The 144,179-nt window shown below is 36.9% G+C and overlaps 3 protein-coding genes across 10 annotated transcripts; all 3 read left to right on the top strand.

Moving 5' to 3' along the window:
- The first annotated feature begins 8,141 nt into the window (after positions 1-8,141).
- On the top strand, positions 8,142-8,978 carry LOC129742251 (uncharacterized). Its single transcript, XM_055734127.1, has one exon. It carries the CDS (start codon positions 8,142-8,144, stop codon positions 8,976-8,978), a length of 837 nt encoding a protein of 278 aa, XP_055590102.1.
- Positions 8,979-9,771: 793 nt separating this feature from the next.
- On the top strand, positions 9,772-11,575 carry LOC129742250 (uncharacterized). Its single transcript, XM_055734126.1, has 2 exons — positions 9,772-9,806; positions 10,015-11,575. Exons 1-2 carry the CDS (start codon positions 9,772-9,774, stop codon positions 11,573-11,575), a joined length of 1,596 nt encoding a protein of 531 aa, XP_055590101.1.
- Positions 11,576-56,800: 45,225 nt separating this feature from the next.
- On the top strand, positions 56,801-133,430 carry LOC129745400 (RB1-inducible coiled-coil protein 1). Of its 8 annotated transcripts, none has more exons than XM_055738463.1 (15): positions 56,801-56,949; positions 94,555-95,170; positions 95,235-95,443; positions 95,523-95,811; positions 96,769-97,234; positions 97,296-97,585; positions 97,650-97,836; positions 97,911-98,103; positions 98,164-98,383; positions 98,442-98,598; positions 99,879-100,982; positions 101,045-101,354; positions 109,225-109,649; positions 122,586-122,640; positions 133,270-133,409. In XM_055738463.1, exons 2-15 carry the CDS (start codon positions 95,103-95,105, stop codon positions 133,275-133,277), a joined length of 3,981 nt encoding a protein of 1,326 aa, XP_055594438.1. In that variant the 5' UTR covers positions 56,801-56,949; positions 94,555-95,102; the 3' UTR covers positions 133,278-133,409. The 8 variants fall into 8 exon arrangements, with proteins under 8 accessions (XP_055594438.1, XP_055594437.1, XP_055594440.1 ...); XM_055738462.1 differs by lacking the exons at positions 122,586-122,640; positions 133,270-133,409 and adding an exon at positions 122,034-122,416 and having other exon boundaries at positions 94,555-94,852; positions 94,993-95,170; XM_055738465.1 differs by lacking the exon at positions 122,586-122,640 and having other exon boundaries at positions 133,270-133,430.
- The last annotated feature ends 10,749 nt before the right edge of the window (positions 133,431-144,179 follow it).

The raw sequence follows: 144,179 nt of genomic DNA, 5'->3' as shown, positions 1-144,179 counted from the left end.
TATACGGGCAAATTTTGTCAAAACTCAGAAATTCCTCAACAAAATCAAGAAAAAAAATGAAAAAAAAAATTTTTGATTAACCAAATAAGGTGAATAAATCCGGGCAAAATCCGGCCATTTTTCTATGAAATCCGGGCAACCGGACCGGGCCGGACTGTTCTTAAATCTTATATATAAAAATGGAGGCGTTTTCTTTGTAACAACATCACGTATGAATAATCGGTCGTAATGAAGTGAAATTTGGTATCCGATGGTTTTTCGAGTCAGAGATGTATTGTATAATAGTTTCAAGAATCTCACTTTTTATTGAAGGGGTCCCCATACAAAATTATCTCTTTTCCACATCTTATATTTAAAAATGGTGGCGTATTCTTTGTAACAACATCACGTATGAATGGTCGATCGGAATGAAGTGAAATTTGGTATCCGAGGGTTTTTTGGGTCAGAGATGGTTTGTATAATAGTTTCAAGAATCTCACTTTTTATGGAAGGGGAGTCCCCATACAAAATTACCTCTTTTCCATATCTTCTTATATATAAAAATGGAGCCGTTTTCTTTGCAACACCATCACGTATGAATGGTCGGTCGGAATGAAGTGAAATTTGGTATCCGAGGGTTTTTCGAGTCAGAGATGTATTGTATAATATTTTCAAGAATCTCACTTTTTATTGAAGGGGGGTCCCCATACAAAATTATCTCTTTTCCACATCTTATATTTAAAAATGGAGGCGTTTTTTTTATAACAACATCACGTATGAATGGTCGGTCGGAATGGAGTGAAATTTGGTATCCGAGGGTTTTTTGGTCAGAGATGGTTTGTATAATAGTTTCAAGAATCTCACTTTTTATGAAAGGGGGGTCCCCATACAAAATTATTTCTTTTCCACATCTTATGTATAAAAATGGAGCCGTTTTCTTTGTAACACCATCACGTATGAATGGTCGGTCGGAATGAAGTGAAATTTGGTATCCGAGGGTTTTTTGGGTCAGAGATGGTTTGTATAATAGTTTCAAGGATCTCACTTTTTATGGAAGGTGGTCCCAATACAAATTCAACTTTATTTGTTACGATTTCCATAAGAATCTATTCGCAAGCACGATGCAGTTAAGGACGTGTAGATAAAATTAAACATTTATTACGATTTATACTTAAGAAGGTAAAACGAAGTTTACCGGGTCAGCTAGTTACGTATTAAATATTCGGGCAAACCCGGATAAAACCGGGCAATCTGTCAACCTTACCCCATACTAAGTAGGTATTTATCATATAGTCAATCTTTTCTTCTAGTACTTTTTCAAACACCGAATGAAACTTCTTAAAACAAAATTTTTGGCTGGAGATCTACCAAAAGCTTATAAAAAAGCACGTTGCCGAAATTTTTGTGCGTTTCACCCCGCTGTCAGTATTTTGATACCAAAATAAATGAAAATTGGCCTTCGTACAATTCCCTCGGCCCTCTCATCACTATTACCATTTTATTTTCTTTTTTCAAAATCTACCATTTGATAGGGTACCTTGCCATTTATTCTGCACAGATTTACTCTTGGAAAATATCCTCCCTATTTTAAATTTTAAAAATTAATCACAATAAAAATAACACGGAAATTATGTAGAGTAAAAAATGGGACTTTCATATAAAACAACCCTTTTGATTCTAAATGCTTTAATTATATTCAGAGAGGTATTTATTTGTGACCTTTCGAAAAAATAGATATTTTCATATTTTAAAATTTTCACCAAAGGCAAGAATTTTCAAAAACATTCAAAAAAATTTCCTTCGATGCTCAATTTATGAATTGAATAATTAGAATCAATTGCCCGTCCTTCCGAACATCAACTAATGTTCATCTGAGTTGTCCAACTGGTAAAACTGTTTTATTATTATTAAAACTTACTGAAAAACGTCGATAATTTCGAAGAACAATGACCTTATATCAGAACATAGTCTAACCCCTAAATTTTTATAAAATGATATCAAGAGGTTTAATTAATTCCTTGAGTTCAAAATGACATGTTTTCTAACGAATTGAATCGTGATCACAATTTAACACGATCTTATATAATTTCATTTAAAAACTATTTTTTATCCGATGATAGCCTGGTTAAAATGACTTCAAACATTGATTTTGTCCAAAAAATATAAATTTTCGCCTGAACGTAGCTATGACTATTGGGTTGTAAACAAACTTCTAGAATTTTCTATACCAAAAACTGAGAAATAAAAAGTAATATGGCCTAAAAATCGTCAATGAAATTTTTATTCTCTGACTTGCTTGATTTTTGACAAAGCTGAAGCGTCCCTGAATGGAGGATTAAGTATCCTTGAATAAAGGATCATGCCTCCCTCAACTAGAAAAAAATCACTTTTTTGTTTGCTCTACGAAAATGTTTCTAATTCATGTACGAAGTCAAGTATCGTTCTATATTTTGAAGCAAAGAAATTTGATATAACATGCTTTCAGAATCTGTAAAACACGGCGCGTTTATACATAATATTTGATTGGATATTTTTCAAGTCTTGTAAGCGCATCTGTCAGCTGATTAACAATAATTGAGATTCATCAATCATGATAGAAAAATTGCCAGAGCAATTGGAACAAACTGAATAATTTTAAAACACCATCAAATGTAAACAAAGTTTAAAAATCACGCTTGATTTTTTTTTTTCAAACCTACCGTTGAGCAGCCATCCATCAAATCTCGAAGGAAAAGAAAAGCAAAGGACTTCAATGAAATTTTCGGCCATCGTCAGCCAAATTGGTAATAATTGCACGTTGTGGCGGTACAACGTTCTATTAACTTTTCGGGTATTACCTGTCAATTTTGGTTCGCCTGTTTTCTCGGTTGGTGTTTATCCTGTATATGTTGGGAGGCTCACAAAGTGGTAAATTTCATAAATCGCAGGTTTTTTTTCTATTGGCTTGGAGGAATTTAATTTATGTTTAAAACGCTTGATGATTGAATAAAACAAGCTATTTTTCTTTCCATCAGAGATATATTTTTTTTAAGTTCAATACAATTTTTTGCACCCCTATTCCAGTGTGCAGTGATAACGGGGCATTTTCGCTTTCGCTTGTCGCAGATTTCTTACGTATGAGATATGATGATAGCTCGAATCGTTCCAACTCGTCCCGCCATCCATAACAAGCCTTCGGGCCAAGATTCAAGCTCAGGCCGAAATTACAAGACATGCAAGTCGACTTTGCGCACCGGCTTTGCGTGCGTATCTGCTACTCTTCAGGTCTGGGGACGTTGCTACCGTCTCTAGAGGTCCTTTCTTAGGGTATGACCTTTTTGCCCTGCCTTCAGATAAAGGGTTTCGGTGTCGAAAACGGTGCAAAAACAAACACTCATTTTTTTTCGATTCAGAAAGATGAAGTGCTTTTTTTTCTCTTTCGACAAGCTTGTTTTTTCTCTGCCCTCGTACGGTTGGGAAAGAACTTAAACGATTTCAAGACCTGTCGCGAAAAGCGTGATCTGTTCATAAAAGAAATTAAACTGAAGTACGGCACTGTTTGGTTTTTATCTTGAAGGGAAGCTCGTTTAGTATAATTTGGATGTACATGATCTGAAAATTGGCTGCGAACTTAATGAAGTGATTATGTCGTCGTTAACCGGTATTGAAAGCTGAGGAGGGAATCGTTTACGGGAGCTCTTTCGCTAACAAATTGGGGCCGAAGGAATTTTATAAGTTTGTAATTTGTTCGAAGAAATCCAATTGGAATTTAATTTAGGGATAGGCACAAAGAATTGGTCAATCCGCGCTTTACGCTAAATTTTATGTTGGGAAAGTAATCAGAAAATTATATGTAAGGAGAAATAAACCTTTATTACTCAATAAATGTCCGAAACGCTTTTATCATTTTGTAAAATTACACTAGGGAACAGCATTTTTGATGCCTATGTTTTAATTATTGTTTTCAGAAGATTATGGCGTCCTGAGTTCAAATTTGCCAGATTTGTTCATTCAGTTCTAGTTTTGATAATATGGCGTGTGGAAAATTTTAAAATTGACCAATTTTGAGTAAAATAACTGATGAACCATCAAACCATCAAAATTTTTTTAGAAATTTGGTCAAAAACGTCGTATTTTGCGAAATTGGGAATAATAAACAATAAGACAACTTTTATAATTTTTTCTCAGAAGTCAATATTACACGCAATCTTCGAGAAAGTTCATCATTGACTTAAAAACTTTATTTCCAAATCTTTGAAATGTTCTACAGTTTTGCCCAAAAAGTGCTCAAATTGATTTAATGAATTTTTACTCATTTTCCAAAAATATTTCGAAAACAATAGCTTCTTGAAAAAAAAAAAACTAATTACATATCTGGAATCAGTGCTCCCAAATTAGTCTAAATTAGTTCAAAAGTTCTTTGCATCTTGGAAAATGTAAATTTTGTTGTCATGTGTGATTGATACAAACTTACGACTGATTTATGAGTTTGAACCAAGGGCTTTTTGTTAAACTTTCTCTTATGGAAGTGTTTCTGGGGAAGTGAGTATTGTATTTTATAGTTTCAACATAACTAATAACAGCTTCTCAAATTAATGGATTTTTTTTATTTAACCTCATCTATTCAATTTGCTTTTGACATTTGTCAACATTTTGGGTGGAACCAAACTATAATTTTTTGAATTCAAATGTTTTTTCACTTACATCATTGTCATGTTTCTTATACCATTTTTGAAATAATATGCATTGGAAAACATCCAGATTGTGTTCCAGAAAATTTACTTATTCGGATTATTTGATTGTTATATTGGCAAACGTTATAATTTGCAAACTGTGTGGGTCGAGCTCAACACGATGAACGATGAATGAATAGCATGTGCTCTCTATGCAACGGAGCTCACATAGATGCTGCCTATCGCTGGAGTTCACCATCGATGTTAGGCATCGCTGCTGTAACAGGCCTCGTCTATACGTAAGCATCGATGAGGTGATGGCTATTCACTTTGGTAATATGTGGTTTCCACATTTGGCGATCCTTTCCAGGAGTCTATTTTTGGCCAAAATATTTGAGAAAATAATTTCTAATATTAAAATTTAAATTTTCAGTATGGACTAATCCAGTAAATAATTTTCTTGACAGAGGTTTATTCTGAAGAAAATGGCTGATGTGTGTGATTCACGCGAGCCGTGTATGCTGCGCCTGAATGCACGCCGAGTGTGCTGTGCCTGAATGCGAGCCGTGTGTGCTGCGCTTGTTTGCGAGCCGAATGAGCTGCGCCTGAATGCGAGCCGTGTGTGCTGCGCCTGATTGCGAGCTATGTACATTACGCAAAGTGCGAGCTGTGTGTGCTGCGCCGATTGCGAGCTAGATGGACTGCGCATGAATGTGAGGTCTTCTGACTGCAGCGCAAGTTGCGAATTTTGTATGCTGCGCCCAAATGCGAGCCGTTTGTGCAGCGCCAAATCAGCTGCGCCTGAATGCGAGCTATGTGAGCTGCGCGAAATGCAAGCTGTGAATGCTGTATGTGCAGGTGTATGTGCTGCGCATCGAGCTTTATGTGCTGCGCTTTTTTTGGATGTAAGTTGCTGCACCAAATACCAAATGGACTGAGCTTTAGAGCGAGTTTCAGGCGCGATTTTTGTGCTGCACTTAGTGTGAGCTTGATATACTCCGATGAATGCGAGCTAAGTGTGCCCCGTAATGATACCGGTTAAAAGGGATATGCCTAGATGCAAGCTAATCGTTCTGTGCCGAAATTAGATTAGAGAGTGGTGCGCCTGCAAGCAAACTGTGCAGCAGTTTATCTATAGATTAGTTTGCCACGCCTAGAAGCGAGCTCCTTCATATGAACTAAACGTGATGCGCTTCATGCAAGAAAATCATAACTGTACTGTGTTATAATGTTACAAGCGTGCTAACTGGGCTACGCTACGTGCGAAGCAGCAACGTAGACAATCACGCTAACTCGCAAATCTGGATATTGGTAGTCTTTACGTTGAGGAATTGTTCTGTCTGTTATACAATATGCGTATTAAAAAAGCAGAAGTCGCAATAGGTTCTGAGTGATGAATCAATAACATCCTGTGATGTGGATGTGCGCATAAATGCGATATAAAAAGTGCTGCATAGCACGCAAAACAAAGCTTTGCTAGCAAAGTCTAAAACCAGTGGAATGTTTTCTATGCAATCCGTTAAAGCATAATGGAAGAAGTCGAGATGAAACCAATTTTTTTTTTATAATTTTTCTTTCGAGAGGAGGGTGAATGTTTGGGTCGAGCTCAACACGATGAATGATGAATGAATATAGCATGCGCTCTCTATGCAACGGAGCTCACATGGATGCTGCCTATCGCTGGAGTTCACCATCGATGTTAGGCATCGCTGCTGTAACAGGCCTCGTCTATACGTAAGCATCGATGAGGTGATGGCTATTCACTTTGGCATTATGTGGTTTCCACACAAACTATGATTTTTTTAAACTTACTTTCCAGTACACAATGCAATGTTTTCAAGACAATGGCAATGGTCAACTTTTAATCTTTTAGAGTTATAAGCTATCAAACAGTGTAAAAGATAATAAGTTTTTAAACATTTTCCTAAATATAACAAATAACAATAGAATCAAGTTGTTCAATAACCCACAATAACGGTAAACAAAATGTATTATAATAAATTTGTCTTAGAATTTATTGTTTGTATTAAGCATTAGTCTTGGATGAGTTGTGGATAATTTTTTAAATCTAACTTTAATGTGCTTTCTTGTAATTAAGCTTAATTCAATTTAGCTATTTAATCTAGTAATATTGTAATAAAATATGTTAGGGTTTATAAAACGAGAATTCGTCATCTCCAATGGAAATTGTTGAGTTCAAAAACAGTTTAGCCAAAAGCCTTAAAAAGGTACAAATTTATTATTAAGGGGCGGGGGGGGGGGGGGGGGGGGGGGGTTAGGGTCTAACGTGTAAAAAAAAACACCATTTTCACGATTTTTTTCTAGAGCTATCGTTCAAACAAATGTATTCAAATTTTTTGCATTATACAAAGCATTGTTAAAAGAACATTTAGTAATTTTTTCGTAGAAAAATATTGAAAAATGAGCCGGTGACGGAGCACTTTCGAGGATGCCTTTTAGAAAACAGGATTTGCGATGGACTCAGTATCTCAGCACAGAATCATCTGAAGTCAAAAAATCAGAGAAAAATATTTTTAATAGATGTTTTTCTGGACCCCAACGTTTTTATTTAACTTAAAAAATTTTTACGAAATTTGTGTGGCTGTTTGAAGTAAAAACTACGATTTTTCACGAAAAAATCCGCCATTTTTTATCTGTAAAATCTCCCCAAAGTAAAAAAATAAAAAAAAGAAAAACGTTGGGGTCTGGTATTTTATATGTAGAAAACATGTTCCAAATTTGAAAAGAATCGGATAAGTAGTTTTCAAATGACGATGTCCACGGACTTTAAAAATGTGCTTTCGAGAAAAACGCGTTTGAAGTTTCTGCTCTTGCTTTCTTGCAGTATTAGATAGGAGGAGATAAAGGCCTATAATTTCTACAGTTTTGCTTCAATTGACTTGAAAATTTGACACAACATTCTTGAAATGTTTTACAATAAGAAAATAAAAAAATAAAAAAAATCGATTTTTTGAAAGTGTTAGACCCTACAGCCCCCCCCCCCCCCCCCCCCTAAACATACTTTTCAGAACTTTTTGGATGAGATCACAAATTAAACTATTCTTATCCATTTGAATACTACAAATTTACCTATAAAAGTATGAAAACATAATAAACAATTCAGATTTCCAATAAATTGTTCAAAATTTAACAAAATCTTGCATTAAACAAACTTGTACACATTCAATATTGAACAACAAGTCAAGTTCATTGTTTTTGGTGTGTACTTACTGTGCTCCGTTTTTACTGTTTTTTTACCGTGAACTCTTTGGTTTTAACCGTTCCGTCCGTGTCCTGTGTTACATTCTCGTGCTGGTAGTGCCGCGCATAGTGGAATATTCACTGATCTGCCCTCTCCGTGCCGTGAATCCGTCGCCGAAAGTTCGGTTTTTTACACGCCGCTTCGTTGTTTATTTTGTTTTGCTTTGCACTGAACAAAATCGGACTGTTCGATTCTAGTCAAAAGTTAAGGTACCGTGAATTGGATATCATTTTCGTTTTGTTACGTCCATGTCATCAAACGAAATGGCCTGTGATAAGTGCGCTAAGCCAACAAGCAACACGGATAGCATCATTTGCCAAGGCCTATGCAGTTTAGCTTTCCACTTGAAATGCGCTGGGTTGCTTTCATCGCACCTAAAATCTAAGGCCGACAACAGAAATTTGCTATGGGTTTGCGACGAGTGTTGCGAACTACTGAAGCACTCTTTCTTTCGTCGCTCTTTGGCTTGCTACGAGTTACTGATAGCAGACCTTCGAAAAAGTCAAGCTTCCTTGGTATCGGAGCTGAAATTGGAATTAGCCGCGACGAATTCAAAGCTGGATAAATGTTTGAAAGCGCAGACCAACAACAACCCTGCCCCCCGTATCACTTCCCCTTGGCCCAACGTTCCAACTCCAACGAATAAGAGACGACGAGTCGAGAATCTGACTCTGGCACCTTGTGTGGGTACAAAAAAGGCCACCGTGAAAACTATTGCAACGGTCGCTCCTCCCGAAAAAAAATTCTGGGTTTATCTGGCGAGACTACAAAACAATGTCACAGCTAAAGACATCGAAGAGCTTGCCATGGAATGTCTTCAATGCGATTCTGCCGAGGTTCATCTCCTGGTTCGCAAGGATGTTAACGTCTCGACGCTTAGGTCCATTTCATTCAAAGTTGGTGTGGATCCTAAGCTCAAGGACGCGGCACTTTCCCCGAGGACTTGGCCTGCAGGGGTTCTATTCCGGGAATTTGAGGATATGGGAACAAAAAACTCGATAACACCAGCTGTCACGCTGCCACCCAGATCGTCGATGAGGTCAACTCCAGGTGGTTCGACAACTCCAGTCACGCCGCTTCATTGACCGCCACAACCGTAGATTCAACGTTCTCTGACAGCGGGCCTTTGATGGCCTCGACATCAAATGCTTCTAGTTTCATCATAAAATCTTCGTGTTTCTCGTCCGAACTGAACCCGCCAGCGTCTCCCAGGGTTTCCTCTCCGGAGCGCAACAAAGCCAGCACTACGGAGACCTCCGAGCCCGTCGACTCAGTCGCGCTGCTTCCCGCCCTTATCTTCAGTCGTTCCGGCCCTGAGTTCGATTGTTGTGACGACATCCTCCAGTTTGATCTTATTGCTGCCGCATTACGGGTTCCATCACCGGGACGCAACAAATCTGGCACTTTGGGGACCTCGGAGCCCTTCGTCTCAGTCGCGCCGTTTCCAGCCAGCGTCTTCAGTCGTCCCGGCCCTGAGTTCGTCTGTGGTGATGAGGCTCCCCAGATTGCCCTTACAGGCAAGTATTCGTCAATCTTGAGAGCGCTTCCTGCGCCTGATGTTTTCCTGCCTTTCGACAGATTCATCGATTTTTTACCACACCTTGGAGGTTCTGTCCCAGCGGCATTGGCTTCGACCCCGGGATGCAACGAACTAGGCACTACGGAGACCTCAGAGCCCCTCGCCTCAGTCGCGCAGTTTCCTGCCAGCGTCATCAGTCGTCCCGGCCCTGAGATCGATCGTGGCAATGAGGTTCTCCAGCCTGCATACTCAGGCAAGTACTCTACATCACCTCGAACATTATTTTTGTGTGATAAATTTCCGCCCAACAGTACATCATTCGCTGGTTATCACCAAGCTGTGCTTGCTAGTAATCCAACATGCTCTTCATCGCCCCCCACGATCATCACGACTGGTACTGAGTTCTCATCACCGGGACGCAACGTATCGGGCCTCACGGAGACCCCTGTGCCCTTCGACTCAGTCGAGCTGATTCCTGCCAGCGTCACCAGTCGTCCCGGCCCTGAGTTCGTCTGTGGCGTAGGGGTTCTCCAGCCTGCTTTACCAGGCAAGTACGCTGCTCCTGACTGCCTTCCTCCGCGTGATGGTATTCTCCATTTCAGTGACAACGGCTCCAGATCGGCATCAGAACCGCTTGATTTCATCAACATCTACTATCAGAATGTCGGTGGTATCAATTCCTGCGTGACTGATTATCTGCTTGCTACTTCATGTTCCTGCTACGATATTATCACCTTTACCGAAACATGGTTGAACGATCACACTCTCTCCAACCAGATCTTCGGATCCGATTATTCAGTGTTCCGCTGCGATCGAAGCTCCCGTAACAGCAGAAAGGCCACAGGTGGTGGGGTGTTACTCGCCGTAAGGTCCAATTTCAGAGCCATGCCAATCGATGATGAATCTTGGCATAATCTTGAGATGGTGTGGTCCCGCATCGAACTCGGCGACCGGAAGCTTTACGTTGGCGTACTATATTTGCCTCCTGATCGCTCGAGAGACGTGACCTTAGCTGAATCATTCTCTAGTTGCATTTCTAAAATAAGCTCTTTCTGCGCTCCAGAAGATGACATAATCGTCTTAGGCGATTTTAACATGCCAGGTATAAAGTGGTGTTCCAGCCAAGCTAGCTTCCTGTATCCCGATCCTGAACGCTCCACTTTTTCGGCTTCCTCGAACATTATTCTAGACTCTTTGAGTACAGCAACCTTACGTCAGATCAACAGTGTTGTAAACGAGAACGGCCGGATGCTTGATCTTTGCTTTGCCAATGACGGATTCCGTTTACCAACTATCGAATCAGCACCGGCACCGCTAGTTAAAGTAGGCCCACATCACCCGGCTTTACTGGTTACAATTAATATCTCTAGATTGTGTAACCCCGCTGATAAACTCACACCCTTCTACTTGGACTATAAAAACGCCGATTTCGATATCATTTCTCGCGTACTGGCCACTATAGACTGGGAATCCGAACTCGAACTAGCTAACCCTAATGCTGCAGCCGAAACTTTCTCGCACATCCTCAACTACGTAATCGACCGTCATGTGCCGAAACGCACCGCCAATGCTAATCCTCGGACTCCATGGGCTACAGCAGCTTTACGACAACTGAAAGCGACAAAAAGGCGTGCCCTTCGAAATTTCAACAAGCACAAATCGCCGCATACCAAGGAAGAATATCGCAAACTCAACTCCGCCTATAAAAAAGCCTGCCAACGTAGCTATCAAAACCATCTTCGTCGAATTCAGCAAAATCTCAAGACTAGCCCAAAATCCTTCTGGAATCACGTTAAAAATCAGCGGAATGAGCCTGGAACACCGTCCTGCATGTTCTTAGATGGCATCATGGCGAACTCTGACTCCGGAATCTGCGATCTCTTTGCCAATAAATTCTCGAGCATCTTTGATACATCTTCAATAACCGACGACCAACTGAATCGCGCCATCAGGAGTGTTTCACCACTGGGCTTTTCTTTAAACGGTATAACAGTCGAGGACACAATCATCTCTAAAGCAGCCACTAAGCTCAAAAACTCCTTCTCTACGGGCCCGGATGGGATACCAGCTACCTTCCTGAAGCGTTTTATGCCTTCTTTGCTGACTCCTATCAGGCTTATCTTCCAAGCAGGCTTCGGACGCATCCTGAGGCGCGACTCATAAGAGGCAGAGCAGTACCACTCATTGAGGAGGAACTCCCAAACTCCTGGCAGTCGATAACCACTCTTTCTCGCTTCTCTTACCGCCAGAATCGCTAGGAGCGCTAGTCACTCTTTGCTCCCTCGGAGGCTCTGCGCTCCTCCCAAAGAGGCCTCCCTGGGAGAAATAACTTTGCGTATGACGATTCAGAATTGCTTTTCGTTAGGTACATATTTGATTAATTAATTTGATTCAAGTAGCTCACAGCTGCTGGCTGCCTGCTGGGGGTGGCTGTGCGACGATGTAAGCAAAACGAATTTTAGACTATTTTTGTACCTAATAACGTTAACATTATTACTCTAATTTACATTCAATGTTCATGTCATACGATTGTCGAAGTTAAGGCTTTCAGATAATATGTTTTACAAAGAAATTGGCCGGTGTTGAAAGAAGTATTGTAAACAAGAACATCCTGCAAACTTATCAACCTAAATGGTTTTTAAAAACTTAACGTCCACAGATAATCATTTTGCTTTTCAATCAAAAGGCTTAAGGTTGATGGGATGGGATGCTGTAAGTTTTTGTTTTGTTCGAATAAAATTTTATAATTTTCTGTCAAAAATGATTTTAAAACTATAAAGGTGCTGCATACATTTAGGGGTAAAAAATCATCTAGCTTAAATCACAAAAGTTCATGTTATGATAGATGATATTTTGAATTTAACAAACGCGTGAAGTGAACCAATCATAACAGCATATGGAATCAAGATTTAAAAGGTGAATCTTTGATTTGCATTTTAACGAATTTTTAGCCCAGATTGGTAACTGAATTATTCATATATTTATTAAAAAAAATGCTGATTTTCCAAAAAAAAAAAAATCACACTAACAGTGTTGATATAGGCAAGGTATGTTATAACGGCATTGCAAAAATATAAATGAAATGTAGGTATATCGTTGGCACAATTTTTTTAATTTGAATTTTTTTTAATGAGAATCAAAATATTTAAAAATCTATCTTACGATGTTAGGAAATTAGTTATCATTATTTCGTTATCGTTAAATGATAACTTCACTACATTATATTCAAATAAAAAATAGCACCTCTTGATGTGGTATACAAATGTAGCATCTAACCCGGCTGTTGCCTAATGCCCCGTTTGACGGTTATTGATGAAATAATAGCTACCCGAAGATAATATTTCAAATTTCTTTACAAACAAGAGGCCCTTCTTGTGCTATTTGACTTGAATTTTGCATGTAAACTTCACATAACAATCTGCTTATTTAAACCACTCTACTCAACAAAATAATCAGCGGGGACACGTCCTACCTTTCGTTATTCATATTAAATCATTTCCAAATGACACCGCCGGCGCAAACCAAAACAAACGAACACGAACCAGCCAGATTCCCAGCTCATAACGTTAGTCTTAAAGCGTTCTCCCAGGGAGCGCTCATTTATCTTTTAAGAGCGGAGCGAGAGGTAAAAAGAACTCCCTAGGAGCATGACATCTTCGAGGCAGATGGTCACTCCTTCTCATTCCTTCACGCCGCTTAAAGAGTGAGAGCAGATTTTAGCTCCGTTGGTGTTTGCTCTCAAATGAATCCGAAGCCTGCTTCCAAGCTTCGCTCGACCAGGCCACCTTCCCCTCACTGTGGAAAGAAGCTTACATGTTCCCGGTTCATAAAAAGGGAGATAGGAAAGATGTTAATAATTACCGAGGCATTTCAGCTCTGTGTGCTATTGCCAAACTTTTCGAATTGGTGGTTTTAGATCCCATTTTCATGTTCTGCAAGCACAACCTCTCCAACGACCAGCATGGATTTATGCCTCAACGCTCAACTACAACTAACTTACTAACCTTTACCTCGTATGTGCATGAAAGTTTTGCAAAGAAATCCCAAACTGATGCCATCTATACCGATCTGTCTGCCGCATTCGACAAGGTGAACCATGATATTGCCATCGGAAAGCTCGCGCGTTTAGGATTTTGTGGATCTCTCATTGGCTGGTTCCGCAGTTACCTTACGGGACGTAAATTGACAGTTCGTACGGGTAACTGTTTTTCCAGGCAGTTCTCAGCTTCATCAGGCGTGCCTCAGGGAAGTCACTTAGGGCCGTTAGTATTCCTAATTTACTTCAATGACGTGCTGCAACTCCTCGATGGACCAAAATTGGCGTACGCCGACGACTTGAAACTGTACTACTCTATCAATGGCTCCGAGGATGTGAACTTCTTGCAGAACCAGTTTAACCTCTTTGCCTCCTGGTGTGATGCCAATCGCCTACCTTTAAACCGTGATAAATGTGTAGTAATATCATTTTCCCGCAAACGACGCCCGCTCTCAGCCGTTTATTTCCTTGGAAACGATGCAATCTCTCGAGCTCAACACGTGAAAGATCTTGGTGTGATCCTCGACGCGCGGCTGGATTTTAAGAATCACACCAACTATATCGTTGACAAAGCCTCCAGAAGCCTGGGTCTTCTTTTCCGCATGACGAAGGACTTTAAGGACATCTACTGCCTGAAGAGTCTTTACTGCAGTCTGGTTCGATCGATCCTCGAATATGCTTCTGCGGTTTGGTGCCCATATTATCAAAACGGCTCTGATCGCATCGAAGCCATCCAACGACGTTTTTTGAGGTATGCCCTTCGACACTTAAACTGGCAAGACCCTTTTCGACTTCCCAGCTACGAAAGCCGCTGCCGCCTGATCGACATCGACACGCTGCAAGCCCGCAGGACCGCCACTCGTGCTTCTTTCGTCGCTGATCTGCTTTCATCAAGAATCGACTCTCCTGCACTTTTGGAAGTTCTTCCACTTAGCGTCCGACCTCGTGGTTTGAGGAATCGGGATCTTCAGCTCTTCGTTCCTGTTAGACTAAACAATTACGGGGCCAACTCTGCAATAATTGGCGTCATCAAGACTTTTAACCGTTTCTCAGAACATTTTGATTTTGACGTTTCGAAGGTTTTATTCCGAAGAAGAATTCTTAGTGTTCTAAGTTCAGTGTAGATTTGTATTTGTTGTTAGTTTTTAATTTTAAAATATCATTTGGATCAATATTTGATCTGTCGATTTAATAATAAATAAATAAATATTATACAAAACAAAATTGAATGTATACTTTTTTTATTTAAGTAAAAATAACAAATTTAAAAGGTGATCTTAAGGTGAAAAAAGGTGATCAAATATTTTTCCATTACTCATACCCCCGAGGTCGTTCAAATATTACGTTACGCAATTTTCGATCATTTTCGAAACCTCCTTCCACATAAGTAACACATTCATTTCACATTTTCTATTCAAAATCACAAAGCGTAACAAGCCCTTATATTTACCCCCTCTAAAGCGTTACGTAAAATATGAACGGTCCCTTATAAGCATGGCAGGACTCATTACTCTACGTGGAGTTATAATAAACAGGATTCTTATGTAGCAAACAGCTCCAAATAACACAGATTAAGTCAACTAGCATAAATAAGAAACTTTTAATATGGCTTTATGTTGGTATTTTATATGCAGCTTGTTTTATAACTTGTTTATAACGGTCATTAAAAATATGGTCAATTCAATTTGACATAAACTAGGAAGTTGGTTCCAACCTTTTTATTTTGCATGTTTTATAAAGGAACGCTGTGCTTGAATTTGAAACCATAATAAAATTAGGTGACGATCAAGATGTCAAAACAGGATACGCACAGGATGGATTGCTCATATTTGAATCCCATTTTTATACATTTTTGATAAGTCATGTATGTTATTTTTTAGTTAAATAAAAAAATATATAAAAATCTTAGAAATACTACAAATTACCTGAAGTGGTATGAAAGGGCCAACTAGTGAGTAGGAGGAAATTTTATCATTTGACGCCAAGACGGCGGCTTCCGCTTTTGTTTTCAAAGCTGTAAACAGGCGCGGTCCTATGGGGGGGGGGGGGGGGTGATTGGGGTGATCACCCCCCCCCCAAGCGGCAAAAATCCGTTACAAAATACCCGCAAAAGCTCGAATTTCTGTAAAAAGTTGGAACTTTTCTTAGTAGATGTGCTTTCCAATTTTAAAAATTTTCCACTCCGTGGGGGTGTTTATTCAACAAAAAAGTTTTTTTTTATCACTTAAAAGGCTCAATATTGAAAAAAAAAAGCCGGTCCACCAAACTCAAGCCGCTATAACTTAGGATTCCCTGGACTGAATTATACCAAATAACTTTTGTTGATAAGTTACTCAACAAAAGTGTGTTGTTGAGTGTTGATTTGGAATTTGCTATTAATAAAATGTATGGACAACTTTTTATTTTAAATTGTCGCTAATTTCCCTTATATGCCTCAATTAAAACGAGCAAATCACAACAAATTTTATTATTTGCTTCCAATTCAGAGCCTCTGAATTCTTGTTTTGAATTTTAATGAAATGAAAAATTTGGAAAAGTCTTATAGGGGGGTGAAAATGGTTATAACACTGAAATACTTGAAATATTTGTTCTACTTTCATCATACATTTATTGCCTTCAATTTCAAAATAAAGAAAATCAGGTTCTGAACCACAGTTAAGATTCTCTTTCGCGGGAATTTTTAACCTTCAATTAATCCACCATTCAAATATGAATTATAAAATTAAAATTAATAACCTATATTATGAAATTCAAAAACAAAAATTTAAATTTTAGATCTGATTTTATTTAATTCTGTTTGAAATGTATCACATCAAACATTTATATTATGGATGACTGTGAAAAAAATACAAGTACTGCCAAACAGAAATCGAATATAAATCATTCATAGAATTAGTTTAAATTGAAAAAAATCCACTCAAGAGATTTCAGCTACAATAAATCGAAGAAAGAGATTACGTTTTATGACTTGCGTTTCCTATGAGTTTTAGTGCCAAAAAGGAACAAAAAAGTATTTATATCAGCTGTTTCAGGAATTGGTGTTGGAGATAGAGATTCAAATTCATCTCTAGAACCCAAAATCTGCATTCAAAACAACACAAGAAAACAAAACTCACATTTTCCGAAGTGCAAAGAATTTGAAAACTGATTTCAACTTCTTTAGGAGCTCTAAATGCAAATTTGTATTATTTTATCAGCTCTTTTTCCGGTATAAATTTTGAAAATATAAGGCTCATTGGAGAAATTTGTGCACTTTTAAGCAAAAATGTAAAATATCGAAAAAATAGAAAAAAGGTATTAACTTAATGATCAATTTTCATAAAGACTGTGAGTAATTTACCATGAGAAAAAATTATAGAATTAAGTATCTTTTCCCATTTTGTAAAATACAAAGATTATCTATACGAAATCTGTATTGTTTTTTTCCGGGAATTTGTTACTTTTTAGCATTCTTCCCTCTGACCTGCATCGTTAAATGAATAAAGGATAATGAAAAAAATTAACATATTTTTTTTGTGTTCACGCTAGTTACTTCATCAATTATTATTGATAGATTTCACTCTGAACTGCTAAGTTTTAAAATTACTCAATGCCAGAAAATAAGAAGGGGGGAAAACAGACAAAAAAATTGAGTTTGAGACGCAAAAAGCTTCCAAATTCAAAAATCAGTTTGCCATGGTTTTAATTTTTCCCTTGTGAATAAAAACTATCCCCTTATCATTCCACTATTTTCCCGGCAACAAGGCATTCTATCATGCAAAATAGTCAGAAGATTTTTTAGTAATTTTTAACCAACACTCCTGGATTTCTAGATCTACAGCAATTATGTCACCGATACTGCTTTCAGCTCATCTACACAATAATATTGAAATTTCAAGTTTAGCTCAAAGTTTAGCTTAAGGTTTGATACTCTTAATCTGAAAGCTTGGCTATTTCAATTGCAAATGATTGAGACTGTTCACTAAAGAAGAGTATTTACATTCAGAATTAACGCTTCATTTCATAATTTGCTTTATAATTCAAAATTATTTAAAAAATTGGTAATTTTGTGAAGGTGAACAACAATTAATAACTTTTCTTTGTAATTTATTTGTTGTAATACAATTAAAATTGAAAATTTTGAATGAAAACTTTAAATTCAAGAGCAAATCAAATGAAATTCGGTTTCAGAATTTTGAAACTGATTTTTATAATTGGTTTTTTCTACTTAATTTATATTTAAAGTGTTGATTTTATATATTATGTTTTCCAATTTGAAAATTATAATATGTACTAAATTTCCAAATCACGATTCAGTAAAATACCCCAATGAAGAATTCAATGCCCGTTAGTTATGTTTGTTAATTTGTTTATCGGGCTTATCGGTGAAAAGTAAAATACTTCCGATAAACTATAAAATACCAGAGCGCTTATATTTAGAAGCTCAGGAAAATAATGAAGATAACTTGAATTTTTTTTTCTACGTGTTCATCTCTCAACAACGTGTGTATTATTTTCATTGAAAAAATTACATTTATATCGAAAAATTTTTTAAAGAGCTCTTAAAGTGACAATTCTAAAATACCAGATATACCTACAAATAAAAAAAATATCAACATTTGTTCGCAGTGGTTATTATAAATTCGCTGGTTGTTTTATAAAGGGATAACCCCCCCCCCCCCCCTCTCCCCGCAACCCCTCCCTTCTCTTTTCGCTCACTCAAATGATTGTTTTTTCACCAGATATTAACGTTATATTGACTGATTTCTGAAAATTGGAAAATCAGCCCCCCCAAGAGCCGACTCTAGGACCGCCCCTGGCTGTAAACTACGGAAAATTTCATGAAACATCCACAATTGGGTGAAAGGGCTAACCGAGTAGAAGTCGAATTTCGTTGCCCGGCGCTATCTTGAAATCCAAGATGGCGGCTTCACATTTTATGTGTTGGGAGAAAGGGTTCAATGAGTTCAAGTAGATGGCGATAGAAAGATAAATTGAACTTCTTCTAGTTTAGCCTAATCACCCAACACCCATATTGTGGGGCTTTCATCTGATTTTCAGTGATTTACATCATGAAATCCTTTCAAGATGGCGTCAGACAACGAAATTCGACTTCAACTTATGGTATTATTCCACTGGACAATTACAATAATTATATTATTAATTGCGGGAGAAACGTCAAATTTTAGCTATTTATATGGCACTTATAAAACCGCTTTAAAACTAAACAGAAATTTTTGCGAACATAATAAAGCTATTGAATTCACTAACACCATGTTGATTGCCGAATCGAAGGGCAGAAAATGACGCCTCGTTGATAGATTCACAATGCCAAGTATTTTATAATATTTTTTCAGGTCCATTTCTTATCAATTCCATTATGTTTGCGATGACATTATGGCATGCTTTACAATTTTATTGATTAAAAAATGTTTATCGTGAAATATTTTAATTTTTACCATAAAAATGAATATTTCCTTAAAATTTCCTTATTCTAAAGATGTAACAAGGCCCATTTCATACACATTTTACCTGAAATCTTGACTGGCAGTAGAAAGATTTTACAGAATAATGATTTTATCGGAAATAAACTAAAAATAAGCATGATGACGTTTCTAGAACAGAGCCAAATAGCCAGATTTTAGCTTTATTAGAGCGTATTGCATAGAACGCGCTTAAGCTTTTTATGAAGAATGATGCTATAGCTCTAACGAAGTTGTGCTGGCCATAATAAAGCTTAAATTGTTACTAGGGAGTGGCCCTCGTTAGGTGTACTATTCTATTTTCTAAATCTAGAAGCACACACCTCGCCTAGATAAAAAAAAATCCTAATAATGCTAATTAATGTTAGTCAATATGACTTCGAAGGCTTTTCATGAATTATGCTTCTGAAATTAATGAAACCTAATAACTTTACTAAGCAATATGAAGAACATGTCCATACTAAATTTGTTCTAACTTTTCAACGAATTACCCGAGTTTTACTCTATTTTTCTTCCCTTTGTATGGTGGCCCCTTCACCCTTATCAAGGAGAGAAGGGGCTTCAAAATTTTTAGGGACGTTTCCGGTCTCAAAAACATCGCCATGCCCATTTTCACGACAAACTGTTCAGTAGTTTCCTCGTCCATTTAGGACATACAGATATAGCCTTTTATATACTGATCCCGTACGAACTTCGTTTCGATAACAACAGTAAAACATTATCAGATTAAATGTTATTGTTTGAAAAATAAAAATAAAATCATGATATTCCTAAAACTGAAGAAAAATGCCTTCTCGTTGAGAGTATTCTTTTTGATAAGGTAAGGACCCAACTTCATAAACGACATAATAGTTTCTTTTCGATAAGCGACAAAAACGGCGAATGGTTCAAAAGAGCTATCCCATTTCGTTGTATAAGAATTCAAAATTCAACACATAAAATCATATTGATTTTATCAATACACCCCCGTGCATTTTTAGCATTTTTAGCAGTCAATATGTTTGAACCACATTACCACAACGGTGATTAACTCTTCATTTCATTTTCCTGAATAAAATAAAATAAATAATTCATTTTCCTGAGCTTTAAACTTATAATGCAACATAAGATATAAGTCGTCCCCTTTAACCCCAGTGTGCAAATATTCACATTGATCAACATTATCGGAAGTAGTTTATATGGACGACCCTGTTTGCCGATTTTCCTTTATAAACTTGATACCTGAAATCGATAGTCTGCCCCTTAAAACCCCGATGTGGAATATCGCAAGACAATCAGATGCATAGTAACGTCAACATAGCAAAAACAGTAAATTGTTAGAATGGCACCCCTTTTGCCAACACTTTACATAAAATTTGATACCTGAAAACAATTGCTCGTCTCTTTAAATCTCTGTGGATAAATTTTCATCTCATTCCAATGCCTTACAACGTAAATATTGAAAAAAAAAACAGTGAAAAATTCATATAGACGATCTTTTCGCTGACCTGTGACCAAGGTTGCCGAAATCACAGAAAAATCTGTAATTTCACATATTATTTAGCGAATTTTCATCACAGAATCTGTGTTACAGAACACAGAGTTTTGAAAAATTAACACATTTCACGGATTTTTTGAATTTTGAATGGATTTTCAAAATTTTAACTGATTTTGGCCAATGAAAATTTAGATTTCTACCATAAACTTAAGAAGTACGATAAGATTGTTAATTTTAATTGTTTTTACCCAACTTAAACGTAGAAACGACCCTATTTATCATGAATTTTCAATGAAATTATAGGAAATAGCATCACAGAAAACCATCACAGATTTTTTTTTAAATTACAGAAAGTCAGATTTTTTTTTCTCAAAAACAAAGATTTTTTTCGGCAGCCTTACCTGGGACCCAAAATTTTATACCCGAAATAAATTGCTGGTCGCTAAAAACCCCTATGTGCTTAGTTTCATGTTTCATCTTAATCCGATTAATAATTACGACAATATCTCTAAAACTGTTAGCAGAATAATATCTCAGATGTCAGAGGATCTCGTTACCCTACAAGGATACTTCGACGCCAACCTACTGTCTCTGAACCTTGATAAAACTAAATACCTACATCATCTTCAAATCAACAAATCGACCAATCGACTGTCATAGCCACCTCCAAGTTGGCCAAACGGTGATTGAAAAGGTCCAAAGTTTCAAGTACCTCGGGCTAATCTTTGACGAGCTTATCAAATGGGATGTCCATATAGAACGATTACGGAAGGAACTTAGTGCTATACACAGCATAATGTGGAAGATATCGAGATTCGTTCCTACCAAAAATCTTATTTGCCTGTATCATGCATTTGTGCAATCTAAATTGCAATACATGGTTTCCATTTGGGGAGCCGCAAGAAAAACCAATATAAGATCACTACAAGCTATGCAAAATAGATGTCTCAAGGCGGTCTATAAAAAATCCAGACTTTTCGGCACGCTTAGCTTGTTCCAAGATGCATCGCCGTCTATTCTACCTATAGCCGCACTAAGAGAACTTCAGAGTATCGTACAGATCCACAACCTGCTGCACAATCCGCTGTTCCACCACAACAAACAACTTTTGTACCAGGATCATAGGTTTCCAACACGTTCGAGAGAAAATCTAACACAAATAAGGGCGAACACCGAGCATATGAAGAGATCTCCTGAGTATTTTAGCAAAATGAAATACAACAGTCTACCACAACACCTTAAACTCATAAAAAATAGAGCCAGTTTCAAACGACAAGTTACAGTCCACCTGAGGACTAATTTACCTAATTTTCTAGTGTAAAGTTTTAAAAACAAACTCGATCGCTGTACCAGCTACAGATCAACCAATTCTCCAAAGCCTCCTTAACAGAGAGTAATCTCACTGGAGGCTCAGAAAATGTCAAGTTCCTCACTTGGAAGATTACTGTCACTAATTGCCACAAACCATTTTTATCTCGCCCTCTCCACCAGCCACCTCCGCCACAACCACCACCGCCGCCACCCTCCACAACCGCCACATGCCGCTAACCACCACCCAAAAACTGAAAAATTAAAGTTATGAAAAGTGAAGAAAAGAAATATTGTTAAACTTTACAATTGTATTATGCAAACACAATAACTAAAAAAAAATGAATAAAAAGTGAGGAGGTTTTATGCCTTCGGGAGAATGGTCTTGAAAGTAACCAACTCCCGGGGGCTTTTCCCTGCTCAATTAAAAAAAAAAAAACTGTGAAATGTTAATATTTTTTTCCGAAAATCGCTAAATGTGACCCCATGAGCACTGAATTTGTCTTAATCAGCCTCTTGTTTGTATATACATACATCCGGTTTGTTATTGTTCGGGAGGCGAATATTTGCGGATAAATGTTTCGCACCTCGTTTCCTATACAGGGTGTGAGTGAGCTTCCAGCATCAGGATGGACCAACAACAAAACCGGAGGGTTAACAAAGTGTCCAATTAGAAATCATTGTACTGTCAGTGATTTGATGGATGACCCTGCTCGTGCTGGATGGTTCTTCTTGTGATGTCCTCAAATTCGATCCATCCCATTGGCAGCTTATTGGCTTTTCGGTTTTTGGAGTGGGTCAACTTTGGTTTGAACTCCTTGAGCAACTCAGAAACAATCCTAGCGAGTGTTGAAATTTTCAATATTAATAGAAAAATGCATTAATTTTATGAAACTTAGAAATAGCTTTCAAAGACAGTTTGAAAGCTTCACAAGAATTTCTACCAAGGGTCAATAGTTTCATTATTCGGAAAATGGTTACAATTATCCCGCGCCAACAATAGCGCTAAGTCCTCTCCAAAGTTTAATGCCACGACCGTTGACCAAAAAACATTCCGTACTTGAGAAAGTTTGAAATCCGAAAAAACTCGAGAGCTCTCAGATTTCCGTTATGGTTAGGCCCGATGCATTGTACTATGACGAATCATCGTGTGGCTATTATGAAAAGCTTGCCTCTTCATAATAACCGAACGCTAGCAGGACATCCTCTTGAGCGTGCGAGACCACGATGCCTAGCCTAATTTATAAACGGAGGCACTTCCTGGGCTGTTTTCCCTTTTCTGAATAGCAACATAAATAGGATGTACAAAGTTGACTGCTTCTGTTTGCCGGTGAAGCATAAAAACCTAACCCCAAAAACCAAACCCAAAACTAAACGCAAGGCGGGCGAGGAAATGTTGCCGAAAAATGCTACATTCAAGAGAGTGAAAACGGAAGAATGAAGGGACAGACACCCATAGAGTGCATTTTTCATTGAGGTCCTCGAAACCGAAAGTATTCCTACTGTATGCTTTGGGTCCTTTTCTTGGCTCTTCGGTAAGCCAAATCAAACTAACAGGGAACAAAACGACAATATTTCCTTCAAAGAATTTATTGCCAAAAGTCATTTGATATACAATAAATCACAACGACACGGTGTGGTTTTCTTAAAATTTGTCTTACCTTCGCTATGACTTTCGAGGGACTTTTATGCTGATTTTGGTTGCGATAATAAAACAATATAGGACTAACAGTAGTTTGACGAAAGCTTGTTCGAGCCTTGGCCTTTGACATTCAACTGCGTTTTCTTTGGGAACGCTAGAAGGAAAATCGGAAATTGAGAAGCAAGAGTCTGACTGACGTTGCTGTTTAAACAAAACAAAATTCTAATCCTAATTTTTTTATGCTTCCAAGTTATGAAGCATGTTTGAAGGTGAAGGAGCAAGTATTCTGAAGACAGGAAAAAAGTTCAACTATTTCGTATTCGTATTCGTATTTATTGATTGCTAGTAGGGGAGATGAGGGCATAACGAGCACCCAGGGCATAATAAGCACTCCTTTTTTCTACATAAGTACGTATTTTTTAAACAAATTTTTATAAGGACTTGTTTCGTACTACCTATTGTATTAATTTTTCACCAAAAAAGAAATATCCTTTTCATCTTTACAGAAATATTAAAAAATAATCAGTTCTCAAGTGACGAAAATATTATAATTTTTGAGCACCACCAAACAAGCTTTTATGACCTTTAAATCATCTTGATCTGAAATATACGCACTGCAACATGATTAAAACATTGTTTCTCAATCAACATCATAAGATTTTTGTTTTTAAAACGCGTTTTTACTTTAATTTGTTCACTGGAGGCGAACAGAGCATTATTAATGAAGGCCAGATGAGCATTTTCTGCCGTATAATCTAGCAGCGAATTCAACTCGATGAAGTCAACTGAATAATAGAGCTACAGCTTGACTTGACAGCTTGGCCTATTGGTAAGGTGTCGGGAAGGTAATCAGTAGACTCGAGTTCGATTCCTGTTCAAGGGATTTTTTTTTTTGCACATACCATTCATGATTGATTTTTTTGATTGTTACATTATACGGCTAATACCATCATCCGTCACACAAAACATCAGAAACATAATGTATGAGCATGTGTTAATTCTTTGAATTCTACAAACAGACCTAGATTATTTTGTTATTGCTTTGGGGCTGTCCATTAATGATGTCACGCAAAATTTGGAAAAAATTTACCCCCCCCTCCCCCTTCCGTCACATATTGTCACAAATTCCGTAACCCCCTTTTGAATTACGTCACGTTTTCCTAATCCCCCCCCCCCTTGGAGTAAAATTTTCAACTCTTAGAAATTTGATTAAAATGTTGCTTTTTTTTAAATTCATCAGTTTTATTCAAAGAATTGAAAAAAGGTTAACAACTTTTAACAAGCCTTCAATCATTGCTTAAAACACATTTCAATCATGAGTCCGAGGATTATGTTGATGACTTTCCATATCAACGACCAAATCTAGTCTATCCAACCATCCAAATCTAGTTCCTCTTTTTCAATTCATTTGCAATCCAATTCTTCTCCAGAGGTTAGAATAGCCAAGCAATCCTGTTCACATTTTGCCACAATTTAAGTGGGAAGGACTTTCCTGAGTGTTGCAGTGAAAGTGTTCTTGTGAACTTTCTTATGCTAATAAAATTTACAAAAAGAGATTACGCGAGTATTATTATTCATTAAATGAATGGTGCAATTGTAGTTTTATTGAATTTAAGATAAAATTATTTGTTATTGTTTTGCTGTGTTTTTTTTTGTAATGATAAATGATGTCACGCTCAAGCTGAGCCCCCCTCCCCCCCATGTCACAAATTGTCACAAAAATCGGAACCCCCTCTCCCCCCCTAACGCGTGACATCATTTATGGACGGCCCCTTTGTTTGATGAATCAACGCCTCACCGTTTAGTTTATCATGAATGATAAATGAAAAAAAAAATCACCTCGACTAGGAATCGAACCCGAGCCTACTGATAACCTCTCCGACATCCAACCAATAGGCCAAATCGTCAGACGATATAAGTTAAGCTGTAGCACTATTATTCTGAAGTCACCAGTCGAGTCGAATTCGCTGCTAGATTCCCCGGCAGAAAACGATCATCTTGCCTTCATTAATGGTGCTCATACTGCCTCGGGAGGTTTCTCATTATGCCTCTATAGTGACTGGTTTTCAGCTTTCGGCAAAAATTGTTAAAATGCATTTTTAAACGTTTTTATCTACTTTTTTAAGTTTCATCCAATTAGGCAATGGACTATTTGAGTGTCTGAACACGAAACAATGATGTAATTCACATATTACAGCTGTTCTCTATGGTTAAATAAGCGTTTTGCTTAAGGTGGCCATTATGCCCTCATCTCCTCTAAATTAGATTATGCTTTTAAAAAAAAGCCTTTTCCAATTTTTTTTGCAGTATTAGTGAATTCATCAAAAGAAAACTTCAAGGTTTCCGAAGCTCCGTAAATAATAGATTCGAAAAGCAAATCTGATTCTTAAAATTAGTTTTGTAAATGTTTGCTTGTTTAATCAATGGAATGAACATTGAATTTCGAAGTGTTTTGAAAATACATAGGTGGGAAGGGGATCGAATTGCGTTACATAACTTTTCAACGGCCTTTTTTAAATGTCTTTTTCTGCTAAACAAGGGGATAACTACACACAGAAAAATTAATTATGAATTGGCGCCATAAGCAAAATCATTGAAATTCATAAGAAACTCTTCTGACGCGAATGAACTCTTCAAATGAACATTTTCTTCAATGAGATGATGTTGCTTTTCATAAGAGGGCCTTACGGAACAGGAAATGTCACGAATAACAATAAAAATTTTAAATTTTTGATGCTTTGATTTTATTTTCGGGCTAGTTTGTATGAAATGATATCATGCCATCAACAGCGGCATATGAACCCTCGATCCCAACGAAGTTTTTTTTGCCGCATCTGTTTTTTTCGCACTTTTCCGATCATTTTGCTGGAAAGTAAATGAAAAAAAAAATCATTTTAGTTAACTAATCTATAAGAAAAACTTTAACTCAAACTTACCATTAAAAATATCACAATCACATTTACCTTTAGGAAAATTTTAAACTTCACGGGGAGTGCTTCGATAGACGATGAAAAATCTAATGGAATGAACCAATGAATCAATGTGTTCATTATATTTTTACAAGCCGTCTATTCTATTTTTCATAAGATGTTTCTATGAAAACTGAAATAAATTTTTAAGACTCTTATGAAAAACAATATTACACTCTTAAAAGCCGTCGATAAGACATAACTTATGAAAATTATAACAAGAATCTGCCTGAGTGCACGTTTAAGGAGTAACTTTAGTAATTTCTGTGCTCTGGTCAAATGTTTTCCACTTGCAATTTTCATATTGTTTTCACTTAATGTTGATATTAAATAACTTAACTTTAATTTGAAGACACTTTAAATATGATTTTTGAATAAAAAATAAAATTGATGATATTTGATCCTTTTTTGGAATTTTTATTATTTTAATGTTAATTAATTAAATTTCTCCACATTTTAATAAATATATATGTCTTGTTAATCTTGAAATGGAGTTGTGAGTTTATTAAACTAGTGGGAAAATTTCGAAGTAGCATGTAGCATGGTTTTGAAGGACTACTTTATATAAGCTAGTTCTGCATAACCAATTTTTCCCACACTTCGAGATTATTTGTTGCATCTACTACGTAGATTGAAAGCACTGAAATACTTTTTATCTCATGTGATATTTTCTGAGAAGATCAAATCTGTCGTCGGAGTAGACTTACTACCCAAAAACACAGTCATAACTTTGTTAAAATGAATTTGATCATAACACTTTTTCAGCTGAATTGTTATTGAGAAACATTTCAATGTGATTTGAACTTATCATGAAGATTGATGAAATGCTACAGGAGTTACATTTATTACAAATTCCATGAAATTTCATGAAAAGGGCATTTTATCAATTATCTAATTTTTTCTGTACAAAACTGCATGTCTTGAGCATAAATCAGTCGAATGATCTAAAACTTTGGACGTTGTTGTGTGCATTCTTAAGATTTCAATTTATTTTTAATGTTAAAATAAATCAACTTTCAAGTGAGACAAAAAGAAATTATTTTAAAAAATTACATCTTCTTCATAGGAGGCTATAGGGGCAAAACAGATCTTGTCCTACTATCTTTTCACCAGTAACTGTTTTTTCAAATATTTTACGTGAAAAAAACCTTTTAGCTCATTTATATAAAGGACATATAAAGAAAAAGCTGATTACTGGCTAAACAAGGTGAAGTAGCACTCTACTCAGATAGATCCTTTCTAATCTGACGGCAGACTGAATTTTTGACAAAATTTCACGTTAGATAGGTATTATTCTAGGCTCTGAAACCGGTGGCTTTGAATTTTTTGGGTTAATGGGTCCAAATTTTCCCATTGGGCATTGGACGGTTTGCACGAGTGACAGCAAAGTTTTCTTTTATTAACTGGCGAAATATTTATAAACTGAACGTGTGAAGCGATTTTAAAGCCTAAAAAGATACGAAGTTACGCGGCCTTCGACAAAGTTGTTCAGTGAAAAATATCGTTTAGAGAATTTGGCATAAAAACAATTAGCTCGTGACTTCAAAATTCTGCAAAAAATCAGCACTTTAAACCCCAGGATTTGAATTTGACAGATTTAAAAAAGTAGCAAAGTCGACTTAGTCTACTGGACCAGTATCCCAGTGGCTGTATTCTTCATTTCGCTGTCACACAGCTGGAAGTGATTCTAAAATACACAACTCCCGAGTGTAGAGTAAGTAGGGGAAAACTGTACAGAATACACCACACGCTCATTTTTATTTAACCATTTATGGATCAAAAATAACCATTTTTAAGCTTTTGCTTGAAAACTGCCAATATGGTTATTTTTCAATAATTTTTCTTGTTCCAAATTTAACCATATTGGCAGTTTTAGAGTAATAACCAGAAAATGGTTGGAAAATTTGGTGTTTTAATCGCCATTTTGAAAGTAATTGATGGTGCAGCCGAACGCGTTCTTCAATTATTTTTTTTAAAATTGGTATAGTTTACCTGTCCTTGATAATAGACTTATCATGAAGGAGGAGTTTCTAAAAGGTAATATATTTTCTAAAGAAAATCCTTAATTTGTATCAAACCTGAGTCAGTTACCTGACCACTAACAAAAATATATTTTATTTCAGTGCGCCAAGTGAGAGCTCCGCCTCAAGTTCCAACAATTACGGAAAAGCTCTGCCGGTTCATCGTCGAAGTCACAGAACAAAAATAAAAGCATCGTAACCAGTCCCCGCACTACCCGGAAGGTGTAAATATTGCAATGAAGAAGCCTAGAATGACGCTCCCGGTAGTTGTTCCGGCCAAAGAGTGTCGGGAATATTCATCCGGATGTGATATCTTTTCATTCGTATACATAATGAAAACCCGAATGACAGCGGAGAAGGCCCAGATGAAAAAGCTACATCCGGTTTATCATTGGCGAAAACAATCGACTTCCTAGGTTCGAAGGTTGGTAAATAAATGTAAATTCTGAGTCTTGATTTTTTTTATTTAATTTTTTTAGCATATCCAGACTTGCCTTCACATTTGATCGGTAGGGAACAAAAGAGTCCGATTTTTAAGGCGAGTTTTTTTTTGCTAATCAGAGCCTCTGGCAGATCCGGTAACCTGTGAGATGCGAGTTTTCATCGAGGATGCTGCTAGTGGGAAACGGTGAGGCGTTAGATAAGCCAGCAATTGGGCTAAACACGGTGCAGAGCTAGCAGAGCTCATGTGGTTCAGGCCAAGTCAAGTGGACAGTCTCAGATGGAGATTGGATTAAAGACGTTCCCGAGAAAAATGGTCGAAAACCATCAACGCGAAACTTCCGCGAACGTTCCTGTAGGCATGGTATGAAGGAAAATCACAGATTAAAATCACCAAGCATGACGAGCTATGTGCAATTTTCCCATCAGCCCAACCCCCAAAAACCCCTAACCCATCTCCACCCCAACCCCCACGTCCTCCCTCCCCCAGAAAGTTGCGTCTGCAGCAAAACTAAAGCAACATTTATTGATCGGTCAGGTTACGCAGAAAGTAAATCATTGGAAACCTTTATTGAAACGTTCAAAACTGCTAGTGTTAGGTGCTGAAAAGAAAGTCAAATTGTAAAAGAAATTATAGGACAAAGAAAATTGTGAAAAAAATGATTCAGCCCAAAGACAGCAAATCCAGTTTCGACAACAACCAATTCAGTTATCTTAGTTTCAAGCTTCAGTTTGTCACTACAAAACTGAAAGGAAGCAATTATGTATTAGGAAAATCAATTATTATGGCCGCCCCAGATCAATTGATATGTAGAAACTATCAGAAACAAAAAGTTGAAGCCATTTTAGGACCTGAAAAGAACTGTTTTTTGATATCGGATCTGATACAACCGAGGAAATTTTTTCGTTCACAAAAAGCGACACAAATGTGATTGAATTGATTGTATTTAATTAAAAGTAGAAGAAATTTCTTCAAAAAATCTAAAATCTCTTTTCTTTTCATTTGAAAATCCCATTAAACACAAGAAAAAATATGGCGCTTTGTTTCCACATAGCGCTGAGGTTGAAAAATAACCATTTTTCAACTTCTCGTCCAGTATCCCATTCGGTTGAAAAATAACCATATTCGAACTTCTCCCCTAGAAGTCATTTTATGACTTCTCATGGAGAACTCATAAAATGACATTTCCCGGGAAAAGGTCAAAAATGGTTATTTTTGAATCGTAAATGGTTTAATATTTTCTAGCGTGCAGTTAAGCATTAACGCTATTTACATCGCTAAAAATTATGTAAGAACCGAATTGAACGTTTACGATGATTCAGGGATTAATTTTACGTCTTACGATACGAATACGAAAATAACGATAAAAACTCAATTTTGATGATATTTTTATTAAAAACTCAACCAGTTAGAGAATACACCGTGGGGTAGAACGCCGCAACTAGCGAACAGAACGAAACATACCGGAAGGGTGGTCAGAAATAGAATAATGATGATATGGAATATAATGATTGTTACATCAAATGTTTAGTGACATGTACATCGCATTTTTCTGAATTAGGCACTTTTTGATATCCTTATAAAACCCCTTCAAGTAGGCAACGAAATTCAATTTCTTGGCTGATACCGCGGCAAATATGGTGACAGATGATTTTTCAATGATGATGATGATGAATCAAAGGTCGCCCGCATGGAGCAGTATGATACAATAACGATTCCCATCATCTTCTTCCCAAGACACCCAAAAGATTCCCTTTATCGTTTTTGGATTGTTAATGAACGATTATGTTAATCGTTTTTTCATCAAATGGAATCGTTTAGACACAAATAACGATACAGGGAACGGGTTGTTAAGTAAAATAACGATTCATTTTTTTGCTTTTTTCTAGAGATTTTTTTAGAAAATTTAGCAAAAAGATAGATGTAATCGTTTTCATATCATTCATTTCAATCCATTTTGACGATACAATGTATCTTTCAAAGATCTTTTTAAGATTTGCAGGAAAAAAAGAAAACGATACGTGTAATAAATTGTTCAAAATTATTTTATTTCTGAAACTAAAGCATTTAATAATTATACTATTTTACATCTTTTTTTTACAAATTAGATGACCAAACAAGAAACAATTATACTTTTTGCAAAATATGCATGTTAGTAGGAATAACATATTTTGTATACGATTAGTTTCTAATAACATAAATCAATTAGACCATTCTGTCTTCACGTTTACGTTCTTCCAAAATGCCGTCATTCGTCATTCAATCCTTCTTGATCTTATATCCCTTATGATTTCAAGCATGGTTTAAATGTTACATAAATATAAATCACATTATAAATTACTGAACAATTTGTTGTTATATAGTTTTACTAAATTCTTCCTTTTTTCTAAATAAATATGCTTGCTCGCGTATCAGCGAAATCATTAATGTAAATAATTTTGCCTTCTGAAGGCTACATTACACATTGGTTATTAAGTAATAATAAATAAAAACAAAAACGTTAACATGGTTTTTTTCAGAAAATTGGATTAATACTATTCGTGTAAGAAATTATCCTGATCGTTTTCGTTATTTAGTATATTTTCGATGGTCATCACATTTTCTTCATTGGTCATAAGTGTAATTTCTAGTGTGAATTTGTGGCTAATTACAAACTTTGGACTTACTTACGTTTGCTTTTGTCCTGTCTTTGTTGCCCCTGCATACTGTAAAATTGGAAAAATGATGCATATCTTATAAAATTTCATCGCTTTAAAACCTGGGTCAACGTTTTACTGAAACTGGCACATGTCGACCAATATTGATATTATATGACCAATATATTAATATTTCGAGTTGGGAATGTTCCATGTAGACCAAGATTTCGTTTTCTGACCAATAAATACCTGCAAAACCAAGAAAATTTAATGCTCAACAAGACCAAGGCTAGGGATAAATAGTGGTTTGGAACTTACCACCGGAGCTAAGTAGGAATTTATAGTTTTTGCCATTGATTCCTCACTGGTTCCATTCCAATGCCGGCTGCACAGTGATCCGAGGTACAAAGAATTGAATCAATGGGGGACCGAACTGTTCCCACCGATAGATTCAGCCGAATCACATATTCTTTTTCATCCGGATTCATCATTTTGAAACGAAGATTTCATGGAAGAACGACCAATGCTTCTCTAAATATTTCCTTTTTTCCTGCTATTCAGGGCTGGAGTTCGAGTCTACGAGTTTTTCTTCCGAACCGTCTCTTTGATTCAGCAACAACTGTTTCTGAACTAAAATAAACATAAAATTCAATTAACAGAATTGAAACACTTACCAATTTCTCTGCAACATACAACCGGAAGTGTAAATGGCGCTTTCCGAGCCTATGTTTTCTGATACGGTGCTAAGATTCGGGTTTTCCGCCGGGAACTCTCATCGAGGAAGAGGAAAACAATTTTCCGACCGATTTTGCTGATCTACCAGCTGAACAACCTTGAAAAAAAAATACAAAAAAATAGAAAGTATTCATTTTTACAAAACTTGCAAATTCCACCACCGACAGATGGTATTTCCGTGTATGAATTGTGCCATTGAAGCCGGTCCCTATTGCGTAATTCTTGGGCCTCGGACCTTCCGGAGGAACGTGTTCTTCCGGTAGTTTTTAATAGTCCAGTTACATTTTTTGGTCACCTTAAAGAAAACAAAAAAAATGGAAACTTACCTTTTTCTGCCAAGAGATTAACTCCGGAAGAATCTTTTGTGCCACCAAGCTTCCTTATGATCCGTTCCGACCCGATAATGATACTCACTCAGTGAGAAAAATGAACGATTTTATTTTTCTTTTTTTATGATAGTCAAGACACCTCTTTTGTGAGTTTAGACACACTGCACTAAGGTTCAAGAAAACTCAATTAAAGTATTGAATCATTCAACGTATCTTTCCGAAATATTTTTGTATCATTTATAGCGAATACGCATTAAACGCGGACACACGATTAGCCAAGTTATGAATCGCAACGATTATCGTAATCGGAGCAGAATAATACGGATGATTCGTTGTACGGTTTTCGATTATGCGGGCGGTGCATCTTATAAACTTGAAAAAAGGACGTTATTTGATAAGTATAACTATGCATTCCAATTGTAATTTGGGAGTCAACAAATAAAAATAATAACATTTTGCTTTGATATTCGGTTTTTCTCAAAAGTTAACAGCATTCTAAAGTTGAACGTAAAACACGTGGTCTGGTGCGCTTTTTGTCCCAATTTTTTTAGTTAAAATTTGTGAAAAAGAAAGGAAATATAAAAAAAATATTTATAGTAATCCGAATGGGCAGGCGATTGGAGTATAGAAAAGCTGAAATTTCATAAGTCTGCGCAATATGGTTTGCCATAAAACCTCAAATGTTAATCATGAAAAATTACAAGTTTCACGCAGATTCGATTTATCCTTCTGTTTTTAAGAATTTAAGTCGTTTTAATGAAATGTTCACCTAAGAAATGATAGAGAAGCTTGTTTGCCACAACGAAAATGAAGATAACAGTCATAATTTGGCGTATTTTTTGAAAAATAAAGGCATGGGCCGTCTTGCCACGCTGGTGCGTCTCGTACAGTTTTCCCCTACTGTCGACAATGATCCGATTTGTTTTCAATGTGAGAAAAAATAATCTGTTTTGATGGACTAATAAAGTGGCAATTTAAAGTGCGAAAATGACAGCAACGATAAGAACGGATTTTCACACTCAAGCGTGTTTGCTGGGTTTCATAATCACAAAACAATTTCCTGATGCCAAAGGCCAACGGTCACTGACCGGAATTGCTTTTTAGTCCCTGAAAAAAATATAAATAAAAACTGGTAGCTACATCCATCAATTTTGCCACTGTAGCTAATCGGATGAAAATCCCACGGAATTAAACCGTACTTAGGGGTTGCAGTTTTTTGATTAATTCGACACCAACGCCTCTAAAATTAAGCAAAGAGAGCGGAAAAAATATGGCAACAAACACCCAAACAGTAAACAGACCCTGGACCATTGGCCCAAATGAAATTTGTTGTGTGTGCCTACGGAAAACATTCCACATCAGAAGAGCCCTTAATTCGTTGGCATTTACCGTACCGAGGGGTTGGATGTTCACTTTTTTTTTCGCTTTCCGATTCTGCATTTGATTCCGGGTGAAGGGATTTTCACTCCCATCATCATCATCATCGTATTCATTGAAATTTTCTCCTCGGGCCTTTAGTGATATCCTTAACTGGTGAACATTTTGAAGCGTGAGACAACGCTGAACGTTAAAATATGTCATTTATCAAAAACAATATTTATATTTCTATTATGCGGAGGAAGCTTTTCACCGTTTAGCACCCCTCCAGCACCAGTTAAGGGTTCAGGAATCAAACGGGATTATTCAGGCGGACTTCAAAACGATCGTTCTTCGTAACATGACTCTCGCGCGTGCCACTCAGAAACCGGAAGCGAACAGCAAAAAATTATGAATACAAATCTATTTTTTGTCGGTGCACAATATTAAAACAGATTACGAGCCTCTTCACTATGGAGTTGAAATTAAATAAATATCAAATTAATCATTGTGATTTGCATATATTATCGGTTTTTGAGCCCTTTCGGAAGCTGATAAGTTAGCCTACAGCTCGGGTGTCAGTTTCGTTCCCTGGAAAAGGATATGCAAAATAGGGAACCCTCGATAGTTGGAAACTCTAGTGCCATTTTCCCGGGGCCAATGGGCAATTGTTTTGTGCAAAAAGTGATTCCGCTGTGATTAAAACGACGCATAAATCACTCGTCTGTCAATACAGGGCTTACATGTGTTATGCAAATTAGCTTGATCAGTAAAAATTACCGGGATTGCTCTAGCATAATCCGGTGGATGTTTGGCGAGTTTTGCAAAATATTCCTACGGTTGGTTCCCAGCTGCCGATGTCGTAAATTATTGGTTTGACACTTATAGCGAAAACTATTGACAATTAGTTCTGTTCCAGAAAATTATCATAATTGCTTAATTAAAATTCATACCATTATAAGTGGTGCACAGCAGATGAAATCTAGTTCGATGGATACTCGAGTATTGAATTCTTTTCGGATCATAAATATTCTGCGATAGTTTTTTTTTATATTTCCAGATCTGTTCATAGCTTAAGGGCTAAAGAATTTATAAACGCTTAAGAAGGCACATTTCGCGTGCTTGTTTCTTAAGAGAAATTAAAAAATCAAAATTTACTTTAAATTGGATCATTCTTGACGATCAACATATGTACATAATTTTCACCTGGGGTGGATCTAGTCTAGAGCTCACTGTTTGGGGAGAAAGACAAAATAAATCTGTACGTTTAATGGATAAAAGCTGGGAGAGGCAGACTGGGTTTGTAGACATGGTGGAAGCCTTCCCTTTCTTGAATTTTATAAAATAGGCTTCTTAGAAATTAAAAAAAGGAGAGCAGCAACTAAAAACTGTCAAGAACCTTTTGTCCAGATAAATACCTAATATATTCCGTTAATACAACTTCATACTAAAAACCAAGAAAATTCCATATAAATAATACAAAATTGATAAAAAGTTATTTATTATTTTAACTTCAGATCTGTCATGGTTCAGTTGGTAGTCAGAGATGATGGCCACGAGTTCAATTTCCGAGAGTGATCCTCGAACAAAGTTGCACAAGATAGGGTTTACTATATCTGTCCGGCAATTAGATAAACAAAAAAATAATTCACGAACGACATAAAAATGTTCCAATGACTAAACGTTTATTCGAAACAGAAAATACTTTAAACACTTTATAACTCTTCAAAGGAACCCTCAGTATTCGAACTTTGACTACGTAGCGTGCAGTCGCACTTTTACCCGCTCTTCAAAACAAAAGTAAAATGAGTGTGGTTTCCAGCGTTTCCAGCCCGACACATCCGGACTTTTTTGCGCCGTTGGGGCATTTCTGACGAACCAGAGGATTTTTTTTTATTATCTGACGGGTTTGCGCCGGGGGTCTTCAGATTTTCCCCAAAATTGAAAATTTGGTTCATTTTTGCGACTTAAAAACACATGTATTTTTTCAGATTTCTAACATTTTTATTTTTTGAGTTAGCTTCGGATAGATTTTTTTGTAAATAAAAAATAACCATTTTTCAAAGTTGCATAGCTCTGTTATTTTTCAACGGAAATTATTAAATAGCACATCAAAATGCATTGAAATTTTATCAGCTTTCCAAATAAAATAGTTGAAAAAAATTAAATAATGACCTTCAACATGAAAAGTTGTAAATAAACTTTAAATGGCGTCTAAAAGTACCGGCTGCACCACCGAATATTTTGCAAAAAATACCATTGTATAGGGTAAATGTACCCGACCTTGGCACCTAAGGCACGGTTTACCATTTTTTTCAAGATTCCAACCTTCCTGTTGATTGCACCATAGAACATCCTTTGAAGAATTTACTTGCTAACTTGCTTAGAGTTCAACAAAAATATGTTTTCTCTAAGGAACTTTCAGTAATGTGAGTAAAATGTGTGCAAAGTACTCACTGCAGTGCTCCAATTACTTGGCCGCCGTACCAATTGTTTGCCGTTTCTATGATCCGATTCTTGGCCACCAGCAATGTGCAATAGATCTTTACCAACAATGCTGTTAACAGAATCGTTGGCTATTCTGAATATAAGGCCACTGACAGAATGACGTCAGCTAAGCGTAAAGTTCTATGCGACGATGGAACACCGGGCTTCACTCATACAACAAAAAGGCTTTTGAAAACATTGATGAAATTTGGTTGGAAGGGAAGCACAAAATAAGCTTTCATTTCCAAAAAGTCGGAAGTCCAGAATTTCCGCATTTTTTTTTTGAATTTTTAAAACTTTAAACTTTTTACTCATTTAAACAAAATGATGATTATAAACACTTCAGGTTGTTTCAGAATATTTGTGTATGAACAAGAATCATTGGTTTATGAATGAAAACCAAACCTTCATCAGAGCGACCGATTCAGAAACCAATCAAAGCCAATCAATCTAGGAAAAGTATTTCAGATGGCATGGGCTTATCTAGAATAGTCCAGGTTTTTAACGTAGAGTTTAAAAAAAAAGGTGGTGTGGTCCAGCTGCCAGAATATTGAGGTAAAATATCCGTATCTGGCACCGATTGATTCACATTCCTTATTCCACATTCCTTTTTTTAAAAAGATTTCACAGTTCATCATTTTTGCGAAGTTTGTTGAGACAATTCCATCAAAATAAAAATCAAAAACGACTTGAACGAGAGTAATACTGAAAGGTTTGAGCCGTGTCAAATAAACGAGTTATTAAAAAAAACGACTTGAACGTGGTTGTTGTGAAAGTGGTATTGTAACGTTGAATTGAAATATCTTATTTTGAACTTTTCTAATCGATTACATTTTTCCAAATATTGAAAAAATTGCTTAGATTTTCTCAGTTTTTTTTTTGCAGAATGTCCTGACTTGAATGCTAACTGGACAAATTCAGGAATTCTAAACCTAAAGACAGATTCATTTACGACAATTCTATGGTTTTGTGCATCATGATGTGTTGTCATTTATAAATCATTGTTTAAATTATTTCTTTTGATTTTTTATAGACCATAAGGTTATTAGGGTTATTTTCACTACCAAACAACTATCTTCATATTGTGAAGTTTGGCTTCATTAGGTAAGAAATTGAAAAATTCTTTGAATGGTATTTTATGCCCTTTTGAATTTGTAAGCTGAGATTATGAGCTTCTAGCAAGCGCCATCTCGAATGCCCGGGGCGTTGCGCAGTGGTTTGACACGCCAAATAGATGTTAGAATGTAAACCTTGCAAAAACATTTTTTTAATTCGACTCACATCTAATATTTTAAGGAATAATTGGAAACGATATTTTCCTGAACTTCCAACTTCTGTTTCCAAAAAAAAAAAAAATAAGAACAAAATTCCAAAAAATTAAATCTGAGTATATGGTTTCCAAACAATAGAAAACGATCCCAAAACTCAATTAATTATGTATTTTATATACTAAAGTCATAAATTGCCATCGATCTAACAGTTTTTGATAAGAAAAACATCTTAAGTCTTGTGAGTTGCTTAATTTCACAAAGTGTTTTTTTTTATTTCTAACCACTGTGTTCTGCAGGAGACCACGTGGTCTCTGTTCGGCAGACTGCAATGCAAATGCTGTTGGCACGCATACTAATGTATCTTCGATTCATGGTTCCCAAATAGCGATTTTTGCATTTAAAATGCTTGGATATGACTTTTAGTTAGTCGAATCTCTTATGTTCTCCAACTTATTTCGAAGCTTAAGTTGATAGAAACGACCGTATCATACAACCCAATTAGTATAAAAACATTTGTGCGTAGTTTTAAATGAATTTTTAGGGAAAACATCAGCCCAAAAATACCTTTTTAATGAACATGTATTTTTTCCAGCTTCCAACACTGGTGGTGTTTTTCGATAGAAGTTGCATGCCAAGAAAAGGAACAAAATTAGTTTTAAATTTTTATTCAAAACCTAAATACATATTCATTCCTTTGTCTTTCTAGTATTTTTTTTATTTTTTGCCGAGTTTAACTGTAGTCATGAGTAGTTATTGCAAATTTTTCAAATGAATGCCCGCGTTTGAAATCGCATGTGAATTTAACAGTTGCACTAGAAAGGTGAGTTCTTCTGGTTTTCATATGGTGGTTTCCAACATAATCGCCTCGGATGCAGATCGAAAAAAATTAACTACTTTAATAAAGTACAAACAATTGAAAAATTCAGTATGCACAGATTTGAAACAAATTATTCTCTTCGCAATTAAAATATATTCAAAATTTTTTAGCTCAATTTGGACCTGAAAAACATGAAAAGGCATGTTGGCATGCCAAGATAAAGACCATGCCAAAATAGGGCTCACTTACCCTAGCTCGATTTATGATGCAACTTTCATCTGAAGACACCAAAGTGGGCCATTAACACCTTGAAGAGTTATGAAAGAAATAATGACAATAAATATCTTTTTTTGCATCGAAAACAAACAATGGTCGAACAATTTCACTCACATATGTAGATAGCAAGCACTTATAACAACATGGAAACAAAAGAACTTACCAAAGCAGGTAAAAAACACTACGTTTTCGTGCTTTATAGAGTGTTTGCAGCAAAACTGACTTTAAATTTTAACCAAAATTCTTAGTATCGTATTGTTAATGTGATGTAACTAATAATGGGAATGTTGCTTTTACAACCTGGTCATATACAATATAACTTATTAACTTTTCGATTAAAGATCATTGTGAAGCATAATCAATGCCAATAGTAGAAGATTCAGTACCTGTGTTTGGGATCACAAAAATGTGATTAAAAAATGAAATATAGACGTGCTTTACATAGTTTTTATATCGGGAGCTAAGCACTGAACACCAAAATCATTTCCCATTGATAAAAAAGTATGAGAAAGTGGCTCAAATGTTGTAGAAATAATCGAAGATGATGAAAATATGACACTTTTACCGTATTCGTTTTCTACATTCGCCCAGTTTTGAGGTTTACCATACTAGAACGAACATAATTCGTCGTCAGTGTTTTGCTATCTCTATCGCTCACACACGAATCTTCAGTGTTCCACCGTCCATTTTAAATCAAATCTGGGGAATTACGGATGCAAAATTAAGCGCATAAACTTCTAAAAATGACAGTAAAATGTGCATAACTTTTTGTGAGCTAGTGCAAAAATGAGTAAAAACGAATACGATATTAGATTTTTGGATATAACATGAAGTCAATCTACCGCCCCTACTTTCATAACAGTCCCATATGCCAAAACAAACAAGCGAGGAAATCAGCTTTTTCTGTTTTGAAATAAACGAAAATCGTTACAAGGTTGTCATAATAAATCGTTAGACCTGAAATTTTCGAAATTGGGTTATTGGTAAGGTCGAGAGAACCATTTTTATTCATTATGGGACTGTTAATCGACCATATTTGAAACCTTTTTTAAATCTTCCCGCATAAGAGTCCCATACAGAATATATTTTTCTCACCAAGTCAATTTCTAAGACTTAAATTTGATCATTTTTGAACTTCTAAATGAAATTGTCAGAAAAAGTAATATACTTTGGGGAAAACTATCGCGAACTCCACATTGTAAGTTGAAACGTTTTACGATTTTTGATTGCATCCGATAGTTTTACGCTCAGTAAGTCATTTCTATGAAAGTCAGACCTGCCTTTGAAAACTAGTGTGCATCATTCGACATCAAGTGAGTTAAAAAAATGTTAAAATTATTCAAAGCAATAAACCAAAGACTATTTCGCCGAAAGAAGCATTGAAAATTAACCAAATCCGTGGTATTTCACATATAGGACTGTTATTCAGGTATATTTCATATAGGACAGCCACGAAGTGATATCTTTTTTTCGAAATTTCTAGAACAAAACCTCTTTTTTAGTGTTTTATTTTGGAGTCTTATGTTGACAAAAAATGACGAAAATTCATATGGGACTGTTATGCGAGTAGGGGCAGTCTGAAAAGGACGAAAAAATAGTTTTTTTTTACCTGCTTTGGTAAGTTCTTTTGTTTCCATGTTGTTATAAGTGCTTGCTATCTCCATATGTGAGTGCAGTTGTTCGATCATTGTTTGTTTTCGATGCAAAAAAAGAGATTTATTGTCATTATTTCTTTCATAACTCTTCAAGGTGTTAATGGCCCACTTTGGTGTCTTCAGATAAAAGTTGCATCATAAATCGAGCTATATAATGGTATTTTTTGCAAAATATTCGGTGGTGCAGCCGGTACTTTTAGACGCCATTTGAAGTTTATTTACAACTTTTCATGTTGAAGGTCATTATTTAATTTTTTTCAACTATTTTATTTGGAAAGCTGATAAAATTTCAATGCATTTTGATGTGCTATTTAATAATTTCCGTTGAAAAATTACAGAGTTATGTAACTTTGAAAAATGGTTATTTTTTATTTACAAAAAAATCTATCCGAAGCTAACTCAAAAAATAAAAATGTTAGAAATCTAAAACAATACATGTGTTTTTAAGTCGCAAAAATGAATCAAATTTTCAATTTTGGGGAAAATCTGAAGACCCCCGGCGCAAACCCGTCAGATAATAAAAAAAAATCCCCACCAGTCAGTAAACCATTGGATTCGGATGCATATTGACACGGATACTATACTGAAGAAGAACAGCTACTTGTTTCATTAGGGAGCTCTCGGAAGTGTTCAAAGGTAACTTCTCCCAAAATCCCTGAAAAGTCTCTCTAGTCAGTCGATCAATAAACAGTGCAGAAATCGACAGAAGCGGAAAATCAAATACCACCTGGTTTCCGCGGGAAAACTACAATCTCCAGTGATCCAGTAGTTGCGGGAACATCAAAAGTTCCAATATCTGACATCATTTCTTCCAAAGCAGCTGCCCAGACGGGTTTTTTTTTAAGTTGAACCAGCAGTGAGGAATATTCACATAGATTGATATTTAACTTCGCACGGAAAGCCTGTCAAGATTCTGCACCTGTACAAAAAATAGATTGGAAAGTGCCTCCAGATAGGTGTGGTATGGATTCCAGTTTTTCGATGGTCGAATTCTCACTTTCCTTCCTCTCTTGCAACAATTCAGCTCCGGGAATTAATAAAATAAGATTTAACTTGTTGAAAAACCTTCCGGATGCCGCCAAATTTAGAGCACAACATTATTCCCCAAGAGTGGAGACAAGTGTGAGTCCTTGCTCTCCAAAATCCCGGAAAACCAGCGTCTGATCCCAATTCGTACCGTCTTTTGTTGTCTTGTATATGCAAATTGATAAAAAAATGACTTGTTTCGTTTGGACAAATGGGTAGATACAAATGGTCTCCTTTCAGATACTCAATTTGGGTTTCAAAGGGGCAAACGCTTGCCTTGCTTTACTGTCTTCATAGATACAAATGGCGTACGCGAAACGTGAGCAAATGGCTTCAGTGTTTCTAGACATAAAGGGAGCTTTTGATGCAGTCTCAAGAGAGGTTTTGTCAGACAAGTTGCACTCCCGGGGTCTGCCTCCTATATTGAACAACATCTTATTCAGCTTGCTTTGTGAGAAACATTTAAACTTTGCTCACGGAGATATTGCAGTTAGAAGAACCTCTTACTTGGGCCTCCCTCAGGGTTCATGTTTGAGTCCACTTTTGTACAACTTTTACGTATTTAAGTGACATCGACAGTTGTCTCTCTAAAGGCTGCACTCTAAGACAACACAACTTGCAGATGACGGCGTGGTGTCTGTCACAGGATCTACTTAGTCTCACCTGCACAGACCTTTGCCAGATACATTAGTAGACATATTGTCTTCCTGGGCTTTGGGGCTTGGGATTGAGTTTTCCTCTCAGAAAACGGAGATGGTTGTTTTCTCCAACAAATATGGACCTGTTCAACCTAACCTTCAACTCCTAGGCAGAACGATCACTCAATTAAGGTGTTTCATGTATCCTTTGTCCTTGGGTTTGGTTTGATTCCAAGTGTAGCTGGAGAGCCCACATTGAGTATCTGAAAGGAAAATGCCAAAAAAGGATCAGTTTTCTCCGATCAATCACTGGCACCTGTTGGGGAGCCCATCAAGAAGATCTTTTAAAATTGTATCGAACTACGTTTCTCTCAGTGGTGGAATATGTTAGCTTCTGTTTCCAGTCAGCTGCCAAAACTCACCTCATCAAACTCGTGCATATCCAATACCGTTGTCTTCGCATCGCTTTGGGCTGTATGCCTTCAACGCACAACATTAGTCTTGAAGTTTTGGCAGGAATACTACCTTTGAAAGATTCGTTTCAATCTACTATCACTATCCCACCTGGCGACTAGAGAGAATTTAATAGACTCCCTTCGGGCCCGAGGAAAACCACCCTGCACCCCAGTAAGAGATGTACTAGCTGCGATAGACATTGATTACATGTTCGAAATATTCCTTTTTCTAAAAGCTATTGATCGTGGTCTATAATTCTCTTCATTTTCATATTTCCCTATCTATTTCATGTTCTCTTGAAAAAGTGAAAAAAGTGATAAAGCGATGTAGACCTAAGCAAACAATTGAATACATACAAAACGAGTTTGGCTCCTTAAAGCTTCAATGTATATGCCGTTTCAAATAAAGAAAAAAATTGACCTTATTTCCGAAGTTAAGACCCGTGTCGTTTGTTTTCCCGAATGTGAAAACTGCAGATAATGTTTGTAAGAAAACAAAATGGAGGGCAAACATTCTCATTTGACTTGCTAAATCCTCAAAGCTCGAACTGTTTCAATTTTTCCCAACATTATACTCGCACCTCGATGCAGACCTTAACCAGTTGAAGTAAATCCAATAACACGGTAGGACCATGCAGATACCAAACCGGGACGCCAGTACTTTCCTTCACCCCTTTATTTAGTTCTTCTCACTTCTTACGACTGAAACCCCTCCGTTGACGATTACGATCATGCGTGATGATGGGCTGCATAAGGACGCATCGCAAAGCAATATGTTTCGCTTTATTTGTACAAATGGGGTGGAAAATCTCCCGAAAACTATGGATTTTGTGGTGTGTATAGTTTTAATGACGGGTTCATTTGCAGCAGTATTGTTGCTTCCTTCCTTCCTATGACACTTCGTGTTTTTTTTCTCAATTCAGCCCTCCTGTGAAGTGGAAAACAACTCTTACAAATTTTCTTTATTCCTTTAATAGGACTTAGATCTTGGAAGAATGATAAGTGACAAATCAATTGTGTAGTCTTTTTAGATTTTTAAGATTTCAAAGGGTGGTCTCTCGTCCGTTGGTGCTTCAATTTATCGATTTTTCTGATTTTGTGCTAGATTACCTTTTGGTTATATTTGTTTCTTTTTTGTAGTGTTAAAGTTTTTTTCCGTTGTCTTGTCAAATACAAAATTCCAAAACTTTTTTTTTCTGGGATTTTCATCCTTTAGGATGATTCATCCCTAGAAATTCCAAAACTAAGAATTGAGAATTACAAATTAAAGTTTGACAGATTTTCAAACTCGTTCAAACAACATTGAGAATGAATAAACAATTCAATTTAAAAATCTATTTGAAAACCTTATCACAGGTTAAATACTTGTAAACAATAACTAAATTGACCTTTACACCCCGAAGCAGTTTTTTGTAATTAATTTTGGTTTCGAAACATTTAAAATACCCTTGAACTGATTTTGCCAGTTAAAATGTATAGTTTCTTTACTATTGGTAACGAATTATCGACGAAGGCTACTAAATCACATTTTAAAAGACTTGTACTGGTCAAACCACAAGTTTTTTTTTCAGTAATCTAAGCTTTTGCAATCATTGATGAATAATCTACAATGTATATAATTTCATTCTTCATTCAACTGAACGCATAATTCTGAAGAATCACATATGATATAAAATGGAATTTTTGAATTTTCCAGATGCATAAGATTTTGCAGACATGTTTGCTTGATGTCAAATTTTCAGAATTCTACCAGTTTTCAGGAGAATAATTTTTGAAGATTAAAATTTTCGGATATAGGGGAGAGGCGGGCTATATGCGCATATTAAGGAAAGCACTCATTTTCTCTCATATTCCAAAAGATAGGAGTCTGAAAACTATATACACATGAGCGGACATCTGTTTTGCATACGTTAGAGCAATTTTTCTGTTAAAATCACTTACAGTTTTTGTGAAAATAATTTTATAATAAAAGAAGTCAAAATAGCCGATTTCCGAAACTGGCGGGCTAAATGCGCATATTTATGTATTTAGCCATTAAAACTTTTATTCACAGAATCTGTACGCACGATAATTAAAGTTCAATATATTCTAACAAAACTGACAAAAATCTTGTTTGAATTTTTAAACTTTTTCGACTGTATATAACAATTTAATTTTTTCATGCCATGTGTATAAAGCGTATTACCCTCAAACTGCACTGATTAGATATGATGAATCTCCAGCCATATCGTCAATCGGCTGTATGCGCATTTTACCCAACATGCGCATTTAGGAACACTTCCCCCTATAAATTTCAGTTGAATTTAACCTTATATTTTAAGATTTTAGAAAGCATTAGCTAAATCTGCAGAATGTCATAAAAAAAGATTGATAATTTAAAAAAAAATTGCTTTGTAATTTAATAAGCTCTTCTTTGCCGAAGAAATTACAAATTTTCTGCTTATGTCGATACGTTCAAATCTTTCATTTTATTATCATGCAAAGTATTAATTGGAGCTCACTGCGGATTATAAATTTTCTTGACATGATATTTGTAATCCCATTAAAATTGATTACAAAAACGAACCATGTTAGAAGGGTTGACGATCCAGAAGAGAATCCATTTACTTAAAGGTTATCAAAAACAGGTTCCAAGAGAGAAACAAACTCTAATGGTTTAAAACTTATTTTCATAAATCCAATGTTCACTGATCATTTTTTTTAGTTTAATACAATAACAATAAATCTTTAAAGTGGCCCTTTCAAATTCCGAATTTTTTTAAAATTTGAAGATTTGGGCTCTTTTAACCCAAAAGGATGCCGACCACTGGTCTAGATAAAGGAAATTTACTAATGCCAATGGTTGATGCAATAGCAAACAACCTATTTAAACTGTTCATTTCCATGAAGACTGTGATGCAAAAAGCAATAACAGATTTTTAATATATTGCGATGCTACCTTAGAGTGTCCATCTTACCCGACTTTCCTTAACACATATTCCAATCTTTTATATCTGACATGCATGAAGATCAACAAATCGCCCAAGCCAAAAGTGTGCTCATTTTTTCTCAAAAGTATTATTATTGTTTAACGTTCAGCTCAGCACAAATTCGATCCCAATAACGAAACAAAGCTTCCATCTCTTATTGCAATCCAGATATTTGAATAGACATTCAGCTCCCTTCATTCAATCATCATCACTGGCGTGGGAGATTCCAAGCTTCCGAGCACTCGAGTCGAAGGATCGCAACCGGGAAGAATTTCAACTTGGGATAGGTATCTCACGGAATCACAATGTTTGAATCTACCACCAGACAGCAAGGGATGAGCCCTTCTATCATTGCCTGTAGACCAGTTCTATAGGAATAGGTATCAAGTTTCCGGGATACCGCCGACAAATTCAGGAAAAGTCGCCCTATTTGCTCAGCTTGTGTCGAACATCGATTGAATTTGTTGGGTAAATATTTGCTATTTACTCTTGTACTTTTGTCTCGTTTATAATGTAATCAAGCACGCTATCTGTTTGAGGGATTCCGGTTTGCGTGGGATTAAAGAGGTGCTATAAGCTGCTCAACTAATTACAGACTTAAGGTTTCGAGGGGAAGGGAGCTGGCTGGAAGTGTGTGATTCTTAAAAGCATAAACTGAATTATAAAAATGTTTAGACCATCTTTTAGACAGAACAGAATAGATCAATTTCCATAAATAGAAGACGTAATCACAACGTTGTGCTTCTAAAATTGTGTTCATAAATTGCGAACGCAAGGTCAGTTATTTGCGTTCATATCTTTTTTCACATTCATTCATCACGAAAATTGCAATGTTTTATTCTGCTGCCATAACATAAGGGAAGAAGAAGATGAAATTCTCCATTTTTCGTTGGAGAAAGTATTCGGCAGATTACAGCTAATGGCCATTTCTCTATTACTTAAATAGATTTAAAAACACTGAAACTAAGTCATTTAAATAATCAGCTTTTGTTTACTTTTTATCAAAATAGGTTGTTTTAGTATATTTTTAGAAGATTTAAGTAATAAACTGTACGGATCTCAATATTTAAGTTACTTGAGCCATTTTAATTATTTAAAGATGTTCAAATTAGTGAAACAGTATCTAAAATACTTTAGAGTGTCGATAAGCAAACAATAAAAGCAAACAATATAATAAAATTCCGTGAAACGCGGCATCATTCATTGTTATTTTAATATAATGCAATAAAGTTATGATGACATAGTTTCTCACATCGTGAAATAGTTTTTTAAAGTTTTTGATTCCCATAGAAAAAAAATTGAGCAATAGATGTACACATTTTTACATTTTTCGATCCCGTAAAATACTTTACCCAGTATGACGGATTGACTTATGTCACCTTCAAACTCTATGTTGCTTTTTTATCCTATACTAACACTGTTGGAGTAAAAAGTATTTTCATAGACAATACCATTTTTTTTTAATTAATTGTTTTATAATTCAGTAACCAGTTTGGGGTAAAGACATAAAAATGCAAATCAAAGATTCACCTTTTAAATCTCGTTTTCATTCGCTGGAATATGGTTATTCTGCATCACGCGTTTGTTACTTTAAAAAAAATCATCCATCCAAACATTAATTCTAGAGTTAGTTTTGATTAAGTCGTATGAACCTATACAGTATTGTTCCGATTTTGTCAGCCCCACCTTGAATTTAGGGCTGACAAAACAGGGTACCTGACAAAATCGGGAAAAAAAATTTCTTGAAAATAATTTCAATTTTGATTTGATAATTGTCGGTTTACTTGTTATTTTGATATTTTATGTCAATACCGTGATAAGGGGTGACATTGACCCCTTTTCTTTATTTTTTACCCTTCTTACAAGGAAGGGTATACATGTCGCTTGATAAACTAACTTTCGATCCGAGGCCCGGAGGGCCAAGTGTCATATACTATTCGACTCAATTCGTCGAGATCGGAAAATGTCTGTATGTGTGTGTATGTATGTGTGTGTGTGTATGTAACAAAATAATGTCACACACGTTTCTCGATGACCGCTTGACAGATTTGAATTCTTGTGGCGTCAAATGAAAGGTCTTGCAAATAGCAAAATGGAGGACCTGTTCAAGAACTCAACCCTAAGTGATTGTTTACAAACATCATCAAGAACTTCGTTATAACAAACTTTAAAAAGCGTCACCATTAAAAGCTAAGCACTGTCTAGAGCAAGGTTTGTACTATCCTAAGTGCTTCAAATTGTATGGTTTTCAAAACAGATGGCTTTTTTTTTTAATTTACATATGTCTCCAAAAATAATGGCTGCTGAAAAAAAAAACGAAACTCGCTCAGCCTTAAGGAAAAAGTCAAAATCCTTCGGAATCTTGAGGACAAGGCTGTGAAGAAAGCAGACATCGCGAAGAAGTACAACATCCATCCAACAACCGTCAAAAAAATTCAAAAGAATGCTGACTCCATACTTCGTGCGGCATCCAACACCTCGTGTCGTCTTGGTAAGACTTTCAAATACGTTTCCACAGGTGCGTATAAAAATTTGGAGGATCTTTTGTTTCTTTGGTTTCTTAACCCACGACGCGTCGCAATTGACTAAAGCAATAATTAAACGACGCAAATTCGACTTTTCTACGAGAAATGCGGATGTTTTCTTTGAAAAAGGTCTTAAAATATGTGAATTTGTATTGAAAATTAACCAACTTTATTAAATCATTTGGCAAGGAACCCACGAGAACCCACCGACATTTTCTACATGCATTTAGATCATAATTACAACTGTCACTTCTCGAAAAATGAAGTGCGCCAAACTGCTCGCAAGCAAGTTATTGCAATTTGAAAAATGTATAATTTTAACCTACCTGCAAAAAGATTACATGTATGCTTAAAAAGTATCTAACATTGAATTTTGTTTGAAAGTTCTTAAAATATTGTTAAACGAGAAAAAGTTAAAAAAAAACATAAAACTTCTATAACTGTTTTCGCAGAACTCAAAATTACTTGAAGTCTTGAGGAAAGTTGATGATACATTTAATACTTATATTTTAAATGGAATGTTTTTTATTTGAGTTTTTGTAAAAGAACGTGCAGAAATTTCTCAAATACTTTTTACCTATTTTCAAAAGTCATTACATAACAAAAGCTGATAGAAATATTGCATATTTAGATTCAGGGTACCCGAATAAGTCGAAATTACTTTTTGAATTCATTGCACCTCAGAAAAATATAAATTTTGTGCCCTTGTGTAAATTATTTGTTATGTTGAGCATTTAGAGGAACAAAAAACATGAAATAAAATTTAGTCTGAAATTGCTTTCTTGAAGAATATTTCATATCAGCATAACGTTTGTAATGAAATAAAGGTTATTTTAAATAAAAAAAAAATGGTTAGTCTCAAACTCTGTTCTTATTTAGTTACAATTCCTCATGAAAACCCATTCTGAAGAGGTATGGTTTTTGTCAAGTTTTGAGTTCCTGTACAAGAGATTCGTTGAATTGCAATTTAGAATCAAATTTAATTCAATTCGAAACGTCGAAAAGCGTCATAGATCGAAATGTTTCAAGCCAAGGGTGATTTAAGACTAAATTCTGCCGGAGGTGAGAAAAATTTCTGGCTTGCTTGTTAACACTTATTTTCAAATACATTTAAGATCAAGTAATTTTCCGTTACTACGGTGAAAATTTTACATGGAAAAAATCTTCATGGGGGGGGGGGGGGGGGGTTAAACTCCTAAACCCCCCCCCCCCCGTTCGCACGGCCTTGACGTAGACTCATTTTCGGTCATTTCAGACCCCCCCCCCCTTCCTCCCTCGTATACTTTTGTCCATATAAATTTTCGAAAATTTGTATGGAGTGTACACTTTGGCCAACCCCCCCCCCCCCTCCTCTCCACCCTGAGGTCTACGTGGTTTATGGATAATCCCAAGGGCTATCCATAAACCATGTGATCAAAATGTGATCAAGTTTTAACCTCCTTCCATTCGTCATCAATGAAAACTCTTATGAACCTTCAATCACCCCAACCCTTAAAATACCAACCCTTAAAATACCAAGTGGTTAATGGGTGGTCCTCTACGTGGGTCAGGTCAACCGCCAAAAAAACATACAAAGTTAAATGACTGGGAATTTCAGTTGAAAAGCAGAAAATTTCAACTAAATTTAAAGGCTGACAAAATCGGGATAAAAAGCTGACAAAATCGGGGATAGACAAAATCGGGGGTAGACAAAATCGGGAGCTGACAAAATCGGAACACTACTGTATAAACAAAATCAAGCTTTTGACTAGAAACGATAGACAAACATGTATTCTATGTTAGGTAAAAATTTGGTTTCAGTTGATCAATAAATTACTTTAAAAACATGATTTGAATTTAAGACGTATGTTGACTTTCTCATTTTCGAGTGCAATTTGGTTTTAACGACGTTTTGCGCAGCACTGGATTGCCGTGATGCAAAAGGACGTTAAAAACATTTCGGCAAGTGCGGTTCATAGGTCCTTTAGCATTTTCGCAGTAAATGCTTATTAAAATAGTGAAAATGATTGAAAATATTATTAGTTTAGAAGAGCATTGTTTGTGAGAGAGACTTAAGCTATTTTAATAGAACAACTGACTTGAATTGATTGCTGGGTAAGTAAAATTATAGTGTTATTTTTGATTGGTTGATACATGCATTACATTTTTACCCTACAACAGATGTATCCAGCATTAAATGTTTCCGCACTCGTTGATCGGTTAACGGAATTAAGGCCCGTGTCATGAGAGTATCAACAAGAATTGTACAGTCCAATTGAAACATTCCTGATGGACAGTCCCGGACAACAGCAATTCAAGAAAATTTGAACAAACACTTCCTTTTATAACATGAGTTCGAATTGTTTTGGAATTCATTTCATGCAACATACGGGACGGAACGGAACAGAATATCGAAGTTACGATCATGTTCAAACAAGTTTTATGATAAAACTTAATGATTTGCGAAACGACGTATGAGCAAGATAATCAATGCAATAGGACGTAAGTACATTTAAACCAGTAAGAACTTACTAATGCCCGTATCACATGTTCAAACATATTTGTCGTCTATTTTTTGCATAGGAGAACGAATTTCCGAACAATTCCGACAGTTATTTTTTAAATGAGAATCAAAAAGCTGTTTCAAAACTTCCACACCGATTTTCTCGAAAGTCATTGAGTGGCTCATGCGACCTAATCAAAAAAAACTCTAGAATTGTTATGATTTCAGCTAGGTAGTTGATTTTTTTGTAGTTTTTTTACCCCTAAATGTATACAGCACCCTTATGCTTTTAATTTTAGAAACATTTTTGACAGATAAATGAAAAATTAAATTCGAACAAAACAAAAAAAATACTGCAATTGGTGCTTTATGCGTTATGTTATTTTTCATTACGTTAATGTTATTGTTATTTTTTCATTACAAACAAAGTTTTTTTTGCAACTTACCCTTTTTTTTCTTAGTTGGGGTAAAAATCGCATGTTTTTGTAAAATTTAAAATAACTGGGTGAAACCAATAATTTTTCTGACTACGTCAATTTGATGTCTCATCAACCTTAAAACTTTTGATGTATAAGCGGTATGATTATCTGTGGACACTAAGCTTCTGGAAGCCATTGAAGTTGAAAAGCTAGTATGTTTTTCATAAACTTGCTAAAACGACCATATTTTAGTTTTTTGTTTGTGTTTTCGTGGTTTTCATCATATTTCACTGTGTTTTTTTTTTCATTTGTTTATGGCTTATCAACACTCTTAAATATAAAATAAATAAATAAATAAATAGTTTGAATAACTTAAATATTGCATGCACATTGCCCAATTCATTAGTAATAAATTTAGACACGAATGCCATAATGATGGTAAAGTGTCAAAAATAAAACCTAAAAAAAATTCTAATAAATTCAAAAAAAAAACCACAATATTTCGCAAAAGTAAACCAAGGTTGATTAAATTACTTAGTGAACAATTCATTTGAAGAGAAATGTCCATTAGATGTAATGTGCCGAATACATTTGTCCATCGAAAAATGGAGAAATTAAATATCTTCTTTCCTTCTTGTGATGGAAGCAGAGTAAGGCATTGTAAATTTTTATATGCTTAGAAAGAGAACATTTTATGGAACCACCCACATAAAAAATGTGAATATCACAATCTATAATTGAATGAAGGCGATAAGTTCACATATGAATGTATGGGAAAAATTTCATGAGCGAATTTTTTATAACCGACCATATACATACATTTTGTAGATTGGCCAAAAAACTGTTTTCCGAAAATAGTCCCAGAAAGTCAATTTTCGACAAAATTCAGATTTCGATTTTCTAATTTCCTTTGGTCCACTTTGGTGATTTTTGAGGATTAAAAAACCGAAACTTTGAGCGCTTTGAGGCACCCTATATCGAGTCCGACTGAGCTGAAATTTTGCACAGGTCAGTTTTTTTGGGCCAATCTACAAAATGTTTATAGTCGGTTTTCGAAATTCGACATAACTTATTTGGCTGCCACCCTAGTATACATATACGGTTGGGCGATCAACTTCAATAGATAAAAACTTGGGTCGCATTTCATAATAATTTCTCAGCAAACATTTATGAAGGTATAACGCAGGAACAACAGAATTATTCAAACAAATATACCAGATGAATAGATTTTATTAAACTTACCAAAATAGCATATAGCTACAAAAGTGGAGGCGATATATCTACAATGATAAGATTCCAACGATTCGATTTTCCCACAAAAAGCAAAATAAACAAAAAAAAATTCCCCGATCGAGATTTGAACTCCAGTCCTCCGAGTTCACTGACCGATATCCTACCACGATGCCAACTCGCTGCTATAGCAGCGATTCATGCTATAGCACTATAAGTGAGATTTTCTTTCTACGAACCGATCAAAGGAAGAGACTAGATAGAGAGTCAATTGAAGGACCGCCCATTTATCGTAAATCAGTTTACTCAAATCGTAAATGTCGAGGTAGCATGTTCTCAACTTTTTGGAGACATATTTACGAATTGACTAAACTGCTATCCGATTCAGGGGTGCCAGGTGGTTTCATCAAAAATCAGGACAACGTGAAGCTAAAAATCAGGATTTTTCAGGACACTTCTTGATTCATGAAATAATAAGGATTTCTGCTTAGATTGCATAAATAAAGGCGCAATTCAGGTTCTGTAAACGCCTTGATTTATGCAACAACAGTTTGCTGGCCTACGTAGTTTATATCGAAAAACACCATTTAAATACCATCTGAACCGAAGATTACCATCTGTTGAATGGGTTAAGCTATTCTATTATCTATTTATTCGATTTTCTCATAGATAAACTACAAATTCGATTGTATTTAAGAAGTTTTTATGAAAATCAGGACATATCAGGACATTTTAGGGACCAATTTTCAAAAATCAGGACAACTCAAGAGTTTTTGAAAAATCAGGACGGTCTCTCGAAAATCAGGACAAATCCTGATAAATCAGGACACCTGGCACCTCTGATCCGATTCCACTTTTTTGGGCAAAGCTTCCCTGTCAGGAAGGTTTGCTCAATCGGGCCGATTGCAAAACAGAGATGCCAGCACTCGAATTCTAGCGGCTAGAATTCGATCCGTTTTCGGTTCGATTTTCATCCGCCTGCTCGATTGCTCGAAAACAGACGATATTTTTTGCAGTGCTGCGATGAAAAAAACCAAACACGGGCAGTTTTCAATCACAGTAATCCGGTGCGTGTTTGTTTGTTGTACGAAAACGAACCAACGAGAAAACTGTCAATTCGGTCTGGTGTCTTCGCAATTCGAAACTGAAAATAAATGGCAAATTAGAGTTTTCTTTATCGATTTTTGTAATATTATTGTCTGATAAGAGCGGAAAGTCTATCAGCTGGTAACAACGGGTCACTTCATGGAGTTTATAGTTCGTAAGCCGGAATAAATTAATCAAATTGGTAAGTCGAAGCCGCCATTTGCGTTTTTTTTAAATTGAAATCGAGTTTGAATATTTAAATATTGATATTGCTTCCGTTCGTATTTCGCGTTAAGGTTGGATTTGTCATCATTCGTCGGAATGGCTCAACAAGCAGCCAACGTACCACCGATAACCAGTAGCAAAGTCCCTCACTCCGTTATCAAACAACAGCAACAGGCATCCAACTCCGGTCGCAGGATAAGAGATCATTTGTAAAGTGAGGATGGCATTCATAGAATTCGTACATAAAAAGCTAGGTTTTGGTCAACGAAAAAAAAAAAAACAAAACAAAACAACATTGTATCACTGAATGCAAAATTAAAAAATTTAAATAAATGTTCACATAGAAATGATTTTCTTTTTTTTAATTCATTTGAAATTTTGAAAAAAAAAACAACAACAAAACTTTTGACAATCGGCCCAAAAATGGTCCGAAAATCCGTTCGGTTTCGGTCCGAAATCGGCCCTTTTATTCGTATGGACGCTATGACAATCGACCCAGAAACGGTCCGAAAAATCGTTCGGTATCGGTCCGAAATCGGTCCTTTTTTCGGATGGACACTGAGGCAATCGGCCCAGAAACGGTTCGAAAATCGTTTGGATTCGGTTGGAAAACAGTCCGCTTGTTTTGACATTTAATCTGCTCGAACTGGTTGAAAAAATTTATCGTCGTCCGAAAAAGTGTTTCATTTTCGCGCGATTTTCTACTAAACTCGGCCCGATTTCTTATACGATTTCGGACCGATCGAGCAGATGAACGGACAAAAATCGGGCCGATTTCGGGCGATTTTTCCTGTCTGGGTTGTCGTAAATGAATGATAGAAAAGCACTCAATACCAGCGTGTTTACGATGGTTATTGAAAATATGTTACTGTTACTAATCGATTTGGATTATCATTTCTATTACGATTTCATGTTAGCTGGGTTTCGTTTAGAATAACAACGATTATGCCGTTAAAAAATGTAATTGAGAATAAGAAGCGAACAACGGCTGTTGTGAAAATTGGCATCGTCATATGCGCCAGTGAAAATAATTTGCACAGGAGTCTAAATGGGTGCAATTTCTTCAATAGCTAATAAAAGACGATCGATCGTTATACTTCGCCGCGTTGAGTATGTCAGGTTTAAGCGATTCGCATACCTTTTCTTCAAATGTGGTTCGCCGCATTGAATCGCATTTGCCGGTTCGCATCGCATCGCACTCACTATGTCATCGGCCTGAGTTGTTTCTCGAAAACTTAAGCGTTTCCGAGGGGTGTGTTCAGAAGACCGATTTAAATTCGAACTAAGAACTTGCCGAAGACCATAAACCTCTTAGAGGAATGAGTAAAAAATATGACGAATTCAAAATTCAGTAAGTATAGATTCGTTCAATCGTTGGTAAAAATCGGTTTCAACTGGTAGTTGTTCAACGAGCCAATGTTTTGGTCGAAACTGATTCTCTAGGATTTGACATTTAGTCCGGTTCCTTGACAGAAAAATGTCAGGTTTGTATGGGCTCAAAAAACCGTGGGCCCGTAATTTTGGTGGTTCTCAAATTCAATGACAAAGGAAAGGGATGCCATCCCCTTGGTAGAAACAAATTTCTACCTACGATTGAACGAAGCTACTGTGAACGAGAGTCGAGTCGACATGCTAGCCAACAGAGCTGGGCGACATGTCGTTTTGCTTGACTGTCAATTATCGACCTGACAGCTGTCAGATTTTTCGTCTCGCTCTGACGACAGCCAATCTGCCATCTCAATCAAAACAAGTCGCATCGAAAATCAGCTGTAATGTAGCTGCATCTCGCTTTGCCAAACGCGTCCGCCAACATCGATTTGCATCGGCCATCTCTCTCTTCTTTGTTCTCGGACCTGGCTGGCTGTCGTTAAGTCTGTTCAATGAAGCCCTGACGAGATGGGTCGAAACTGGTAGGAATGGATTGAAAGTTTTCTAATTAACTTCCTTTTCGAAATGAATTCCTGCCGAGCTGGATCGATTTTGACTAGTTTCGATCGATTTCAACCATTTCAACTTGCTTCTCTGAACAACGACCGGACTAGTTTCGACCAAAACATTAGCTCATTGAAAAACTACCAGTTGAAACCAATGTCTACCAACAATTGAACGAAGCTGTTGTTTGTCGACTGCTGACTGGTCTCCTGCTGCCTGCTGATTATTATTATGTGTGTTCAATGAAAGTTGGTTGAAACAGGTTGAAATAGGTCGAAACAAGTAGGAATGGATTTTGACAGTTGATAATCTGTCTCTTTCCAATTGACTTCGACCGATTTCAACCAGGTCGTCCGTTGAACATACGTTCACCAATACTAATGCGTGTTTTGTGCGTTGTACGCTCGAATTTCCAGACAGACCGTTTTCATTCAAAAATTTTTGGAACCTGCGGAACGATTACATTCATGCTTTTCTAAAATTTAATTTGGTTTAAAATTTCTTTCAAAATTCAGTAAATTTAGCGGCCTTGTGTCATTTATCGAAATCTTTTCAAATGTGATGTTGAGCATTTAGAAAACCAAGAAACACAAAATAAAATTGATTCTGTAATTGGTTTCTTGAAGAATAGTTCATATCATCAGAACATTTTCAATTACGTAAATGAACTCCTGTTACATGGTTTCCAATTTGTCTATGTATAAAACAAGTATTCGAATAATAAATTTTGAAGTAAAAATGGTTCGTTTCAAACTATATTCTTATTCAGTCACACTTCTTAATTAAAACCCATTCAAATGACGAGCTAGTGTTTTTGTATGTCTTATTTAGAGTTTCAATTAAAACAAAAGGTTAATTTAATTTCAATTTAAAATTTACAATTAAACATTATATTTCCAATTATAGTGTCGTCAAATGACATTAGGTTGATTAAAGTGTTAATTCCGCCGAAGGCGAACCAAATTTCTGACTTGTTTGTCAACACTTATTATTAAACACCTTTTAAGGTCAAGTAATATTCCGGAACTCTACGAAAATTTTACTTGGAAAAAATCTCCATGGAGGACGGGTTCGCACGGCTTTGGTTGGTACCTAGAAAGTTCAAAAGTACCTCCCGCTAGCACCACATCAAACGTTTTGATTGCGGTGCCAGCAGAGATCATGCATGAAAAATTAATAGCAGGAAGCACAGCGACAATCCCGACACGAAACACACAGGACCGACTGCCGACTGAATCCAAACATCCAGAGCACGAAAATGAAACGGCGAAAACGAAACAAAAACATGCTCTCTGTCTAACACACACGCTGCATGTGTGTTAGTGTGGTAGAAATGAATCCTGCTTTCGAGCTGGATCGGTTTCGACTAGTTTCGATCGATTTCAACTTGCTCCGTTGAACAACGACCAGACCTGTTTCGACCAAAACATGAGCCCGTTGAACAACGACCACTTGACAGAAACTAGTCGAAACCAATCGCTACTTACGATTGAACGAAGCTATTTTCGCTATCCATTTTGAAAAGCGAAAAAGCTCGTCTATCGTTTTGGTGTATTTCGTTTCGTGTGCGAATAATTAATGGAATTTTCCTCTCGCAAGTGAAGATTTCCGGTGCAAAAATAGTCTCAAACGTAAGTTGAAACCCGCGCCAGTGTTTTGCGATAGTTGGTGAAGTGGTAACGTTGTTTTCGGACCGTGAAAATGTGATTTTAAAATAGGTATTTTTTCAAATTGGAGGCAGCTAGGCAAAATGTTCAGTACATCGACGACCGTACTGCTGCTTCCTGCTTCCTTCGCTTAGATTTGCATCTCTTTCACTCTGCTGGCAATCGGAAGGGTAAAATCGATTTGCCTACTCTTTCTGACTCATAAGGAGGAGTGGAAACGCCATCTGCGTCTTTTATTTTTGAATCTACTGTGCGCTGTTTTTGTTTGAGTGAATTTAACTTCCATGAAAAAAACATTTTTTTGTTGTCTATTTGGAAACAAACATATTGAGTATGTATTTCGCAGTATGCATCACTTGCATAAATCAATCGATAGTGTTTTTATCTAAGGTGAAGAAAGTGCGTATTCATAGGTCAGATACGAGTCTGAAAATTGATTCGTAAGCCGAATTAAGCGAGTTGAAATCCGGAGCTTTTCCTTGCCGTGGATAGAGGGACCTGTGAATGTAAGTGTGATATATTTTTCTCGAAATAATACATCAAGGAATCGATAGGGCTTCATCCGAAGGTAAAAATCACAGTATGGATTGATATGCATTTATTTTAAATCATATACCTACCTACCGTATCTACAAAATAAAAGACACTGTCCGGTAATAAAAACTGTATTCATAACAGAGAAATCAAGAAAAAACTTTTATTGAATATTTTGTTTATGAACCAAATGGAATATTTATTTTCAAAGTATCCATAACATTACGACCATTTGATCAAATCTCATTTGCGATCATTATAACAGTGATTATGGCATAAGTATGAGCAGCAATTTAATTGTAAAGATTACGCTTCCAAATGACCAATTATCATAGATACTTTCAGATGGTTTCTGACTCCTGTTTTAAAGAATGATTCCCAAAACATTCTTTTCTGATTTACTGCAGGACTTTCAATGAAACAAGGCAGCGTTTTTTCGATACTAGTTTTTGTGTTACTTTTTTTTTTAAATATTAGTTAAATTACGCTGGGATAAATATCAATTAATTCTTCTGGCACCCTGCCCCCCCCACCCTTCGAAATTTCCAAAAAAACCCGAAAGATTACAAGAACAAATAACAAATTGTGGAAATGGGAGTAATTTTACCTTTTATATAACTTTCGTGCAATTTACTCCAATTTATTTGTTTTTATTATCCCTCCCCTCGCGATGTTTCAACTCCGAGTGACAAAAAAGGATTTAAAGTTTGTTCCGGCCTTATTTCTTAAAAAAAAAAAATAATAATAAAACAGGATCATGCCATTGAAAAGTTTCTAAAGATCTTCTTTCATGATTTGAAACATGGCTTCATAAAACTCGTTCTTAGTTCACTATACATATTTAAATACAATTTCATGAAATTTTGACTTTCACAAAATTCTTTGCGCAGAGCAGAAATAAGTTCAAAAGATCTCAAATGTGTCAGAAATTCTTGGAAATGCTTAAGGAACAATCCATACGACTAAGGCTTGAATTTGCAAAAATACGTGTGTAGCAGTCGAAATTTTCTGCTCGGGTCATCACCATCTGAAACCAGCCCTGCAACAAGCTTCTAGTTTGCTCCACTAGGAGCGCCACCTTATTTCCGCCTTCTGCGTAATTCGTCATTGTTCTCTAGCCATTACAAAGAGAAACACGTATTAAACGTTTGTAAAACAAATCCGTCTTTATATTTGTTTTCGATCCGTAAAACTTCCTACACGTGAAAAGTAAACTAGTCTATAGGGATGAATCATCCCAGAGGATGAAAATCCCGTACAAAAAAATTATTATATAATCTTCCTTCAATACTTTATGCGAGATCTACTTTTTGATAGTACAAAGTTATCTGAATAATATTTGGTTATCGAGAAATTGAGAAAACAAAGTTATATTTTTTTGCTATGAGCTTATGGAACTGTCAAACTTTGAACGCGTTTTTCTCGAAACAGTGATGTTAACGCATTCGCCGTATTCAAAATTCGATACCGAAATGTCCTATTCTCAAAATCAGCTTTTATACACTAAGTCCCCTCTAACTTTAATGGTCTCATGTATATTCTAATATGTATGTTCTTTGTACGCTATAACCTGAAAACGACATCTTTGCTCGAATTCCTATCAATTTCATACATTATGACTGTCATGGTAAGATCCCTTCTATCAGTAAATTCTTGTGTAATTCAATTTCTGTGAAACATAATTGTTCTTTGATTGGTTGATTCTTCCCAATTTCTCAGAAATCAATACGTATGCAGAATACATTCAGCTTGTAGCTTAAAATGCTTAAAATGGTCCACGAGTTTTAAGCTAAATCAAAACAACTGACTCATCAAGATTTCCAACATTTTCGGGATCCTCCTCAGCGCAGCGGATCAATTAAAACGGGGGAGCAAACATTTAACGCGGCGTGGTGCAGTTCAAAACAATTTTGATCACTATCTGTAGCTATACTTACACCTTACTGCGGAGGAGGTAAAAAAACGTGGCGCGCGGACTCGGAAAAGTGGGGTCGAGAGCAAATTTGTTGTTATTGTTTTGCTCGTGAATCGCACACGACAAGCAAATCCGGTCAGTTTGTGTCTGCCTGGCTCGAGGAAAGAAAGTTGGCTAGTCGTTATGATAAGTTACGTTGGGGCGGGCTTTTGCGCTGCATTTGTAGGTACTAGACCGCGATGCTTCTTCGGTCAATCTTTGCCCATGCGGTTGTGGCATTGTAAAAGCTGCTTAGGCCATTAGTGTGCCATTTAATATAATAAATTTCTAATAGTATTGAAGTTTCGTCTGATTGTGGTATTTGTCGACCCAGAAAATCTGCAATTGAACAAGTCAGATGTTACTAAAAAGTTGTTATTTTCTTTTCATTTAATTTTAGTTTTGATAATAATTTATAAAGTGTTGATCCGTGGACGCGGGTGGGGGCTCATTTATATCTGCACCTCTATATAAATGAGTTTACCTTGTCGTATGAGAAATTTATATTCTGATAGTAAAATATCACAATGTAACTCTCATAAGTACCAACGGATCACTATATGAGCTTTAGTGAAACGGAAAACAACGGTGCTGGTTCCACGGCTTTAAACCAACGCCCACCCATAAGCTCAATGGTCCAATCAGCAATGATTGTTTGACCTGTTTCTTATTCTACGTGATGAACCTTTTTAATGATATTATATATTTCAGGACAATATAAGATTCTATTCCTACAGAGACGGATTTGTAAACTATCTACCAAGAAATTCAAGCACTTGTAACGTGAAAGTGTATGTAAACTGGTATCAAAATTGTACCTCTCAAGTAAGTTATTTTGTTTTTCTTGCTCTCCATCAAGATCGGCTTCATTTAATTAAAAGGCCCAGGTTATATACAGAATATCGATTTTTTTCTGCTAATGATGTTGTTCGTTTCAGATACACACTTTTACACATCGTAACAAAAATACTCAGCCCACAGTGGCTATTATTTGTCTGTTACATTACACAACACAGTATAACACATTGTAACAACAAACCTCAGCCCACAGTGGCTATTATTTGTCTGTTACTTCACACAACACAGCATTACACATCGTAACAACAAACCTCAGCCCACAGTGGCTATTATTTGTCTGTTACATTACGCAACACAGCATTACACATCGTAACAACAAAACTCAGCCCACAGTGGCTATTATTGTATGTTACATTACACATCACAGCATTACACATCGTAACAACAAACCTCAGCCCACAGTGGCTATTATTTGTCTGTTACATTACACAACACAGCATTACACATCGTAACAACAAAACTCAACCCACAGTGGTTATTATTTGTCTGTTACATCACACAACACAGCATCAGACATCGTAACAACAAAACTCAGCCCACAGTGGCTATTATTTGTCTGTTACATCACACAACACAGCATTAGACATCGTAACAACAAAACTCAGCCCACAGTGGTTATTATTTGTCTGTTACATTACACAACACAGCACTACACATTGTAACAACAAAACTCAGCCCACAGTGGCTATTATCTGTCTGTTGCATTACGCAACACAGCATTACACATCGTAACAACAAAACTCAGCCCACAGTGGCTATTATTGTATGTTACATTACACATCACAGCATTACACATCGTAACAACAAACCTCAGTCCACAGTGGCTATTTTTTTTTTTTTTTTTTAAATTTTTTATTGGCTTTACCTCTATAACATAACCGGCCAAGTGTTGATTACTGTTCTACTTACATGTCTATTTCACATTCAATTACAAAATTAGCTATCGTTTTATATAATTCAATGTCTTTCTTTTTTAGTATCAAATGAATATCGGGTGGAATTCCTTTTTTCATTAAAATTCGCCAAATAGGTCTACGAAGATTTTCAAATCTGCTGCATGCGAAGATAATGTGATCAGGATCTGCGATGGATTCGCCACAACTACACGTAGCATCCAATAGGATACCATTCCTAGTGAGATGAGCAGGGAGTCGTGAATGATTTGATATTAATTTGGAAAGGATTACAATTTGTCTGCGGTTGAGATCCAAGCTACTAAACCATGGTTGGAGCGAAACGTTAGAGATGATGCTGTGACAGAAACGTCCTTTAGTTCCTGAATTCCATTTTGCTTGCCATTTGTGCATTGTTGTACGCCGAATCGGAAACTGGATGTCGAATGATGTTAAAATATAATCTGCTGTACCACCATTGATGCACGCACTTTTCGCCTCTTGATCTGCCAACTCGTTCATTGGAATACCTCTGTGAGACGGAACCCATATCAGATGGATTTCGTACCCCATTCTTTGACCTTCAAGAATGGATTCTTTTATATCGTACCAAGCAACGGGATATTTTTGATTGATGTTGATTTTTTGCAGGCTCGTGAGACAACTCAAACTATCGGATAGAATAATATACTGAGCAACAGGAAGACTTACGATCATTTTCGCAGCATGCCTGATTGCCAGAAGCTCTGCCATATAAACGGATGCTTTACTGTCGAGTTTGATCCCTTCTGCAGGTGTTCCAAAGTTATTTACCACAGCATAACCTGTGCCTTGAATATCTTTCGACCCGTCAGTTGCCAAGATTTTCGCGTTGGCATACACTTCCAAGAGATAGTTTGACACCAAATCAGCTGCCGATGAGTTCTGGTGTTCTAAACATAACCGTTTAACAGTGAGATCAATGGATATTTTTGTTCTTACAACTTCACGGTTGAACATGTAGCATGGGAGATTATTTAGAGGCTGTTCAAGTGGAATGAATTCGTTAAGCATTCTTGTTGCGCGGTGTATTCCCGTAGCCACTAAGCCACCGTCCAAGATCGGTCTGGAATATTGTCGATGCCAAGAAAGGAGTGACGCTCTTTTATTTACAAAACGCATGACCGCAAGTTCTCTTCTTTGTTGCAGCGGAATAATACCAGCCATCACTTCGAGTGAACCTGTGTGGGTGGTTTTTGTGGAGCCCAAACAGATTCGAATTCCTGCCCATTGTAGTCTATCCAAAATAATGGCTTCTTTTTGTGATAACTCCGTCATAAATATGGAACCGTATTCCAATATTGATCTCACACATGACTTAAAAATAACTAACAATGCTGCTGGATGTGCTCCCCATAACTGGCCCGATATGCTTCGTAAAAAGTTAAGATACGGAGCTGTACGTTTCTGTACCTCTCTAATATGACACGACCACGACAGATTTCGTGTGAGGTACATGCCGAGTAACCTCAGGGATCTGACGTATTCCAAAGTGCAACCGCCGATATTTATTTCTGGAGGATTATCGCATTGTTGTGTCGAGATCAGGAGGCACTTACATTTCGTCGGCGAAAGTTCTAACCCAAGGTCGAAAATATTTTCCACAACTATATCCACTGCCCTTTGGAGAGATTCGCAACTATGCTCCAGTGAGGTTCCTCTTACAGCAATTGTTGTGTCATCGGCGTAATTTACGGTTATCACATCAGGAGGGACACTGTTGATCAATCCACTGATCACAACATTAAAGCATAACGGACTTAGTGGAGATCCCTGAGGAAGGCCTTTCCACGTTGTCCTAGATATTGAATCTAATCCACTCGAAATGCACAAATTCCTTTCTTCAAACAGATGGAAGATACTTTTTACTAGACATTCAGGGACTGTTAATGAGCGTAATTCGCGGACCAGAACATTAATTTCCACGTTGTCGTAGGCGGCTTTGATATCGAGGCTACATATCACCACATGCTCTCTTCTTTTCAAAGCTAAGGAAGCTTCGTTAATCAGTGGAAACAACGCATCCATAGGCGATGGAAGCGGTGCCGAATTTGGGTGATGGTTTTCCACTAGTGCAAGCGGGATGCAGATACAATTTCACCCAACTTTTGACAGATCTTTACGGGTTTTTCTTAAGGAGGGAAAGAATAACTTTTCGATTCCATCGCCCATTGTTCCTCGTCCTTTCCTAAAACCGTTGATAGCTGAAGGGAACAGATTGTTGTTTTCGATGAAATGTTCTAGTCGATCTTTGATTATGAGTTCATACACTTTGCGAAAACATGAAGCTAACGCGATTGGACGAACAGCAGAAGGAGAAATCGGATCATGGCCACTTTTAGGAATCGGTACAATTTTATAGGTTTTCCAGCTTTCCGGAATTCTTCCTGAAGCAAAAATTTGGCAACAGATTATTCGCAACTGACTAAGCGCCGCCCATGGGAGACGATTTATGACGGAATATGGAACACCATCCAAACCAGGAGCCGAATCTTTACCGGTTTTCAAAACAGCTTGAATATCCGATACTGAGAATGGAAAACCAGTTTGAGAGCAACACGAACATTGTAGAAAAACCGGGGGTGGATTTTTGGCAGATGAGGGAGCCAACTTGTCCAAAACATCGTTGGCCAAATTGTCCGAAATTCTGATGTTTTTTGATGGCTCTCCGCGTCCTTTAAACCTTCTGGCCATCCTCCATAAGGTTGTGAGGGACGTAGAACTATCACAGCTATCACAAAAATGTTGCCAACTTTTCCTCTTCTTCTCGCGTACCAAATTTCTGAACCTTCGTTCTGTATTAGCGTACCCTTCGTAAGCTTCGGTTGACAGTTCTCGTTTCCAAGCGCGGAAAGCAACTCTGGTGGCTTTCTTCGCTTCTGTTAGCTCTTCGTCCCAATAGGGTTGCGGTATTCGGCGGGTGTGGTTCGAGTTTACTGATGGGCAGGACCTGCGCAGTGCTTGCCAAATCAGCTCAAAGAAGACATCAAAGCTATCCGGTTCTCCATTTTCGACGAATGATTCCTCGAGGCTTCCGGCAAAACGTTCCCAGTCGATTTTTCGAACATTAATTCCAGAGTAGAATTTCATCGCGCATGTAGTACTCGAATGAAAAACTATCGGAAAATGATCGCTTCCATTTGGTGAATCCAAAACCTCCCAGTCGAAGCACAAACTAAGGCTCGAAGAAACCAGCGTGATATCAATTGCGCCCCACGACCGGTTTACATCAAACCTAGTTGGCTGACCGTTGTTGAGAATGACGAGATGAGATGTTTCGATGGCTTGATGAAGACGGTCTCCACGTATGTTTCCATGCTCGCTTCCCCATAGGTGATGTTTTGCGTTAAAGTCTCCTCCAATGATGCACGGTTTCGGAACGGTTGATAAAAAATTTTCAAACTGAGTCTGCGATATGTTGGCTTGCGGGTGTATGTACACAGATACAATAGTGATCAACCCGGAGATGTATTTGATCTGGCAGGCAACGGCTTGAATATCCGCTGGCAGTGCAATAGGAAATGCTACGGGATTTAGTTCTGAACGAATCGCGATGGCTACGCCCATCGAGTTTCGTCTGTGATCTTTACGAAACATGGTGTGCTGCGGTAGATTAAAGTTTGTGTGACTGTCGAGATGTGTTTCACTCAAAAGCGAAATATTGATATTATGTGTATTTATGAGCTGGATTAAGGATGAGCGTTTACTATTTATCCCTCTACAATTCCATTGTAGACATTGCAGAGGAACGGTGGTTGTTAAAGTGCTTGGTGTGGTCTTTTTCATAATCTGAGATTAGCAAAATAGCCTTTCATTTTATCACTAACAACATCTGAAATTCTCTCCAAAACCATTTGCTGGATTTTTTGTCGAGTTTCAATATCTTCCTCAGGAACTTCCAGAGCATCTGCAACGATATCGATGACCTCAGTAGATTCAATCGTCGATCGGATCGAATCGCAAACCCCGTCAGAAATGTTAACTTCAAGTTGGGGAAGCTCATCGTCCGAATCGACATTATAACGACGTTTGCTGGAAGGATTAGATCCATTCTTGTCAACATTATTTGTTTGGCAAGCTACTGCCACGGTGGATATTGTTGTTGGTTGAGAGATGATCGGTAGTGAGTTTGATGAATCATTTGAATTTGTTCCACAAAACCAATCGACACGTCCTTGTGAAAAAGTGTCACGCCGCTCTTTATCGGTTTTCTTTTTTTGAATTATTTTCGGACATAGCTTGTGATCATTGGCCCGATGGGAGCCTAAACAGTTAACGCACTGTGGCTCACTATTTTCACACGCATGATCTTCGCCGCCCACTTGATCCAAGCACTGATTGCAGCGTTTAGCACTCTTGCATCCTTTTTTGTCATGTCCCAAGCGCCAGCAGTTACCACACTGGCGGACAGGATAAATGTATTGCTTAACAGCATAAAGCACTCTATTTAACTCGATGTGAGTAGGTAAATTCTGCCCAGCGAAAGTAAAAATCACCGTAAACAGGGCTTCCTCTTTATCATCAGCCAATTTTCTAAGCACACGACGAGCATGAACTATCTCCGGGTTATCAACTTGATTCGACTTGCGTTTATCGTAAGCATTAGCAAACTTCAATTCTTCATCACAAATATCCGGCTCAATATAGGCTACCCCCAGACACTCCACCAGCCGTTGGGGGATAAAAAAACGCACTTCATTTGAGGTACCGATGCCTGCTATTTCATTAGCAGCATCCCTCGATCGCATCAAAATTTTCATTTTGGTTTTAGAAACCGGCATAGCACGAATAAAATCGTCACCAAATTTCTTCACCAGACTTTTAGCAATCTTCGCAGCAGATATATTCCCGACATTTGTTTCAGCCATAACGAGATATGGCCCAGCATAATTTTCGTGATATTTCCGTACTCGAACTTCATTTTTCGATGACCTTGGTGTATCGTTGTGGGTCATTGCACCGCTCGACAATAGAGTGTGGAAGGAGAGAAGAAAAATAAATTAGATTTCAATTCAGCTCACACACACGATGTGCAACGTACCGTAGTTCAAACGAGACTGCACAGTGGCTATTATTTGTCTGTTACATTCAACCCCCTGGCAACTTGACAGTTCTGGCGAGTTTCCTGTGCCTGATTAAAATCCGCAGATGTCGCATGTGTACCGCTTGTTTACATACTTTTCGAGCCATGCGTATTGAAAGGGCACATCATCAAATGTGGTGCGAATCATAAAATTCGAATGAATGAAAAAAGTTTCAATCGAAATTATTATTCTCATTCAATATTCTACCTATTTATTTATTGTATAGAAACAGTTTTCCATAAACAGAGAAATGTTCTGCTATTATTTGAATGTTTTGTTATACTAAAATTTTCATATGTATCGCAGTTTATGAAAATCACTCGATGATTGTTGTGCTAATGTTTTGTTTTACATTTATTGTGTACGATCGTCATCAATAGTTTCGGTGGAAGGGGTTCTTTTCCCAAAAATCTGCCGTATATCAGTGAATTATTTTGATCAGTCCAGAAGTTTTAAACCTAATAAAGGACACACAAATTTACGTCTGTGTGCCGTTTGCTTCGACTGAACTTTTGAAAACAGATTTATTTTACGTTTACTGAGCTAATTTTCAATTCTAAACGTTTTTTTTTATTTGTTGAATCGATTAAAAGAAAACATATTTCCATATACGTCCTTCCGACATGTTAAGTCGCTTGATTTTCGATTTGGCAGAACCAGAGAACCAGAAAAACTGACACACGCGATTTGTATGGGAAACGTCAAGTTGCCAGGGGGTTGGTTACATTACACAACACAGCATCAGCGGTGTGTAGACTCGCTTCGGAAAGAATCATTCGGCTGTTTTTTTCCGAGTTTAACTTGTTGTGTGCAGATTGATTTTATCTTCGTTCCAATCATGACGTGTTGCACACAAAACGAAGAGAACAGTTCCGAATTGATGCTTTCCATGCCTCGCAGGAATAAAATCACACCAACGAAACAACAGAACGAAGCTTACCGTACACGAATGCTCACGAGCGATCGTTGCCCGACGGACCGAGTTAACATTCCTCGCACCCTTCTTTCGCTCGTTTCCCGTTCCCTTGTATCTATCACTTTTAGCCACGCCCCCATGCGTTGTCCGATTGATGTGTTCGACTGCCGAACGAAAACGATTTTTTTATTCAATACGCAGAACTGTCATTCGCTTCGCTGATGTTTCCCCCGATTGCTGTTTACTCCTGCCGAGTTTACCCGAAGCTTACTTCCTGATGCTTTCCGAGTTGAACTTTAGATAGCATCATTGCAGATTGAGTTTAACGAAATAAAATCGTTCTGCAAAGAAGGGAAAAGTGCGAGTATGTAAACTCGCGATTTTAACATCTCTGCACAGCATTAGACATCGTAACAACAAAACTCAACCCACAGTGGTTATTATTTGTCTGTTACATCACACAACACAGCATCAGACATCGTAACAGCAAAACTCAGCCCACAGTGGTTATTATTTGTCTGTTACATCACACAACACAGCATTAGACATCGTAACAACAAAACTCAGCCCACAGTGGTTATTATTTGTCTGTTACATTACACAACACAGCACTACACATTGTAACAACAAAACTCAGCCCACAGTGGCTATTATTTGTCTGTTACATTACGCAACACAGCATTACACATCGTAACAACAAAACTCAGCCCACAGTGGCTATTATTGTTTGTTACATTACACATCACAGCATTAAACATCGTAACTACAAAACTCAGCCTATAGTGGCTATTATTATTTGTTACATTACACAACACAGCATTAGACATAGTAACAACAAAACTCAGCCCACAGTGGCTATTATTTGTCTGTTACATCACACAACACAGCATCAGACATCGTAACAGCAAAACTCAGCCCACAGTGGCTATTATTTGTCTGTTACATCACACAACACAGCATTAGACATCGTAACAACAAAACTCAGCCCACAGTGGTTATTATTTGTCTGTTACATTACACAACACAGCACTACACATTGTAACAACAAAACTCAGCCCACAGTGGCTATTATTTGTCTGTTACATTACGCAACACAGCATTACACATCGTAACAACAAAACTCAGCCCACAGTGGCTATTATTGTTTGTTACATTACACATCACAGCATTAAACATCGTAACTACAAAACTCAGCCTATAGTGGCTATTATTATTTGTTACATTACACAACACAGCATTAGACATAGTAACAACAAAACTCAGCCCACAGTGGCTATTATTTGTCTGTTACATCACACAACACAGCATCAGACATCGTAACAGCAAAACTCAGCCCACAGTGGCTATTATTTGTCTGTTACATCACACAACACAGCATTAGACATCGTAACAACAAAACTCAGCCCACAGTGGTTATTATTTGTCTGTTACATTACACAACACAGCACTACACATTGTAACAACAAAACTCAGCCCACAGTGGCTTTTATTTGTCTGTTACATTACGCAACACAGCATTACACATCGTAACAACAAAACTCAGCCCACAGTGGCTATTATTGTTTGTTACATTACACATCACAGCATTAAACATCGTAACTACAAAACTCAGCCCATAGTGGCTATTATTATTTGTTACATTACACAACACAGCATTAGACATAGTAACAACAAAACTCAGCCCACAGTGGCTATTATTTGTCTGTTACATCACACAACACAGCATCAGACATCGTAACAACAAAACTCAGCCCACAGTGGCTATTATTTGTCTGTTACATTACACAACACAGCATTACACATCGTAACAACAAAACTCAGCCCACAGTGGCTATTATATGTCTGTTACATTACACAACACAGCATTAGACATCGTAACGACAAACCTCAGCCCACAGTGGCTATTATTGTTTGTTACATTACACATCACAGCATTACACATCGTAACAACAAACCTCAGCCTACAGTGGTTATTATTTGTCTGTTACATTACACATCACAGCATTACACATCGTAACAACAAAACTCAGCCCACAGTGGCTATTATTTGTCTGTTACATCACACAACACAGCATTACACATCGTAACAACAAACCTCAACCCACAGTGGCTATTATTTGTCTGTTACATTACACAACACGGCATTACACATCGTGACTACAAAACTCAGCCCATAGTGGCTATTATTGTTTGTTACATTACACAACACAGCATTAGACATCGTAACAACAAACCTCAGCCCACAGTGGCTATTATTTGTCTGTTACATTACACAACACAGCATTACACATCGTTACAACAAAACTCAGCCCACAGTGGCTATTATTTGTCTGCTACATTACACAACACAGCATTATACATCGTAACAACAAACCTCAGCCCACAGTGGTTATTATTTGTCTGCTACATTACACAACACAGCATTACACATCGTAACAACAAAACTCAGCCCACAGTGGCTATTATTTGTCTGTTACATCACACAACACAGCATTACACATCGTAACAACAAACCTCAGCCCACAGTGGCTATTATTTGTCTGTTACATTACACAACACAGCATTACACATCGTGACTATAAAACTCAGCCCATAGTGGCTATTATTGTTTGTTACATTACACAACACAGCATTAGACATCGTAACAACAAACCTCAGCCCACAGTGCTATTATTTGTCTGTTACATTACACAACACAGCATTACACATCGTAACAACAAAACTCAGCCCACAGTGGCTATTATTTGTCTGTTACATTACACAACACAGCATTAGACATCGTAACAACAAACCTCAGTCCACAGTGACTATTATTGTATGTTACATTACACATCACAGCATTACACATCGTAACAACAAACCTCAGCCTACAGTGGCTATTATTTGTCTGTTACATTACACATCACAGCGTTACACATCGTAACAACAAAACTCAGCCCACAGTGGCTATTATTTGTCTGTTACATTACACAACACAGCATTACACATCGTAACAACAAACCTCAGCCCACAGTGGCTATTATTGTTTGTTACATTACACATCACAGCATTAGACATCGTAACAACAAACCTCAGCCCACAGTGGCCCCTATTTGTCTGTTAAATTACACAACACAGCATTACACATCCTGACTGCAAAACTCAGCCCATAGTGGCTATTATTTGTCTGTTACGTTACACAACCCAGCGTTACATATCGTAGCATCCAAACTGCAACACATTTACACATTTACATAACGAATAGTAAAACCCTAAATTTGCTCGTAATACAGCTCCCTGACCTTCTAACCTATCAGGGAGCAACCAGTGTTCAATTGAGTGCCAGTGCTTAGTCCCTCTGGTGTATTACGGTCTCGTCCAACTCTTTCCCATCTCATGTACCTAGCTTTCCCCCGCGGTGAGAAGTTTTAGCCTCAAAAGGGCTCTGTGATTTCTCACAAGCTGCCGCATAAAAAAAAAAAAAAATAATAATAATAATTTATAAAGTGTTGATGATATTCAAACAAGCATAGGCTTTGCACTTTATCAAATAAAACAAATGTTAGAAAAGAAGATGTTTTTTGTTCCGATTATAGTCGTTTTACCATCTTTATGGTATTCGCGACTTTATATCAAAGTTGCAGTTGGCGGACAGTTATTAAAATACTTATCCGGTACAACTGTGTTCGATGTTTACTTTTGCGCTTGAACTCGCGGACATTTCTGTGTTTCTGTCAAAATTTCCGTATAATTTAATTGAAAACGCTAGAAACTGACAACTTTCATATGATAAAACTAAAGTTTTATAAAACAAAGGTTAGGGTTGCCATATTATGGAGGCAGTTCATCCATAAGAAAAACTTGATCAAATCTGTTTTGAGATCTTCATTTCTCTCTTTAAGTGTTAATTAAAGCTTAGATTCGAAGTTTTATTGATAAAAATCACATATTTATTCTTTTTAACCTGTTATTGTAGGATAGAGGCATTTTACAAACATGATAGGAGCATACAAAAACACTCTCTTATTCCATTATCTAATCATTATTAAACCTTCATAAAAGCTTTGATTTGTTTTACTTTTTAAGTACATTTGAATAAGAGTCAATAACAACCCAAGTTTTGGTTTTGAGCTTCTTTTCGTATATTTCCTCATGTCAAAGTATTACATCAAAAGGTATCAAAACCTTGTATAAATTTTTGAAAATTTTTTCCGAGTTGGTCAATTCATAAAATTATGTTCAAAGCGTATCATCCTCAAAATGCATTGATCAGATATGCTGTCTAGTCAGCCATTTCGTCAAACATCCGCATTTAACCCGATAGGCCAATTTAGGGAACCTTTCCCCTTCTATCATTTGAGCTCTCCTCCCTGTCAGAACCAAATCTACCATTACTTCCTGGATGGGATAAAGCTCTGTGTCATAGATTGCAGCCAAGTCTGACCTTTCCGATGCCCAAATACCATTCCGGATAGCACTCTGAACTGTTCCGAGTATGACATTAGCACAACATCGGACATCTTCTCGTCTGTGGAGCTTAACTGCCACCATGGTCCAGATTTAGCTGGTTCACTTCCACTTCCTAGACAACAATTTGCAGAAACACTCTTAATTTTGGCACCAATATCTTGACATCACAAGCGCTCAAAACTCTCGTATTTTTCGACCTTGAATCCTTAAATGGGTCCTCTTTCCTTGGTAAGCCAATGTGAAGTTCTGCTGAAAAAACACCAACTAAAACCACCGTGTCCACAGTTCGAGGACATGCCGTAGAACTATTTTCGATACGTAAATTGATTGATCTACACCTCTTCAAGGTGTTCGGTTGGTCTTCACCAGGAAAGTACGGGCGATTCCGACCCAGATCTTTAATAAGACAGATTTCTGTCGTCTTGTGGCCTTTAATACGTTTGCATAGGTTCGTGATCATTCTGGCAACCAAAATCTGTAGTTCTGTTTTTCCACGAACCGCTGACCGGCGATGAATTCATCGGAAAAAAACACGATATTCTCCAAATTTTTCATGCGCGGACCTCGTAAGCTGCGCCTTCGCCCTTTCTACCCGCTTTTGCTTCTGTTCAAACGAGAGGTCTTGAAATCTTAGGATCTTGTAAGGCTGGGTCTAAAGATTATCTTCGAAGATCCAACGGCGATTTTGATCCGGTGTTTTAAAATCTATCGCCAGTTTAGTGTTACTACGCCAAGAATTTCTCTCAGGGTGCTCTTGATGATATTCACCATGGTAGGTGTCGCAACTGTAGCTTGACGATCCCCACCATACTATACTTGGGTACTTTTGATCCCCAGGTATCTTCCAAGTGCGAGCCAAAATAAAAAAAGTACATACACTCATTGGACAACTTACGAAATATGTCTTTCTACCGTTTCACAGTCTGGAACTAGGCAATCAAAGCACTACGTTAAGGTTCGAGGACTATTTTTACAAAAAAAAAAACACTTGATTACAAAATTAACAAAACTATCCTCTGACATCTTAGACATAATGTTAACAAGGTGACAAGGTGTCATCTAACTCGGTTTTGTATACTTCGTAATAATCACTCCCAAAGTTTTGTAGCAGTTCAATTGCCGTACCCTGTACTGTCATAAATGGGTTTTATGTTCCCCCTAATTTTACCCTCTCAGAGTCGTAGCAACAGGTGCAGAATCTCAATCTAGCTGTACGGAATTAGTAGCGCCCAGGGATGAAAAGATAGACATTTAATGTCTTCAGCAACATTCTTCAGTTTTACATGGAGCATATCCTTGTATCAAAATTTTTGCCGAGGGGTCCACCGATTGCGAGATAAAAATGCTAACTTTTTTGTTTTTCAAATTAGGGTTTTTCTGTCTTCGACAAAGTTGTTTATCTTTTTTTTTTTTAAAACGAACACACACATATAGGATCTCAGTGAAACTTTATATTTCTTTGAAGAGATCTAAGTTTTACTTAACCCTAAGGCGTACATCTTTCAAGGATATCATGGCTAGCATCTTATAAATGCTAAAACCACCAGACCACAGAAAGAGTACTATGTGTGCCGTGATCGGGATTCGATCTCATGGACTCTGGCTTAGAAGACTGGAACGCTATCCTCTAGGCCACGCCGGCGGCTATCTCTGATCAAAATACATAAGTTTGTTGAATATGTCAAAGCCCTATCACATCACCCTCAGGAGTTTCAACTGAAAAAAAAATCACTTGAAAAAACAGTTTTTTGAAACGTTGTAGTTTGGATAAAATGGTTCGCTGTCTTTGAAACAAAGTTGTAACAAGCCACGATCTACAATTGTCTCATACATTATGATGGGTTTAGAAGTTGCTGAAGCCCTATAGAAAGCATTGAGTGTATTTTATTGGCAATTTTAAAAGGCTCGTCAATCGAAAAGTGCACATTTTCGCAACACCCCCTTTTTGTGATTATTTTTGATAAGCGGAACCTATTCCATTTGAAATTAGCGGGGATATCGGTGGAACTAGTAGAGATTTGAATGATTGAAAATGCTTTTTTTTCATTAAAAAAACAGTTTTAGTAGAAAAATCGTAACATAAACTAAACAATATCAAAACTAGCTTACTACTATAAGTAACAAAACTTCTTAGTTTATCTGTTAAGGTTTGATTACGTCGAAGACATCAAAGCCCTAATTTTGATACTAGAATATGCTCCATGTTAAATTGAACAATATTGCTGAAGACATCAAATGTCTATCTCTTCATCCCTGGGCGCTATTAATTTCGTTCAGCTAGATTGATGTTCTGCACCACTGTGCAGTGTGTATTCATGCCCTCGTTGATCTTATTTACACTTAAGCTGCTAATTGTTGATGTATGGTTGGCTCCACGATTATCCCGAAGGTAAGCCTTAAACCCTGGTTTAATGGATTGAACCCGAGTCGGAATTTTATTCGTATATTTTTCCGTCTCATGTCCAATATTCCTGGCAGCAATATATGCGGTTGCGGACTAGGTCAGAATGACATCGAGCATGTTGTTTGGAAGTGTGAGACCACATTGTCGCCAGAGCGAACTTCATAGATTTTCTTCATACTAAAAAAAAATACGGTTCAAATTATTTGTCACGGTTTCATAGGATTTTTCCTGTTACACGGCTCATTAGGGCGCACACGTTCTTCGTCCTTCGTTCTAGCTATATTCTTCCACAAGGTTTTCATCTGACTGATGTCTTTGACAACCTTTCCCTTTGCCTTTAGTTTTTCCTTCATATTTTTCAGTATTTTTCAATAGGGAACTGGGGATAGTTGGGTGGGTAAGGGCTTTTTAGAACAAACTAGACCCCTTTCTCTGCATACCTTACTTGAACGATTTTGCTGTAATGACAGCTTGCCAAATCTGGCCAAAATATTACGGGATGGTTATGGGATCGAATGAACGGCGAAATTCGGTTTTGGAGACACTTTTTCTGGTATAGTTCCGACGTCATTGTCTTATTTGTTAACGAAAATTTTTATTTTTGCCACAGCTGCAAATGCCCTGCCAAATCATAAATTTTCGTGCAAATTGGTCGACAAAAACAAATTTAAATTTGGCTGGATCATTCCCCTGAGGCGTTATCAAGTAAAATTTTTGACCTGGGATTTGCCCCCCGAATTCAGCCTTGACATAGGTTTCATCGTCCATCAGAAGACACCCGTCGAACTTGGTCAGCACCTGGTCGTATAGCTTCTGAGCACGGATTTTGGCCACACTATTCTGTTTTATGGTCCGATTTGGCTGTTTGCTAGCTCGATACGACTTGATTCCTTCCCGGAGTCGAATTCTCCTCAAGGTACTATTGGCCGGACCGAGTTTTCTGGCCAAATCACGGCCCGAAAGATTGGAATTCCTCTTAATCCTCTTCAAAATCTTACAACCAAAATCTTTCCAGTCGACAGTTCCATCCGACGATTGGCTTGAGGCTTCCGAATCGTCGTCAATGTTTCCTTATACCGTTTGATAACGCGCCATACGGTATTTCTGGGCAATTTCAGCTGTTTAGCTATCCTAGATACAGACCACATTGGATTTTCCAAATTACTCTGCACAATTTTTTTCCCTTTTTTTCGGCTTCCATGTTGGTTGTTTACAAAGTACCGTGACCGGCCCTAATTCTGCGCAGTCCCAAACTCTGCGCATTTTCATATTCAAACAGAAATATTTCAAGATGTGATGAACAAAATATTCATGAAAAAAGCTGAATCTCTTCTGTTGCTGTTTATCTTCAAAATGCTTGCAAATATTTTGAAATCTGATGAATTGTTTGCGAGAAATGAAATAAATCAAAATAAATGTAGTAAGCAAACGTTGAAAAATGGCCGCCGTTAGCAGTACAGCTTAAGTGTTATGAAAACGAAAAGATCAAATGAAACAGTGTTAAACAGAATTTTTCTAATTTAAAATGCGTTTAGGTGAAAGATAAAATCATTCTGAACATAACTGTCAAAAAAATTTCAGAAAAAAATGGTTTTTCAAATAAAAACAATGATTAAACCAATGCGCAGAATTTGACACCATTTGTTTACTTATGTTCCTAATGCGCAGAATGAAAAGCACCGGAGAGAACTGATGTTAAAGCTGCAAGGAATTGAATGCAGGGAGTTAGAAGACTTTTAATTACAGTTTTCTAATAAGTTTTATGAAGATAGGGTATCCGTAAAGTTGTTGGAAGTTTCTTAGGAATCCCTTTAAATCTACATGTTTTGTCGACAAAAAATAGAAAATCTTGATTTGCGTTCTCTATGGTGTTCGCGTGTTAATCGTTCAGTTCCAACTGTACAGACTGTTCCGACATACAGAAGCAGTTCCGGCGGTCCACAAAATCGCCCCAACTGGGAGAAGCTTCTTTCGATTCACCCGCTCACTCACACTCGTTGACTAACTGAAACTGACTGATAGTAACAGGGTTGCTAGCGAACCGGGAAAACCGGGAAAAACTTTGGAATTTCATCACGTCACCGGGAAACCGGGAAAATACCGGGAAATTCGGCACCTCACCGGGAAAATTGACATGTTTGATATTTTCTCATAAACGCTTATTTTCGTTCATTAGTAAACAAACGAAGTTTGAATCGCTTTTTTAACTAATTGCGGAGAAATATGAGTTATCTTGTTTTTTCGCTCTCCGCAAGCAAATAATTTGGCAGCGTGAAACGTTTTTAAGCAGGGTTACACTTCTTTTTCACCAGAAAAAGATATTGGTTAAACAATGTTGTTGTTGTGTATTTTTTTTAATTGGCCTGAAGAACGAAGCATTACATTGCAAGTGTTAAGTTTTTTAATTCTACATTAAGCTGTTGCTTGAAGTTTACGAAATCTAAGGTCTTAACCTTGATAAAAAATAATATTTTACACTCAAACAATTAAAGCTCAGTCCTGTCTTATACACGATTTCTATTTCGACAGCAGTTAGGCATTTTGACTACTGCTATCATATGCGTCGATCGATTATCTTCGTAAAATTTTTTGGAAGAGAGATAAAAGTCTAAGGAATTGAATGTTGCTCTTGGTTTTTTGGAAAAAAACAACTGCAAAATTGTTTAAAAATCGGATAGCACTTAGGTCGTACTTTTACCCCACCATACTCGACCTTTTTTCTAGAACTCTTGGAAAATTCTAAAAAAATTATATCGGCTTAAAAGTACTACATTATAGTTTCAAGATCAATTTAACCGGACTTATTTCTTCAAAATTGTTTAAATTGTGGAGTTCGTTCGATTTGTTAAAAAAAATTCGTGAAAACCTGTCAATTTGATACGAAAAGACTACGTGTTAGAAGACGCCGAAGTGTTTGTCATGATTTCTAACCGTTTAACAAGTTTTGGGATACAATTAGTAGAAATTTGAAGCTGATTCGGAAAAATCAGCATTTATAACCGGGAGAAAACCTGGGAAAACCCGGGAACCTTTGGAATTCCAAAACGAAAAATCGCTAGCAACCCTGAAGATTCTAACCTTTGCTGAAAATAAATAAAATTTTCCAAAAAAAAAAAAAAACAGTAAGAGATGAAAAATTTTCGAATCAAATTTGCTTGATGCCGACTTGAACTAAATTTATGATTTAAGTTTGAAATTTGGCTTTGAAAAAAGCTGAATATTAATAATGCTAAACAATACACCGAAAAAAAAAAATGCAGATTTTTTAGATGAAGATCAGGTACATGTTGGAAAATCCTGTGGATAATTTTTTTTTATATATAATAAGAGATATTTTGCATGAATCAACAACTAGAAAATTAACTCAAATTCTACTTTATATTTGTGATTTTCAGCTGAATTGTGTGTGCAAACTTATTCTGATTAAAAACTTTGGAATCTGGAAATTGAATTAACAAGCAAGTTTTTGAGTTTATGTTCTCTTGAATTTTTTTACAATTTTATGTTGATTGAAAAAAATCATTTACGAGCTAAATCTTTTTCTGAATTTTAAATCTGAATTCTAAACCTAAATTCAAAAATTTTTATTCTGTTTCCGAATTTCTATTTTTTTCCAGGATTTTTCATCCTTTAGGATGATTCATCCCTTCTGCCGAATTTCAGTGCGATTTTCGAAATGTACAAAAAATACGAATCTTAATTCCAGATCAGAATTTCATGACCCAAATCTCAGAGCCCTGACTGTTTTATGAATCTGATTTGAAATGTGAATTTCGAATGATGAATCAGAATCTGTTTTTCAATTTTGGATCGCCACTTAGAAGCTTTAAATGTATGAATTTTGTGTTCAAATAAAGTTTAAGAACTTCGAATTTGAATATAAAACAAATTTCTTCTTTTTCCATATTCGGAAAACTATTATCAAAATATTGAAAATGCATTTGATTTTCGAAAAACATGATTCAAATATGATATGAAATGCAAAACCTAATTCGAACAAAGATTTCAAAGCAGCTTTTCATTCCTAATTTCTTATGATTATTCAATCTGAAAATCAAGAATCCTAAACTTGATACAAAATCGAAATACGAAAATATGTAAAAATACAATTTTGGTTATAGGAATATGGACCAAAACCTCTAAAATGGGTTTAATTTAAAATTTAATATTCAGACCTGAATTTCTATGATAAGCCAAGATTTCATGATGGCCAAGATTTCATTGGAAAAGCAAAATTTTGCACGGGTTTGTTTTTATTCTCATTCTTAAATAAAAATAAAAAAAATAAACAAATTGTGTTGTAATTTTTTTTTATTTATGCGTCCAAAATTTTTGAGCAAGTTTCAAAAAATTATCATGAAAGGTTTTTTAAGTTTTTTTTTAATGTGCAATTCCTATGTTTTGCCTGGATTTGGGCGACAATTTTGAAGTCAGATACCCGGATTTTGCCAGGTTTGTATATAAAACAGCCTGGATACGTGCTGAAAAAAAATCTGACAACCTTATTCTATGATCAGGTCAGAAAATTTTGAAAAACTGTACCAGAATTTTGAACTTGAAATGGATGTTTGAGGTTGCCGTATTAGTTTTTAGTTCAGATAGTTACTCTTGAACATCTTTGCTCTATTAGCATAATTTGATTATTTTTTTTTTTGTTTCGATTATAGTCGTTTTACCATCTTTATGCATGCATTCGCGACTTTATCAACGTTACAGTTGGCGGAACGTTATTGAGAAACTATCCGGTACAACTGTGTTCGATGTTTACTCTTGGGCTCGAACTCGCGGACATCGGCTCAGGAGACAACAGACTTGCCAACTGAGCTATATCACAAGCCCATAATTTGATTATGAATTTAAAATTTTGAGTGCAGAGTAGAATACCTCGCTTGCTTTTTTGGACCCTCATGGGGGGGGGGGGGGGGGGGGTTTAACCCCCAAAACCCCCCTTGTTCCTACGGCCATAAATTTTCGTGCAAATTTGTCGATAAAAACAAATTTAAATTTGGCTGAAACATCCCCCTGAGCCGTTGCCAAGTAAAATTTTTGATCTGGGATTTGCCCTAAGTCAGCCTTGACAAAGGTTTCATCGTCCATCAGAAGACACCTGTCGAACTTGGTCAGCACCTGATCGTAAAGCTGTTTGCTAGCTCTATACGACTTGATTCCTTCCCGGAGTCGAATTCTTCTCACGGTACTTTAGGTAGCACCGATTTTCTGGCCAAATCACAGTCCGACAGATAGAAATTCCTCTTAATCGTCTTCAAAATCTTACCACGCAGTTTCCGGTCGACAGTTCCACTCCGACGATTGGCTCCAGGTTCCGAATCGTCTTCAATGTTACCGTTTGATAACCCGTCATACGGTATTTCTGGGCAATTTCAGCTGTTAAGCTAGCCTAGATACAGACCACAACGGATTTTCCAAATAACTGTGCACAATTTTTTTCCCTTTTTCCGGCTTCCATGTTGATTGTTTACAAAGTACAGTCGATAGGCGGAATGTCAGAAATACATACGTGAAGCTGACAAAACTCCCGACACGTGGGCGCCAAGAACCTTCCAAATCTGTCCAACAGGAGCGCCACAATATGAGCAAAAGTTTTTTCCAATTCCAAATGAAGCAAGCTTTATACCTTTTCCTAAAAGCTATTTAACTTTTTCGATAATTCTTTTTATTTTCATATTACCCTATCTATTTCCCGTTCTCTTCAAAAAAAATGATGATCTAAACTTAACAATTGCAAACACATGGAACGAGTTTGACCGCGACCTTTTCGAAACCCGAATTGTTTATGAACATATTTGAGACTCCAGGAGCCTTTAGTCTGAATTCTTGGATTCGTAAAAGTTTCAGTCGAATGTGAACTTTGAGTGAAATTGATGAAAAAATAAATCGTTTACCGAAAATATCATAATTTTAGATTTTTTTTGGTACATTAAATACCGAACTCTTCCCGGTTTCTTTCAATTACTGTGTGACCTAAATTGTAAATTACGTTTCAGATAGGCAAACAGGTTGTCAAATGTGATCATTCATAAAGCAGACCAATAAGTTTTTTTTGCAATACTCTGCTCGTATGATACAAAGCTATGTCAACAAACTCGAGCGTGTATGAGCCACATATTACTAAGCACTCGAGCCGTATTTGCCGGCTACTGCTGCTGCTTTTTCTGCTGTAATCCTCCGTCTAGGTTGAGTTATTGTTTTTCTTCCACATCCAAGTTTCCACGTTGTTTTTGTCAGCAGGACAAAGAGTTAGGGAACCACTACGGCCCGGGTTTGTTTTCGTGAATGAGATGCCCTACAGAGTGGTGGGTGTGTTGGTTTGGTCGGAAAAGTTTGTGCATCGCCTAAATGCACTGGATCCGGCTTAGTTATTGCTCATCATTGGATGCAGTCGATTTTTCAGGTAAAACGCAGAAAACGAGAAGGATCATAGCTGAGCTACCTTTTTGTTGAGGTAAAAAACACAATTTTCGACGCAGCTTGCAACGATCTTCTGTTGTTGTTGTCGTCGTCGTCTGCTAGGGCTTTAGCTTTGTCGGTTTGTCTGCTCGTCTGACGCGATTTGAAGACGCCACGGGCCATTCGATGAGTGGCTGCTAGAGCTAGCCGACATCGACGTCGCTGGACTGCGGAATTGATACGTCATTCATCGTTTCTATCTACGTCTACCAACAAAGTTCAAAATAAACGTGTGCGATGGCTAGGAAACGCTCTAGAACGTTGGCCATTCACCAGTCAGCGTTGTCAGAGAATAAATCGACGACGAGTTGCCGGCGAGCGGTAATTTTCGAAACGGGCATGTGTGATATGGATCCGAAAACAAAAAGTATTCTTATCTAGTTTGGTTCTCCGTTCGCCGCCGATGATCGTTGATGTGTGTTTAAATTTGTGTGTATAGTTTCGAACATTTATAGATCGGGCGATTATTTGGGCCGAGAGGCTTTAACTCTTGAGGAAGTAAACTGCCCCAGGTCAAGGCCAACAGGAATCTGGTCTGCGGGCGCTTGGCGTGTTTGATTGGCGAACGTTGACGCCGTCGTGTGATATGTAACTTCGATGGATAACTAGAGGTGGTCGCGAAAGGTGCGTTAGAATGACAATCAGGTGATTTATTTCTAGAGCTACGATGGAATCGGTTCGACTAGTTTAGTCATTAGTTGGTCGATCGGCCGGCCAGCCGAAGAAGTATAACTGTGTCGTGTCGCGTGTTCCAATTTTCCTGTGAATTGGAAGAACTGTTTAACATTTCATTAAGTGATATGAAGCAGGGCAAATGAGTATCCTTTCGCTAGGGAAATCAAGGAAAAGTTCAATCACAAGTTCTGTGCAATTTGCTGCGAGCTTCATGTATCGCCAATAATCTAGAGTGTTTAAATCGAACAAAAAAAGTTTTCAATGTGTAATAAATACATTGTCGATACATATGAATTGTACCTGTGGGACAAACTTGAAAGCACAGCAAGGATGATTCATGGTTTCTTGGATGATTCCGATTTCCTTGTACCGTTGTAGAACTGTTTCTTATCTGATGACAGTTTTTGGAAAACAAGTGTTCTTACAACAAATCTTGGAACCCATTTCTAGGATAAGTTTATTAACTTGTTTAGCCAAATGTTTAATCTGCAGGAAGGAAAAAACAGTGAATAAAATTATCTAACAGTACAGTTTCTTTGTAAATTGATCATTCGATCGTGGAACCTGTTCAAAATTAATCAGATTTTCTGCAATTAGTTACTAGTGACATAGTCTTCTACAGTTTCTGATGTATATGGCACGAAAAATAAAACCAATTAATTAATTAATTATATTAGCTTGAGGATAATGAGTCCACATAATAATGTCAACAATTCTTCGTACACAAGTGTTATATGATCATAAAAAGGGGGTGTTGCGAAAATGTGCACTTTTTGATGGACGAGCCTTCCAAAATTGCCAATGAAATACACTAAATGCTTTTTATAGGGCTTCAGCAACTTCTAAACCCATCATGATGTATGAGACAATTGTAGATTGTGGCTTGTTACAATTTTGTTTCAAAGACAGCTAACCATTTTATCCAATCTACAACGTGTCAGGTTAAAAAAAACTGTTTTTTCAAGAGATTTTTTTTTACTTTGACTGTAACTCCTGAGGATGATGTGATAGGACTTTGATATATTCAACAAACTTATGTATTTTGATCAGATAAACAACTTTGTTGAAGATATCAAAGCCCTTATTTGAAAAACAAAACAAGTTAGCATTTTTATTTCGCTATCGGTGGGGCGAAATTTTCGGTATTAGAATCTGCTCCATGTAAAACTGAACAAAGTTGCTGAAGACATCAAATGTCTATCTCTTCATCCCTGGGCGCTATACATTTCGTACAGCTAGATTGATGTTCTGCATCATTGTTCACTGATTTATTTTCTTCAAGGACTGTATCAAAAACTCTTTAGCAACATTTTTGTGTGAATAAAAATGAAATAAGTTTATTATTTTTTAAATGAAGAGTTAATCACCGTATACGTATACCGTATTTATAGTAATTTATAAATTTATTGTATGAAATTATTTTATCGGCTTTATCGCTGAAATTTTATATTCTTTGAGAAAGAATATTTAAGAATTGAAAGATTATAGACGGATAGAAGATTAGAATAAGGTGAAAGATGTTGAAAATGAGCGGAAGGGAAATTTTAATTTGAAAAACTTTTCATCACATTTCATCGTGTTGTTCCTCACGGGCCTACTACCTTGCGGTGGTAAGTACAGATAGAATTGTAGCTACCGTCACACCTAGCTTGGTTCGTCCCACAAGCGGAAAACTTGCAGTACGAACGAACGAATTATTTTTATTTTTCCTATTCGGTTTATTGAAGGTCAGTATGATTAGAAACAATATCATGGTTAACATAAGTCAAAAAATATGTTATAAAGAATGATCGCAGTTTTGATAAAATGCCTTCCACCAGGTTTTTCACAGTATCTTTTGTGCATTTCCTGGATGCTGCCTTCCAATTTTTCTCAAATTCTTCCATGCTTTGAGAAACTGTCCTCTTCTTCTAAAGATCCTCTTCACAATCGCCCAGTATCGTTCAATCGGTCGAAGATCTGGACAATTTGGTGGATTGATGTTTTAATCGACGTATTGGATGTTATTGTCTGAAAGCCACTGCAGTACAGGCTTGGCGTTATGTGCAGATGCCAAATCCGGCCAGAAGATAGGGAGACACTGATGCTTTTTATAGAAGGGCAGCAATCCTTTCGTGAAGAAAATACTTGACCGCAAACCACACCCATAGAAGAGGTTGCAGAAATCCAATGCCTTTTTAGCAAATCTCTGTGCCGATAATGCGCTGAAATGTGCACTGTGCCGAAGATGATATGTTTGAAAAACCGTAACTGGCATAAGGACTCGGCTCCCAACCAAAATGATGCATGACCACTACATTCAAGCGAAACAAGAAAAACATTTTATGGGATTTCCTTCCTATTGGATAATTCATCCCAGAAACAAGAAAATAAAAGTATAAAGGGGAACATGCGCTATTATGCGCCACCTAAGCGAATCGCTGATTTTCTATGTATTCCACGTACAAATTGTGTTGTAAATGGGTGCAATCGTTGAAGAAAAGTGTTTTATACAAATTCCTATAATATTTTATTACTCAAATTGCTATAGTTGCTTCAAAAACTTGATTTTTAAAAACCATATTCAAAGTCACAGAACAAAACTGTGTTGCAAATACGCGCCGCTGTGTATTCAATATGCGCCTAGCAGCCGAACACACCCGAAAGCAGCCGAAGACGAAAAACACACCAATACTTACAGACACTTTGGCTGAAAAGAAAATCAAAATGGACTAATCAAAATTTTGAAAAAAAATGAGAAGTAGATTTTTTGGGCTGAATTAACGCTCAAAATATGGTTTTATACTTTTTGTTAATTTTCAATGAAAATTGGCCTTTTTGAAAAATTAATGCTATTTTCAGCCTACTACGATTGGCGCGTTATAACGAGCGCATGGGCCGTGATAGAACATACCCATAAAAAGCATACCTTTGCGAATTCAGTATGATTTTTTAGCATAAAATCATAGTTTAGATTCTCCTGTATCGATGTGTCAGAAAATATTGTCTTATTCGTTTTTCTCTGCATGGTGACACCTTATTGAAAGTGTTTTAAAATTTAGATCAAAATGATAAAAAACCTAAATTGTGAAATTATCACGACACAGGGGCATTTTAAGGAAAAATTCATACTTGCCATGACCAATCACAGCATTTAAAACAAATTGGTAATATTTTGCAGGCTTAAAATGTTCCAGATTCTTCAAAACAAAGGTGGCGCGTATTAGCCACATGGGGCGTTATATGAACTTTTCCCCAACTACAGCGCCCGTAGTGAGAGTCGAACTCAAATCATCATTTTTATCATCTTGCAAGTCCGACATCCTAACCAGTGTGCTATTTGAGCTTCATGCAGGAAGAGGGATATTTGTCATAGGCTTTCTGCCACCGTACAATCACAAAAAATCGCACAACGGTGGCTTCCCGGCGTTTGGCCGCCTTTCAAGGTAGTCCTTTGTCTTGCGATGGAAACGGGAAAGGGAACGGGAGTGAAGGAACGGGAAACCCATTGAATGAGAACTGTGCTTTGCTTACTGCCTGCTATTACATACACACGCTACATATACACAGCTGCTAAAGCCGGGCAGCTTGGCCAGTGGTTTTTTGGCGGTGAATTGAAGCAATGTATTTTTTGTTGCTTTTACTGCATACACACGCACAGCTTGGCCGTGGTTGTTTGCCGGTGGATTGAAGGGATTGAATTAGAAGGATGTTTTTGTTGTTGCTTTTGCTACATTCACACGCACAGTGCTCGGTTCGCTGGCTGTCTGGTGTTGGCCGGTATTTATTTCCATCCTTCTTCGTCTTGTGATGCGATAGGGAGGGACGTGAAAGCGTTTTTATTTTGTTTCTTTCAGACATACGCAATTCGGTTAACTTGGGAGATTAATGCCGGTGGGAGCAAATCGAATCAGCACCGGTCGCGTTATCTTCTTGTACCAATGATGCTATGTAATTGACTACACGCCCTTGGCACAGAGGCTGAATTTTGGGTGCACAGGTACAAATAGCTTGCCATACTAGAACCTTCTGCCCACATTTTTCTATCGCAATCGTGCAGTCGGCATCATCCACCTCCTCGTCCATCGATTTCGTGTAGAATTGTGGCCCGGGAAGCGCTCTTGAATCCTGTTTGACGTAGGTTTAGTCGTCCATTAAGATGCACCTGTTTGCGTGCCCTTGTTTTTGATCGAGATTGTTGCTCTTCTGATTTTTAGGTGCCTTCCGCTTCTTGTACGTCTTCAAGGAGTTCCTGCCCTTGATTCTCTGAATCATCGCAATGCTGGTTTTGAGTTTTTTAGCCATATCACCCATTGATACCGATCGGTTACCTTTGATATGAGTGACACCTTTAGCATCCAACTGGGGCTGACTGGAACCAGGTTTTCTCCGGCATCTAGGCAGATCCTTCAAGAACGACACGTTGCCATATTTGTCGATGATATTGTTTACGCTTGTGATTTGGTTGTAGGTAACATCCTTTCAGCGCACCAAGTGTGCAGAAATTTCTTTCTAGTTTCAAGATCAATACGAACCATTTCGAAGATGATCAGTAAAACTTTAACGTATTAATTGGACGGAAGGTTGGTGAACAACAGTAAAGTTTTCTGGATGATTTCAGTAAACGTCCGAAATTTACTTTAAAGTTGACATAAAAAAAAAACTAACAGTAAATCAAAAAAAAACTGCTGGATGACTAACACTTTCAATTTTGGGAAAAACAACCTCAAAAACGATCGAGTTTTCCGGCTGCTCACCTGTTTAATGTACTGAGAGATTATGAGGTTGCAATCTGCTCTAAAAAACCAGGAAAGTTCACGCCGTCTCTCCTCGAAAAGATACGCTATATATTCACTACTTTATCAAGACGTAGCTTTCTATCGAGCAATGTGCAATGAGCAACATTGCTCGAAAGAAGGCAAAGGGAAGTCAGATTTCATTGCAAAGTTAGGTACGATGGAAGGCAACATTTACCAGCGTAAAATCGTACTTCTTGTCTCGGAGAAACTCTCTTGTCAACTGGCAGCACAGAAGGAACGAGGATGAATTGGGTCGGTGGTTACACTAGATGACCCAAAGGTAATCCTTAAACCCTGGTTTAATAAAATGAACCTGATTCTGGATTTTATTCGTATATGTATATTTTCCCGTCTCATGCCCAATCATTATTCCGCAAACTTTATAGATCACTTCAGTCCCGAGGGAAACCACCCGACTTTCCAGTGAGGGGAGGTGTTAGTTGTCATCTGTGATGGACTTGGACTACAAGTTGGTGACTACACAATGGTGTAAGGATTGTCCAGCTCGTGATAAATCCTGCTTACCATACCGTACATGGAGTTTGCTTTAGCAACGACTTGATCGATATATTTTGAAAAACTGAGTTTCGCATCCAACTCAACGCCTAGGTCCTTCACTGACGATTTTCTAGGAATGATACTGCTGCATTCGAAACGATATTCATGCAAGATGTTATTCATCTTCCGAAAAAAGGTTATCGTGCTACATTTTGAAGCATTCATTTTCAATCCAAAAGAGCTGCACTGCCGTTCTAAGCAAGAATGTCCCATGTGACTTTTGGGTCATTTCCACTTTTTTGCTGGAAACGGTCTCTTTTAGTGTTCACTTTCGAATAAAAACACAAACAAGTATACTTTGTTCTGAATTTATACGAAATTTTCATCAAGGTGGTTGTCTCTATGTTGACAGTTCTACGCAAGAATGTCACACTAGAGAAAATTCTATGAAAAATGTTATCAAAAAATAGTCTTAAGATGAGTTCAAACTGTTGAATTGAATGTTATTCACTGAAAAGAACACTAAAATAGAGGGCAGAGGAAGAGCGAGAAGCCTTGAGTGTTTTATTCAGAGAAATTTTCACTAAACACTTTTCGGTAGGCACTACTTACAGGATCCATACTCAACTATACATTTTTTATAAACAAAGAGGAACGTATTTCTAAAATTACGGCTTAGCATGAGTTTTTGGGAAAAAAATAAAGTTCGCGAGCTTTTAATGATAGAAAAATTGTAGCCGTGTGACAGTTTTTCGTAGAACTAGCATCGGCATGCGTTCTGATTCTACGCAAAAGTGTCACACGAAGCATTTTTGGCTCTAATTTGCTGTTTTGTTTTTGTAGGAAATGTAATTTTTTTGGCAGAAAACATTGTGAAATGAAAAACTTGAACTGTTCACTACGAAAAAAACTGTCGGTGAATTTTTAGTTTGAGAGAAAAATTGGAAATATAGCTAATATATCAATCGCGTTTTTCTCGTTTGCACGTTTTTCCACATGGGGCAATCTTGCTTAGAACGGCAGTGCAGCACTCAGAAAACTTGTATAGCGCGTTTTGCAGAGTCAAGCAATCCTCCTTTCGAACTGGAAGGAACATCCTCAGATCATCTGCTTATATCAAAACATACACGTCACGCAACACTCCGGGAAACTCGTTCTTTACAGTGATGAAAAGAAGGGGTTCCGAGTGACTCCCTTGTGGTACACCACTGTTAACCTAGAATAGGGATACCATACGTACTCTTTTAAGAGTACATGTACTGTACATTCTTGTGAATACAAAAGATCCAACTTTTTATGCATTCGTTGTACAGCACTTCAGTTTTGGTTCATTTGTTGAATGTTTCAAAGGATGGCTATCAATAGAAGGAATCCCGAGTACATTCACGATTTTAAACGGGATTCGTTCTAAATTAGCGCCTTTGAGTATGCAATACAGGGTGGTCAGTGAACCGGGAAAACCGGGATAACCGGGAAAAAACCGGGAATTGAAAATAGCACCGGGAAAACCGGGAAATAACCGGGAATTTGAATTCAAAACCGGGAAAAACTGTCACCAAAAAAAATCATTTTTCCTCCTCATATACTTACATACTTAATAGGAAAGTTAATCAAAATAGTTTTTTTCAGAAGCTTTAGATACAATTTGGTCAATTTTGTTCTGTTATGATTCAACAAGAGATGGAGTTGGATGTTTTTGTTGAGTTTTTTCTGTAAGTATTAGAAATAACCAGCCATGAGAGAAAACCTGTTTCAAATAATTAAATAAAAAATAGAATTTTGACCTTTTATCAAACATTCAAATACGAGATTCAGAAATAATATTCATATGTGATTTGTCGACTTTCAATGGATTATTGGTATACCTTTTTGGTCAGCAGTTTAACAAAAACGACTATTACGTATGATTCCAAGGATCGATCAAGGATTGAAACGTTGGAATGATAAATAAAAAGTCGTTGTGGGCTAATTAGACTGTTTGCCGAAAAACTATCACACTGAATTTATGTTCAAAATTTTGATATGAGTTCCAGAATTCAGATTCTTATCTTCGATTTGAATTCAAAGTTCAGGTAGAAAATTTGAATTAAGAGATCGGATTGAAATTTGTATTATTTATACAGAAGTATGACTCAAAATGCAGATGAAGAATTCATATGCAGAATTCAGGTTTAAGGGGAGTTTTTTGAGTAAAAAATCAGACTAAAATTTCAGCTTCAAAATCAGAGTCTGTTTTGAGAATTTTTGTGGAAAAGATAAACTTTTGAAAAACAAATCAAATCAATAAAATTAACCTAGATTTTAAAGTTAGAAACTTAGAATAGAAATTAGAAATTAAAATTCTTTTTTCAAATTACATTGAATTTTTTAATCCTAAATTCGAGATTTCTCAATCACTTCTATTTTAAGTAACATGTCGTTTAGAAGCTCTAAACCTCATCAGTTCTGAGTAAAATCGATATTGACAATTGATGAGCTAATAAATCTATATGAGGCCTTCAGAAGTCAAAAGGTTATAAGTGCAAAAATGTTAGATTTTGACTTAACACCGTCAATCTTTTATTCATATTTCAAACTATATTTTGTGGTTTTTTCAGATTTCAAGAATTTTATTTTTATATGTTAACATTCGAAAAAAAAAAGTATTTTTAAAATATACGGAAAATAACCAAACCTCACATCTTAAATGCGTGTTTTCTCGAAATTATTCCCCTTTGGATCAAAAGGTCTTACGATTTCTATAAACTTATGTTGCCCTCGAAGATTCAGATTTTTCCTAGATGTTATGAATCTCATAAAACAATGCCTTAGTTTTGGCGTAAAATTCTTTTAAATGTCTACGAAACTTCCGTGTTTTACAGAATCAATACAATTCACGATTTTCAATAAATTTTATGTGACAAAACATCTAAAATTTTGAAATCCTTCGAATGTTGTTTAGTTTTTCTAAAAAAAGTAATGAAAAAATGTATTTTCAAAGGTCAACAAAATCTCAACCAACTCTTTAGCTGAAAAAAGTTTATTGCTTAGAACCAGCGCCTCAAATAGAAAACATTTCTTTAATCTTGACTCTTCAGAAAGGGTAAATTTTGTAAACCTGTGTTAGCAATTGAATTTAGAATAAAATTTTGAAATTTAAATACGATTCATTTTCTTTCATCTTAAAAAATTGTAAAATGTCTTTTCTACGGTATAGAAAGTGTTTATCTGGGTATGTTGAAACAGGAAAATTGATTAAAATCTTGATCAGGAAAACCGGGAATTTTATTATGGACATCCGCTGGCCACCCTGAATGAACTTCCGGACAGTTGGTAATATGCATAACTACAATTTTCTTAAAAGCGCACGAATCAGCGATAATCTTCTAAAGAATAAAAAAAACCGCCTATACGAAAAACTCTTTTAAAAATGCAGTTATTTATTCAAACTTTGAGTAATCCAACTTAAAATACTGTGCATTTGTCATGTATGTCAAAAGTCTTGCAACAAATTGACGGTATTTGAATAACCTGAAACATCATAGTTTTTGAATAAATGGTGTTCGTCTTTATAATTTTGACTTTTTTTTCAATGTACTCTTTTTGGCGTTGCAGGATATGGTTACCCTAACCTAGAATACGCTCATCTTAAATATAGGTTTTTGACTACCGTTCTACGCAAGAGTGTCCCTAATGATTTTCATTTTTTGTTGGAAACGGTCTCTTTTAGTATACTTTGAAATAAAAAGACTTACAAGAATAATTTGTTCTGAACTTATACGAAATTTTCATCATGGTGGTTGTCTTTATGTTGATAATATTACGTAAAGTTACATACATATGAAATGCAGATTTATCAAATATCGCTTCTAAGATTATTTGTTGACAATTTATACAGTTGAATTTAATATTAACCAATGAGAAGACTCCTGATAAAGTGGGCGGGGAAGGAGGTAGGAGCCTTAAGTGCATGATATCAAAATAGCATGTAAACGTCCGAAAATTTAATTAAATGTATTTAAAACATTATGTCGAAGCTCTGATATGATGGAATTTCATATCTCAATTAGATAAATATGAACTTCTCCGAAAATTTGATTCACATAATAAAAAAAAACATCGATGAACTGAACTAGAACCAGGTGTAGCAATCTTGAATTTCTCATACTTAAACCCCTGAAATTCCTTACCACTTCTTACAAGTTTGATGCCGAAACTATAGATTTTTAGTAATGAAGAGGAACTCATTTCTCCAATTTATTGTTCAACTTGAGATTATAGTAGCCAGAACAGATCTAATAAAAGTTTTGAATACCTTGGATTTCTTGGAATATGTAGAACAAGACATTTAGCATGGTGAACGTGATGTAACACAATGCGGTTAACGTTTAAAATTTCTGGGAAATTAAGGGACAAAATACTTTGTTTGATTTTTTTTTCATTTAGAAAAATATATTAAACATTAGAAAGTAATAATATGGCAGCAAATCACGTAACGTGACTTGCGATATTTTCCTTCGTGCAGACTCCAATAACACTAGTTTACAGCATTTTTAAACTCATTAAACTGAAGGTCATTTCTAATGTGAAATCGGGCGCTAAATGAAATTCAAAAAAATCTCAGTAGAACCGTTTTTGAGTTATGCTCCAAATATGAAATTTCGGAAACAATAAAAAAGTTCTTGTACTAAGATTAAAATATCTCGGACGGCATAACAGTAATTTAAAATCCCTCTTTTGCATATTGAAGGTGAATAAATTTTCTATCGATCATCTGTACACTGTTTTTGCGTTTGACCAACAGTATTGTTGATATTAGTGATTTTATGAGAAAAAAAATTATAAAAAACGCATTTTTAGAGAAAATTTTGTTTCAACGAAAATTTTAGACTCGATGGTAGCATTTAAAAAATCTGATTTTCTTTTGCGCTTGAATGTCAATTTAAAACAAAGATTCCAAGTGGTTATTTATCAAAACCGGTTGAAAATTGAAGAAGTAATGGCTCCTTTACCATAATAGTATTTTTTGTAGTTTTTCATAATTTAACGAACCGCAGTACACAGTCACATGCCAAGTTTCAGGAAGATCTGACCATAGGGTGGAGTTGTTTGAGTCTCAAACGTGAATAAAATTTTGAGGTATTTTGCCCGGAAGGAACGAAAAATACTGTTTTTTCATCAATAACTTCTTTCATCACTAGCTGATTGTTTTTTATGGTTGATATTCTTAAGGCCTAAGTTGAGACAAATATTTCACCCGAAGACAGTAACTGTAACATTTTCGATGTTTTATTATGGTTTTATTATGGCTTTTTTTTTGTGCAGCTCGTTTTATGATGGTTTTATAATGGTCATGCAAAATGCATATATTCATGAATCGATAATCTGTTTTCAGAAAGTTTTGAAAACGCTCATAAATCTTCTATTAAACATACTGTTTTAGTTATTTAGAAAGAGTTAGGAATGCTATGTTTAAACTATAACAAAATACAAACTTAGAAGATTGCTCCAAGCTTTCTTTTGCATGTTCTATAATAGCACTCAGTGCCTGATTATTAAACCGCCTTAAAACTTAGTGACAGTTCTCGATCAAGATGTCAAAACAGGACACGCTCAGATTAGATAGCACATATTTGAATTGGAATCCCCATTTTTACACATTTTTGATAAGTTCTGTGTGTTGATTTTGAGTTAAAATAATAAAAAATTATAAAAATCTATGAAAACTTCGAATAACCGGAAGTGGAATGAATAACTCTACAATATGAGTATTAAGTAAAAGGGTTCAAATAGGAGGAACAAAATTTGTTGCTTGACGCAATCATTAATACAAGATGGCGGCTTCCGCTGTTATTTTCAAAACTGTAAATTACTGAAAATATCATGCAACATTCTTAATATTGTTATTAGGTGAAAGTAATAAACGAGTAGAAGTCGAATTTCGTTGTCCGTCGCCATCTTAAATTCCAAGATGGTGGCTACCACTCAACTTGAAAATGCTGTAAATGACTGAAAATCACCTCAAACACTTACAATATGGGTATTAGTTGAAAGAGATGAACCAGTAAAAGTCGAAGTTCGTTATTTGACGCCATCCAAATTCAAGATGGCGGTTTCCGCTGAACTTCAAAATGTTGTATATGACTTACAATCGTATGAAACCCCAACAATATTGGTATTGTGTGAAAGGGCTAAACGAGTAGAAGTCGATTTTCTCTTTTCGCTTTACTCTGAAATGCTGTAAGTGACTCAAAATCGCACAAAACAACCACAATACAGACTCCGATCGTTTTTGGCAACATTCGATTTTGGCAACATCCGATTTTGGCACATGTCCCTAAATCAAACAAATAACAGAAACAACATTACCTTATAGTTTTCGCTATAATAGGACCAATACAATTTAGACATATTAGCATGATAGACATAATACAATGACATAAATAGCAAATATGGCAAAAAACAAAAACTATCGACAAAACACGAAAAGTGCTAAATGCATCAAAAACATGATAAAAAATGTAGTACTAAATAAAAACAATGTTGGGAAAAAATCGTTCGTTTTGACAACACAAAATGTTCGAGCGGGTTGCCAAAAACAATCAGGGTCTGGTTCTTCTAGTTTAACGCTTTCAACGAATACCAATATTGTAAAGCTTTCGTGTGGTTTTTAGTCATTTGTAGAATTTTGAAGCTCAGGGGGATTTCAAGATGGCGTCAGACAACGAAATTTGACTTCAACTCATGATTTATTCCACGGGTGATTAACAACCAATCCGTTTTAATTTAAAATGTCTGTCCTCATTTACTATACTGTACTAAGGATTAACAACTCAAAAATTAGGAACTTATCCTAAGCGTATAATTGGTTGGCTTGCGAGTTGACTAACGCCATGTTGGTTGCAAAATCGAAGGGCACAAAATGACGCCACGTTGATGGATTCACAATGCAAGCATTGGAAAATATTTTTTCAGGCCTATTTCCCATCAATCAATAATAGCTTTTTAAAAGCTTTGGTGACCAACATTGATGACTAACAATGTATGTCATGATGACGTTTCTAGGGTAGGGCCTTGGCTTTATTAGAGTCCAGGTGATGTTATAGAATGCGCTTTGGCTTTTAATGAAGATTAATGCTATAGTCCAAACGAAATTTTACTGACCATAATAAAGCTAAAATTGTTACTTGGGTGGGGTCATTCATCCCTCGGTATTCAGCATGGGCCTTCAACACTTAACACTTTAAAGTTCAGCGTCAAAACAAGACGGTCCTTAAAGTTCAAACAGCTATAACTTGCTAACCATTGATCCGAATTCCACAAACTTGGCCTTGTTGAATTACTTGTAGTTTTGAGATACGTATTGAAATATCAAAACACGCAAGCGTAGAAAGATGCTTTACATTTTTTAAATGTTGCGTTTATTACGTCTTCGCATTCTCAAAAATTTGTAGTTCATGCCAGTACCCATTTTTTTTTTTAAATTCGTTAAAAAGAGAATTGCAATCAAGATTTCACCCGTTTTTCTACGCCATGTAGGTAGGTTAGATAATCACTGTAAAATTTAAAAAAAAAGTTAATCAATAGACAAGATCTTCAAGAAAATTATATTTTTTAAGTAAGATAAATAAGCCATTTTAACGATTTGTTTGGAGAATCGATGCATCGATATCTTGCATCCTTTTTTGTTATTTTGGAGCTTTACTTTTGTTTTCTAACCCCTTCAAATATTTTAATTTGTTTACATTAGACCGTTTTTTGGTTCTATATAGCTAGTAACAGAATAAACTATTTGTTGTTTCCACGAGTATATCACGTTACTGATATGGTTTAAAAGCAAATGAAGTGAGGAATATGTAGTTCACCTTTATCGCGTCGCCACATCGATCAACTATCGCAAATGTTTGCCTCCGGGAGTACGAAACTGATACACACCGCACCAGCTGGTCGTCGTTGCCTGATGCTGAAAGTTGGCAGCAAGCAGTCGTTCGAGTTTGTCCGATTACTAATGCATCTCTCTTTATGGTATTCTCGTTACAGATAATCTGACGCCACAATAGTGCACCGATAAGAGAAAAAAGGGGGAAAAGACAAAACGTGTAAATATAAAAAGGGGACAAGGGGAAGCAAATACAATTCGTGTATTTCTTTAATGATGGTTGCCTCATGTATATACAATACATATATTTAGTGTGATAATGCAATTGCTGAAGTACGGCGGCCAGAACGAAAGCAAGCAAATCTTAGCTTTACAAAAATATAGTCGAGGCAACGAGCAAAAGTTCACGAGATCGCCGAGTGGGCTCCGACATCCAGATAGTTGCTTTCCAACTATTAGGTATTCGCTTTTATCCGGGGGGGTAAGCTTATTTCGGGAATTCAGGAGCCCCTAGTTTTCTGCTAATAGGGGATACACAACGAATGTGTAAAGGTGCTTTCGATTATTGGAACTGCAAATAAACCACCCTCATCTCACAGAACTGGACACGAGGTCAATGCGGCACCACTGGTAGTTCTTGGAGACCTTTCGTCGAGGAGTAGGATTGTCCAAACGACGGAAAGCTGCTACTGCGGTTTGATTCTTCACCATGCTGTACGTGTTTCACGTCGATTCGGGTCGGATGCTGACTTTCGAGATGAGCAAGGCGTTAGAAAAGTATTGCCTGTTTGTAAGCCTCTTTTTACCCATTGAAAACTGACAAGCTATCTATCTTTCCCAGCGTCAGCTCATTGAAAGAAACCATTGAACGGCACCATGCTATTCCCTGTAACACAATCGTTCTGCTGGTGAGCGGTGGTGCGGTGCTGCAGGACAGCAACCGGGTCTGTAACTACACCGCAGGAACCGATACCAATCCGATCTTCATGTTCAGCACCTCTGTGTCGGACGGCAAAAATCAGCCTCCTCCCTGGCCTAGTATAGAAACTGGTTCGTTAATCTTGAACTCTTAAATCACCGGACAAACGTACTGATTTTCTCCTGTGTTTTCTTTTTCCATTCCTCTTAGATAACGACCTCAAGGCCCAGGTGGACAAGTGCCTCGAACTGCCGGCTACGTATAATACGGTTGTGACGCGGGCTCAGCTTGCTCAGCAGATCTACGAAATGGCCAAGGAAGAAGTCAAGATGTGCGAAACCCTGGTACACGAACAGCACCTGCAACAGCAAGGCTGGGCTGCGGTGGTGGCCAACATGGAAGACGTGGTGGCCGAGTTCCGGGAACGAGTCGGGAATTTCTACCAACGGTACGAGGAGCACCGGCTGCGATACAAGGAGCATGTGGAAATTTTGGAAGCGTGAGTTACATATTTTTACCTCTTAGCGAATCCCATGTGTTTTTCTGTTTACTTGCATGAGAATACACCAAGGATTTTTCAGATTTTTTTTTTGCATTTAGAACGGCACGGTATTTTCACGGTTTTCGCGATTTTATTTTAAAGGAATTTCGTTAGTTGAAAGAAGCTTCGATCTGAAGCTTTCAAGGTGAGACCTAAGACCTGGAACATTAGACATAAGCCATAAGAGCTGAGATCTGAGACATGAGACGTCAGATATAAAGCATGAAACTGAAGACTCAAGTCCTGAGATTGAGATATAAAACATGAGACATGGAAACTTTGACCCTTAAACTGTAGACTCGAGACATGAGACGTAAAAAACAAGTGGCACATGGGACGTAGCACATTCAAAGTGAGACGTAAAAAAAGGAAAGTGAGATGTGAAAAGTTAGAAATAAGTAATGACGCATAAGAAGTAAGAAGTGTCTCCGCTGTAATGTCTCATGTCAAAGTGTTCATATCCCATGTATCAGGTCTTAGGAATCAAATTTAAGCTGTCAGGTCTCAGTTTTCCGGCAATTTTCCACTTATTCAATTCCATAATACGCCTCAGGTCACAGGTCTCAAGTATCAGGCTCAGGTGTCAAGTCTATTGTGTGAGGTCTCAGGTTTCATGTCTCAGGACCAAATTTATAGGTCTCAGGTCTCAGTATTACATAATACCCGTGTAAAACAATGTAAAACCCAATAAGTATTTAATTTGTACAATCATTTGTAAACATCGAAGCACTGTACCAAAAATATAGAACAAATGGAGGCAGATTTTTCTCACAACAAAGATTTTTTTTTAAATCCTAGACATCATTGAAATTTCTGATGTTTCATTTTTTTTCTTATTGTTAAAACATTATCTTCAGAAAAAAAACATTGTAAATTCTAGTTTTAAATTTAACGTTTCCGTATGCCTCCTTCCAGCTTTGACCAAGACTTGAAGCAGCTATCGGAGATTCCAATCCTGCAGAATTTGATGGAGAACGCAGGTTCTAGGCCGTTTGGTGCTTTTGATGAAGTGTACGCCGATGCAAGTAACATAGCTAGTACCTCAACTGGAAGCAATAAGACGGCCAGCAACACCGATGTTACGAGTACCAGTGCCGGAAGTGGAAATGTTCCCCCGCTAGATGTGGTCGAACCGAGCGAAGGTAAACAAACTGAAACGGAACAAGTCCTAATAGCTGCCACTGCTGATGGAGATAGAGAAGTGCAGGATAAGGAAACTCGGAAATGCATTTCCCTGCTAGATTGGATCTCGGCATCCGAGGGCCAGAAAACTTTGAAACGAATGGCTGAGGAGTGTATGCGTGGTTTGGAACAGTTCGAGAAAGCCACCATGGGAAACTTAAAAGAAAATATCGACAAAGCTGTTGATTTGTCCCAAAGGGTAAGAAGGTCAAGCTTTGTTAGAGACAGTTTGGTATTCATATGGTTTTATCTTTCTCTAGGAGGATATGAAAGAAATCAAAGGAATAGAAGAGCGTCTTTATGGACTGGATGGGCTTATGGTTACTGCCAAGAAATTTATGCAGGAACAGAACGAGCTGGCCCAATCGTTTCAGCATAATCAGGATAGAGCCAACAAATTGGGTGATACCTCGGTTCTGCCAGACCTGTGCGCATCTCATCGAAGCCAACTGCTGGTAATGTTGCAAAATCATAAAAGTCTTAGAGACATTCGTCGCCGATGTTCTCAATGTAAAAGCGAGCTGGGAACTAATTTGTTCAAGCGGTTACAGTAAGTTTTCGATTTCAATGCAAACGATGCTGATGCTAATGAATTCATATTTATTTGATTTCAGATACATAATTCACATCGAGACAAGAGTGTACGAAATTGACAATAGTTTATTGTTTTATCACACCTGTCTCAAACGGCTCCAGAAGCATCTGGGAATAATTGAACAGATCCATATGGCGCCATGCATGTACGTTAGTGCCGTAACGGAGGTCGTTCGTCGAAGAATGTTTTCGGATTCATTTCTTAGAGTAAGTAATGGAAATATGTCCAGATAACTTTTGTGCTTTCAGCTAAGTTGACTTCTATTTTATTTTTTACACAGTGGGCTTCCGATTTAGCCTGTCGGCTGATGGCCATCTACAACGAGGAGGTTATGCGTAGACATGATTTTAGAGCTCAGTTTGAGGGTCACTTTCTTAGCACCCTGTTCCCGGGTATGGATGACATGCCTCCAGCCTACGCAATTCAGGCTCCCTCCATCTTCGATTCTAGTCTACCGGCTTTGACTAAGCTTGGTTGGTATTTTCGCTATGTGGAAATTGTTATCTCATATTCATACTGAGCTACCGTTTCAGATTTAACCGAACTATCCCGCTTCCTGCCAGAGCTTACGGAAAAGATCCAACTGCCGAATTTAGATTCTGTGATAGATTTCTTTTCATCTAGATCGGTAGATGGAAACCAAAGCAAAATAAGCGAGATCCAAACCGAGTTGGCCCAAGAGGCCACTTCGTCGACAGTCAACGAGGAGAAACCTGCGGATTCCTCTACCCAAGCACAACCACCGATTAAAGAGTGAGTTTAGTATTTAAAAATTGATTACGATTTACTAACAATTTTTCACGTTCCACAGGGGATGCGAATCCGAAACCGATACTGAGGAGTTTGAAAAAGTCGGCCAAAGTCCGATAGATCGCCGCCGTAAGTCCCGAGCAAAATCCGTGAACGTCTGCAGCATCGCTACATCTATGGAAAAGGTCCTGCTAACGAGCGCCGAAACATTGACAGAGGTGCGATCTATAAAAAATACTACCACTACTAACACTTGCAGTAATTTAACTGATACCGACCATTCGTTGAAAAATAATCAATCAGAAACTAATCAACAAACGAGAAAAATGACTTTGCCTAAAAAAAGCTGTCACCATAAGGTCTGTAGTCATAAACATGATTTCAGTAACGGTCAGTACTGTTCTGGTGGTTCTCCAATATTGGAGCAACCGGAGGAAAACTATTTGATTTCCGACTATTCACCCCAAGGCAGTGGTAGTGTTTTGCCATCGCTAATATCTACCAATGGCACAGTATCAGCTGATAACAACGCCGCCAAAATGCGTCGCAGAAATTTCGGCAAAAAAGCTTCGTTGGGTTCTTCCTCTGGAACCGAAGATCGTTCCGATTCACACGACCCGGCAACTGGTAACACAGTTAATTTATGTATGGATGGTTGTGATGATGAGTTTATCAACTCTGAATTTTACATCGACGAATCGCTACCGTCGAGTACAACTCATAACAGCGGGGCCAACGATTCGCTCGTGCAACGGCAGATTCAATTGGAAATGATACAGATTAGGCAGAATATGACGGGCAGCTATGATGAGGAAACCATCATTCTGCTGCTTCAGGTACATTCGATTGCACGATGGGGACACCCCATTGTTTTTGATTTCTCAGCTTATATCTTAGCAGCACAAGAGAATGATTTGAAAACGAGAATTCGAAGGAATTTTGCTGGGCATTCTCTTTCAGTTAGTAACTGCATAGAAAAACCCTTTATCCGTTCATTGCCTTTTAAACAATGCAATGTAATGTACTGATTTGAAATGCGACCTGGTACTCACTTAGTTTCGTTTATTTTTGAAGGTTTCAGTGGGGCAAAGGCTTTTTCTGTTTATGATTTTGTACTGTTTACTGCAATACTGATTTTTAAATGTGGACAGTGTTTAGACAAAATTTATAACATATTTTCAAAATAATGCAATTTGAAAAAAATCTCAATGTTTCAAACCAGTTTAAGTATTATGAACTTTCCAAATTGTCCAAGTCCCTAAGAATAAAACAGGATCTTAGCATTGCTTAGCATATCGAATGACGCATGGACAATAAAAACTAATAACAATCGGTAAATAGGTTTATTTTGTTGTTTAAAAAACATTGCCGTTGAGGTAACAAAAGACCATAGATGCTATGGCGAAAACTGTATCACCCATAATGCTACTTATTCCACTTTTTTGTACATTATTACTTAATCAGGCCTTTTCGACTAACCAAGTTTGTTTGTTCACAGGAAAATCTTGGTACCACCCGGTTGGAAGTGGAAAAACTGAAGGCGATTCTGCTTAACGTTTACCGTCTGTCTCAATCATCAATAGCGTTTCTCAGGGAACAGCTACAGTCGCTAAAGGCGGAAAACGAAGCCGGCCAGGCTGAATTCCGTAAGAAATTGGAAACGATCAATCGATGCTGGGCGGAAATCCAGGAAGAGGCACGCAATCGAGAACGTGAAACCATCCAACAGCTAACCGTCGATCACGAGCTGGAAATGAATGATCTGCGAAAAAGCATCCATAGCAAGGATGACGAGATTCAGTCATTGCGCTCGGATAACTCAATGATGAAGGCAAGTCATATCGAAACAGTTTCCAAGTACGAGTGCGAGAAGAAAGAGTTAGATCAAAAGATCGCAGAAATGAAGCAAGTTGTTAGTAAATTGGAAAAACAGCTGAGCGATGTTGATGTAGACAAGAAAAAAGCTATTCAAGAAGCTATTGAACAGTTAGAACACAAGCACAAAACTGAAATCGAATCGCTGCGCTGTCGTTATAAGTTGATGACCAGTATGGATAGGTCTCCTTCGGACACTAGCCTAGAGAAGATTGAAAAACCCGATATGATTGACATCGCTAGTCATGAGCAACTGTTAGCGCAAGCTAGGGAAGACTTCAATCGCGAGAAAGAACGTGCAATACGATTTGCTATCGAGGAAGAACGCCAACGTTGGGAGGCAACTTCTGTGACGTTGAGGCCACAGCAACGCTCTATGGCCAGTTCTCCGGGTACACCAACCGGAAGTTCCGACATCTACAAACGCATTCTGGAGGAAAAAGAGCGACAGTTAGACGAGCTTCGGGAGAAGGAAGCGCTTTTGATACGCGAAAACCAACGGTTCAAAGAAACAATCCAGTCGTTGACTGATCCAGAGCTGTGTTCAAACCAAATGAACTTCAAAGAACGGGTCGAGTTTTTGGAGAAGGAAAAGCAACAGTTGGTAAAAGAACTAGAAAAGCAGCACAATAAAGTCGGCGGTGGAATTTCGATTCACTCCTGCTCAAAGGGGGATACTGTGATGGTCGTTTATAACGGCACTTACGATCAATACACAATCGTACAGGTAATTTGCGATTTTAAGATTCTGGTTTCTTAATTTAATTTTCATTTCTTGTTCATCTTCAGAACGCTCCAGTTTTATTCTTCCTGCATGCTGACAGCTATCCGGCTTTCAATTTAACCCAACTTCAGCCGGGCAAGGCTCCTAAAATCATCCACTGTATCGGGTTGGTGGTAGACAAAGACTACTGCCACGCCAGGAAGGATGAGAACCGGTACAAGGTTTCCCGAGGGACTCGTTTCTATCGGGTCAAGGTGAAACCATTGCCCAGTAGCAGTGGTAGTGGTACCAGTACTACCAGTACCAGCATCAGTACCAGCACCAGCATCTCGAAGAGTGTCGATTCAGACAAGCATTCCCAGAAAAAGGAGAGAAGTGAGTGAATCATGTTTGGTTGTTTTGGTTTTGGTATTGGTTTTGCACTGACAACCGGTTGAGTTGACTAAATATGTATATTTTTTCACCAAGACTGACTGATTATTTAGAAAATTGTTTTCTAATTTACTTTTAAATCAATAAATGTCACTATCACGTTAGTGTTAAATTCTGCTTCTATGATTTTATGAATTTAAAAAAAAAACTTAAATAGAATGGTTGAATGGAATCCACTCGAATCTATGCATGTGTAAGGTAAGTTAGTTTATTGTAGGGTAACATTGCTGTAGAGATGAATCAATGAAAATCCTAAGAAAAACCTGAGAGATATATCAGTCATGTAATACCTCGCTTGGCAACCAGCAGTGATGTCATTTGAATTTATTGTTTATCAATGCCAAAAGACATACCCCTGTTAAACAGCTAATAACTTTATTGCCAAACAAAATACAAAGTTAAAGTCTTCGACCAAGTTTTTCAGCGGAAAAATTTCGTTGAAAAATTAATAAATTGGCACAAAAACTATAAGCAGGCTCGGTTCCTCAGAAGAAACAAAAATGATGCTGATTTTTCAGTACAAAATATTCAATTTTCCCATACAAACCTGAAAGTTTATATTTACTCATGTAAACGTTACTTTAAAATTCTGCAAAAAAATCAAGTTTTGAACTAAAAGGAAGCTTTTAAGACCCCAAGATTTGAGAAATTTCAAAAATGATTCCAAATCGATTCAGTCTGTTGTGTGTAGGTGTGTCCCATGTGAAAACTATTCGCATGTGCTTCCCATGACCAAAATTCACCACTAGAGCATACAATTGAAGGAAACTGTAGATAGAAAACTAAGTTAATCAATAATTTAAAGCTCAAAACAGAATTCACATAAAAGTTGAACGCAATGATCCCGAAGAAACCTGTTGATTTTTTTTTCTATACACACAACGATATCAAACCACTGTTTTCGCTTATTACATAGAAAAATGTTCCCGAAAGAAGTCTTCTTCCTAGTCTTGGAATCTAGCAAACTTTTGGTCGGAACTAATCTCTGCTCGAGGGTTGAGAATATTGGCATATGAGTCACATGAGTATTTTATTGTGTTGACAGATTATCACCGCTGATGTATGATTTTTTATTGAATGATTGATGGCATTTCGGTGACGTATTATACCCCTTATAGGAAGAATATCAAATGAAAGTAATGAAAATTATAGACGGATGAATCAAGAGATGAACCAGCTGAAAGCTGAAAATCTCTATAATAAAGACATTTAAAAAAAAATAGACGGATGGATTAGATAAGGAAGCATGAAAGGTGTCGAAAATTAGCCAAGAGCATGTCATGAGAAAACTACTTGCCGTACAAGACCAGAAGCAAATTCGATAGGCCGATTTTGCATTGATCTATTCAATGAGATGGATCGAAGCACCTCGATCGGACCAAAGGAAATGTACGGCAAGCTCTAGTGAAGTTCCCTATTGCGAGTACTGGTTCGATCAATGTGTAAACTGTTTTCAGGTGTTGGTTGTTTTCACGGCAACGCTGCTACTTTATTGTTTCACGCATTTGAGTAACCGTCAACGTCCCTTCTTCTTTGGCATCTAATAAATTTAAATAATTTTGTCTAATTTTGGTGCGAAACCTAATAAACATGAGAAAAATAAAACCCACCAACTTGTATCGAAACTTTTCTTACAAATTGACAAGCAAAAATCCGCAGTAAATCAGTAAAACATATGTACAATAATACTGTAATTGGACATAACAATTGAATGAGAAGAGTAGAGAAAAAGTTGTTAAGGTACACCGGGGTAAGTGTGGACGCGGGGTAAGTGGGGATGATGTCTGTAAAGCCTAAATCGGCTAAGACGGTGTATATCTTTATACGGTGTTATAATTTAACGATTACACATTTCATCTCCGAGTTAAATTGAGTTAATCAATATCTCATATTTTCCAAGGTTTTTTCAGTTTTCATTTTGCACTGCATGATCAAGAAACTCCGATGTAATTGCGTAAAGTTTATTTGAAGATCATATACAAATGATGAACTTCTGTTATTTCAGAAAACATCTGGTATGCCCCACGCTGACCACCTCTTAACTCAAGGTGCAGTTTTTTTTTACATTCATTGATTTACCCTCCAGCCAAGCTATCTCCACCAGTTCAAAATAGTATGAATTGTAAACAAATGAAATAGTCAAATTATCTCGTATTTTTCTTCCCAATAACATTGTACCAGAACTAAATTCTTTCTCGATAGCCTTGACTCATCTGTGACTGAAATTTGATCCAGAATGCACAACATGTGTCTTCTCTTCTAAGTTGACCCCTCAAGCTGTCCTTTTAACCCGAACTGTAAACAATTCATCTGAACACAGTTCTCTCGAATTGCTTCATAGATGGTTCTTTCATCAAGCTGTTATTTCAACCAGCTTGATTTAAAATTCGATTATGTGTTTAGGCTATTCTCTCAACTCGTGTTAATTCCAAGCTTTCCCTCAACTCGCTTGGAATTCATATCATTACGCTCGAGCTTTCCTCCCAACTCACCTTTGAATTTCAAACTGTCCTCTCAACTCGCTTGAAATTCTCATCGATACTTTAAGGCTGACCTCTCAACTGTTCTTTGAAATCCAAGCTGTCTTCTCAACTCGCTTGAATTTTGATCGATATTTTCGGGCTGTCATCCCAACTCGCCTTTGAATTCCAAGCTGTCCTCTCAACTCGCTTGAATTCTTATCGATAAGTTCAGGCTGTCCTCTCAACTCGCCTATGTATTCTAAGATGTCCTCATAACTCGCTTGAATTTTGATCGATATTTTCAGGCTGTCCTCTCAACTCGCCTTTGAAATCCAAGCTGTCCTTTCAACTCGCTTGAATTCGTATCGATTTGTTCAGGCTGTCATCTCAACTCGCCTTTGTATTCTAAGCTGTCCTCTCAACTCGCTTGAATTTTGATCGATATTTTCAGGCTGTCCTCTCAACTCGCCTTTGAATTCCAAGCTGTCCTCTCAACTCGCTTGAATTTTTATCGATAAGTTCAGGCTGTCCTCTCAACTCGCCTTTCGATTTCAAGCTGTCCTCTCAACTCGCTTGAATTTTGATCGATAAGTTCAGGCTGTTCTCTCAACTCGCCTTCGAATTCCAAGCTGTCCTTTCAACTCGCTTGAATTCTTATCGATTTGTTCAGGCTGTCCTCTCAACTCGCCTTTCAATTTCAAGCTGTCCTCTCAACTCGCTTGAATTTTGATCGATATTTTCAGGCTGTCCTCTCAACTCGCCTTTGAATTCCAAGCTGTCCTCTCAACTTGCTTGAATTCTTATCGATAAGTTCAGGCTGTCCTCTCAACTCGCTTGAAATTGTGAACCACATGATCAAGCTGTCCTTTCAATTCGCTTTATATATCATATTCATCATCACAATTTTTGGCAATATTTCATTATCTGTTCATTCGTAAAATCACTTATTTCCCACATTCGAAATTACGGTTTCTTTTTTTTTCATTTGACTTTCGTTTCTCAAAACCTCGACTTCCGCAAACCGCTCTAGCAAGTCAAAGAGAAGCCAATGTGCAGACCTGTCCGGAGCTTCGAAGCTCGGAAACAACACCGTTGAATCACCGGATCACAAACTACTAGGGGAATGTACACACCACTTGACTCGCTCGCTTGATCGCCGACAGGCTGACTGACTGCCCAGCGTACACGCTCGTGAGGGATGACCAAGGGTCGGTTTAATCCATTCACACAAACCTCTCGTCTGACGACTCGAGATCTTGGCTCGAGGCTCTCTCCTCTTTGCCCGTCCGTGTGCCGATCAAGAGCAGCTTATCCTGGACACGCGCCTGTCACAGCACACTTCCGGGGCTTTACGAAAGACTACTCGGATGATCCCCGGCGAAGAAATCAATTAATCCTACACCGACTCAGGTGACCTGCCGACGACGTGAAGTCACCCTACCCGAGAGTATTTCGCGGCGTAAATACTCTTCCCCCTACGAGTTCGACTACGAAGAGGGTATAGTCTTATCCCCGCAGCTTTCCTCGTAGGGAGCACGTTTCACTCAGATACTCCGCGGCGTTGGAGGTATCCTACACAACGTTCGCGACGTACTTAACAGCTCGGCCCCCGCCGAAAGGGCATTCTACTCCGACCGTGGTCCGGTCTTCCACCTCCCTTTTTGGCTGGCAACCCTAGGCTTTTTGCCCGCCGTGTGCCGAATCGAGAGCAGCTTATCCTAGACTCGCGCCTGTCTCAGCACACGTACGGGTCTTAAACGCTTGCGACTCAGATGAATCCCGACGGTGATGTCACCCTACCCGACTCGAGTGGCCCATCCGACGGCGACGTGAGACCACTCTACCCGAGAGTACTCCGCGACGTGAATACTCTTGCCCCTACGAGTTCGACTGCGGAGAAGGTCAAGTCTTATCCTCACAGCCTCCGTCGCAGAGGGCGCGTTCGACTCGGATACTCCACGAAGGTAACGTTGGAGGTATCCTACAAACAGACGCACGACGTACCTAGCAGCTCGGCATACGCAGAAGGTAAAATCTTATCTTTGTATGCTTTACTGCCAGGGTCGGACGCACACCGCTCAGGTGCCCCCGACGAAGGAGTCACGCTACACTGGTGATGAGACCAAGCAGGTCAGTTATTGGTAGATAGCACAGATCATTTGAAACATTTTACTGAGCAAATCGAACGACTCTTCCAAGTCCCAAACAGCGATGCAAGGTTGCCGAAAAAAATTCTGTGTTTTTGAAAAAAAAAAAAATTCTGACTTTCTGTGATTTTACCCAAAAATTTGGTGATGGATTTCTGTGATGCCTTTTCCTTGAATTTCATAAAACATTCATGATAAATTAAGTCTTTTTCAGTACTTAGTTCGGCAAAATCAATTACCATTACCAATCTTATCATACTTTTCTTATTCAAAGTAAGAAATCTAAGAGGCCATCCAGATACCACGTGGACAGAAAAATGAGATTTTTGACCCCCTCCTCCCCCTCCGTGGACAAGCGTGGACATTTGGCAAACCCCTACCCCCCTCCCCGGATGTCCACGTGGACAGATTTTAAAAAGTTTTTTTTTAAATACCTACACCGAAAAATTTTTTGACTATTACGTGTCACTGAAAACTGCAACCTTTAAAATAAACCACCTGTAATTAAAAACCTGTCATTTTTAATTGTTTTCCTTGAAAGCTAACGAAGATACATTTATTATTGCAGCAAATGTCCTGTAACAAAGTTGTACACAAAATATTAAATGTCACTTAATCATGTTTTTGACCTGTAAAATTATGATAAATGTCTTGCTCGTTTTTGTTACAGGACATTTGCTTAATTTTACAGGAAATAATTTTTGCTGTGTATAATTTGACAGTTAGAAAATATCACTTTTTGCCTTTTTGTTATAGATTTGGCTGATTTTAAAAAAAACGAGTAAGATTTCCTGGTATCACAAATTTTTAAAAATATTATATTTGTAAATTATTATACTTATCACGTGCTTTTAAGTAGCTACTAATTGTTTAAACTTAAACTGGAAAGCTTTGCTATTTCAAGATTTTGATTTAAACCTCTTAATATTTATTCATCTTTAGAAAATATTTTTAAAGTAAGTATGTCCACGTGGACATGACCCAAACCCCTACCCCCCTCTCCGTGGACAATTCCATAACCCCCCCCCCCCCCCCCCCTCAAGTTGTCCACGTGGTATGTGAACGGCCCCTAATTTAGATACTGTCCGAAAAAATTATAATTTCGGAAATCCATTCAAAATTATAAATTCTGTGAAATCTGTGAATATTTCAAAACTCCGTGTTCTGTGACACAGATTCTGTGATGAAAAATTGTTCAAAATTCTGTGAAATTACAGATTTTTCTGTGATTTCGGCAACCTTGCAGCGATGGCCTACAGAACCCGCAGCATGATGCGCCAACAGTAAGTACACCCATAGGAATCCCATGCCTATTTAGCAAACCTGTGTGCCGAAAATGCGCTGAAAAGTTTACTGCAACAAAAATGCTATGATTGTGAAAGCACTACTGGCATAAAGACTTGAGCTTCCAAGGAAAATGATGCATGACCACTACACTCAAGCGAATCGAGAAAAACATTTTATGGGGTTTTCATCCTATTGGATAGATAATACCAAAAAAATATATAGTGAGTATCGAACTCAGTGCATCTTTCTAATCTCGGCTTGCCAGTGCGATATCTCATCCAGTGCACCATCTGAGTCGGTAAGCAAACGAAGGCCGTTTGGCCGGTGTATTTTTTCAACCATCTTTGTCTTTGACGGGAAAGGGATGTGAATGGGGTGGGAAAGGGGAAACTAGAAACTGTTTTCTATTGCCGGCTGGTTCAAAGCTCATCTTGGCTGGTGATTTTTTTGCAGTCGATTGGAAACAAATAATTTTTTTCTACATCATTCGACAATAATCTCGCTGGCTGATTGTTTCCATCCTACTTTTTTTAGCAGCCCATCACGCTCCCCCACACCAAGAAGGTCCTTTGAGCCCCCTGGTAATGAACGCAAACTGTTCTCAGCTTTGATAGGATATTTTATTTATTTTTTTGTTTACATAGTATTCCGTCTCACGACATAACCTGATGAACAATATTTCTCCATTTCACTCGGTCCATGGGAACCGTTCTCCAACTTCTCGGGCATCTCACATACGCCAGATCACGCTCCACTTGGTCTAAACACCTCGCTCGTTGCGCCCCTGCTCGTCTCGTTCCTACCCTTCCTGAACAGAACAATTCACTCCAGGCAGCGAAGTTCATATAATTCAAATCTGGTGAATTAACCAGCCTCTCCGGTCTCTTTAATAACTCTGGAATCCGCTGCAATACAATTTTGGGTTTTCTTCGATCTGTGATCCGGCTGTAAAATCTTGTTGAAAGGCCCAATACCTGGAGCCTAATGACGACGTGCGCACGCTTTTACGACGTTTTGTAGAACTAGATCTCGAATGCGTATTGTCGTCCCGCATTCTCGCAACATGTCCTGCTCAGCGTATCCGTTCCGCCACCTTCTGGATACTGAGTTCGCCGTGGAGTCGAGAGAGCTCGTGGTTCATCCTTCGCCTCCACACTCCGTTCTCCTGCACGTCGCCAAAGATAGTTTTTAAACCTCGTCGCTCGCATTCACCGAGTGTTCACAGGTCTTCCTCGAGCAATATCCACGTCTGTGATATGATATTGGCCATGTTTTATTTAGTTTCTTTCAAATATATGCAACACGGTTGCGCTGGGAGGACAATACCAGTTATTAGAAAGCTTGTTAATGCCGGCCCGGCATAGAATCTTTTACCGATAATTCCACCTCCAAGAAAGTTCGTTATTGTAGTTGAGTCCGATTTGGGGGTGTAGCATTCAGCATTAACTCGTTAGCTAAATTCTTAGATGCGGCAATCGATAACATGACATCTGAAATGCTCAAGTCTGTTACAATAGCAGAATGAAGTGTTCGATTTGCATTCGGGCCAATAGTATATCGAACAATAGGTCGGCTCGACAGTTTTCTATAACGAAGTTTTATAGCGCTTCTTCGAATTTATTGAAGATCTAATCTTGCTGTTTGTTCTTCCTGTCTGGTTGAAAAGATCAGCCAATCAGACCTTTTTTGAAATGATGAATAACATTGACGGAAGTTCTACCACAGGGGAGTTATTGTGCCGAAAACGGATGACAAAGGAAAGTGGCACGAGCAAGGCAGTTTGTGTTGCTAATACAACTTATGTTATCGTTGTTAATAAATTTTTATTTGTACGAGAAATCTTTTTTATGTACCTAGGACAACATTAATGTACTCACAAATTCAAAAATTAAAAAAAACGTTTTTTATCAATTCTAGGCAAACTTTCGGAACTGAGCCGCTCCTCGTCGACGATCACAGATTCCCAGAGCATTACGGCTGGAACTCCGGCCGGGGGACTGTTGATTGACTCGTTTGCACAAACCGAGCACCACATGATCGGGTCACCGTCGATGGAGGATTCGGCTATCAAGAGCAGCACCAGCCGGGACATGGTCGATTCGGGAGTGGCGGAGCAACAGAGGAGCTCGTACAAGGAACGCCACATCAGCGTCGGAACGGATGACGACGATGTGGTTTCGTACAGCCGGAGTGCCAGCGTCAGTGCCGATGATGGAGACCAAGGGCAGCAGCTGAACATCCAACGGCTACGATACCAGAGCGTTTGTGAGGAGGAACAGGACGATTCGGCCACCGAAGCCTCGGAGCAGCTGCAACCGGAGGGCACCAATAGTAGCACGACGGTAAATTTCTATTTGTGATAATGTCGATTGTTGGACCATACTGTGAACTGGCTCACCTTCACTTTTTACGATCAAAACCAAAATCGCACCGCGTCCATCAGAATCGGCTCTGCACTTATCTGTATCTACATCCAGCATAAATAATTGGCAAACCAAAACGAGCGATGCCTTTCCTCTTCATTCGCCTAATCATTCAGTAACGCTTGTGTGACGTCTAAAAACGTGTGCTTCAACGATCGCTTGGCTGCAATACATCCCTCATTCATTGGTAATACGCCTCACCCTTACTTCATACATTTACTCTACGGAGAAGACTAAACAAGTGATCATTATCCATTTCATCTTTCACTAAGTAAGGATTCGAAAAGCTTTAAAGCTTGCTTGAAGGGCTTGATTAATCAAATGTTTTCAGATATAACAGTTTTTTACGGGCTGTAGATTGTGACAATATTTACAATTTTTCAATACTTGATGCATCTTTCTTATTCCATTGAAACATAGCAAAATCAAAAGTCGCTTTTTAGCTTCATGTATATTTTATTCTTTTTCTCTTTTTTATCGTTCCATTCATTGGCGCTTGACATGCTCGATGCCACGTTAAACAAATACGATATCTAAACAAACAAAATGCGCGTTCGCCGAAACGCTTATCGAAATCACTGTGACGCTCTTTCAAAAATGAACTAACCTAAAAACGAATACATATACAGTTGATGCTGTTGAGAGCTTTTCTTCTCTTCAACGACGACGAGTGATAGAGACAATGAAACTGAGAGAACACAAGAGAGCGAGACACGCAAATCGAGAGAGTGATTTTTATTCTAGCGGTTACGAGAAGCTTATATTTCGCATAATTTTTACATCAGCAAACAAACTACCATTACTCAAGCGCTCTACTTAGGCAAGTTGTATGATAGATATGATAACAATTTAACAAATAAACATACAAAAAATCGATGCAAAAACCAGAACCATAGTGAGACACATCCCACACATGCGCGCGCGGTTTATTAAGGGAAAGGACTTGAAGTTTTATGTTATATAGGCAAAATTGATAAGAAACAAAAAAAAAACTGGAAACTCGAAAAAAGCTACATAAAAAATATGCAAAATAAAGTTTTGACTGTTTAGAAAAAAAAACTCATCCGGTGTTATCATTCATTTCGCCAAAATCAAAAAGTCCTTTTACCTTAATGCTGTTTCTCATCCAATCATGAACGTATCGACCTACCACCCATCTGCGAGGCAAATGTGCATGTCTCATGTTTCCCCCTGTATTGTTTTCTTCTATGCGTTTCGTTTTACATGTTTAAGTTCAGTCGGCATGGTTAAGTATGACATGGAAAGCATGGTATCGGTTGAGAAATTTGAATATTAATTTGTTAGAGTTTCAGGCAACCATCTGTACACTTTTGTTAGCTTCATAAGCATTTTTACAAATAGGATATCGATAAAGTTATCAACGAAAATCTTGATTTTGCTTGTGATTCTACTACTTTCTATTCTGTTTCATTCCTGATACCATAAAATTTTATGTTCGATATGTGGATTTATTTCCGTATTTTGAAATTTAAACCAAACAAAAAAAATGGAAGTAATTAGTAAATTTCTTGTTTTTGAATCTCTTTAAGAATCTATCATCATTTTGTTCAATTTTGACTCTACACGTCTCCTGTGACCGTGGAATTAAAAAGTCAGAAGAGGCATGCCACATTAAGATCGCGAAAAGATGGATTTAGATCCTGGAATAAACAGGTCTCGCGATCCATATTCTCCATGATTTATCTTGTCATTTTTCTCAAGTATACATTCTTCAAAGCCAAATGTGCACATGTCATGACTATCAACACTACTCTGGGTAGTTTTAACACAGAGAACAGACATCGGGCCCCGAACAAAAATTTGTTGAAATCGTGTGTGAGAATACCCACCTAAGTTTCAAACCAAATTCGTAAGTGGACTAACATCCATAAGATGTCGCTACCAGTACACATATTTTTCCATTTTTTCGACACGCTTAGAAATTAATACTCATAGCTTATCTCAAATGAGGCCATTGCAATGTATGAGAGTAACACAACTTAATGTGTGATAAATTTTAACATCTTGATTTTAAAAAAATGCAAATCATATTTCAATCATACTTTAATCGCTGTCATATGTCCCAGCATATGCCCCATATTGTTCAATCAATATTGGCGCTGAATTGAAAGTTGAATTCCAAGTTTTGAAGTATGTCTGTCATTAAATAGTTTTCTATAACAGAGAATGTGAACATAAATGTTATAATTGTTAATTATGGGTCGGTATTCCGGTTGATGGTATCTTGTAACTCATGTTTATAAATAACTTAAATCATTTCTACTGATTACTAACCCTGAGTTACAAGTCCTCATATTTCGATCTCAGGTAACATCAACCAGAATATCGAGTCATAGTTTACAATTATACATTTTCTGTTCTAGAAAACTGTTAACTGATAGTAAAATCCCAACACATACTTTAACACTTGGAATTCAACTTTCAATTCAGCGCCAAAATTGTTTGAACAATATGGTGCATCTGACAGCGTTCAATTGTGATTGAAATATGATTTGCATTTTGTTTAAAATCATGATGTTTTAAAATTTATTGCACCGAAATTTGTGTTACTGTCATACATTGCACTGGCCTTCTTTCAGATAAGCGATGAGTATTAATTTCTAAGCGTGTCGAAAAAATGAAAACAAAAATATGTGCACCGGTAGCGACATCTAATGTATGTTAGTCCACTTACGCATTTGGTTTGAAACTTAGGTTGGTATTCAAACACACGTGTTGAGCTCCAGCTCGAACTCTGTTCTCTGTGGTTTTAAGTCCAGTAAAAACCGTTTCTAGACAAACCTACTCTTAGAGTATTCAAGCAGAGTTAAAAAAGCAGCATCTAAACTGGTGGGGACTTCACACTTTCCCCACACAAAATTTGTGTTTGTATTCATTTTTACAGTCTTCATTCTAAATTTAAAAAAAACACATTTTAAAGAAATCAACCTAATTTGATGTCTTCGATCTGAATCCTTACTTACAAAAAAAAAAAATGATTCACAAATGATTTAACCCTTTGATGAATAAAGTTTCTTGACAATATTGAACAAATCAATATTGGATCATGAATAAGCTTGCCCGATAACCCTTTTTTATCTGGACTTGTCCAAAAATTTGCTGAAAAAATTGGGAAAAGTCCGGCCCGGACCTGTTGTCCAGATTTTGATGAAAAATTCCGGATTTTTCCAGGATCTATCCGCTTTATTTACAAAAAAAAACCAACGAAAAGCTGAAATTGTAATTGTAATTATTCATGTTTGTTACCTAATTTATCGGCATGATCGGAGAAAAGTTATTTCGTTTTTAGAAAGAATATCTCAAGATTATGAAATTTTATAGACGGATAGGAAATTGGAAGAAATGAAAGATGGTGAAAAAGTATCTTTTCATGAAAATGTAATACATTATTTTTACGAAAAATCGAAGTTTTTTTAGGTAAGTTTTATACAAATAATCATACGGCTTTTTGGAAGCCTTAAATACGTTTTCAAATTAGCTGATGTGTTTTGATGAAAAAATGTGTTTCATGTGTTTTTCTTCTCGATTTTTGTTGAATAATTTCTTGGTTTTGGCCAAGTTTGCCCGGCTTTAAAATTTAAAATTTTGAAATCATATCCCCGGATATTGCCAGGTTTTTGGATAAAATTTTCCGGATTCTGGCCACTTTAATCATGGACAAATTCCTTTTTATTTTCAACACTGTTTTTCTAAGCATTTATATCCACGTGTTTTTTAGTTGAATTGCGGGCAGTTAGTGTTGTTTTAAAATCACATTATGCATTAATTTGTTTAAGGCTCATTAAAAAATAAAATAAAATTTTAAAACAAACCCCTACTTGGGAATTCGTTGGTTGCTCAATATACAAAATCTTTCAAATATTAAAATAGGTTTTCAAATATTCCTTTTTGGTTCACAATTTCAAAAACCTTTATTTTGTCATAAGCAACATTCAATACTTTCACTTCATTTATGAATAAATAGATCATGAGGTTTTCTCAACCTCTTAATGCAAAGTGTGAAGCAACACTTATCAAAATAAACTTTTTCAAGTGCGAGGATATTTTGAGTCAAATATTTACAAAACTTGTGCTGCAGATTATAAAAAAATGTCTATAGTATATTTGATTATTCAGTTTTTATTGATTTGTAGGAAGTTTCAAAAGATATGTAAACATATAGCGAAAATATCGATTCTGACAGATTTTGAAATTACAAAGTTTGTCAAAATCATTCACAACTTCCTATCCAACTTATAGAACCATGTTGATATGCATTTCAAAGTCCCAAATTAAGCTAATTGCGAAAAAAAGATTCTAAAGGCCAGAAAATGCATTTCAAAGTTGTGATCCCAAATTAAGCTCAGAATTGCGAAAAAATGCTTCAAAAAGCCAAAAAATGCATTTTAAAGTTGTGATCCCAAATTAAGCTCAGAATCTCAGAAAACTCAGAAAAAACGCTTCTAAAAGACAGAAAATGCATTTTAAAGTTGTGATCCCAAACTAAGCTAAGAATTGCGAAAAAAGTTGGAATCCCAAATTAAACTCAGAGTTGCGTAAAAACGCTTCTTAAACCCAGAAAATGCATTTTAAAGTTGTGATCCCAAATTAAGCTCAGAGTTGCGAAAAAAACGCTTCTTAAACCTAGAAAATGTATTTTGAAGTTGTGATCCCAAATTAAGCTAAGAATTGCGAAAAAAACGCTTCTAAAGGGCAGTAAATGCATTTTAAAGTTGTGATCCCAAAATTAAGCACCGAATTGCGAAAAAAAAACGCTTCTAAAAGCCAGAAAATGCATTTTAAAGTTGTGATCCCAAATTAAGCTCGGAATTGCGATAAAACGCTTTTGAAAGCCAGAAAACACATTTAAAAGTTGTGATCCCAAATTAAGCTCAGAGTTGCGAAAAAAACGCTTCAAAAGGCCAGAAAATGCAATTTGAAAATGTGATCCAAATTTAGCTAAGAATTGCGAAAAATCGGTTCTGAAAGCTAGAAAATGCATTTCAAAGTTGTGATCCCAAATTAAGCTCAGAGTTGCGAAAAAACGCTTCTAAATGCCAGAAGGTGCATTTCAAAGATGTGATCCCAAATTAAGCTCAGAATTGCGAAAAAACGCTTCTAAAAGCCAGAAAATGCATTTTAAAGTTGTGGTCCCAAAATAAGGTAAGAATTGCGAAAAAAAAAACGTTTCTAAAAACCAGAAAATGCAATTTAATGTTGTGATCCCAAATTAAGCTCAGAATTGTGAAAAAAAATGCTTCTAAAAGGCTGAAAATGCATTTTGAAGTTGTGATCCCAAATTAAGCTCAGAGTTGCGAAAAAAACGCTTTAAAAGCCAGAAAATGCATTTTTAAGTTGTGATCCCAAATTATACTCAGAATTGCGAAAAAAACGCTTCTTAGGGCCAGAAAAATCCGTGTAATTTTATATTAAAAAAATCTGGGCATTTATTTTGAAATTGACGACCATCATTGCGGGCAGTATTCGGGCAAATTTAGTCAAAACCCAGTAATTACTCTACAAAAATCATAATAAAATTGAAATTGATTTTTTTTAAATTTGGCTTATGCTTATGCTTATGATACGTACACAGCCAGATCTTGTCAGCATCCCAAAAAACATTTACTATTCATTTTACCTTGGCCGGGCCCACTGAGCATAATTAGAAGCAGAGACGACTGGAGCCAGCGGAGGGAGGGAACGTGGACATAAAAATGAAAAACCGAATTATTATCGCTGGGAACACAAATGCTAAAAAAATAGTGTGCTCCTGATGTCAATCATCTTTTAAGATTCCTTGTGGATGGAAATGTGGTATTTTCACACAGAAATCCGAAATATTTAAGGTTAAGAAAATTTGTTTTCTTTAATCGAGATTTTTTAGTCATTTCAGTAAATCGTTAATGTGAGTTTCCTGATCGAATTATTGTTTTCAGATTTCGGCATGCCAGCATTTCTGGCCAATATTGACCTTGGTTATAGTGTCATTACTCGCTCTTGAAATACTTGATTATAAAAAAAAGTTTTTACCGAAATATTTTGAAATTTTAACATTTTAAAATCAATAAACCGCTAAATGTGCATATAAAATTGAAAATAATAGGAAATGGAGAAAACTTGTCGAAAAAACTTGAGATTTTTTTCATCAAAACTCATCGACAGATTTTAAATCGTATTAGGGGCTTCGAAAAATCCTTACATGATTATTTTCACAAAACTTGCTCATAAACTTTCGTTTTGGAGGCATGTATAAGAAGCTTACTTCACAAATTGTTCTTTTTGGTTTGATTTGCCAAATAAAGTGAATAAATCCGGGCCGGACTGCTCCCAAATTTTGTATTAAATATCCGACAAAAATTACAAAAAAAAAACTCATTCTTAGTGTTGATGAAAACTTTGTGCGAATAAACCCAAATAAAAAAGTTTATATATCCCGCCATCATTTCTTTTCATAACTTATTTATTTATTTCGTCAACCGTACCGCAGACTAGTTTGATACATGTGTATTTCCTTAAGAATAGGTTTAAGCAGTGTCTGCTTTACAATTTTTCTCAAGATTTTAGATTTCTTCGATGAAAATATTGTTTGAGTTTTTGCCGAGACATTGTAAAGTCAATGGTTTCGCAGTGTTGAGAGGCCATCATGCGATTTATTTGCCCGTTTTTCGCGTAGTTTGTGCGATAGTGATTAATGAAAAATAAATTTCGATTTCGGAGTTGCCGAGAAGGTGCATAAAAGTTTAATTTTGATAGAAGTTCTTTTGAGTCTATTAGCTGCGAAACGATATTTTTTACAAATAAAACCATTGCTAATTCGTGGCGTTCTTTTGGTGTTTGTATGTCAATGAGCATGCAGCGCGCTTTATATGCTGGAAATGGAAATGATGTCCAACCTAATTTACAAAGGGCATATAGTAGAAATTGCTTTTGTACTGATTCTATTCTTTCTTCGTGTGAAATTGAATATGGGGACCAAACAACGCTGCAATATTCCAGTAAAGACCTTACATAGGCAATATATAGTGTTTTAATTGTGTATGGGTCTTGAAAATTAAAGCAAAAGCGCTTAATAAAGCCCAGCATGTTGTTTGCCCTATGAATGATAGTATTGTAATGGCCTGTGAAAGTAAGTTTGGAGTCTAAGATAATTCCTAAATCCTTGACTCGTTCACATTTTTCTACATTCTGATCTCCTAATGTTATTGTGATGTTTGGTGTTGTTCTTTTTCTGCTAAATGATATTAAGTTGCATTTTTTCACATTGAGCTTCAGAAGGCTTTTTTGCACCACAGGTAGAAAATTTGAATTTCATTCTGGAATATACTGATGTCTTCTTGATTTCTCATTTCCAAGTAGAGCTTCATGTCGTCGGCATAAATGAGCATTTTGAGATTTTTTAGAATAAAGGAAATGTCGTTTACATAAAGTATGAAAAGAAGGGGTACTAAATGATATCCTTGCGGAACTCCAGAAGTGTCTTGAAAAGGGAGCGATTTCTTTCCATTGAAATTTATTGTTTGTTGGCGATTCGTTAGGTATGATTCAAATCATTTCAGGAGTTGAGATTTTTTTCCAATTTTTTTGTAATTTAAAAAGAAGCATTGGTATGTCTATGCGATGAAATGCCTTACTAAAGTCTGTATAAAGAGCTTGAGGTTGAACGGCCTTTGAAAAAGCCATGTTGCCTGTCAGTTATTCGGTTCTCAATTTGGGAGAATAATTTTTCGTTTATAATTGCTTCAAAAAGCTTTGGAATGCAAGAGATAATGGCTATTCCGCGATAATTTCGAATGTCAGACTTTCGATCAGATTTGAATATAGGCACTAAAATGAGCTTTTCCAAATTTAAGGAAAATTTCCTGATTCCAATGACATATTGAAAAGCCAAAACAATGGAGCTATCAGTTCCATTGCCAAACTTTTCATGAATACAGGAGGAATACCGTCTGGTCCTGGACCTTTCAAAGCGTCTAGGTTGTTTAGTCCTCGCAGAATATTCTGCACATGAATTTGATTAAAGCTAATGTCCCTTGAGAATTCTGGGAAAAATGAAAAATAATCGCGATCACGATCTTCTTCATTAAATGTCGTATAAATTTCTTGAATGAAATTTGCAAAAAGATTGCAAATTTGCTCCGAGTTATCACCACATGTTCGTCAAGATGCATTTTTGACGGAAAATTCCCAGTTTTCAATTTTGTTTTCACGTAGTTGAAAAAAATCTTTTTACAAGTCTTTATTTCAAGTTCAGTTTTAGCATTTTATTCTTCAAGTGCATTGCTGATGGCCAAGTTCAGTTGATCGCATAAGTTCAAATATGATGGTAAATTTTCATTAGTATTGTGCTTTTTGTAAAATTTCTGTGCTTTCTGTTTCCGATTCTTTAAGTTCATGATTTGTCTGTTGAACAAGACCGGGGACTTAGAGCTTCGGTGACGTCTTCTTTTCTTCAATGGTGTTTCTTGTGAGATAATTCCAAATAAAATTTTGTAAAAGACGTCAGCAGCAGTTTCGACATTTCCTTTATTCCAAAAACTTTCTTGCCAATTGACACTGTTTAATCTATTCTTAATGTTTTCATAATTTGCAAATTGGTATTCAAAAACTTCTTCATATTCGCAGTCGTTGGGCCTTTGATTTTCATGTATAAATATATTCAATCGCCGTATGAAAAGCCTCGTTTTTCCATAAGGGGTTTCGCGCTTCAATTACGCAAAAGTCTTCATAAATGTTTGTTAGTTAAAGGTCCAAATCGCAATTTTGCTGGTTTTTTTATGTGATTAATTTGATTCAATTCCAAATTAGCAATTTTGTCAAATATGAATTCCAAATTTTTATTGTCCCCAACGACTGGGAGTAATATGCTTCCATTTTCAGAGTCCTTGATGAAGTCAGCGTGGCGTTGATTGAAATCCCCATAGATATGACTCATTCCAAGCGCCCCTCAACTGGAGAACCGATTTTTATTTTTCATTATCCAAAAACAAATTGCATACTGTTAGAAAGGTTATTTCTTGAGTGTCATTTGCCATTCAAATTTTTTCAGTTACCTATTTTTTAAATTGAGTATGTTATCATTGAAATTTAAAAATTTTAGTATGAAATTAAATTGATTTTTGCTCTTTATTTATAACATAACTTTGTCAAAAGTCTAGCTATGTCAAAAAAAATTATTGCAAAATGATGGTAGAAAAGTCATCTTTTAAGCATGATATAAGATGAATAACAGTTACTGCAAGTTTACGCTCTAGAATCGTTGATTTTTAAACGTTGTGACGTCACGAAAATTTTACTGTTTTTCAATTTATGATTTACTGAAATTTCACATATTATCAAAAATTGGAGGTTAAGATTGATTTTAAGATTGAAAATCGGTTAAGAAGGTTGTGAGTTGCACCCGGATAAAGAATGCGTTGTGACGTCACGAAAATCTATTTACTTTTTTGCGATAACGTTCAAGACTTTTCACTTCAACAATATTATAGTATTTCTTCAACAAAAGTTCAACACAACAATGCGCTTCAACAAGCGAATTCTATTATCATTTTTTTAAAGCATCTAAAAAAATTTTTTTGCATTAACTCGGTTGTTTTTAAACATTTCCAGTAAAACATATAAACTCGCGCTTAAAAACACTTGATTCGAGAATAAACAAACTATCAAACTATAGCTTCTATTTCTTTTTGGCCTTGTGTTCAAACAAAATAATAATCCATCAAATAAATGTAATGAGATTCAAAAAATCTTTGAACATGATAAACTTAATAGATTAAATTTTTATATCAAAAAAATTCACAAGACTGTTATAGAAAATTAATTATTAAAATTAATAAAAATGTTCTAATAAAAACTGAAATTTCCACCTCAAAGAATGTCACTAGAAAAACCAAATCGAATCCCGTTTTCACACAACTAAAATCTCACAAAAGAGACTTTTAACTGAACTACAAAATTTAATAAATTAAAATTTGTACCTACTAGCGCAAGGTCCCATGCCAAATTTAGTCCAGATTATTCTAAGGAAAGAGGTTGCGTAACGCACCTGAAGTTTGTATAGAATTAAGTGGATTTTGTTCGCCATGAACAAAAAAAAACAGTTTTTCGTCAATAATTTAGGCCTTTGTCAACCAATTTTTCTTTTAATTGAAGTATTTTAATGCTTTAATTATGACCATATTTCTTCTGAAGAGATAAGAGTAATCATAAAACAGCTATGACGTTCAAAACGGGTATATAAGCGTTGATTAACGATAAATCAAGTATTTTTTTGTAATTGACCCATCAGAAGCTTATTTTTGAAACTCAAAAACCTTTTTAACTAAACCATTGTCGAAATGGGATCTTTGATAAACTATTTGTCATAACGAAAGTTTTGTGAATGACTATAATTTAAACAAATCAGCCGACAGGGACTTCAGAAATTGGTGATAAATTGGTTTTCATGTTCCTTCCAAAACCAAATTTCTCAAAATTCCATACAAATTTTAGGCTCATTGTGTTATCTATTTCCGTGATCCAATCCCCAAATTTGGTACTGGACTTTGTGCTAGGCCTAGGATCTAGTTTAGCTTGCAACTTATAAGATTTTCATAAGTCGGCTGATTTAGACACTCTAGTTTCCATTATCTAACTTTTAAAAGATCCAAGGCTTTTCAAATTATCATGTATTTTTCCTTTCCTTAGCAATTAAAGATAAAAAAGATTCAGAAACACATTTCAAGGCTTTTACGGATACATATTTCCTAGCATTAGTTTTTTTTTCTAAATAATATCACACAAAAAAAAATTCGAATAAAATGGTTGTGAGCAGTGTTGCAAACTTAACTGCTTATATGGTCCTTTGAGATTTAATTTTCCTTATTTTTTGAGAATAAATGGATCGATTTCTTCACCAAATCACATTATTTATTGAGCTTTCAAGCATTTTAAGTAAATTAAGCATAAATTTTAAGATTATACTTTGATTTATTTCATGTAGCTGACCATAAAATTTCGTGACGTCACAACGCTTTGCAAAACTTTGCTAAAAAAAATAGTGCGCTGTGACGTCACGAAACTGAATCGCTCTAAAATAAATTGAAATCAAAATTTTAAAAAATCAGAAACAGCGATTTGTTGGTTGTAATGAGTCGATACTTTCCTGAAATTTGCATAAAATTTGATCGAATAGAAGAGCAGGTGCGGTGTGGTAAAAAAAACTGAAAAATGAAAAAAGAGGCGCGTTGTGACGTCACGATTCCTCTTGCTTGTATTTGGTTAACTATTTGCTCTATAAAAATATTTTTGGTTTCAACTTGCAGAGAATTAAATTTTGACCATAGAAGGTATAATTTATTTCAATGTGCGATATGACCTGTAAAACTTACATACAATATACCAAAAAAAATTTTTGCAAAAGTTGTGACGTCACGCTGGAATGGGTCATATGAATTTTGACCTCAGCAGATAGATGGGAAATTACCTCTTCTGCAGTGATGAGGAATTTTTCATTAGTGTTTTTATGAGCATGGTCTGGTGGAAAATACACTGAGGCAAACACGTGTGTTTCACCTGCTATGTGTGCCTTTACCCAAACCTGCTCAAATTTATTGAATTTTTGGGTTGTTTCAGAATTAAAGCTATTAGAAATAGCTATTAGAACTCCGTATTGTTTCAGGATTTCAGATGCAAAATGACAAATTTATCAGCATTTAATAAATGGTTTAATTTTTACCACAGTAAATTTCAACGTATCAATTATGACTCAAAAATATTTTTCTTTTAAAATCTGTTAAAACGTATGTACGTGTTTTTAAGTCACCAAAATGAACGAAATTTAAAACTTCTGAAAATCTGTAGATCTCCGGCATAAATTATGTGACAGAAAAATCATATGACAAATCGATCGAAATGAGATCCCGTTTTTTTTTACTTTTTTTTCTGACAATTAACTAGCATTTTTCAAAGCGCAAAACTCCAAAGTATTTGGAGGGTTTATATCTTCGAGCACAACCCGAAAATTGTTGTTTGTTACAAAAGCATTTAGAGCAAATTTCTTTGATATTTTTGAAAAGTTTTCAAGAATTCGATTTATTTTTATGGAAAACCCTCTTTAAAAATTTTTGATATTAAATTAGTTCCATGACCCAAACTAAGGTATTCAAGTGTTAATCTCCGTATGTGATTGTCTGAAACTCCAAATTTATTAACGGGTTTTAAAAATTGATCTCCATTACCGATTTTGCATTAATCTCATGCTTTCTGTACGTGTTGGGGGAAATTCTATGTATTCATTCAATCAACTAACCCGCACAAATCCAACAGGATCAGGTTCGACATTTTCAACCGCAAGCACAAGAGACGACGACGCCGGCTTTTGCGGACGGAATCGATGTTGTAGACTTCGGTTTCCTGGGTCATCCTTTGTCGGCGCTGGACATATTCGAGAGTTTGCCCAATCCATCCTGCTCACCTACCGTGGATGATCCTTTCCTATCGATGCCATCGTCTGGGGAAATTTTCAGACCAGCCAGCGAAAACCTTAGTGACTCCACCGAATCGATCTACAACTCACTGGAAATGTCCAAGGAATTTGGGGGTAGAGGAGATGCTGATTAATAGATTAGACTGATTAAACTTTTTTTCAAATAATGTTCATATAGATTCTAACTACGCATGTTTCCATTAGTTAAGGTGTAACAATTTATTTTTATTGTTTAAGAAACCACTACGATAAGGTATAAAGCTCTCAGCTTCATAGTATTGCGAAATTCATTTTCAATGACACATTCCACATCAATTTCAAACAATTATAAATATTCAAACATCACCTATTGATGATATTATTATTCTAATTTGACAATTTCCCGTTGCTAGGTGTCAAATTTATCTATTGGAGGCCTCATGCTTCACTACTTGATGCTACCAAGATGTAAGTGAAATCGCTTTGGAGTGATTTTCGTTGAATCGCGTTTGTGGTGTGATAATTGCTTTACGAACTTAACGTGACCTAACCGGTTAACGAAACATTAATATTTATCTTAAATCACGTTCAGTGGGGTCAAACGTAACGTCATTTGAATCGAGTTACTAAATTGTCAGCTTCATACATCGATTCAAAATTAAATTTGCTTAATTCAATATGCTTATAATTTTTTTTCAAACAGTTATACTATTTGGCACTTTCATTAACAATAAGAATTTCTTAAGAAAATAAATTCCTTAGGTGAAATACAAATTTAAAAGTTGTTTTGATAGCTTTTGCAGCAGTTTTCTGTGAATTCTCAAGATGTTTTATACAACGTAATGAAAGCTCACGCGAGCTTTGCGTTTTAAACCGAGGCCTTAAGTTCAAATATGTTAAAAGACAACCATGGTTGACATTTCTCTTCGGTTGGGCTTGTTCAGTGAAAGAGAGTGCAATTTTGTTTCTACTGTTCCCTCGGGCTTTGCGGAGAGAGATAAATCGCACTGCCAGCAAGCAGTGCCGATGTGCCTGATTTTTCAGGTATTGCCTGATTTTTTGAGGCTCTGTCAGACAACCTGATAAGCCATTGAATTTGCTTGATTTTTGAAAATATGCCTGATTTTGAATAATTTTTGCGAATGTGATGAAAAATGGGTAGTAAGAAACTGGATTAGGTACCATTGCTGAAGTGAAAAAGTGGAAATGTGACTGAATCAAAGAAATCGAAAGATTCCTTGAATTCTTATTTAAAAAAAGGGAATTAGAGGGTAGGGGATTCAGTAGAATTATTCAACCGAGTAGACACACAACACATATTATTTAGAGAGAAAATGAGAAGCGGTGACCAAAAAAAGGCGAAAAAAAGCACTTTTAGCGAAATTTCCGTTACTAGTAGCTTTTTTTTATTGGGATTTTCATCAAGGAATATTAAAAGAAGGTAGGGCCAAGGCAGCCTTGCTCTAGTATTGGTTACAGGCTGAGACGTCACGAATAATCTGTTAATTAACCAGGAAACTTTTCTTTTTCGATGATAATTCGAAGAATCTGCTGGAAATTTTCCACTTTGAAAACATGTTATTGTAGAAGGATTCTTGCTCTTCAAGATGGGTGCAAAAAAGGTGCATTTCCGAATAATTTTTCTTTAAAAAAGGCCATCGAAGTTCGAAAAAATTGTGGATTTTTAAAACTGAAATTGGCAAAACTTTAAAATTAGTTCGAAGTTTTCCATGAAAATGTTCAAGTAAGCGCAGTTTAAGCTCCTCATTACAATAAAGTGATCAAAACACAATTTTTAATACAAAACCACAAAGTTTTATTGGCATTTTAGAAAACTGAGTTAACAATCATGAATTGATGTTAATTGTTCTACATAAGAATTGTACCGGTTGGAATAGAGGCCTTACTACAAAATCAAAATGAAATTTGAATTCGATTTCGTTCTAAAACGTGTTTTTCTTTGAAATTCCTACCATTCTCACATAAATTTTTGATACAATCGTTTTTGTTACGTCACAAAAAAAATCCAATATGGCACTCGACACTACCTTATTTAGATATTCCTTGGATTTTCATCCTGTTGGATGATTCATCCCTAGTTACTATGTTACTAGCCTGATTTAGCTTGATATTTATTTCACCAGTTCCCTGATTTTTGAAAAAAAATAATTTTGGCAACCCTGCTAACAAGAGTGAGATTATCCACACAAAAAATTAAGCGAGAGCATTGACATCTGCTGATGAAGAGTATTCCTGTCTTCTATTGCACATCAAGGAAAATTTAAAGAAGGTAGTGTCAACACTGATGAAATGATGTACAAGCTCGAACAAAAAATCTTCAGAAACTTGTGTAAAATTTCCAGTGCTCTCTTTTAAAGAAGCCGTTAAAAAGTGACGAAAAACAGTGCCATCTATTGCTTAATTTGTAACTTTTGAACGGCGCAACAGATGGCACTGTTTCTAGATAGCCTTTTGCAAGTAAGAATTTTTCGAGAGGGCTAAATGGTGTTTGAACTCATTAATAAATAAATTTAAATACAATTAGATGAATTGCTCTATGTATATATAGTTAGATGAACTAAGAATAAATTTCAGCTGAGAAAAATAGCATCATTATAATATTGTCACTAGAGAGACTGACGAAATGACACATATACAAGCTTGAATTATAAAATTCCAGAATCGTATTCATAATTACAAATGCTATCATTTAAACAAGCCGAATCAACTTTTGAAGTACCTGATTCTTGGAAGAGCGGAATTGTATATGATCTCAAAAATTAATAAACTAACATCGTAGAAAAATGGACGACTTCAATATATTCACAGCAAGGTAAATTCATCTGGTTCATTTTACCTCTATTCTTTTTAGTAGAGATGTACCGAATATTCGGTCGGCCGAATATTCGGCGCCGAATATCGCCAAAAAACCGTTAAGCCGAATATTCGGCTCACCGAATAGTTGAGCTAAGTATTCGGCCGAATAGGCCGAATATCTTCTACAGACTTGTAATTTTTTCAAATAATTTTTGATAATATATTAAATATCCAAAAGTAATGTTGTAATAGTTGCACAATCAAAAAAAACTTATGGTTTCAGAGTTTCAGCAAAATATCTAAGGTGTATCCGCCTATCTTTCATTGTAGGTCGTACAGGAGAATGCTGAACGGTAGCGCTTTATACTTTGGTCATAGTTAATTCCAAATTTTCTGGATATATTCAGGCTTGCCCATAAATCCAGTTAAGAATCCAGATAAGTCAAACTGGACGGAATATCCAAATATTGTTTAAAACTTCCCGAGTTTTTGCTCGGGTTTATTCAGATTATTTGCTAAATCAAATAAAAAACTCAAATTCCTGTTTAATAATTTGAAGATTTTGTGTTCAATTTTTCAAAAATTTCAAAATATACATAAATTGTGCCCTTTTTTATTATTATTTTTAAATCGTTCTGAATGCCTGACCGTCTGGATACGTGTGGTTAAAAGTATAGTTTGCTTAAGGTTGGAGATCATCTATCTTTTCAACAACTATTTTAAAGATATCTTGCTCAAATTCGACCTTCAGCCAATTCAATATCAGAGAAGCAAGTTCAAATAGCTTGGCACCTGTTTCGACATGTTTTATCCCAGATTTCACAGGAACGAAAACTATTTGGCGATAAACGCCCTAGAAGCGACTAGTCATCTGATGTCTTTTCTGTTATTGGTGACATTTAAAAAATAAAAAGACCCCTACTTATAAAATATCTTGTAAAACATCATCCGATAATATCAACTGGTTGAAAATAATCGACTAAAAACATGAGGGGCACTAATATGGAAGAAATAGAAAGCATTGAATTAATCGAATTAAGGTTTTTCCTTGAAAACTCAATAGAATATTCGACCGAATATTCGGCCGAATATTCGTTTGGCCGAATAGTTGAAAAGGTCAATATTCGGTATTCGGCCGTTCGCCGAATACCACTATTCGGTACATCTCTACTTTTTAGTAAAGAGACTAACTAAAAACTTTGAACAAGCCAGACGAACCAGTTATTTTATCCAGTTGAGCTTAAAATTAACAATCCAAAGAAGAAATACAGATTCTAGGCTTCTCTGAGCGGGAATTTTCACGCATCATATCTGTTTATATTAAGTGCTCCTTGATAGTTTGAAGCAATTCGAAAAACTGCGTTAAGCGTAAAATTTTGATAATGTAAATCAGAAATGCGTAACGAATCTTCAGCATCAATTTGATCGAAACTCGTCAAATAGATGCGACCTTTTCATAATTGACTAAAAGTTTGTTGTTTTGTTTTGTTTACATTTCATTTTCTTCTTGACAGTTCTCTCTGGTGTCCTTGGAGACATCTGGTGGCTCAACCAAAAAACATAAAATTGATTCAAAACGGTCGTCGGGACTTAACACACTTTTCAAGGCTTAGCTTGTACATCAGTTCATCAGTGGTGTCAAGGCAGCCCTGTTCTAGTATTAGTATCGGTTAGTTTTCAAGGAAATTTGCCTTTTTTGTTGATTACTCTGAGAATTTATTGGAAATTTTACACTTTTAAAACATGTTATTCTAGAAGGATTCTTGTTCTTCAAGATCGTTACGAAAAAAGTTGGATTTTCGAGTAATTTTTATTCAAAATAGACCATCAACGTTAAAAAAAATGGTGGGTTTTTCCTACTCAAATTTGCAAAACTTTAAAATTAGTTCAAAGTCTTCCATGAAAATGATCAAGTCAGTGCAGTTTAAGATCCTTATTACAATAAAGTTATCAAAAAACAAACTTTTAATACAAACCACAATTATTTATTGGCATTTTAGCACAGACTAATAATTTTAGTATATCGAGTTAACAATCATAAATTGATGTTAATTGTTCATGCTAGACCAGCTAGACCTTTTAAAAGCTGATTTTCTCTTCGTTTTTGCACATTTTAGCTTCAAGATGACATTGCATTCATTATTAAATTGAGAAAAAAAAAACATAATGCAAACTTCAAAGGACCAAAAAATTTCATAACATAACGAAATAAAGATCTTATAACACAATCAAAATGAAATTGGAATTCATTTACGTTCTAAAACGTGTTTTTCTCTGAAATTTCCACCATTCGCATATAAATTTTCGATACGTTCGTTTTTGTGACGTCACAAAAAACCAATACGGCTCTCGACACTACCTTATTCAAATATTCCTTGATTGCACATTGTGTAGTGGAAAAATCTTAGAATACTTAGAGCATTCATAGACTTTGCAGGCGAGAAAGACGCGGTGCTACGAACACTTCCGTTGACATTCATTTTTTTAGGAAAAAAAAAATAAAACAGCAGTGGCCATATTTTCCACAAGTACAGCTTTAGATATCTGATAAAACAGATTTTTGGTTTTTTTTTGGTACAGAATTTGATGGATTTTGGATTTTGTAAAGATTAGTAATGATTTTTCACCCCTTGAAAAAAGACATTTTTGTTCTTCGTGTGAAGCAATGCCAGGTGGTTCTTGTCGTGATCGACCGATATATTTTCGCCTTTCTTGTGTCGATTTTTCCTCACTATTGAAAAGGAACGTCATCCTTTCGCGAAATCAGTCTATAAACTGATTTTTCTGTCATCCGTTGGGTCAAAGCCTTTTTTCCGTTTAACGGCCCATGCTGTCAATTGCAGGGTTGACACTTGTGCTCGTCTGGCTCTTTTATTAAAGTGTTGCCATATATTCATATTAATACAATATAATGTTTAATTATTTCATTTATCTTTTTGTTATTTATTTCGCACTCTATGTAAGATATTCATATAATTCGTATTATTATTTATACTCATGCTTTTCTCTACAGTTCTGTCAAAAATGATTTAATTGCATATATAAAGGCGGAATACAGTAACTTCAACGCCTTAACATATGCAACTTAAAAAAAGGCTGAAGTTTGTATCGATAAACACTACTTACCCATGGGTTAAAAGTTTTTTTTTTATTACAGTTTAATTTGCTGTACTCATAATTTAACCACAAATTTATATATACAGTTTAGATTTTTTTTTTCGAAAATCAGGACAAATAAGTACGTTTCAATCACTGTTTGAAAAAAAATCAGACCGATTTAACCATCCAAAAAAAATCAGGATGGCACTCCAAAAAACTGGAGAAAGGCTGAACAATCACACAACAAAAATTATTTCCTGTAAAATTACGCAAATGTCCTGTAACAAAAAGGAGCAGGACATTTACCTTAATTTTACAGCTCGAAAACATGATTACGTGACATTTAATTTTTAGTGTACAACTTTTTTACAGGACATTTGCTGTAATAATAAATGAATCTTCGTTAACTTTCAAGTAAAACAGTTTAAAATTACAGGTTTTGTTAATAACAGGTAATTTATTTTAAAGGTTGCAGTTTTTAGTGACATGCAATAGTCAAATTTTTTTCTGTGTAGTTTGAATTTCCGAAAACTGATTTCTACGTTTGAAAGCCTATGAATTGAGGATCAAATAGGCAAAATTTGGTTTGTATTTAAAAAAATTTTCTGTAAGTAAAAATCGATTTTCAAAATCTTTGAATCCTATCTATTTTTTCCTAACCTCGCGAACAAACAGCTCTCCTGATGACACCAAAAAGCATTTAGAAGCAAACGGGTTGTTTCATGTGAAAGAACAACTTTTTTTCTTTGTATATGAACAGCTATTGTAGTATTTTTTTTAGTCATTTAATGATAAATTTTTGATATTTAAAAAATGAGGACATTTGCCAAGAATAAGCCCGTATTGGATAAATGGATAGAAACCTTATCAGATTGTTAACTTTGAGGAAAAAATGAATATGGAAATAGTGGGAGGGCCTAGAGGAATGAATGAAGGTAAAATTTCATTTATATTTTGAAGCTCAAACTATTGAGCAATTATTATATTTTTTGCCCCTAAATATAGGCAGCATCATAGTTCTTTTTTCGATTATAAATATTTTTAAAATTGAAAGTTAAAAATCAAGGTTTTATTGATAAACAAGCATTTTTAAATATTATGAAAGTCTTTTGTATTCTTTATGATCAAGAAAACTCGATAAAACCGTCAGAATAGAGACTGATAAACGTCGCCAAATTCTGAACAGAGACGAAAAGGATTTTTACATCAAATTTATAGTAAAATTTCTGCATCCATGTTTTACGTTCATAGGAGTCCAGTATTGGTTTTAAAAATATGAAACATGCCACAATCCCCTTAACAGTAAAAATAATCGAAATATATCGAAAAAAGTGATAAATCTTACCCCGGATTACGGTACTACTTTTCAGTATTTCTTTCGTGAAAACAATCAACAAAAATTTTGACAAATATTTGACAGAAATTTCTGACATGTGGGGATTTTTTTTTATTATCTGACGGGTTTGCGCCGGGGGTCTTCAGATTTTCCCCAAAATTGAAAATTTGGTTCATTTTTGCGACTTAAAAACACATGTATTTTTTCAGATCTCTAACATTTTTATTTTTTGAGTTAGCTTCGGTTAGATTTTTTTGCAAATAAAAAATAACCATTTTTCAAAGCTACATAACTCTGTTGTTTCTCAACGGAAATTATAAAATAGCACATCAAAATGCATTGAAATTTTATCAGCTTTCCAAATAGAATAGTTGAAAAAAATTAAATAATGACCTTCAACATGAAAAGTTGTAAATAAACTTAAAATGGCGTCTAAAAGTATCGTCTGCACCACCGAATATTTTGCAAAAAATACCATTGTGTAGCTCGATTCATGATGCAACTTTCATCTGAAGACACCAAAGTGGGCCATTAACACCTTGAAGAGTTATGAAAGAAATAATGACAATAAATCTCTTTTTTTGCATCGAAAACAAACAATGGTCGAACAACTGCACTCACATATGGAGAAAGCAAGCACTTCTAACAACATGGAAACAAAAGAACTTATCAAAGCTGGTAAAAAAACACTACTTTTCGTCCTTTTCAGACTGCCTCTACTCGCATAACAGTCCCATATGAATTTTCGTAATTTTAGGTCCACATAAGGCTTCAACATAAAAGACTAAAAAAAGAGGTTTTGTTCTAGAAATTTCGAAAAAAAAATCATACCTGAATAACAGTCCTATATGTGAAATACCACGGATTTGGTTACTTTCCAATGTTTCTTCCGGCGAAATAGTCTCTGGTTTATTGCTTTGAATCATTTAAACATTTTTTTAACTCACTTGATGTCGAATGATGCACACTAGTTTTCGAAGGCAGGTCTGACTTTCTTAGAAATGACTTCCTGAGCGCAAAACTATCGGATGCAATCAAAAATCGTAAAAAGATACAACTTACAATGTGGTATTCATGATATTTTTTTGCAAAGTATGTTTCTTTTTCTGACAATTGCATTTAGAAGTTCAAAAATGATCAAATTGAAGTCTTAGAAAGTAGCTTGGTGAGAAAAATATATTTTGTATGTGACTGTTATGCTAGTAGATTCGAAAAAGGTTTCAAATATGGTCGATTAACAGTTCCATAATGAATAAAAATGGTGCTCTCGACCTTACCAATAACCCAATTTCAAAAATTTCAGGGCTAACGATTTATTATGACAACCTAGAAACGATTTTCGTTTATGCTGAAAGTGGTGGTCACAATTTAAAAATATATTCCAAAACAGAAAAAGCTGATTGTCTCGCTTGCTTATTTTTGTATATGGGACTGTTATGAAAGAAGGGGCGGTAGAGTGTTGCAGCTAAACTGACTTTTCATGTTATATCCAAAAATCTTATAACGTATTTGTTTATACCCAGTTTTGCACCAGGTCACAACAAGTTATGTATATTTTACTGTCATTTTTAGAAGTTTATGCGCTAAGTTTTGCATCCGTAATTCCCCAGATTTGATTTAAAATGGACGGTGAAACACTGAAGATTCGTGTGTGAGCGATCGAGGTAGCAAAACACTGACGACGAATTATGTTCGTTCTAGTATGGTAAACCTCAAAACTAGACGAATGTAGAAAACGAATACGGTAAAAGTATCATATTTTCATCATTTCACAGTTTTCATTTGTGCCACTTTCTCATACTTTTTTGATCAATGGGAAAGGATTTTGGTGTCCAGTGCTTAGCTCACGATATAAAAACTATGTAAAGCACGACTATATTTCATTTTTGAATCACTTTTTTGTGATCCCAAACACAGGGACTGAACCTTCTACTATTGGCATTGATTATGCTTCACAATGATCTTTGATCGAAAAATTAATAAGTTACATAGTATATGACCAGGTTGTAAAAGCAACATTCCCATTATTAGTTATATCACTTAAACATTACGATACTCAGAATTTTGGTTAAAATTTAAAGTCAGTTTTGCTGCAAACACTCTACAAAGCACGAAAAAGTAGTGTTTTTTACCTGCTTTGGTAAGCTCTTTTGTTTCCATGTTGTTAGAAGTGCTTGCTTTCTCCATATGTGAGTGCAGTTGTTCGACCATTGTTTGTTTTCGATGCTAAAAAAGAGATTTATTGTCATTATTTCTTTCATAACTTTTCAAGGTGTTAATGGCCCACTTTGGTGTCTTCAGATGAAAGTTGCATCATGAATCGAGCTACACAATGGTATTTTTTGCAAAATATTCGGTGGTGCAGACGGTACTTTTAGACGCCATTTAAAGTTTATTTACAACTTTTCATGTTGAAGGTCATTATTTAATTTTTTTCAACTATTCTATTTGGAAAGCTGATAAAATTTCAATGCATTTTGATGTGCTATTTTATAACTTCCGTTGAGAAACAACAGAGTTATGTAGCTTTGAAAAATGGTTATTTTTTATTCACAAAAAAATCTAACCGAAGCTAACTCAAAAAATAAAAATGTTAGAAATCTGAAAAAATACATGTGTTTTTAAGTCGCAAAAATGAACCAAATTTTCAATTTTGGGGAAAATCTGAAGACCCTCGGCGCAAATTGTCAGATAATAAAAAAAAATCCCCATGTCTCTTAAAAGTTGCAAAGTTGTTTACGATTCTTAGATACTTCTGGAACAAGTTCATTAGAAGGTGCTTAGCAAACGTTTGGATCCTTCTTGAAAGATATAGCATGCAAAGCGCTTGGAAGTTATTTGTTTGTTTCTACCTTTCAAAAGGCGCTGAAAGTTCCAGAGTAACTATTACAGAATATAGGTATATAGAAGTTGAGAAAATTGTTTTTTCAGTCAAATGTGAATTGTCAAATGTGTTTTAGAAAGTACAGGTTTTTCGTTAGTTTGGGATGATTTCAAACGGATTTATGTGCATTTTAAACTATAGCTATATATTACACGATTAGCAATTAACGCCTTTTTATTCAGAGATTTCATTTGGATGATTTTAAAAATTATAATTTCTTACCGTTTCTTGTGGAGTTATACATTTTTCAAAACAATTTTAAGATTTTCAAACATGATGTGACAGATGAAAATCATTATGATAAGCCGTCATGGGTGGCGATCGCCAAAATTTGGTTTAAGGAGTTAGATCGTGGTATTTTTTTTATTACAGCAGCCACAGAACTTCAAGAATACTTAAACCACGGTAGCCTCCAAAATAAAGTTTTTTTCGTTTCAAATTTTTGAAAATCCACAGACAGATATTTGAATGAGAAGATCAATGACTTTTCGGGGATTTGCGTTCGGTGAGTCGTGATTCTAAGAAGGGCTAAAAATATTGGAGCATTAAGTTATCGTAATTTTTGTTTTCTTTCAAAGGAGTACCATAATTTTTTCACGGTTTTAAAACAAAATTGGTCTTTTGATTTATACAAAATAATTTAAATAAAAATATTAATTTTTGAGCATTCTTCAACGAATTATTTATTGTTTATTACCATAGCATCTTAGATAAGTTTGCACGAGAGTTGTTTATTCTATTGGACGCTGTGTCAGAAAAATGTTTTGTTTTTGATTGATTTTACTTTTGTTGAGTTGAATTCGATCATTTGCACGCAAAACAGTTTGAGAGCACAAATTCATCTGCACGCAAGTAATAATACAAGATTCCTAACCAACGTTGAAACACTTCACTGTATAGTTGATTCAAACGAATAACAAATAAATTATCCTTTAATGGCTTATACAAATCTTCTTTCCAGCTCACTGAAAATTATTTTTAAAAAATATGTGTTAAAATTCAACTTAATTTTTCAACAATTCAAACAACAAAGCGACAAAGCTCTGAAATCACGACTACAATAGCGTCTAAATGGCAGCAAGCGTCATCACTGGCATCACTGGTTGTTTACAGCAGCAGTTCATTTCGTGTGCAATATTTTTCATCGTTTTAACGTGTGAACTTGTTCCTTTCTTCGGGGTGGTGGTGTGCTAATTGCTGTAAAGTCGTCTTTGCATTGTTCATCGGTCACGCTGAGTGATTCCAGCCCCTTGGAACAAGTGGCTGTCACTTTGAAACTCACGGAGTCCACGATTTATCTTTGTGGTATCTACATACGGCCTTCTTCTCCTGCTGAAGTTTACTCTTTGCACGCTTCGGCTGTTCAGGAGATTTGCAATTTCTCTTCTGAAAACGACACAATCGTTGTTCTGGGGGACTATAATCTGCCGGGAATTGTTTGGGTTTATGACGAGGAACTAAACTGTTATATACCCACCAATGCATCGACTGAAGCAGAGTCAACATTCACCGAAACGATGTTGGTTACTGGACTTAGGCAAGTTAATTCTCTACGGAACGCAAATGACCGTATTCTTGATCTCGCTTTCGTTAGTGACACTTGTGTTACGAGCGCCAACTAGTGCTCCGAACACATCACTCCCCTATAAAAACTCTGTCAAATGCGCTGTCATCTGTGACAGTGGAAACGTTTTGGTAGTATGTAAGAAGAAGAAATCGAAGTAGAAAAGGTGGTGATTCGCATTGCAATTTGTCTAGCTAAAGCTCCATTTCACGCTTAAAGACGAGTGAATTAATTATATCCATATAATTACGTTGGTTTATATTCGAAGGTATTACATGAATTATTTAGAACTATCATTGGAATATTATGTAACAATAATTTGTATATCTAGCCAGGCTAATTACTCCTACTACTGTACTCCACGTTGGTTGCCTTCTGCAACAGATAAAAGCATCGATCGGTAAGAATATTTAAATTACCACCCAAAGGGGAAACTAACTTTAAATTCTACTATCAGTATACTCGCAGTAATTCAGCATAAAGATAGTGATCAAGCAATCAGGCGTTTAAACATAAAAACTAAACGGTAAGGTAACAAAAAGTGCACTAGAATGCACCCATTTAATTCTAACCTCAAACCGTTATAGATCGCTTCTATTTATTTGCTGATACGACATTTTTACTTAGTTGTGTGACGGCCGATCACTTACAGTAAGTTTAACGTAAAACAAACCTGGCTTGTATTAACCTTTGCTTATTTTAGGAATTTTAAATTTGTTCCAAAAGAATAAATTATAAATCGAACTACATCGCTGTCTCATAACATCATTTAAAATTCTGTAATGGCGAGTACCGGATCGCAAGAAGGCAAACAAAACGAAAAGGATACGGCTTTGCCGGGTGTCACCTTTGGAAGAGTAGAGTGGATAGGCTCCGAACAAGCCGTGGATAACATCGTAGCAGAAAACTTGCCCGCAACATCATGTGCGCCAAACGTTAGCGCTTCAGGACAAAAGAAACTCGGCACAAGGCCCAAGAAAGTCGTTTGTCCAAAGTCAACTACAAGTAGAACTTCTAAACGGAACCCACTCCGAACAGTTCGAAAACGTACAGACCACCACTGTGGAACATGTAACGAACGGGACTCTAGCAAAATGGTTTTATGTGACAAGTGCGAAGTGTGGCATCATTTCTCTTGTGTTGGAGTTACCAGTAACGTAGCCGATCGGAGCACTTGGATATGTTCAACATGTGATACTACGACGATTCAAACGGAACCTACTACCTCTTCGAACAGGAAACAATCCATCGGGAATCTTCACCACGGAATCGATTCAGAGCAAAGAGTAGCTATTACGCTAAGTGATCGCAATGCTGGCAACAAGAACAACGAGCGACATGAGACTAACTCCGTGGCTCGAATGTCTGTGAGTCAGACTAGCTCTCGAAGCGAGTCCAGGCGGACGAAGGAACTACGCTTGCAAAAGCTTAAAGAGCTAACCGAACTGCAGCAAAAGTACATCGAACAAAAGTATGCCATTCTAGAGGAACCAGAAACGGAAGGAAGTGAGTTCAACGATGCTCGCTCCATTGACAAAATGTCAAACATCGAGCAATGGATGAGGAAGACCAATATTACGGGAAATGGTGAGTCGGGATCAGTAGAACAAGATGACTGCTTTGAAGAAGACACAATGCGCCCTCACCTCATCGAAAAACATCCAATTGCGAAATTTGAAGGTATAACCGCGAAAAGTAGTCGACAGCAGAGCAATTTTGCTCCTGGGCGAAGCACGCACAGAAGGCTACTCGGTGATTTCAATCCAGAACAACGCTCAACTCCATTGGCAACATCAGACATCCAACGAATTTCTAACTACGATCCCAACGAAGTATGCCTTCTCAATAGAAGTCAAATAGCTGCTCGACAAGCTATTAACAAAGAGCTACCTGAGTTCGACGGGAGTCCCGAAGACTGGCCATTGTTTTTATCCACCTATCATTCGTCCACCCGGATGTGCGGGTTCACTAACGAGGAGAATATGTTGAGGCTGCGCAAATGTCTTAGAGGGAAAGCCCTGGAGGCTGTACGAAGTAGATTGCTGCATGAAAATAATGTTACAGGCGTGATATCAACACTGAAAATGATATTCGGAAGACCGGAAACCATTATACACGCGATGATCGCTAGGATTAGGACTCTGACCCCTCCAAACATCGACCAATTAGAAACCATCGTAAATTTTGCCTTGACTGTGGAGAACCTATGCGCCAACATTGAAGCCTGCGGTGTTCCCGACTTCGTTTATAATGCATCTTTACGAATCGAAATGATTCAAAAGCTTCCTTCTGTGTTGAAACTTCAGTGGGCTAATCATACTAGAACAGTAGCGAGTCCAACGCTGCTGGATTTCAGCAATTGGTTGCACGGCTTAGCAGAAGATGCGAGTGCAGTTATGGTAACAGCATCGATCCCCAAAACTCGACGGGAGAAAAAGGAAGGTTTTCTGTATCACCACGAGGAAAATAGCGAGGATGAATATTCACCAGAAACTGAGAAGTTCACAGCCTTTACTCATCAAGAAACAAACCAGCCCAGAGTAAAGCCTTGTGTTGCCTGCTCCGGAGGTTGTATTACGGTTACAAAATGTCCAACATTTATCGCACTAGACCACGATTCGAAGTGGAAAACAGTTAAGGAGAAAAAACTGTGTAGCAAATGCCTCAAGAAACACAACGGATCATGTAGACAACAAAAGCAGTGTGGACATAATGGATGCACTCGCTTACACCACAATTTGTTGCATAAGCCAGATAACCCTCCGAAGGATTCTTCTACGAATACGGCAACAGAATATAGCTGTAATGTCAATCAAAGACTTGGCAGTGGTGTATTATTTAGAATAATACCTGTCGTTCTATATGGCCCTAAAAAATCGTTGAACACCTTCGCATTTATTGATGATGGGTCTGAGCTCACCTTGATGGAAGACCAGATAGCTAAAGAGTTAGACCTAGATGGACCCACTCAGGGCCTTTGTCTAAGATGGACCAGCGGGACCCAACGAAATGAAGCCGCGTCGCGGAAAATCAGTCTTGACATCTCCGGAACAGATGAACATTCGAAACGATATCGAGTAGCAAATGTCAGAACCGTCGAGTCTTTGCAAATAAGGCCTCAAACTCTGGATATAATGGAAATGAGGAAAAAATTCAAACATCTCCAAAATATTCCCATTCAATCTTACGAGAATGCATGTCCCAGGATTATCATAGGTCTAGAACACGCTAAACTTGGACATCCGTTCAAAAGTCGTGAAGGCAATTTAGATGAGCCGATCGCGGTTAAATCGTGTCTAGGATGGACAGTCTACGGAAAGTGCTCTAAAAATCTGGGTACCACACTCTACGTGAACCAACATTCACTCCTGAAGTGCCCTTGCGAAAAAACTAACGATGAAGACCTCAACTTACTGATGAGAAACTTCTTCGCTATTGACAACTTAGGTCTAAATAAATCAAATAACGTTATAATGTCACGAGAAGATCAACGAGCTATTACGCTGCTGAAAAACCACACCTTTCAAAACGGTCGATACGAAGTGACCCTGTTGTGGAAATATGATCATGCTCGTTTACCAGACAGCAAGTCCATGGCACTTAGTCGATGGAAATGCCTGCAACGGCGATTGCAAAAAGATTCCCACCTATCCAAGCTACTTGAAGAAAAGATGAACGATTACGTCGCGAAAGGGTACGCCCGTCAGCTTTCTTCTGAAGAGTTAGTAGAAGATCACCCCAGAATTTGGTATCTACCTGTATTCCCTATAACCAATCCAAATAAGCCCGGGAAAACCAGACTTGTATGGGATGCCGCAGCTAAGGCGCATGGAATCTCGTTAAATTCTTTACTCCTGAAGGGTCCCGACCTACTGACGTCGCTGTTTTCCGTGCTTTTAAAATTCAGAGAATCTAAGATAGCCGTCTGCGGAGACATCCGCGAGATGTACCACCAGGTACTCATACGGAAAGAGGATCAACAATGTCAACGCTTTTTCTGGGGAAAGAACGACGAAACCAATATGCCATTAACTTATATAATGCAAGTTATGACGTTTGGAGCATGCTCTTCTCCTTGTACCGCTCAATTCATAAAGAATCACAATGCAGAACAATTCATGCACAAGCACCCTGCTGCAACGTCAGCAATAATAAACAATCATTACGTGGATGATATGCTTATCAGCACGGAAACCGAAGAAGAAGCAATAAATTTGGCCAAAGCCGTTAAAATAATTCATAGCAACGCTGGGTTCGAACTAAGAAACTTCAAATCTAATTCAAGCAATGTAACCGACGCTCTCGAAGGCCAATCGAAGTCAAACGAGATGAGCGAAAAGGATATGAACGTCGGTAGAGAAAGTAGTTCGGAAAAAGTCCTCGGCATGTGGTAGAACACGACGACAGATTGCTTCATGTTTAAGATGTCACCAAGCATTGACTCGGACATTCTCTCCGGAACCCGGAAGCCAACCAAGCGTGAAGTTCTTCGCTTCCTGATGCAAATATTCGATCCATTAGGACTTATTGGACACCTTTTGATGTTTCTCAAGTGTCTTTTGCAAGAAATTTGGAGAACATCTGTAGATTGGGACGATGTTATACAGGACAATGAATATCAGAAGTGGAAAAGATGGCTTGAGGTATTTCCCGCAGTGACAACAGTTTCAATTCCTCGTTGTTATCGCAACCTTTGTACTATGGATTTCAGCACCGAAGTGCAAATGCACACCTTCGTCGATGCCAGTGAGAATGGCATGGCCGCCGCAGTTTATTTGAGATTTGCAAATAATGGCATAACAGAGTGCGCGTTACTGAGTACCAAAACCAGAGTGGCTCCGTTAAAGTTCTTGTCAATACCCCGTTCCGAGCTTCAAGCCAGCGTACTTGGGGCAAGACTGGCGAATTCAGTAAAAGAATCAATTTCAATAAAGCTAAGCAAGCGCTATTTTTGGACAGATTCCCGAACTGTCTTGAGTTGGTTATCTTCGGACCATCGTAAGTACAGCCAGTTTGTTTCACACCGAGTCAGCGACATATTGGAATCAACTACACTATCCGAATGGCACTGGATCCCATCCAAGTTGAACGTGGCAGACGATGGTACCAAATGGAAGAACCTTCCAGATCTCAGTAAAACCAGCAGATGGTTCTGCGGTCCAGATTTCCTGCTGCTTCCGGAATCTGAATGGCCACTTCCGGAAGAACCATTGATCTCTACAGACATTGAAATGCGGCCCCACATACTTAGTCATAGTCTACCCCTGCCAGCTCTAATTCCGGTCGAAAACTTTTCCTTGTGGAAAACTTTGCTTCGTAAAACAGCCTACGCGCTTCGATATATTTATAATGCACAGAGACTGGCACAAAAGCAACCCATCCTCTCTGGACCCCTACAATCTGCTGATTTGTGCAAGGCAGAGCAGTATCTGTTCCGATACGCTCAAAGAGAGGCTTATCCTGACGAAATTGCGTTATTAAGTGCCAAAACACCCCATGAGAAGAAAAACTGTATTCCTAAAAATAGCCCATTGTACAAACTATGTACCTTCCTTGATGAAAATTCCGTTCTTAGGATGCAAGGCCGTATATCGTCATGTCAGTATGCTCCGCCAGATGCACAAAATCCTATTATTCTCCCGCGTAACCATCATATTACGAAACTCGTAGTTGCGAGCTTCCATCATCGATATAATCATCAGAACCACGAAACGATTATTAATGAAATTCGACAACGCTATCATGTGCCAAAATTGCGGTCAGCTTATAAGAACATACGTTCAAATTGTCAAACCTGTAAGAATCTACGAGCACGGCCTCAGCCCCCTTTGATGAGCGAGCTCCCTGTTGGTCGACTAGCCGCCTTTTCGCGCCCTTTTTCGCATATGGGTCTCGACTACTTTGGACCCATGATAGTAGTCAACGGTCGCAAGCAGGAGAAACGATGGGGGGTACTGGCCACATGTCTCACTATAAGGGCCATACACCTACAGGTGGTACACACACTAACTACCAATTCATGTATTTTAGCAATACGAAACATCATGGCAAGAAGAGGAGTTCCCGTTTGCATCTACAGTGATCGAGGCACTAATTTCATAGGTGCCGACCGAGAACTTAAATCACTACTCAAGGCGGTGGATCAGAACAAGCTTATGGAGGAATTCGTTTCTCCCCATACTCAATGGAACTTCAACCCCCCGGCCGCCCCTCATATGGGAGGAGCGTGGGAGAGGCTTATACGAACAGTGAAGAACAATCTCGTCAAACTCAACCCAAACCACCGACCAAACGACGAGATTCTAGAAAACATGCTGATCGAAATCGAAAATGTCGTTAATTCTCGACCACTTACACACGTGGCTATTGAAGATGAAAACTTTCCTGCCTTAACCCCCAATCATTTTCTATTGGGGTCGTCAAATGGCTTAAAGCCCTGGGTTGCCTTTGACGACAGCTCATTGGCGGTTCGAAGATCGTGGCAGTTCTCACAGATCATGGCCAACACATTCTGGCGCCAATGGGTGCACGATTATCTCCCAACTTTAACACGAAGGACTAAATGGTTCAACGATGCAAAGCAGATTGAGGTCGGGGATATTGCGGTTATTGTAGATCCAAATCTACCACGGAACTGTTGGCCCAAAGGACGCATCATTTCTACGCATCTCTCACCTGACGGTCGTGTTAGATGGGCAACCATACAAACTGCCAGTGGTATATATGACAGACCGGCGACGAAACTAGCTGTGTTGGACGTTGGCGTAAGCAAAGTCGTACCACAAGCGAGCAGCTTGTGCACTTCGAGGGGGACTGTTACGAGCGCCAACTAGTGCTCCGAACACATCACTCCCCTATAAAAACTCTGTCAAATGCGCTGTCATCTGTGACAGTGGAAACGTTTTGGTAGTATGTAAGAAGAAGAAATCGAAGTAGAAAAGGTGGTGATTCGCATTGCAATTTGTCTAGCTAAAGCTCCATTTCACGCTTAAAGACGAGTGAATTAATTATATCCATATAATTACGTTGGTTTATATTCGAAGGTATTACATGAATTATTTAGAACTATCATTGGAATATTATGTAACAATAATTTGTATATCTAGCCAGGCTAATTACTCCTACTACTGTACTCCACGTTGGTTGCCTTCTGCAACAGATAAAAGCATCGATCGGTAAGAATATTTAAATTACCACCCAAAGGGGAAACTAACTTTAAATTCTACTATCAGTATACTCGCAGTAATTCAGCATAAAGATAGTGATCAAGCAATCAGGCGTTTAAACATAAAAACTAAACGGTAAGGTAACAAAAAGTGCACTAGAATGCACCCATTTAATTCTAACCTCAAACCGTTATAGATCGCTTCTATTTATTTGCTGATACGACATTTTTACTTAGTTGTGTGACGGCCGATCACTTACAGTAAGTTTAACGTAAAACAAACCTGGCTTGTATTAACCTTTGCTTATTTTAGGAATTTTAAATTTGTTCCAAAAGAATAAATTATAAATCGAACTACATCGCTGTCTCATAACAACTTGTGACATTGAAGTGATTGAACCCCCTTCAAGTCTTTTGAGACCAGATGCACACCACAAGCCTTTCGTGCTCTGCGTTACCATCAATAATAACGGTGACGCACACTCTCCAACCAACTACGGTGAATTAGAGCTCGACTTTGCAAGGTGTGACTATACTGTGTTGAATCAAAGTCTGTCTTCGATCAACTGGCTTGAGTTACTCGGTGACAAATCAACGGATGACGCAACGGTGCTGTTTTACGGAAAGCTTTTTGATGTCATGAATAGGATCATCCCACGTAAGCGGAGACGTCTCAACACAACCAAACTTCCGTGGTGGTCTTCTGAACTTCGTCATCTTCGAAATATTGTACGCAAGGCTCGAAAGCGTTTTCTACGTTCCAAGTCCCAACAGGATAAAGAAAGTCTAAGACAACTCGAAACTCGATACAACGAGTGCCAAGCCGCATCATTTCGTAGCTACATCGACCGAATGGAATTAAACTTGAAGGACAGCCCATCTAGTTTCTGGACGTTTGTGAAGAACCGCAAGTCAAGCAACTGTATACCTGAGCAAATGAAGTACCACGAATTGTCCGCAGATTCAATTGAGGAATCGGCCAATCTGTTTGCCGACTTCTTCAGCAGCGTGAACAATCCCAATTCACCTGAGCTTTCTGATGCGAGTAGACAGGGTATTCCTACGCATGACATTACGCTACCATCCTTTAACTTTACGCAACGTGATGTCCTATCCGAGCTGGAAAAGCTGAACATCAAAAAAGGTCCTGGAACTGATCTACTACCACCAGTATTCTTGAGGGAATGCGCGGAATCTCTGAAGCTGCCTATCTGTCTGCTTTTCAATCGTTCTCTTCACGAACGGAAGTTTCCTACGATATGGAAGACCGCCTCGATAACTCCGATACATAAATCCGGTTGCCGTAATTCCGTGGAAAATTACCGAGGAATTTCAATCCTGTGTTGCATAGCCAAAGTCTTTGAGAGCATGGTTCACTCGGTGCTCTATAACGCCACTCGTCACTTGATCTCTGACTATCAACACGGATTCGTTAGGAAGCGATCCACAGTGTCAAACCTGATGTGTTACACCAACTTCCTATCAGCCGAAATCGAGAAGCGTCGACAAGTGGATGCAGTCTACTTTGACTTTAGTAAGGCTTTCGACAAAGTTCCTCATAGACTCGCCATTGAAAAGCTGGTTCACATGGGTCTTCCCCCTTGGATGACCGAATGGCTTCAATCGTATTTAACCGATCGAAGAGCGTTTGTCAAGATCAATACATCACGTTCGCGTATTTTTTATTTGACCTCAGGTGTCCCGCAAGGCAGTATTCTAGGCCCTTTAATTTTTGTTCTTTTTGTGAACGATCTGGCTTTCCGTTTGAAATCCTGTATGCTGCTATATGCTGATGACCTTAAGATCTACAAAATAATCTCATCGGTTCTAGATTGCCACGCTCTTCAATCTGACATTGACGAGCTTCTCCTGTGGTGCTTGGAAAATGGGATGCAGTTGAACATAAAAAAATGCAAGTCCATAACTTTTAGTCGCCGTCAGTCCAATGTCTGTTTCGAGTACAGTATCAACGGTACCAGCATCGAACAAGTCAGCTCCATGAACGATCTGGGCGTCATCGTAGATAAAAAACTAACGTTCAGCGACCATATCAGTGCCATCACAGCGAAGGCTTTCTCTGTTCTTGGATTCGTGAGGCGCAATTCACAATCTTTTCAGGATGTATACACTCTTAAAGCTGTGTACTGTTCCTTGGTGAGAAGTGTATTGGAGTACGCCGCTTGCGTGTGGGCTCCTTACCATACATCTTGGAGTCTTCGAATCGAAAGAGTGCAGCGATCATTCATTCGTTACGCTCTTAGGTCACTTCCGTGGAACGACCCCATCAATCTTCCGGATTATGAGAGTCGGTGCGTGTTGATCAAGTTAGAAACCCTCTCTTCCAGACGTGTAAAACTAAAACGGCTTTTTGTGTTTGATCTGGTTACCGGCAACGTGGATTGTGCAGCTCTACTTAATGAAGTATGCTTTCTTGCACCATCCAGACATCTACGAGGAAGACAACTTTTAGCGCTAGGCATGCACCGCACTACTTACGGGCAGAATAATCCTCTGACCAGCTGTTTTCAGTGTTTTAATGTTGTGAACAATTTGTTTGATTTTACTGTGTCCAAAACGATGTTTAAACATAGGATTAAGAACCTTAGATATTAAGATCAGTCTGTAGGATATTTGAATCCAAGACGGTGTGTGAAATAAATAAAAAATCCACTACGATCGTTCAAACAAAGAACAAAAAAAAACTACTGTTTACAATAAAAACTCAAAACAATCTTCCTATCGATTCAACAAACTACAAATACAATAATAAAGCTTAGTTCTTTTAGAAATGGGACACTTTCATTTGCTAATAGCTCGTTAACTAGTTATTGGATATTGAAAATTTTGATAGCATTTTGTTGCCTGTAAAAAGTACTATTTGACCTATTTTTTTCAAAATTTAAAATTTACGCGTTTTTGAGATATGTACGATACAAGAGAAAAGGAAAAAAATCATTTTGCACAGTTTCCTTGAAAATACGTCATTATCAAATTGATAGCTGACAAAACCGTTGATTATTCAAAGAATTACTAAGTTTTTGTGGTGGATAAGTATGCAAACACTGTAAAAATGTCCACAAAGTTCAAATCAAGCATTGGAGTAAAGCACAGGATCGGCAACTACGTTTGAGGGTCATCAAGG

Source organism: Uranotaenia lowii, chromosome 2 (assembly GCF_029784155.1).
Source record: "Uranotaenia lowii strain MFRU-FL chromosome 2, ASM2978415v1, whole genome shotgun sequence".
In the NCBI taxonomy this organism is placed as follows: Eukaryota; Metazoa; Arthropoda; class Insecta; order Diptera; family Culicidae; genus Uranotaenia; species Uranotaenia lowii.
This window is presented reverse-complemented; position numbering and strand designations above follow the sequence as displayed.

Excerpts from the sequence above, each read along its gene's own strand:
- LOC129742251 (XM_055734127.1), top strand. The coding sequence starts at position 8,142 with ATGTCATCAAACGAAATGGCCTGTGATAAGTGCGCTAAGCCAACAAGC.
- LOC129745400 (XM_055738462.1), top strand. The coding sequence starts at position 95,103 with ATGCTGTACGTGTTTCACGTCGATTCGGGTCGGATGCTGACTTTCGAG. Across the intron at positions 95,171-95,234 it reads ATGAGCAAGGCGTTAGAAAA|CGTCAGCTCATTGAAAGAAA; the intron begins GTATTGCCTGTT and ends TATCTTTCCCAG. Across the intron at positions 97,837-97,910 it reads TTTCGGATTCATTTCTTAGA|TGGGCTTCCGATTTAGCCTG; the intron begins GTAAGTAATGGA and ends TTTTTTACACAG.
- LOC129742250 (XM_055734126.1), top strand. The coding sequence starts at position 9,772 with ATGCTCTTCATCGCCCCCCACGATCATCACGACTG. Across the intron at positions 9,807-10,014 it reads CCCCACGATCATCACGACTG|TGACAACGGCTCCAGATCGG; the intron begins GTACTGAGTTCT and ends TCTCCATTTCAG.